This window comes from Cheilinus undulatus, linkage group 13 (assembly GCF_018320785.1).
Source record: "Cheilinus undulatus linkage group 13, ASM1832078v1, whole genome shotgun sequence".
In the NCBI taxonomy this organism is placed as follows: domain Eukaryota; kingdom Metazoa; phylum Chordata; class Actinopteri; order Labriformes; family Labridae; genus Cheilinus; species Cheilinus undulatus.
In genome coordinates this window covers 30,664,922-30,771,430 of record NC_054877.1, presented here as the reverse complement: position 1 = coordinate 30,771,430, position 106,509 = coordinate 30,664,922, and the positions used below count along the sequence as shown (strand labels likewise).

At 39.1% G+C, this 106,509-nt stretch overlaps 3 protein-coding genes and 1 long non-coding RNA gene across 5 annotated transcripts; 2 read left to right on the top strand and 2 right to left on the bottom strand.

Annotated features, from left to right (window-relative positions):
* Positions 1-11,539: 11,539 nt before the first annotated feature.
* LOC121520087 (integrin alpha-6-like) lies at positions 11,540-36,887 on the top strand. The gene is made up of 26 exons (XM_041803341.1): positions 11,540-11,786; positions 20,523-20,650; positions 20,768-20,847; positions 22,433-22,685; positions 24,057-24,188; positions 24,323-24,536; positions 24,610-24,803; positions 24,909-25,000; positions 26,487-26,611; positions 28,793-28,882; positions 28,991-29,052; positions 29,153-29,313; positions 29,396-29,539; positions 29,819-29,934; positions 30,727-30,883; positions 31,444-31,527; positions 31,638-31,717; positions 31,858-31,935; positions 32,022-32,124; positions 34,214-34,384; positions 34,532-34,645; positions 34,747-34,857; positions 35,038-35,136; positions 35,230-35,358; positions 35,567-35,644; positions 36,105-36,887. The coding sequence occupies exons 1-25, from the start codon at positions 11,608-11,610 to the stop codon at positions 35,630-35,632; spliced, it is 3,162 nt and encodes a 1,053-aa protein (XP_041659275.1). The 5' UTR covers positions 11,540-11,607; the 3' UTR covers positions 35,633-35,644; positions 36,105-36,887.
* A 134-nt stretch (positions 36,888-37,021) lies between these two features.
* On the bottom strand, positions 37,022-48,352 carry LOC121520745 (neurabin-1-like). Its single transcript, XM_041804351.1, has 18 exons — positions 48,245-48,352; positions 46,049-48,069; positions 45,346-45,478; positions 44,512-44,632; positions 44,321-44,425; positions 43,451-43,541; positions 43,216-43,362; positions 42,988-43,041; positions 42,398-42,498; positions 42,126-42,254; positions 41,879-41,975; positions 41,733-41,790; positions 41,347-41,483; positions 40,188-40,414; positions 39,944-40,009; positions 39,147-39,351; positions 38,534-38,722; positions 37,022-37,603 (listed from the first exon to the last, which is right to left on the bottom strand). Exons 2-18 carry the CDS (start codon positions 47,771-47,773, stop codon positions 37,361-37,363), a joined length of 3,828 nt encoding a protein of 1,275 aa, XP_041660285.1. The 5' UTR covers positions 47,774-48,069; positions 48,245-48,352; the 3' UTR covers positions 37,022-37,360.
* A 4,920-nt stretch (positions 48,353-53,272) lies between these two features.
* On the top strand, positions 53,273-103,066 carry LOC121519779 (rap guanine nucleotide exchange factor 4-like). Of its 2 annotated transcripts, none has more exons than XM_041802679.1 (30): positions 53,273-53,327; positions 70,776-70,918; positions 73,496-73,584; positions 74,732-74,878; positions 82,672-82,744; positions 84,265-84,320; positions 86,328-86,434; positions 86,559-86,680; positions 89,050-89,233; positions 89,474-89,558; positions 90,044-90,104; positions 93,165-93,241; positions 93,743-93,889; positions 94,211-94,305; positions 94,417-94,502; positions 94,665-94,743; positions 96,816-96,966; positions 97,059-97,147; positions 97,237-97,264; positions 97,373-97,448; positions 97,656-97,802; positions 97,981-98,078; positions 98,774-98,899; positions 99,080-99,258; positions 99,350-99,440; positions 99,525-99,575; positions 99,778-99,865; positions 101,366-101,430; positions 101,520-101,574; positions 101,663-103,066. In XM_041802679.1, exons 5-30 carry the CDS (start codon positions 82,720-82,722, stop codon positions 101,788-101,790), a joined length of 2,496 nt encoding a protein of 831 aa, XP_041658613.1. In that variant the 5' UTR covers positions 53,273-53,327; positions 70,776-70,918; positions 73,496-73,584; positions 74,732-74,878; positions 82,672-82,719; the 3' UTR covers positions 101,791-103,066. The 2 variants fall into 2 exon arrangements, with proteins under 2 accessions (XP_041658613.1, XP_041658612.1); XM_041802678.1 differs by lacking the exon at positions 53,273-53,327 and adding an exon at positions 61,921-62,037.
* On the bottom strand, positions 100,281-101,326 carry LOC121519780. The gene is made up of 2 exons (XR_005992737.1): positions 100,523-101,326; positions 100,281-100,420 (listed from the first exon to the last, which is right to left on the bottom strand). It is a non-coding gene; the product is annotated as an uncharacterized LOC121519780 (long non-coding RNA).
* Positions 103,067-106,509: the final 3,443 nt, after the last annotated feature.

Here is a 106,509-nt window from a genome sequence, read left to right as displayed (position 1 = left end):
TGGTCTTGGTCTGGTTCTTTGGTCCACACCAGAGTTCAGTGAACACTTTTCACACTTGAACTAACCATATGTTGGAAAATATTTATTGTTAGAATAAATGTTAAATGTGTCTCATGTTTTAAGTCTAAACTATTTTCTTAAAACAAGTCAGTAGCTTCCAATCCACCTCACAGCATCTGTGGTACTGCAGATGTACCACACCGTTGTGGTGAAGAGGGAACTGCGCCGGAAGGAAATACGCTCAATTTACCCTCCTATGGTCATGGACTCTGGGTAATGAGCAAAAAAACAGAATCGCGGGTTCAAGCTATCGAAGTGAGATTCTTCAGGAGGGAGGCTGGGCTAGGGTGAGGAGCTTGGACATACAGGAGGATCTTGAAGTAGAGCTCCTGCTCCTTCGCATCAAAAGGAGCCAGTTGGGGGGTTCGGGCATCTGATCAGGATGCTTCCTGGTCGCCTCTCTGTGGAGGTCTTTGAGGCATTCCAACTGGAAGGAGACCCTGGGTAGACCCAGAACTCGCTGGATTATGTATCTCACGTGGCCTGGGAGCGCCTTGGAATCCCCAAGGAAGAGCTGGAAAATGTTGCTAGGGAGAGAGATGTCTGGGTTGACTTGCTTAACCTGCTGCCTCTATGACCCGACCCCAGATAAGTGAAAGAAAATGGATAGATGGATAGATGCTTCAGTAGGTTGCTGGAAAAAACAGAGAAAGTGTTAACTTTTCGTGAGCTGCCACAGCATGTTGGGTATGCTTTATATGATCCAAGTTTGACTGATAGATTGAACACAATGAGGAAAGAAAATGAATAGAAGGAAAGAAGGCTTCCAAGAGGTTGTGAATTCCAGGCATAGCAACATGAGTTATACTTTTTTTAATCCCCTTCTTGTATTTGTATCTATTTTTTGTCTGCAGGTGGATTTGATTTAACAAAAGAGATTGAAAATCCATCATGGCTCCCTCTGTCTTTACCTTTCTCTCCATTTTTGTAGCTCTGAGGAGGTTATGATGGCATAAGGATGCATCAGAGACAGAATTGGAGGAGAAATTGGATTCAAACCCACAGGTCGTGTATTTTTCTTCCTGCAGTAATTGTGTGTTTTGTGTTCATGCCAGTGCCAGTTTGTGGGTGGAGCAGGAAGGATTAGGCAAATAAAGGTGGGACAGCTAGCCAGGAGTCTGGTCATGTACAGCCAGGAAATGATTCATAAATCTTAAGAGTATCTGATGATCAGAATTACATTTATATTTAGTCAGCATTCACTAAAATCAAGTAGGGAAGTAAAAGAAATAAAAAGCCAAACCCCCATAATACAAACCTGAACTATGAACTGTAGAAAACACTCCTTGTGTTATTATATTGTATTTGTGTATGTGAGAAGTTGTGTAAATACTTCCTCCATCATCATGATTATTCAAATCAAAACATTTGAGAATCTCGAGACATATGAGGTCTGAAACCAAGCGTGAGGCAGAGGGAGCACTTCAAGGTGTGGGGGCATGGCAGGATTCAGGGAGGGGCAGGGCATGGCAGGGTAAGGCGTTTTGGATCGTGATCATGAATTTCTCTCCTGTCTCTCATTCTTCATCGGCATGTTGGGACGTATTTCTGCTCTCTCCTCTTGCTCTACTGTTCTACTGTGTTCCTGATGTGTTTTTCTAGGGATCCTCCTCTGTGTTAAACCATCACATTTATAAATATGTTGTGCTTCTGTTGTTTGAAATTTTAAAATTCAAGATTTTTTTTTCCAGTTGTGGCCTACTTTAAAGATAACTGCACTGACAGTTGATGGGAAAGCAATCAGCGTTTCACTTTCAAACAGTCCTAACTCAGCTATATATTTTCATATCTTAACTACATTTCATGTCCAATCCTGAACACATTTATGTTTGAATTGTTTTCATAAAATGCAACACCATCTACTGGCAAAAGACAGTTACTGCTTATTTATTATTAACTACAGTCATCTGTGCTTGATCAAATCCCTGTCAAATTTGCTCAGAAACATCCAAAGATTTTCACTTCATGTCAATGTGTTAGCTATGAGTTTTTGTATAGTGCTGCAGCCAAGGCGATAATTTGTTCGCCGTATAACAGGAAGGAGTTTTTTCATGTGGTGAAAATTACTGCATGGCCTTTAAGCTTGTTAGAAAAATTCTCAGTGGGTAAACAAGATCACCAATGTGGATATTGTTGTTGGGCATGGCTCAGCGGTGCCCCCTAAATTTTTTTTTTTTTTTTTTTAAATTAGCCCCTGCATCACATTCCATCTAGGAGTTTGAAATTTGGTACACATTCAGCATCCCAGGACCTACAAAAAGCCTCTAGACCCATGTCACCAAATCAACAGGAAGTTGGCCATTTCAATTTTTTGTTAAAATACTATTAGCTGTTTCCAGGGGTTCTTCTAGGGTTAAATTCTCTGAAGGCAAATTGGCTGATGTCATTCCCTTATTGAAAGTTAACAGTTAAATGCTGTTTTTTGTTCATTGTGAGGTAAATTTGCCAAATCTATCAGCTACAGTGGTCTATGGATCATTAAAGCAGCATACCAGAGAATTGAGCCAGAATATGGACTTTATCTCTTCTTCTAAGGTCAACAAAAGGTCAAGGGGCAGGCTGAAAAAAAGAGTTTTCCTAACAAGATGACCAAATCAATGATTGATTAATATCTGTTTTACGAGTTTACAGCCCTGGCTCACACCCTGTTGGAGGAAGGAGGAAGAAGTTTTGGGAGCTACTTATTTAAAAGTGAAAAATTTTAGATACCATGTCAGTCAAGTTTATGGATGTATTTATATAACAATGTATAATGATGTACAATAATACACACACATACATAAAAGGTGTGTACTAACCTTAAGTAAACCCTTTTTGTAGAGTCTCAGTTAACCTACTAAGAGGCTTCACGAAACAGCTGAGTTTATTAGTTTGAATCAGGCATGCACTGAGTTAGGACAAGTAGCAACAGGTCAATGAATGTGTTTCTTCACACTGAGTAAAGGTAAAATGAGGCAAACTCACATTTTATCATCATTCTCAGCTGGGGGGAGGATATTCATCATTACATTTGCAATGATTTTGCATGAGTAGACATGCTTGCAGTTCTTACTAAATGTTTCAGGTTATTATTTGACATTTCTGTTGACTGCCTTAATTTCATTTCATTAATTTGTGGTACTTAATTGAGAAAAAACTCAGTGAGCAGAGATTAAACTGACTTGAAAAAGCTATTTGATAAGACTCTAAGAATGTAATAAGAAGCCAATGAGGAGGAACTGGTTAAACATTAGTTTAAATGAAAATAATGCAGTTGGTTGGGTAGAAATATGAAATGTATGAGAAACTAACCAGCAGTTTACCATCATTTAATACTTGAAGGATCAAAAATTTCCTGATGAATGAATGAGAAACCACCTAGAAATCCCCCAACAACTGATGGTAAAAACATAGTATTACCAGTTAAAATGGAAATAAATGACTTAAACACAAGCACAGGGGAGTCCAAACTTTTTCATAGAAAATCTAATATTTACAAATATAAAAGGCTGACTAGGTCACTACAGTATACCTCATCTGTACAATTGTTGGAAAATAAGTCCAATGTAGGTTAGTCATTGCCATGTGGCCAGCATGAATCTTCAGCCACCTTTTTTTCCCTTCCCCTTTCTTATGCCTTGGACAACGTTGCATCCCAGTTCAGTTTTACTCATGGCTTTTTATTTTAATGTATAGTGGTTAACAAATTTTACTACCCCCTCACATAGTTTGTCCATGTCTATGTGTTCCTGTAAAGCGTCCTTGGGTTTCTTGAAAGGCGCTATATAAATTCAAGATATTATTATTATTATTATTACATTACTTTGAAAACTAAAGATTGCTGCTAACAGTAAGATAGCCATAGTAATTGCTAATGTTTCATTTTGCTAGTTTGTTAGCTTGAATGCTGCCTTATGATTGCAAATGTTTCATTTTGCTAGTTTGTTAGCTTGAATGCTGCCTTATGATTGCAAATGTTTTATTTTGCTAGTTTGTTAGCTTGAATGCTGCCTTATGATTGCAAATGTTTTATTTTGCTAGTTTGTTAGCTTGAATGTTGCCTTATGATTGCTAATGTTTTATTTTGCTAGTTTGTTAGCTTAATACTGCCTTTACTCAGCACAGTTACTGTTTGTGTGTAACCAAACTGCTCTCCAGAGCACACGCTGACTAGCACTCACTCACTCACATGCAGAGACATTTAAAAGTTTCCCTGCTACTTGACTTCACTTTTTCGCTACTTTAAAACCGTGCAAAAAGTTCTGGTGCCATTTGAAAGCACAAAAGCATGTTTTTTCTTTACAAGCATTCATGTTGGCACTAACAAGATGCTTGTTTATAAGAAAAAAAAATGACAGTAATGAAACACCAATGAAGAGGCAGAGCGACAAAAATAGGCCAGCGGCGAGTGCAGACTTAGAGCAGAGGTAGGCTTTAGTAAGGATGGGCGATACACATTTTTTAGAATTCAATACAATACCAATACTTTTGAAGAGAGGATAAAATATTAGGCTATCAAACATTTAAAAGTCACATTTCAAGCAAATAAGAATGGTTGTCCAGTGAATTCAGAAATGTATTAAGAGAATCTTCTATCAAATTTAAATGTTTGTGCAAGCATGTAAAAATAGTAATTATTAACAATCATAGTATAAACTTATACATGCAATTAAAATATCTACAGCATTTCAAAATGCTCTATTTCTTCTTTTTTTGAAAAGAAATCATATAGCAGAGATAGATTTGTCAACTATAACCGCTACTTACAAGCAAGTATTTAAGAAATGCAAGTCATCAAAGAGCATAGAAATATGAATCTTTTTATGTTCCTATGATTTGGTTGTCTTACATTTTGTGGCATTAGCATGCTGGCTCAGAGTACTTTTACTGGTTTATACATGTGAGTAGAGCTGCTGAGATCTGTTACTCGTGTATGATTGGTCCCCGAAGTCACATGGTACAGCAGAATAGATACAGTATGTTGGATTGGTCTCCAACTAAAAACACTATAAATTATTTTATAGCTATAGAAGAAAAAAAACTTGGAACAGAAAAGTTTCTAGAATGAATTTGAGAAGCCTCTTGGTTCAGGTTAAGCACATTTATTAGAGCTGTTTTGGTGTCAGATTAGGTCATATGGACAGTGTATGCCACAAGCTGTGTGTGCTGCACAAGAAGATGCTTGTAAACTAGTTACCAGACCAGCTCACCAAGGCCCTCTTCACGGACACAAACAATGTGGAAAACTTTCTCTTTGACCCTTTGACTCTTAAACCGATGCCTTTTGTCTTTTTTGACACAGTGGAAATATTTTTGGAGGAGTGATCTTTTGCCTGATGACCACAGATGGAGCACGAGCTATCCAACAATCCTATGTGTGGAGCTTTGATTATAGGCGTGTCTCTTTGTTTCTTTGACATTCTTCCTGAATCTTCACATCTAAAGAGGACTGTCAAATTAATGGAATGTGTTATTTATGTTAGTGTGTGTTGCTGTGCAAGAGATGGTGGGGATGAGTCCCATCTGCCTGAGACGGCTTTTAACAGGCCTCTGATAAACTCATTATTTCCAAAATGGACAGTAACATGGCAGGAGCAAAACAATACGGATATTTTTTAACTTTAAACTTTAAAGAGCTCTGAATTGTTGATTAGATAAATTATGGTACAGACATGAGAGAGTAGAGTAATCCAATATTTTTGCAAAGGGAAAAGTTTATAAAACGAGCAATATGATGGTGTAAAGTGACAGTGGTTTCTTTACAACAAAGAATTTCAGTAGATTTGACTTATGGGACAGGGCTGAGCATGCCAGAGCAGTTTCATTGAGATCAAATGTATGATGCATGAGCACGCACATCTATGTACATCATGTAATCAGACTGTGGAAAAATAGCTCATGTAACCGCTTATGTCACTTTGCAGCTGCAGACTGCTCTCACAGCCACCGTCTCCATTCACCAAGCCTTGTACTCGGTGAAGCATCTGATTGGCTTAGTAGCGTCACATGTAGCTACTGAAAAGACAAGGAAAAGTGCACCTGTTGAGATAGAAGCATTCAATTGAAACAAGTGTGCACAAGTCTGAAGAGGCAATAAAGGCAAATAAGTTACATTAGTCTCACCAGCCAAGTCTTCTCATGAAGCAGTAAAGTGTATTTCCTGTAAATATTGAGGGAAAATAATAATCATGTAGCTTGTTGGTGGATTAGAATGAAAAAGTACCAGGCTAGCTGTCTTCCTGTTTATAGCTGCATGCTAAACTAAGCTAGCAGCTTCTATTTATTTATTTATTTATTTACTTTTTCCCCAAGATTTATTTTTTTGGCATTTTTTGCCTTTATTTGATAGAGGAGGACAATAACCTTGCAAAGCAGATGGATACGCCCGTTTCTTTGCTTTTCACTGGCGAATCCATCTTGCAAAGCTCCCATCTGAACCATTTGGGCCCGGTTAGAAAGTGACAGGAACAATCAGCGATGAGGGGCAGTACTTTCAGGTGCAGTGGAGTCCTGACGTAAGCAAGCAGCAACAAGAGGCCGGTGCAGATATGGAGGAAGAGATTAGCGTGGATGCTGCTAAAGCGCCAGTTTTATCAGAACATGACGACAATTCTTCGTTAAAAGAAGAACAAAGAACAGCAGTGAGTTTCTTTTCTAAAACGACAAATGTCGTGTACTGACATGTCTACAGTCGCCATGGTTCGCGTTATTCCTCGGTAGCTGTGACGTACACCTCGGTCTCTGCTACGTCACGTTTTCTGCTCTGATTGACCCGTAAAGGTGTGACAGACAGAACGTTCATCCAATCACACTCTTGAGTTTTTTTTCAAATCCTCTGCCTTTTCCCAAAAGCTTAGTATTGAAGGTTTTCCATCTGGCATGCAAGGTTAGGAGGACAATGGATAGAGTCTGAAAGAGGGATGAGAGTGGGGAGAGACATGCAGTAAAGGGCCTCAGGCCAGATTCGAACCCAGGCCGTCCTTGACATAGGGCATGCCTTAAACCACTAGGCCACCCCCCAGCTAGCAGCTTCTAAATGCTTTGAATCTAAAGGCTACAGACAATAAACTGGGATTGATTTTCTTAGGTCATGACTTGGCAACTGTGGTTCCTTACAAGTTTTGATTTTTATATTTCAGGGCCCTTGTCAACCTTTCTGGCCCATACAGCACTTGTCAAGGAAGCAAATAAGTGTAGGCTTTTTTTCCTTTTTGTTGATGTTTTTCATATAAAATATGATCCTGTAATGGTCCTTCAATCCTTTCAGGCTTGCCGTTACTTGAGAAAGGCTGAATGAACATTCATTAATCTATTTTCTGTCCTTTTCTTTCTTTTTCTTGACATATTTTTCACATACTGTTATGATATGAATCTGGTGCTCAGAGAAAGTGTATTCATGTGTTGAAACCGTGAAAGACTGAGAGTTTGAAGTTCAGTGTCATTGTGTAACAGCCCGTGCCTCTGTGTGTATCACTATCCCGGGGCGATGTGTTTCAACAGTGTCATAAACACACACGCCCTACGACTCAGCTCACTGCACCACACCCTCAGGTGAGTGTGCTGTTGTTCGCCCTTATTGCTACAGCTTCAAGAACAAATACCGGGCTGTGGCTTGGGCGAGTCCAGGCGCTGAATTTTTCCCTGTGTGTGCGTGTGTCAAAGAATATTGCTTTCACTCCCAGTCCTCTGCTTCAGCACCTTGAGGGAAGGTTGTTTCTCCTCTGCTGAAGTAAATGAACACACTGTTAGGAAACTGGCAGTGATGAGTCAGCTCTCACTTCTGTGTAAAGATGTTTTAAAAGATATGCAGTGCAAGCTTAAACATATACAATCTCTTTAACAAAGGGGGGCTTAAAGCCTATTCACATACAACTGTAACATATTTTGGTTATGGGAAATATTGTGCCTTTGACTTGGAGTTCATTAACAATATAACAACCATAAAGTGATTCTGAAACCAGTTTCCATCTGTTGTTCTTTTAATAGTTTTTTAAAAATAATCTTATCATTATTTAAATGTATTAATCTGTGTTAAACAGAAGATGGGAACTGCTTGTTAGTCCTACTTTATTGACAGGTCATCAGGTTATGGTGGGGGGGTTGAGTTCCCTCTCCACTAAAAATATTGATTTTTAGGCCTGAATAGTTAAAAGAGCTCTGTTGTTATAATAGGTGTTTTGGTCTCAGGAAGTTTGTCCCCTGTTTGCTGTGTTCCATTTATTTTGAATGTCGGTGCTGAGGACGATGAAGTTCAGCACCTGGGTTACTGAAGTTGCTCTAAGTTCCCAGGTTGGAATTCTGAGTTCAGGGCACATTTTGATAACCTGGCATGCCAGGTTGAAACACATCCATCTGGAAAACCACTAATAAAGAGTGTTTGGGAAAGGGGAGAGCCTTTGAAGGAAAAACTCAGGGTGACTGGATGAACTTTCCATGTCACATCTTTACAGGCCAATCAGAGCAACAAACACGTGACGTAGCCGCTACCGAGGAGTAAACGCCATAGAGAACCATGTCGACTGTAGACATCAGTACACGACTTTTGTCGTTATTGAAAAGAAAACATCTCAATACTGTTCTTTGATCTTCTTTTAAAAAAGAAATGTCAAGTTCTGATAAAGATGACGTTTTAGCAGCACCCACGCTAGCGTCTTCCCCCATAGTTACACCGGCCTTCTGTTGCTGCTTGCTTAAGTCACTCTATCGTAAGTACTGCCCTTCAATGCTGATTGTTCCTGTCACTTTCTAATCCAAACGGTTCAGACGGGAGCTTTGCTAGACAGATTCGCCAGTGAGAAACATGGAAACAGGCATATCCATCTGCTTTGTAAGGTAAGTATTTTGATGTGTTTGACTGGCAACTCAGAATTTGCCGGTTTTATGATTAAATGGAATGAACCTGGTAACTTACTTTTACATGGTGAAACTTCAAACTACTTACTATTTCATGGTGAACAAAAAAATATCCATGAACAGATTTCACAGTGTTATATGTGCTGTTAGCTGAATGGTAAGATTTCATATTATTCTTTATAAAACACATAAACACTATATATACTTAATTTGAACATGCATAGATGCTGTCACGTAATCAATGCAGATGTAGAATTATATCAGACAAAAAATACAAAATACAAAGCCAAATTCCTATATACTGTTGCCTTAAAGTCAACGTTCTGACTACATATGCTGTGTAATGCCATTTCCTGAGTTATACATATTAACATTTTCCCAGCCATAAATATTCAAAAGGCAAATTACTAAAAAAAGAACTCTATCAAATTACAGCGAAACCCTTGAATATAAAAGGAATGTGTTTTAGGCGCGTAACACCATTTTCAAAGTTGGCATGGGTCTTTGCAGAAATCTGAGGAAGATGGGAAAATGCTTACTTTGGAGTATACTCACAAATGCCCTTTAGAGCCCATTGAGACAGTTTACATTTTAGTTTTCCAAATATTAAAGTCGTTTAAGAAGTTTTGTTGTCTCTCACACAACAACAGAGAAGGACAAGAAGAAAGGATAAATCTTCTGAAGAGATTAAAATAGTTTGCAGTTTTACATACGCTCAGGTTTTCTTCATCTCCCTGAAGTTCACATGTACTGTGGAACCTCTAACATACGCAAACATCACCCTCAACACATTCCACAAAGTTTCTTTGAGATTCATTTAACATTAAACCACATATAACATGCAGATAACTCCAGATGAACATGCCAATGCCCACGAATGCCCACATGCTTCTTTGTGCATCTCGCAAAACCTTTATTTTCAAGGGAATACACGTTTTTAGAGAAACTCCATTTTCCTCTATTTCCTGACAAAGGGGAGTTCCTTATTTGTAGCTTGCTGATTTATACATTTTATTTCATTTTTTATGTTTCACCAAACCACTTCAAGCATTGTGGTGTCAGTTCTAGCTGTTGAGCAACAGGTGAGTGACTGCAGATGATGACACTCAAATGGCATGATGTTGCTTCTTTCAGCAAAATCTGCAATCATCTTGCACAAGTCCATTTCACATTCCCCCTGCTGATTTTTGCCAGCTGTATTTTTTAATCACATGGATAAATATGCTTGGCCCAGTAAATGTATTTGCCACTTGCCAATGCTTCATGGGTAGTGGAAAATGGAGACAATAAAGTTTAAACTCAGTAACGAAGAGCAGTGGCTCTCAAATGGTATGGCAAGGCACAATGGTGTGTCTTGAGCCACGTCTTAGTGTGCCCTGGGAATATGTCCAACCATAAGTAATTACTACAAATATACAGTAACTGAAGTTCAGTCAGGACCGCTTTGTCAAAAACACACTTCATGTGTGGTTATGAATAGTTTTTCTTTATTAGCAGTTACAACACTGATAAAGTCAGGCAGAATGAAGGAGGAGCTGGGGTGGAGGAGAGCCGTAAATGGATCTGTATCTGCTGTGATAAAGTGACAGAAGTTTCTCAACTTGCCAGGCAACCTGACCTTCTCACTAACTTTCCTCCAAGCGAGCCTGTATCAATAGAACAGGCATGGTGTGTCTCACAGATAGACTCCACAAATTTCTACTCCCCGATCCCCAATTTAATGACCCCCCCACCCCCCAGACCCAGACTGGTCTTTTGGGGATCCTCCACTGACATATGTGAGATACGTCACTGGCACCACCAGAGGTGAACTTGCGCCTACTCCCATGTTCACACTGACTTTACATGTAATTTATTTGTGCAAATGGCCGCTGGATAGCTCACTGGTTGACATTGTTCACTGTATTATGGGAGACTGGGGGGTTCAAATCCTAGTCAGAGCACTAGTGTCCAGTGTGGGCCCTCCTTAACACCAGGAATACCTGTCCCAGATGGAAGTCACTTTGGATAAAAATATCTGCTTAATGACATTGTAACAGTAAATGTTTTTACTGGTGTCTGGTATGAACACAACTCATATGCATGTACATGAGCGTACAGAGCGTCAAATCAGTTCTGTGATCTGAATGCATCTATAGAACCGTATAGTATCGTGTTTGATACATACCTTATTATTACTGTACCATACTGCATTATATAGTGCAGTATCATATGATAATCTGTTCAGTGTCTTTTATTTCTTCTTATTCTGAATACTGAATCATGTTGTACTGAATTGTTTTGTATTAATTAGTAATCATGTTGTCCCATGCTGCTGTTGCTTGCAGAAAAATGTTAGCAAAAAGTAAAATTGACTCACTACTACTCCTTTCCCCCTTGCTTTTGTGTGATAATGCAGCAAACAAATGTATTTTGATAGCATCTAACATTTTGCTGTCTAGGACTTTCATATCACTGGGTGTTTTGTAAGCATCAACCAATCTTCAAAAACTAAAATGATAATATCAGTTAGATCTCCAGGCTGTGTTAGGCATGGTGGGATGGTGTTGTCTGCGTGCCAGGGGAGGCCAGTGGGAGGGGCTGCCTGTGCAAGTAAAGTGGACAAGATTGAACCTTTCTTCAGTCAGTCACACTCCATCACCTTCTTCAGACAGGACTCACCTTTGGAAGCTCAAGGGATTTTTAAAAAAATTTATTTAAGGATATTTATTTCTAATGGAGGTAAGCGGGCCCACCTGTGGACTTTGGCTGCTTGCCTTTCTCTCGGGATGTGGGCTGCTGTCAGCTTTTAACCTGGACACCGAGAATGTCCTGAAGAAGAGCGGGGACCCGGATAGCTTGTTCGGATTCTCTCTGGCAATGCATCAGCAGCTTGAACCGCAAGATAAGAGAATGTAAGAGCCACAGAGTGAGATATTTTTCTAAAACTTTGTTGTCCTTGCCTTACATGCCAGGATAATAACTCTTAATTAAAATAGTCCTAAAGAGTCAGTAATGTAGCTGATACAGAACTTTAAACTGAATCAAGCTGTGACATGCACATATTGAGGAAGAATGTATGTGATCAAAAGATGCATCCTACACATTATCTCCAATATCTAAGGCTCATCCTCCTGGTGGTGTTTTTGCAATAGCTAGGAGGTACATGAATTGAGATTATATATTCATATATCTTGGCATGACTCCCCTTTTAGGTGGGCAGGATGGGGAAATTGGGAAGCTTCCTTCTGACAAAATCTTTCACCTTTAAATAACAAAAAAAGGGGAGGCATGGTAGGTTACATTTATCTGAGAGTTGATGGAAGTTTGCAAAGATATTATCAAAGTACAGGCACTCTAAATTCTGTATATCCCTGGAGTACCAGAGGGAGAAAAAAAAATAAGGGTTTTCTGAGATTAAAAGAAAAGAGAGATGCTCTGCGGACCACAGGCAAGTTTGAATTGCCTTAAAATCTTGTAGTGCCAAACAACTGTGTTTTATATAGAAATAGAGACTAGGGCTCTTAGGTTGGCAGTTTAATAGTACAGCTGGAAATAAGGAGAGGAAAGAAAAAGTTTTGAGATTATAAAGTTGTATATCTATGAAGAAAAACTTGAAATGTCCAAGTTTAGATAGTCCTTAACTATGATATTAGAAACTCAAAAACTGTAAATTTACAACAGCGTCAAGTCAAAAATGAACAAGAAGCCAAATTAAAACAGGGGTTGGGTCTGGAATTCTTAGTTTTGTTCATGTTCATTCCTGACTTTTACAGTCAAACATTTAGATTTTTCTGACAAATTTACATTCAAACTTTTCAATTTCAAGTTTACTATTTTTTTTCATAGAGTGGCCCTAATAATGGATTCTTTATGCATAGATCTTTTACACAATTGTCTCGTGAATTTTTGTTTGAAACAAAAGTGATAAAATTAGGGTCAGAAAGGAGCAGAGGATTAAAATGCCAAGATCTAGTTGAGGATTTTTCCTGTGAAGCAAGTTTGAGTTTACAGAAATGATCAATATGCGATAAAGGTTTCTGTGCAACTCGGGTAGCTTAGTGGTGTTTTACCTGGCTCTTCAGACGTGTGCCGACCTCTATACTCACAATCTGGAAGACATTTACAATTGTACTTAGTCCTAATCAAAGAATTCAGAAAATCTTGATGATGAGATCAGACCTGATGCTCTTACATCACTTGTGATGAAAAATTTTGGGGAAAAAATGTTATTGTATCTTATTGATGGAGAACTTGATTCCTTGCCATTTTCTTATGAGCCAAACAAAGGAGCTAATCTCTTTATACTGGACACTGAATAACAGCACCTGGTAAACCTGGGGCTCATGACAGACATTTATTTGCTGATTTCTCTTTTCTTAACAAGATGCAGCCACACATTCTTACTGAGAGATTTGCTTCTCATTTTAAACTTTTGTTGATTTAAAACTTTTTATACACAGGGTCTAGCTGGTTTCTGTAAATGGACTAGAGTCAAACAGAACTATCAAGAACAGACTCACCTCAGGGTTGTGTGTTTTCACCTTTGCTTTTTCTCATGTACACCGACTGATGCAGGGGAACAGATTTAATCATTTTCCAATGACACTGTCCTTTTATTTCTGCTTCATGGTTCAGAGAATGATCATGGTTCTGCTTTATCTGAGCTTCAAGGTTGGTGTGACGATAGCTATCTTCATCTGAATGCAACAAAAAATAAAGATATGATCATTGACTTCAGGCACATAACTGAACATAAAGTATTTCTGATCTTGTTGACTGCCTGTTATATATGAGCTCATTAAGTATATGAAGTACTAATTATATTGATTGAAGTAAATAGTGATCATATTTGGAGAATAAATACATTCAAGTAAATACTACCCTTCTTTGACAGTTCTGCCCTTGAGTAAAGTAACAATCAGTGACTGTTAACATCGAAAAGCATAACCATGTAAAACTGTAATTTATGTTTGGGTATCAGCTCTGTCTGAAAAAGGCTTTGCAAGCTTTCACCAACCAAAGACTGCACAAAAATATTGGACAAGGCCTGAGGGACATCAGCATTATGGTTACTGAAGAGACCTCTTGAAGCCAATCTGCAGTCGTTGCTTTAATGAAAACACCTTCTCAAACTAACCCTAGATGAACCATGAAACAAAAAGGTGGGGCTGAGGTGGGGCTGATGCCTCCTGACAAACTGCTACTCTGTGCTGACTTGTAGATATATCAGCCACACCCCTAGTTCTGCATAACTTCTATCCTTCAAACCAAAACAGATGAGCTTTTAAAATATTCACTTCTACAGATAGGAGGGGCAAAGTGGGACGTAATTGCATTCTTAAAGGTATCCCAGCGGAATAACCACTAAATGACAAACTATTGGCATGGTTGCATGGCTACTGCACTGAAAATGCACAGCGAGTTTTCATTTCTAAAATTCATTAAAACAAAATAATTAAATGTTTCGCACATCAGGTTCTGCAGGTTTTCATCATGTTTCCTTTACATACTGTTAACCAGAGTTTCCCATAAACAACATGCGCTTAGATTTTTTTCTCTCTCTACATATTTTAACATTTTATATCAGTAGCAAGCTGTCCATGACAAATAAACTAGCAAAATATCTTGTTTAACTCTTTCATTATGCATCCAGTTTGCCTGTATCACCTATGCATAACTGAGGCTAATCAGACAGAGGAAGAGGAAGAAAGTCCAGCATCCCTCCCATTAATGCAAGGGAAAGGAGACGTCTCGTGTTAAATATGAACCTCTAAACATGAACAGTTTTTATGCCGTTGATGTCATTCTGCGGTCTATGAATTTGGGATCATTGCACATCCACAACAACCCTTCTCACACCTGTTGCAGTCTCACCACTAAACAGCAAATTGTGTTATTCTTGAAATGTACGTCTAAATAATACTGATATAAGGTCAGGCAGAGTAACTGTAGGAAGCGTTGTTCGCACACACATTTGGACAGCAGGGTTTAAATACATAAGTTAAGTAAATCAAGCCATTTTTGCACATAGGCTGAAATTAACTGAAAGAGAAGGACTATTTCTGACCTATATGTCAGAACTTTGATAACAATCTCCCTATGTTGCTGTTATAATTTTTTAATCAGAAAAAGGCTCATGAAAGCTGCACAAACCGTGAAACATAATTACCACCCTAAATTACAGAGATGCCAATTTGCAATTATGTTCATGCTGAAATATGGTAGGAAATTTGCCTTGGAACTTTTACTCCCCAAAAAACAGACATGGTCGATTCACATGGGATTAAAAACACAGACGTCCTGCGCAGTTATTACAAATTAAAGGAGATCCCCGTGTAATGCTATTCCTGTGCGAATAGGACACAACTCTAATGGTGAGATAATGAATCAGCACAGAGCAATGGAGCCAAAGAGTATGCATAAACTTCTAACTTCTGGTCCTTATCAAGGACAATCAGCCTAACTCTAGCCTCATCCCAAGTAATTTATTTCATCAGTCCTTGATCTTTGGTTGAACCGGAAGTAGTTTCGATATGCCATCTTAAAGACTGTTCATCAGCCCTTATACTATATTCTTAGTGCTTTGGCCTGCATCCAACTCCCTGAGCACAGAAGACGCTGCAACCCCATTTGAATTTTGACTGCTGTGTAGATCATGTAAGTTCCTCTACTTGCAGCTGGTTCCCTTATATCTACCCTACATGCCATTCTCTCCTCAAACCAAACACAGAGGATTTTTTTTTACCCTTTTCAATCAGATTTTATAAAAACTGAGGCCGAGCCTTAAAGCTTGACTTTTATAGCCAAAAACAACACACTTTGACTTTGTTGTAGAAATAATTTCAAATCATCATTTCAGCTTTCAGACCGACAGAGATCATTGGGCCCAAATGATCTCAGTCAGGCTAAATAGACAGCCATCCCTGACTCACAGAAGGAACTTAACTAACAAAAGCAGAACTAAATCTTAAATGCCACTAAAAATACAAGGCTAGCAGCTTTCAGACTGAAAAATATATTCAGGCCCTCTTTTACAGATGCACCCTTAGATAGCTATCCCTCTCTCAGACGAGGCAAAACAACAACACACTAAATAACAAGTGAAACTAAGCTAACATAAGGTAAGTAGACCAAAACTTAAACGCAACAGAGAGAACAAGGCTGGCAGCTTTCAGACCGACAAAGATCATTGAGCCCAGATGATCCCTGTCAGGCTACATAATCAGCCACCCCTGACTCACACAAAAACCTGAACTAGCGTAAGTACCACTTAAACTTAAATGGCAGCTTTCAGACTAACAAAGACTATCAGTCACTCTATGGAAGATAATCCCCCAACATTAGTACCACTAAAACTGAAATGCAACTTAAAGGAGAAGGCTGGCAGCTTTCAGACCAAAGATCATGGCACTCAGATGATCCTATTCAGGCTAAACAGACAACCACCCCTGACTTAAAAGAGGCAAAACGACAACACACTAATCACATGCAAAACTAAACAGACCCAATGATGCACCAATTTACCTGGCATCTGCATAGGAACAACAACTGAGTGTTTCTCGTATTTGGGTAACTGACCATTTTTCAACACTGTGTTGATTAGTGCAAGTATTTTATCTAATACCAGATCGTCCATCCCAGGTGCTGTGGTTTTGCCTTTATGAATGGCTAGTTTAAGCTCTTGTTGTGAAAAGAAATTGTTCATTACCCCCCTATTATAATTATTGTATTCGAGCTTAAACTCTTCCTGCTTGTAGCACTTAAGTTCTCTGGGCTATACCCTGCTTGAAATGACTTTAGTAGCATATCTATGTGTTGCCCTTAGACTGTAGACTGGCACTGTAGATATTTGGTATACTCCTACCATTCTTTTCACCACCACCCTTAATTTCCTTCCTCTGTTTGTGGTCATAACAAACGACAAATGTCCTGCCAGCTTTCTCCTTTTGAATCTTTTATAAACCTTTGGCTCTCGACCTGAGTTTCTTGATTACAGTGTTGTTGTTTTTAACTGGACTTCTCCACCATGGCACAACCTATTACTCTTTTGGACCTTGTTTCTTTAAGGATGAACTCATTTGCAGCCATTCTCCACAATTTGTACAGCGGTCTGTTCCAAGTATCTACATCATAGTTAGGTATTATTAACAATGGATGGGTACACTGAACTAAACTTTTTGGAAAATAATGTCAGAAGTCAGGTGGCCAAAAAATAAAGTAGAAGAAACTAGGACAACATTAGAGGAAAAATAATTCAATAAAAGCAAAATGATGTACAAAATGGGTGAAAATGGTTGAAAATGAGTTAAAAGTGGTTTAAAAAAGTGGCAATAGTTGATTGAAAATGGCAAAAGAAATTGTGAAATTAGTTAAAAATTGGTTAAAAATGGGTTAAAAGTTGCCAAAAATTGGCAAAAATGGGTTAAAATGGTAATAAGGTGGCAAAAATGTGTTACATGTGGCAAAATGGGTTCAAATTAGCAAAAAGCTGGCAGAATGGGTTAAAAGTAGAAAAAGGTGGCAAAGTGGGTCAAAATTGGCAGAAACAGGTTGAGAGTGGGAAAAATGTTGCAAAAATTGGTTGAAAGTGGCAAAAATGGCAGAAATTGGATAAAAAAATTTTAAAAATGGCATAAATGTGTTAAATGTGGCAGAAATGGGTTAAAAGTGACATAAAGGTGGTAAAAGGGTTAAAAGTGGCAAAAAGTGATAAAAATTAGTTTGGAGTAGCAGAAATAGCAAAAACTGGTTTAAAGTGGCAGAAAATGTGATTAATAACACTTAAAAGTAGAATAGATGGGTGATGAAATTGGAGAAAAAGTGTTAAAAAGTGGCAAACTTAAACAATATAAACATCAGACCCAATAATATTTGACACTTTTGAACTCCAAACTGAGGTATCTGTAACTGTAACTGTGCAATGACTTTGTAAATGAATTGCTACAGGGGAGGGCCCAATCACTGTGTTTTTCAGAGGCCTAGCCAATTCTGTGGGCAGGCCTGTGGGTGAGTAGTGTATAACAGTCACTAACAATAAATTAAGTAAAATAAAGCTGTTGTAAACACCAGCAGAGTTGGAGGCAATCTCACGAACATTATCCCAAATGAGCCATGCACTCAAAGCTCTACTGCTCTCCTGATAGGTATCAATGAACTATGTCAGCAGGTAGGAAACATTTTGGCTTGTGCTGATCTAAAACAACAGTTTTTCCTGCGTTTGTTCCTACAAATAAAGTTTTCCTCACATTACAGCTAGATTAACCACTACACTGTAGCCCCCATAACACTCCACATGATAAACATTTAATACTGTTTGACAGAGACCCCGGAGACATGGTTAAAATACTGAAAAATTACCATTTTCACTCAGCTGCAGAAATACAGTACCAAAATTAATTTTGACTGCTATTTTTAATTTTAGTGTCAGTCTTAGTCTCTAGATGCCTTTTGGTTTAAGTCACTATTTAGTAATTTCACCCTTTACAGTTTTAGTCGACAAAAATTCAACAACATTTTAGTCTTCTCCAAGCATTTATTCTCTTGCCTGAATCTGGTACCAAATCATGGTAGTGTGGTCTCTGCACCCCTTCTAACCTGGGGTCCCTGCTCTCTACACCGCTTTCCACATTATTAAGAAAATGACATTTTTCTCTTATTTTCCAAAATATTAATGCAAATGACAGTCAGGGTGTTTTTCAAGTCATCAGCCACAAGAGCATAATTCAAATGTTTTTGAACAAACTTCATAATCATAACCATTATTTTTCTAAGAATAAAAACTCCAAAATGCACTTTTCCACATTAAGCACGACAGAGTTTTAAAACATTTTTTTGGTTGTAAATGACTGAAAATGTTCATTTGTTGAATTTGCAGCATTAGGAAGCTATTTCAATCAAAAAAATCTTAACAGGCAAAGTTACATGTTAACGTAAAGACCATTTCTTTGATATCACCTTCACAATTCTTGCATCCATTGAACTTGTGAGTTTTTGGAGAGTTTCTGCATGAATTTCTTTGCAGGATGCCAGACTTGCTAGAGCTGCTGTTTTGATGTGAACTGCCTCCCACCCTCATAGTTCTTTAGCTTGAGGATGCTCCAAAGGTTCTCAACAGGGTTGAGGTCAGGGGAGGATGGGGGGCACACCATGAGTTTCTCTCCTTTTATGCCCATAGCAGCTAATGACACAGAGGGATTCTTTGCAGCATGAGATGGAGCATTGTCATGCATGAAAGTAATTTTGCTACAGAAGGCACGGTTCTTCTTTTTGTACCATGGAAGAAAGTGGTCAGTCAGAAACTCTATATACTTTGCCAAGGTCATTTTCACACCTTCAGGGACCCTAAAGGGGCCTACCAGCTCTCTCCTCATGAATCTGGCACACAACATGACTCCACCACCTCCTTGCTGACGTCACAGCCTTATTGGGACATGGTGGCCATCCATCAACCATCCACTTCTCCTCCATCTGGACCATCCAGGGTTGCACGGCACTCATCAGTCAATAAGACAGTTTGCAAATTAGTCTTCATGTATTTCTGGGTTCACTGCAACCGGGTCTGCTTGTGAGCATTGGATAGGGCGGCTGAATAGTAGGTTTATACACGACTGCAAGCCTCTGGAGGATCCTACACCTTGAGGTTGGCAGGACTCCGGAGGCACCAGCAGCTTCAAATACTTGTTTGCTGCTTTATAATGGCATTTTAGCAGCTGCTCTCTTAATCTGATGAATTCATCTGTCAGAAACCTTCCTCATTATGCCTTTATCTGCATGAACCCATCTGTGCTCTGAATCAGCCACAAATTTCTTCACAGTACGTTGATCACAATTAATCTTTTGTGAAATATCTAATGTTTTCATTCCTTCTCCAAGGCATTACACTATTTGACACTTTTCGGCAGCAGAGAGATCCTTTTTCTTTTCCATATTGCTTGAAACCTGTGGCCTGCTTAATAATGTGGAAAAGTGCATTTTGAGGTTTTTGTTTAAAAAACAATAACAGTCATTATTATAAAGTTTGTTCAAAAGGCTGGTGACTTGGGAAATGCTCTGACTATCATTTGCATAAATATTTTGGAAAATAAGAGAAAAATGTCATTTGCTTAATAATGTGGAAAGCGGTGTATAGCTGAGAGGCATAAAGGTTACAGATGCATTGTATTTTGAAAGATTTACCTACAGTGGAGTAACAGCACAGATTCTGCATGTCTAACAAAAACTACATTACATTTTAGTCTAGTTTTAGGCATCTTGACGAAAACTAAACTTACTTTTAGTCAGTTCTAGTCATCAAAGATCAGTTTTTTAGTTCTAGTCTTAGTCAAGTCTTTCTCATGGAAAAAAGGCTGTTGAACATTTTTAGTCATAGAGTTAGTTGGAGAAATTAACAGCACAGTACAACAGATAGTGCCCACCCACAACACAGAGCCTGAAGAAACAAGAGACACCTAGCTGCAGACATCCATAAATAAATCTCATTAGGATGGTAGTGCTTGGTACAATACATCATAAAAGGGGAATAACACTCAGTTTAACATTAAAGCAGGTCTACATGGTGGCATCAGGTCAAACAACTCTGATCTGATTGTGTGATGTGCATTTACTCTTTCTGCATTCAGCAGTTCATTAAATTAATGTGTATGTTGCAGACTGCTGGTTGGAGCCCCGAGAGCAAAAGCCCTGAGTGGTCAAATATCTAAAGTGACCGGAGGACTTTACAGCTGTGACATGAGCTCCTCATCAGCAACCTGTGACAGAGTTAACTTTGACAATACTGGTGAGATATTTTGGTACATAGCTCACAGTTCCCTGAGAAATTGTCATTGTACATGTTACACATGTTGTCTTTCAGCCAGTAATCTGTCTCTTTGTGTCTTTTTTTCCTCCTGTGTAGAGGATAAAAGTCAAGAAAGCAAAGAGAACCAGTGGATGGGCGTTACGGTTAACACTCAGGGGCCAGGAGGAAGAGTTGTGGTACGTGTGTCAATCCATCAGATTTTAACCTTCAGATGAAGCAGTTTTGTTTTGATAGTAAAAACCTAGTCTCCGAGCTGAAACTTTAAGTAGATAAATTAGTGACAATTTTATAATGTATTGTCTGCGAAAAAATCTCCAAATTTCTCTAATAGGGTTTTCTCCAACATGACAATATAAAATTGTGAATAAACAACATTCAAAGGTCACATTGGACTAATTATATTTTATGGATAGCATTACTTAGAGATGATTTGATTTTGATTTTATTTATCCAAGTTTAACCCTTTTAATTTTCACCCAGACACCTTTAGCCTCCTCAGAGCTGAGCTATTATTTGTTTTGCATTATTTATATCTCCTACTTGTTTGGGATTAGTAGGACCTGTTAAGTATAATAACCAAACATTGTATCTCAAAAGTATTTTTTTAAAGGAGGTTCATATGAAGACAGTGGGTCTATTTTCTGTATAACACAGTGAAAACACCATTCTGTAGCCAGGGACTTAAGGTATATCCATTGATCAGCTGAGCCAAAGTTGAAATGAAATTAAACAATGAATTGGTGGATTATTGTGTGATTATATGGGATGCAATAGGCTACATAAAAATGTCTGTATAGTGTCAGAAGAAAGGATATGTCGCTGATAACTATATATATATTTTTTATTCATGCAAGTTCCAACTGGCCTAAAGACTTGTTAAAATCTGCCTTTTTTTTTTTTAAAGCTATTCGATGATTTTTAGAGCATATTCATTATTGTTGGCTATTTGTGTATTCATAGCTCACATTTGGACATTAAATATGCTCTGGAAATGTATCCCAGACAAATAAAATCCATGCAGACTCATTTGAACCATGTGCAATGCATTTATACCCACGTTTACCTATTAACTGTTGGTTTCTTACCAAATTTGTCCTAGCAATAGTTTTTTTATTTTTACACTAGTAAAAAGTCCCAGTGTTCTCATATGGGTTTTTGTTTTGTAGCATGTAACTGTTAATAAAACTTTATAAAACTGTCTATAAAACCAAATATCCATGCCATATCAAACTACAAACATTATCAAGCATAAATAAAAAAGTTTCAATCCTAAAATTGAAAGGGTTTTGGTTATATGGCAGTCATTTTGAATGGACACTGATAGTTACAATGTGCTTCTGTTACCACAAGGTGGCAGACAACAGATCCCTAAATGAGGCTTACAGGTCTAATTTCAGCAAAATTAAGAGTAATGGTGCAGAGGATCCAAAATATAATGTCGTTTTATGAGGATGCTGGAACATAGAAACAAAATGTTCATTTATACCAAGACTTTCAAGACTTTCAAGCCAGTTATTAAGCCAGTTTAATAAGTTATATTCAGTGAAGCTCTGAATCAAGTTGATCAATCAGACCTGCAGCTGATTTGCATTGTCACTTCATGTGCATATTATGTTTTTTTCCGAAACCAACAAAAAGAGCCTCAAACTTGATTTGACATCAAATTAAATCCTCAAGGGTATTTGGTAACATCTTGTTACTCTGAGTCAACCAACATCCCCTCACCTCGCCTGCTTGTTTCTGTTTCCGTTTCCCTGCCAGGCCTGTGCCCATCGCTACCAGCGCCGGTGGCCTACCATTGACACACGTAGCATTACTGGCCGTTGTATCGTGTTGGGGCCGGACTTGACCATTGATACAAACATGTATGAGCAGGGAGAAAAAACGCCGTTCTGTGACGGTCGCCTGACAGGCCACGAGTTGTTTGGCTCCTGCCAGCAGGGGCTCTCTGCCATATTTGACAAGCAGTACCACTACATCATCTATGGGGCTACTGGAGCGTATAACTGGAAAGGTAATCTTATAATGGTAATCTTATTTGATAGTAAGTAATAGTTAGTAATAAGGGGTTGTTAGGATTTGATGTGCTATATCTTCCGAATTAGGATTATTTATATCAATAAACATTATTCATCTGAGTTTATAATTAACACAACCCTAACAGGGAACTACAAACAAAAATGGTAAGAATCAATATTTGTATTGGAATAAATAGAAGGTGTGGGATCTTACACTGACACTTGGGAGTGATCCGGATCACTGTCTGGATCCAGGAATTTTTTTAAAGCATTCTGTACTATTGGGAGATAGGGCTAACGCTCTCCGAGTACTTTTCTAGTTGTCACCGTTAACCTTTTCTTTAAAACACTTTTTTCATCGTTGAACCACATTTCACTATTTATTATGCATATTTTTGCCAGTTTAACCCATCACTGCTAATTTCTGCCTATTTATCTGCCTCAGTTTTTGCCAGTTGAAACCAATTTTTCATCCCATTTCGCCAAAATTTTCCCACAGATTTTTGCCGCTTTGAACCCCTTTTCAGCCAGTTTTTTAACCCTCTTTTCCCAATTTTTATTCCTGTTTTTGCCACTTTAAACCCATTTTTGACATCTTTAGTTTATTTTTTGCCCCCTTTATCTTTTTTTGCCACTTCTAACCCGTTTCTGCTACTTTCACGATCGCATTTCACCACCTTTTCAACCAATTTTAGCCATTTTTAACACATTTTGATTCTCATTTTAAGAAAAGGGATTTACATTTTTAAGTAGCTATTTACTATGACATAAAAGAATGAAAAAATGTTTATTTGATAAGAAATGTTATTATTAAGGTTAAACATAAAATATGGATATCACAGCTTTAATTTACCATTGATCATGATTTTGCTGACCTCCATGGTCCCCCAGTTAGGCTGGGCCCCAGAGAGCTGTCCCATCTATCCCCCTTATGAGCAGCCTAGTCTGCACATGACTATTCTTGATTGTGCATGGCTGTATTCAACCACCTTCTGGTACAGTTGTGTTCTCCGGTCTCTGGCACCTTTATTTTAAGGGTTGCGGGCTGAAAAGGTTTAGAACCACTGGCTTACAGGACAGAAGATCATCCTCCATGAAAATATGCTAATGTAGCTCACAGAGCTTATGTAGTTTCATTTGCTGTGAAGCTATATAAATAGCTTAGCTGTGTGGCTAAAGCTCAGCTCAAAAAGCAGATTCTACGATACCTTAGCTACCTTAGGTTTAGCTATGTTTGCCAAAGCTCATATTGCTAAAGCTAACTTAGCTACACTGGCCAATGTTAATAATGTAGCTGGCTTAGCTCTGTCTTGTTTTTTATCCTTTTATGCTAAGTCTTTCTTCTCCTCCTGTTTTGTCTTCTCTAGGTATTGTACAGATGGTAAACAATAATTTAACTCTTTATGAAGAATTAGAGTACAGTGATGGTCCTTTTGAGACCGGAGATGAGAACGAGAAAGACCCTGACTTGGTCCCTGCTCCTGTCAACGCCTACCTGGGTAAACCACTGTTTGCTCTTCTAACTCATGCCAGTCATTGTCCAACACTTTAGTCTTTACATTGTGCCAGAGTAACATACAGTATGAGTGTATCTCTATCCCTGTCGTCAAGCTTGTCTGACTCTGTCTCCCAGGTTTCTCTTTGGACTCTGGGACTAAACTGACCAACAGGGAAGGCAGACTGACGGTAGTGGCGGGAGCTCCAAGAGCAAATCACAGTGGTGCGGTGGTGCTGCTGAAAAAAGGTGATTCAGGAAACATCTTGGTAGACGAGTACACCCTGGAAGGAGAGGGACTGTCGTCGTCCTTTGGCTATGATCTGACTGTATTGGATCTCAATGGAGACGGGTATGGCTGACATAAACAATCTGTAACTTCTGCATTTAAAAGTGCTTCTTACTCACAGAAACGTCATCATTAGGTGGGAGGACATAGTGGTGGGAGCACCTCAGTACTTTGAGAAGAATGGAGCTATTGGAGGAGCTGTCTATGTCTATGTCAACAAGAATGGGAAATGGAATAAAATCGTACCCACCAGAATAGACGGACCCAAGGACTCCATGTTTGGCCTGGCAGTGGCAAACCTAGGAGACATCAACCTGGATGGTTACCAAGGTTAGACTGCAGATTTTGTTTGTGTGCATATCCTTATTCTTGATTGACCTGTGATGTACGTGTATCTATACAGTGTGACGTCATTGTTGTTTTTGTTACTGTCAGATTTTGCAGTGGGGGCTCCTTATAAGGATAATGGAAAGGTCTTCATCTACCATGGATCAGCCACAGGACTCAAATCTACAGAAGCTTCACAGGTACGATACACAGTAATTTGAATTTGTCATTTCAGGAGTGATTTGTTTTTTTTAAGACTTATTTTGGGGCCTTTTCATGCCTTTATTAGATAGAGAAGGGCAGTGAATAAACTTGGAAACAGGAAAGAGAGTAGGGAGAGACAAGTGGTAAAGGGCCACAGGCTGGATTCGAAACCCAGGCCACCTGCGTACATGGGTAGCACCTTAAACCACTCAACCATCTGTGCGCCCTCAGCAGTGATTCCTCTGAAGCTACTAGACCTAGTTGCTCCAGTTTTGTTGAACCAAGGATCACATATTTCAACACACTGTATCGTATTTCTTCAAAGATAAACTGAATACGATTGAGCTGATGCAGGAAAAGACTTTAAAAGATCCTTAAGACTGCATAGTGCTTATAAGGAGACTTCATACAAACTTTGTCCACAGGTGGGCACCAGTATCCATACAAAGGAAAGATCCTCCTTATTACTTTGAATTAAATATTTATCATTTGAGATTAGGACTGAATGGGGGCTTGATGCTGTTGCATGACGGCAAGAAGGTTCCTGTTTCAAATCCTGGTCATGCAGGGCCTCTCTGTGTGGACTTTACATGTCCTCCCGGTGCAGGTTCCCTCTTGGTACTTGGCCATCCCTCCAGAGACCAAAAACCTGCTTGTGGGATTAATCCTTCAGCTTCACACTAAACCAGGGGTTCTCAACTGGTCAAATATCAGGACCCACCACTTCATCCTAAAGAGAAATCATGACCAAAATATAAAAAGGAATTCATCATTATTTCATGAATGTTGGTTAATTAGTAGTCACTATTTTATTAGTATTCTTGGCTGCAGTTGCACCATGAAGACATAAGAACACTCCAAAACTGTTGATGTTTGGACTCTAAGTAGAAAAACTAATTGAACAAAGAGATGGGACAAAAAAAAAACAACAACAAAAAAAACGTAACACATCATTACAGAAGGATTTGCAGGCATACTTCTTATCTTAATTCATTTTCCTGAGATAGCATGGACATTTTGGAAATCCCCTGAGGAATTTCCTTGTTATCTTGGGTAAACCAGCTTTATTTCCCAACAAAAAGGAGATAAATAGGTAGAAATCTTGAGAAAAATACTGAATTTTACTAATCTAATCAAAGGAAAACTTAAAAAAACATCCTGTAACTACAACATTCTGTGTGTCCAGTTAGGGCTTCAGTGGACAGAGTTTTTGTCACATTTTTTTTCCCTGGTATACATAAGTAACCCACTAGGGAGAGCTTTGCGACCCACTTTTGGGTCCCGACCCACCAGTTGAGAACCACTGCACTAAACAAACAAATAGGAACATCTAACATAGTATGGATTTATACTTTTTTACATATAGTTCCTAAAAGCTCCTAGAATTATTAAAAATACTTGGTCTGCCATTTGAGTTGGATTAAAAATTTTCTGCTCTATCATTATATACTGAAGTAAAAGTTTTGGTTTTTGGTTTTTAAGGTTCTTTCAGGCCAGCCAGGAGTCAAACTCTTTGGTTACTCTTTGGTGGGCAACATGGACCTAGATAAGAACTCGTACCCTGACCTGGCTGTTGGATCCCTCTCTGACTCTGTATTTGTCTTCAGGTGAGTGAAATGGTACTTCTCCCCCTCCAAACATCTCTACCATGCTTAAAGGGAACATATTATGCAAAAATTACTTTTTCAGGCTTTTCTAACAAAATATGTGCCCCTGGCCTGTCCACACTCCCCTCAAGTACCAGAACCCCCCCCCCTTAACTTATCAGAAAATGTGTGCTGAAATGAGCTTTTCTCAGATTTTCCCCTCATTATGTCATGTGGGGAGTTAGCCCTGCCTCCAGGTTCAGGCGGCCCTCCCTGCTTGGAAGAAAGTTCCGCCTTTAAGAGGAGCATCAAGATAGCCACATCCATTAGGCCACATCCATTTCCTGAGAAGTGCGTGGTCAGGGGCGGAGTCAGACAGCTCAGTAACATTTAAAGACACAGAAACAGCTCGTTCTGAGCGGGGCTGAAACAGAGAGGTTTTTTAGACTTGCAAAAATCCAATGCTGGAGTGTTTTTTCAGCAACAGACTTCACCGGCTCTGAGACCAATATAAACCTGTCTTAAAAGGGTAAAACATGTCCCCTTTGAAACTATGTTCACTCTGATATATGGAATATGTATTAAAGAAAGATTTCTATTTTCTCCCAAAGAAATAAATAACTTTTTTTTTTTTTTTTTTTTAAATCAAATTTGAACCAGGGCTTTTCACAGACATATAGGGAAGTCAGTCTGTGGGAAAAAGTGGCCAGCTAAGGGGTACAGAAAGCTTGACATCCCCCCTCCTCCCTGGTTATTTAAACAAAGTAAGGCGTATGCATTAAGAAGGTATCTGATAATCTGGGGGTCCTTCTGGAGGAAATTTTAAGCAAGCAAGCTTAATTCCCTGCAGTCTTGTGAATATTTGAGCAGCTGTTTTGGTTCAGTTATATAAACTTAAATATACAGTTAATAACTATGATTAACCAGCTACTTTATGCATGAAACTCACAATATTGCAATATTGTTTCTGTTACGTTTCATATGGTCCTTTAAAACTTAAATGGTTTGATTTTAAAACAGTCTTATGGTGTTTAACGTACAGTATGTTATACATATGACCTAACACAGCTGAAGTCTATCAGTATCTAATTAGGTATCCCAACATGAAAATTATAAATTCAAAGTATCAAAGTTACATTCAGAGGGATTCTATGAGGAGTAAGGCATACCCAGAAATAGTATGTGTATACTGTCAATACATCTATGTTCACATATTTAAGATGGCAACTCTACGGTGCATTTACAAGTCTGAGGAAGAGCATGCTGGTTCTTGATTGTTAATAAATGCCTGATATGGGAGCTCCTTGGTGTCTCTTTGCCTACTTCTTGAGTCCCTATAATCTCATAAATATTATTGGCATGTATTCTGTCCCAAAACTCTTGAACTTTGTCACAGGACCATAAAACATGCAGTATAAGTGGGCTTCCTCAGATTCAGTGGTAATTTCGTTGACTAAAACTATTCGTCGACAGCCTTTTTTTCCATGACAAAAACTAGACTAACAAAAATGGATCTGTGATGACTAAAACTGACAAAAAGTCAGTTTAGTTTTCGTCAAGATGACTAAAACTAGACTAAAATGTAGTGTAGTTTTCCTGCATGTCTCTCCCCGCTCTCTCCCCTGTTTCCGACTCTATCCACTGTCCTATCAAATAAAGGCAAAAAGGCCAAAAAAAAATCTTTAAAAAAAAAAAAAAAAATCCATGATATTTCTCCATCGTGGGTAAATCTGTCGAAAAACAATGCAGCTGTAGCTATTCTGTCTCTCAGCTGTAGAAAGCAGGGATTCCAGGTTTGGCAGAGTGCATAGAACACACTACCATGGCTTGGTACCAGATTTAGGCAAGAGAATAAATGGTTGGACTAAAATGTGAGGACTTCTTATGGACTAAAACTAGACTAAAATGTTTGTAAGTTTATGTTGGCTAAAACTAAAAAGGGTAGGAATGAATTAAATGTGACTAAAACTAAAATACATGTGATCAAAAGTCAAAGACTAAAATTAGAAATAGCTGCCAAAATTAACTCTGCTCAGATTTGCATTTCCTGCAATCTGAAGTCAAAGCTTCCCATTTTCAATTGTTTATAATAACACCAATATTTCTGAAAAAAAAACTGCCTTTCACACAAGTAACACAACAACAAAAAAAGATCAAATATAAAGCGTTTTTTTTTCCTTTTTTCCCCCTCTATTTCATTAGAGCCTCTCCAGTTATCAGCATCGAGAAAGAAGTCACATTCTCCCCCAAAGAAATCGACCTCACTAAGAAGAACTGTCCCCCAAAATTCTGGTAACAAATAGATTTTTTTATTTGTAGAAAAATATGATGCAAGATCCTGTCTGTTAAAAAGTTTTAATCTTTGTCTCCGCCTGTGGATGAACTGTTTTGTGTCTTCAGCTTGGATGTCAAAGTATGCCTCAAGTACACAGCCAACCCAAAGAGCTACTCACCTAAACTCAGTAAGCCAACCTCTCTGTTTTCCTTTAGACACCATACGGAGGCTGAAGAAACATTACCTCTGATTCTGTCAATCTTGTTTACTTCCTTCTCCTCATCTAGGTGTGGAATACTCTCTCAAAGCTGACGCCGACTTAAAAGAAAAAGGTCTTAAATCGAGAGCGATTTTTGCTGATTCCTCTGACTACGAGTACAAAGGAGTCGTTGCCATGGAAGGAAAAGGCCAGGGAAATTGCTTCACACGTCGGCTTGAGTTAGATGAGGTGACAATGTATTCCTCTTCTTTTCATCTAAGTAGGTTGTTGTTAGTGGTGTGTAAAGCTGTACCATGTCATTATTCTGCAGGAAACTATTCAAGACAAGCTGCGTGCGATCCCAATTGATGTCTCTGTGGGGATCAAGGAATCCAAACGAAAACGCAGACAGAGCTCAACTGCTCCACCGGCTCCTGTCCTGGATGCAGATGAGCCAGCAACAATTCGAACTATGGTATTTACTCCTGGTTATTTATGAATGAAGTAAGGCTATGATTATTTGTGGTTTACTTTCATGATAATTAGGTTAATATGTGAGTCTTGTCTATGTCAAAATACTGTGAAAGCTCATAATCAAGAGATGTCAGAGCTCATGTGGCTTCTTCATTTTTGTCTTTTTTTTTGGTCAAACAAACGGTCCAAACCTAAATTAGTTTTTATTTACTGTCATGTAGTTTTATACATTCTCCTATTGTATGTGATGCTGATGTTGTGTTTGTTAATGTGATTGCAGTTAAATTTCCAGAAGGAGGGATGTGGCCCTGATAACGTTTGTCAGAGCAACTTGCAAGTGAAATATCGCTACGGTCACATACCCCCTTCCGGCGAGAAGCTCATTCCACTAGATCTGTAAGGGAATACACACATACACACACCTTTTTGGTTACATTTATCAGTACTTTATGAATTCTGCTGTGTCTCTGAGCTGTTGGGGGAAAAGGTAAAGTTGTCATGAAAAAAGATGTTCAAGTAAAGTACAGATACATGACAACTATAATTTAGTATTTTAACTAACTACAGTATCGTGCATAAGTTTTATGTATGTTAGGGCCAAAAATAGGTTTTGCATTAATGCATGGATGTGACATGTATGCTGCCTGACTACGCCATCAGGGAAGGGAGATTGACACAACCCAGCTGTGCTCCGGATGTCCTTGCATATTACCAGCGGTATGGGAAAATAATCTGTTGAAAAAAATAACTAAGTCCACACCTTTAGGCTGAAGTAAAAGATGGATGTGACAATTTAGCATAGCTTAGGGTACTGTCCGGGTGAAGGGCTGCCATGACCTTACAACCCACCCACTTATGAGCCCATGGTTGTGCTGTGGATGTCCCAAGGGCTTGAAAACCTCCAGTGGTCTCCTGGCATGTTACCAGGGGTGACAAAAGAAATGCTGTTGAGTTTGATCTTGGCTGCTGAGCCCCAGGTTGTGGCACACTGGGTCCTCAGCGCCCTACATTCCTAAAACTTATGCACATGACTGTATTTGTACTATTGAACATCCCTATGCTATGATGGCTTTGTTGTAAAGCCTTGTGCTAGTTTATGTCTTTGCACTGCTTCATGTTCATTCAATTCTTCTTCTTTTCCACATGTCAGCCTGTTGGCTCATAACTTGTCTGTCTGTCTGTCTGAAGGGAAGATGGTGTGCCTGTGATCACTCTCAGCAACCAGACAGAGGTTGTCCTGGCAATCCAAGTGACCAACCAGAATGGAGATGATGCACATGAAGCCTTTTTGAACGCCTCCTTCCCACACTCTCTTAGCTACTCTACTTACAAAGTTCCAACTAATGTGAGTTTCTCTTTCTCTTTGTCAAATTCACACTCAAAGTTCCTTTGGCCACTTTTAAGCTGGGCATTTATGGTGAAATAGAGGTTGAAGTCATATCTACTGGCTGTTCATCGTGCCTCAAATGGCTACAAACCTTTTTGGCCATCTCTCTCCTACACACATAAACGGCATGGCTAATAAACACAACTATCTGCTAAATAATAACAAATACTTAGCTGGAGATTCCAAGGTAGGCCTGTGTCCTGCTTGTTTATTTCCTTTATTATAGTCAGGGAAGGCACATCAAAAACGCATTTCTTTTTGTTGTGATTTTATTGTCCCAAAGTAGGGGATTCTGCTCATGGTTCACTGCAGGAGTGTGTGCAGTTGTACAACCAAAATATCAAACGTGCTAGAAATCCATCTGACCACTCAGGATCAGCTCAGTCGGGCCTTGGTCATTTGTGTTAAGGCAGAAATGTTAAGACTATATAAGACTTTCCTCACAGGAGCTTGAAAGACGGAAAAAAAAAAAGGTTGTGGTTCCGACTTATAATAATTTTACTATTTTTGGATTTCAGAAACAACAGGTAACATGTATGGCCAACAAAGATGGTTCTAATCTTGGCTGCAAGCTTGGAAACCCCTTCAGACGTGACGCACAGGTGAGAAAATAATCTCCTTTTGGAAATGCGGGAAACCTTCCTTCATCGTACCCTTTCCTCCGTATTTACCCTCATACCCTAATACAACAGCTTTGCTTTTGTGTGTCTAGGCAACTATATACATTTATCTGAGTACAGTGGGCATCTCTCTCGACACAACAGAACTGGAGGTTAATCTTACACTCGAGACGTATGTACACAAATCTACCTAAACTGATCTGTATATATTTTAAAATGTTATGCTTTGAAGTAAAAAAAAAAAGGTTGTTTCAAAGTGGTTTCAAACATTTGAGTATATGACTTCACCTTGTATAAACTCTGATCCTTTAGAACGAGCGACCAGCAGAAATTAGCTCCTATTAAAGCAAAGGCAAAGGTGGCCCTCATGCTGCAACTCTCAGTTACAGGGTGAGTAACAGCTTGACGTAGCGCTAAAGCTCACAAATGCAAACATTTCACCTGATGACACTGACTGTGTTTCTCTGCCTTTCCAGAATGGCCCAGCCATCTCAGCTCTACTTCTCAGGAAAAGTCAAAGATCAGGAAGCCATGAAGACTGAGACCGACATAGGCAGTGCGGTCAAACACCAGTTCAAAGTGAGTTCAAGAACTTTTTTTTTTTTTTTTTTTTAAGTGGCTTTTACTCCTCAGCACTATGGAAATGTGTTCTATCCTCTTTGTTTTTGGACTTTCCTAACCCAGTAAATTATTCCAAATTACAATTACATGGAGTTAGAGGAAGTATTATTGCATTGGTCTAACTAAAACTGTGTGCACGTAAAGATACACATGAGCATAATAGTCCGACACAAATCATGCTTTTCTTGAATTTCTCAAAGTCAGACCAACTCACCTAGATAATAATGTTGGTGATCGTTTTACTCTTGCATGTAAACACCTCAACTGAGCCAGACTAGACTAGGCGTTATGCTCCAGTCTCCATGCCAGGTCTTGTGCGTGAACACATTGAAATGAGCACAATTATTGACTGTGCATAAATGAAAGTGTGAACATAGTCCAGTATGAAGCTGACAAGCATTCGTTCATAGAACAAGTCATGCAGAAACTTGTCTGCACTGAGAACTGCACTCTGATCTCTGAGCACCGCTGTATGTATCCTGTCAATCAATTCACTCCTTTTGGTGTGTTTTTCAAAGTAAAAGCCTCACCAGTGTGTTTCTGTGATGAGGTTACCTGCACTTTTATATGGAGGTTTCATTTTGATTAATCTGACCACAGAACAGTTTTCCATTTTGCCTCAATCCTTTGTAAATGACCTTGGGCCCAGAGTAGACTGCAGCATTTCTGGCACTTGTTCACACAAAGCTTCTTGTTTTTGGGATATAGCTTTGACATGCATTTGTAGATGGCACAGTAAACTGTGTGTAAAGGCAGCGATTTCTGGAAGTGTTCCTGAGCCCATGCAGTGAATTCCTGTACCAGGTTCTCTGATTTTTTTATGTTATGTTCTGTAGATTGTGGGATATTCAGTCTTCATAAGTATACCTTGAATAACATTTTTATGAAATTGTTCCATAGTTTTGAGAAGCAGTTTTTTGCTGATTGGTGAACCTCTTTCCATCATTAGTTCTGAAGGACTTTTCCTCTCTGAAACGCTCCTTTTATACCTAGTCATGATACTGACTTGTAGCCAGTTAAACTCAATTAGGTGCCAGATACCTCTAGCCATTTCCAACTAGTACCACTTACTTTTCCAGCATTTGTTAGTTCTTTTAGAAGCAAGCGTGCAACATCAATTTCAAAATGAGGTAATATTTTGTTATAAAGTGTTAAAATGTCTCTTTCAACATTTGATATGTTTTTATGTTCTATTGTGAATAAAAATATAGGCTTATGAGATTTGCAAGTCATTGCATTCTGTTTTATCCACATTTTACACTGTCCCAACTTTTTTGAAATTGGGGTTAGTCCATTCTTGAGAAACTATTAAAAACAACACTAACATTTTAGTCTATTTTTAGCCTCCTTAATGAAAACTTAATGTACTTTTGTCCGAGTTTTTATCACCAGATCCATTTTAAGCTTGCTATAGTCTCATCTCCCTCATGAGAAAGGTAGTCAACTAACACTTTTAGTCATAGTTTTAGTTGACTGAATCAACGTTGTGTGCAAGACAAACAAATCCTTCTCCAAGGCTTGGGAATGCCCTCCCTGACCACCTGAGGGCGCCACCGCCTGTTGAGAGACACAAAAAAAGCATGAGAGGCCCATGATTGCTGCTGTGCTTATGTGTATTTATTTCTGCTTTACTCATTGTTTCTAATTGTCATGGTCCTGAATTTATATTTATTATTCCTGCTTACGGTTATAATACTCAGGTTCATAAAACCTGCATGTTTTTATTTTTTTATCTTCATTCCCTTGTTCTTCACTTTGCACCAAATTCGGATTTGTTTAGATGAAAAAACATACAAATAAAAATGTTTTATTATGTTATAATTACTGCTGATGAGAGCTGGCATGTCATCAATGCTTTTGTGTCCTATGTGCTTTTGCTCCCTATATGAACTTATTTTCCTGCATACATCAAAGTCTGCTAATACATAATCTTAAATACAGCTCAGACTATAATAGAGAACTACATACATACTGATATATTTTGTAAGAATTTGCAAATAAAGATAAAAAATGAGTACTATCTAACCACTCCTGTCTTGATTTTCAGGTTATTAATCGGGGAAAACGCCTGACAGGCATCGGCACTGCTACCTTAAACATTGACTGGCCTAAACAGACAGAGACAGGAGCGTGGCTGCTCTACCTGATGGATATCACCTCAACTGGAGTTGAGGGCATGCAGTGCACTCCCAAAGGAGAATTTAACCCTCTTAGCAAGGTGAGTGAACACATCAAATCAACATGTGCTGCTCACTCTCTTTGCTTTTGCACACAGCAGTTATGAGAAGAAACTTTAACACATTATTGAGAAAATAAAAGATGTTAAACCTAAAGTTGTGTTGTATTTTTTCTTCTCTGTTTTTAGATACCAGTCAGCAAACCAAGTAACTCCAGAAACAGAAGAGCTGCAGATAACTCTAATGCAAACCATGCAGGCACAATTTCACGTTTAGTTGACTCGAAGAAAATAAAAACTCTGGTAACACAACCCTACCAATCCTTTATCTTCTGTTTTCTATTTAGCTTATGTAGCCATTAGGAGGGATCCAGCTGTAACTGTGTTCCCCTCTGTTTTGACAGTCGTGCGACAGTGGGGCTAAATGTGTGAAGATACAGTGCCCCCTGGGGGGTCTGGACAGTAATGCAGTCATAACGCTGCATTCTCGCCTCTGGAACAGCACCTTCATCAAGGTAAAACAGACTGCAGAAAAAAAATTAACATGTTTCTACTCAACTTTACCACTGAAAGAGATCAAACATCACAGTTTATAGTGGAAAATGTATCCACAAGATGAAGTGTGTTTCAAAAAGTCAGATAACCTTTCCAGAATAATTACACTGGCCCATTTATGTCATTGATCTTTCAAACAGGATTATTCTGACTTGCATCGCGTGGAGGTGATCGTAAAGGCCTCTCTGAATGTTGATAGCACAACAAAGAACGCAGTGCTCCAGAATGCTGGGACAAATGTAAATATTTGAGATTATTACACAATAACATCAAAACATGTGCTTACCTATGTGTTTTAAAACAGATGTACTGTTTTTTTCCGTGTTCCTCAGGCAAAACTGACAGTGTTTCCAGAGAGACGAGCAGAAGGCGCTTACGCTGGAGTACCGTGGTGGATCATCGTGCTGACTATCCTCTTTTTGCTGATGCTTTTGGCTCTTTTGGCTTTCCTTCTCTGGAAGGTAGGACTTCAGAGCAAAAAATTGGGAGACACCCAATTCCATTACTTAAAACACAAAAAAAATCACACTCACATTTTCATGGTTTGATGTGAAAAAGACTGACACAAAGTTAGAATTCTTGAAGAATTCTTTCTTGTACCATGTTCATAAAAACAGTAGGTATACACAACACCTTGTACATATTTTCTAACAGTGTTCCTCTCCTCAGTGTGGACTCTTTGGGAAAAAGAAAGAGGACCCATCAGAAAAAGAGAGGCTGACACCAAATGCTTGAAAGAGAGAGAAGGTAAAATGATCAAACTGTTAAAGAATGAGTGAAACTTTTTGCTCCTGCTCCTTTTTGCTACAGAAGTTCAGCTTTCTGGTGTTTGCCAGGCAGTGGACATTTCTCATACTGTGACACTACTACTTTAATAAAAGCTTTCATTTCTTGCTGAGTTCATTCTTCACTGGTTTTCACACAGATATGTGTGGATGGTTACAGTTTACCTGCATGATCGGGGGAAGTGATGGCTTACAGGCACTTACTGTTATAGGCATGGAGTTTTTTCTTTCTTTCCACTAAAAGACTTCTATCCTTCCACAAGAGGAGCAGAGATGGCTTCGCTACACCTCTTACTGGATTCATTGTATTTCAGGTCTTGCTTGTGAAACTCTTTGCTTTATCAGGCCTATTTTCTTTCTCAGAATGCCCTCAAATATTTTTCCCTTAACAAAAATGGCTTCTCCTTTTCTTTTCTCTGCAGTGTGGCTTTTTCAAGTATGCCAAATATGAAGATAAGGTTCCCAGTAACAACATGAGGAGAGAAAAATAAACCTGGGGTGGGTAACTGGAAAAACCCAGAAAGAAGCCCTGGATGATGACATTGCACAACAAACATTACTCCTAACAATCAACCAGATCTGACTAGTTTCCTGTTTAGTGATGAACTCAAAATTTAGCTATTTTTTCCTGCTTTGTCTTTGCACAGTTTGGACTGTAAATATCAAAAAGAACTTATGTGCTTCAAAAGAGAAATAAATTGCAGGACTGAAACATTCTGAGTTATCAAGTCTGTGCAAATTACTGAAGGAGAGTTGCATTGTGGGAGAAGATCCTGCTCAGCTACTGTCTGTTTGAGCTTTTTTGCACATTAACTACTTTCAGTCTTGACTGAGGGGCAGGGGGTGGGAAGTTTTATAGGTTTTTTGTACATTTTTTTTCAATACTTGGCAGAATTATTTGTATTTATTATTTGCGATGAGTTATTCATGTTAAATGCCCTAAAGGCCAAAGACTTAACTGGAGATGAAACAAATATTCTTAATTAGAAAGTGCATTTTTAAAATCATTTCTATAGTATGTGCACCTTACTTTGTGATACACACACACACACGCACATAATTTTTTATATAAATAACACTCTCAACTGTCTCAAGTCAAGTTAAAACTAACTTTCCACAGTAATCCAGAGCTCAGTTTGTGAATAAACAGATCATGCCCTTGCAGAATCCATATTTCAATCTCTGGCTGTTAAACAGAGCACTAACAGGAGTTTCTTGAATAAAATGTTTTTAAATTTTACCATACCCAAGTGTTGTGTGATTACTCTAGACAAATGGGAACGGAAAAGAGATGTTTAAACCATTATTTATTAATACATAGAAAAAGAATTTACAGCAAATACATTTGTGCTTAAATCAGCACAGCGTTATATATTAAAATTATTGTAATTATAATTTAAATTTCATGATTTAAAAAAAGAAAATACTGAAAAACTGTGGCAAAATGTCACACACTTTAAACCTGACATGTATGTGGTGAACTTTGGTGCTCAAGTAAACCTTTACTCATAGACGTTTGTACCAGCTAAAACAGAGAAGTGTTTTTTTTTTTTTAATCCTACAAGATTTAAGACGTGTGCCGTCACATAGCTATGTCTTTAACGGAAATTGGTTGGAGTGTTTTTGTGCGTTAGTCTACAAGCAGCCTCATGCTGGTGGAACATCTCTGACATCACTTTTATAAGAGCGACTCAGTTCTGATAGTTTTTCCACTCCGTCTGATATCCTTTACAGACCGCTCCTCAAAATTCATCCTTACCCTCTCATCATTTTCCTTATCTAATACTGAATTCTTTTCTTTCTCATATCCATCTTTCAGCCTCTTTTCTCCTTTCCTCTGTTCCCTCTCCTCGCTTTTCTTGATCTCCTTCAGCTTCTTCTTCAGGGTAGACCGATCACTGTGACTGCTCACCCCCAGAGCCTGCAGGAGGAAAAGAAAGACCACAAATGTAAATGGAAACAGAAGGCACACAGCTCTGCTTTATAAACCCAACAATCACTTTAAAACGGGAGTGTCAAACTTCCAGTCCACCAGCAGGTGTCATCTGGTCAGCGAGACATTTGGTGACAGAGGGAAACTTTTGGAAAATATTAATTTTCAGTATTTATTCATTTATGTATCTAACATACAAAATTTCACCAATCTTTATTTACTTCCAATAATTATTTATTTAAGAAAGAGCTTGACATGTGATAAATGAGTTAAATACAGCACACTGAACTCTCTTTAGAGCAGGGAGGAACATTGTAAAAAAAGACGCACAGCAGAGTACAATGCAGCGCAGCTGCTTCATAACCTCAGTATTCACACATACACATACACACACAAGGAGGCTGATGCAGACTGTATGCTTTTCAAGACTAAAGGAAAAGGATTTATTTTGTCTAATTTTGGTCAAACAACTTCTTGTTTGGAATGAGCCCCCACTCAAGATATGCCCCAATGATCAATGAGGGAGGCAAATCTTGCCTCAAATTGGGCTTAAAATTGTGTAGTGTGGCAAACCTTAGGAGATATTTCAGTACTTTTAAAGTTGGGTTGTTAAAGGTAACTGGCATTAGTAGTGGCATTAGCCTCCAGAGATTTCTGGGTGAAAGATAAAATGCTTCCAAATTTTTCCAATAAAACTTACATTTTAGCCAGCATTGTTTTGGCCCATTTTTGTCTAAAACTCCTTAATTTATGTGGAGTTCTGTTTAGACTTGCTCCCTTGCCAGTGCCCCCAGTGCGCTTTGCTTTAAGAGGCAACATTATCCGAAATCTCTGAGAGATAGTGCCACTACTATTGCCAAGTACCTTGTATAGCCCAGCTTCAAACATGCAGAAATATCCCTTTAATCTTGGGCTCACCTTGAGTTTCTCACTGTCCAAGTTAAGCAGCTGTGCTCCGTCTACACCTCGAGCAGCAAACGTTGATGTATACTGGTCCATGTTCATGGCGATTAACCACAGACACACCTGCTGGTTGTTCCACTCCAACACAGGTCGACTCTGCCACTGGTGGTTGTTGTTGGTGGGAAGTGGGTCATCGTCCAATGTCTGATGGGTAACCCGAGGCACAACGTAGGACAGAGTCAGAAAAGACAGAAAAAGAAGAAGAGACTGTATCAGAGAGAAGAGTAAGCCTGGGGAAATAATTGTGTGGGTGAAGACTGCCCCATGAGGTAGAAGGTAGTTAGAAGCAAAAGAAGGAAAGGACAGACTCACCTCAGAAGAGGAAAAGGTGTAAGTGTAAGAGTGTCCAGAAAGGGAGTGATCAGAGACATGACCCTCCATGCTGGAGCTGCGAACTGGAGAGCCAATACTCTAAAAGCAAGAGAGGAAGACCTCGACTGCCTATATACTGCATATTCATTTTAAAAGGGATGAGTGTTAAATATTTAGATCAAAAAGTTCAAACAGAATAGAAAGCTGGCAAGCAGAAAGCCTCATTCAAGTCCTTCTAACTGTATGTTGTTCTTACCTGATCTCTTCTACCTGTGGTGGTCAAGTAGGGCAGACTGCTGCTCGACACAGAGCGGAGTCTCTCCCTGCCTCGCTCCACATCCACTTCTTTGTCTCTCCCTCGCTCTCCAAACCAGGGAAATGGCAGGCAGGAAGGCATGGAGCTGACAGAGCCTGACGGAGAGCCTCCAGTGGGCTCGTCCACAAGGTCACCACAGGAAGCTCTGCATAGATAAAAACTATGATTGTTAAATTTGAAATAATAGTTCATGAAATTGGAAATAATTCAGTGCCGTTCTATCATATTCCTTAATGCAGTTGTAACCAAATGAAGGTGAAATTAACGTTTTTTTTTTTTTTTAGATTATTCTTTGGGCTTTTTGCCTTTCTAGGACAGGACAGCTGAATGTAATAACTCCAACCAGTTTGTTTACGTTAAAGCACACCTCTATAGTAAAGGTGAAATGCAACAGCTGTTTAACTTTAATGTGGAATCAATCTCCTACTGTGTGCTATTGACTGTCAAGTGCCAAACTCCCGTCTTTCATGACATCGACAGAAAGCATTGACCTCCCTGTTTTGACTTTTTATGTTAATTTTTTACTCAGTAATTGATCCTTTTTAAGATGCAGTATATACAGTACTTCCCTTAAAATACACCTTTCAGCATTTAATTTCAACATTTTTACATATGGATTAAAAACATAAGTATAAAGGGCGATGAAAAGGCAGTTTAGAGTATGGAAGGACTTGGCTGTCGGAATTAAATGTACATGCCTTTATGTTGTGTTTTCTTCTTCATACTTAATATCCCACCTGTTGTTCAGGATCCTTTTACGATGTTTCTCACTTCTCCTTTTGCTGAGTGACTTTCTAAGGCCACTGAAAAATCAAAAATAATTTAGTACATTAAATTCTTAATACTTTAAGGATAAGTAAATCACAAAACCCTCCAAAAAATGTCCCATCAATATCCCAAGTCCTGCAAATATGACACAAAGGTACAATGCCTACTATGACCCCTAATTTAAGAACAAATAAAGAGACAGAGATCCCGCACCTGAAATCAGGAAATTTCCTTTTGGACTTCCTAGAGGCAGAGGATTTGCAGGGTGAGGGGGTAACAATGTCATTTCTATAGACAGGAGGGGTAAAGACTGCACCAGCAGGAGGTTGAGGACTGAGAACTGGGAATGACGAGGAACTGGAGAGATCACTTCTGCTGATCCTTTGTACTGCTGAAGATGCTAACAGTGATGGGCTCTCTGCTTTCTGAGGTTCTTCTTCCTGACAATCCATAAGTTTCACAGTCAGAAAAGGAGTGTCAAATCATGCCTCTCCAAACAAGACATGACAAAACAGAATCACAGACTGAGGCATCTAAACAGGAAAGAGAGAGTAAATAAACTCGCTGATGAAAGTGTAAAATATAACCCACTCTCCAACATTAAATAGTACTGGAATATAAGTAAACTAATATGACCAAAAATAAATAAGTCCAAAGTGTACCCTTTACCCTTATTTTAGTTTGAATTTTGTCTGCTCTGCAAATCAATAACATGCTCTTTCAGACCAATATATGCTGGCCTTTTATAAATTTCTCTTTATGTAAACCCAAATACAAAAGAGAAAGCCATCTGATATCAAGTAAATAATATGGATTAACTGTTACAATTTTAGTTATTTCTTTCTTTTCAATATTCCATAGACCGTATACAACATGGACACAGTGTCACTGACAACACACATTGGTTTTGAAGCTCGATGATGGAGGTGATCATATTAGAAATGATGACTATCCCAACCTCTGATAAATATAGAGAGTGGAGAGTTAAGGTTAGCCTCAAGCCTCCTTAAAAAGCAAGCACCATAAAATGCCACCTGTTGATTCCTTCAGCTGTGGACCCTTATAGTCCAAATGCAGTAGAGTTACATTAAACCCACATACAGTGTAGCAATAAACAAATCAGCTATTCTGACCCATTTCTTTTGTTCTAGGCTGTAAACATGTTTATTGCTGTAAAATAAGCATTTTATTATGGGCTCTCACTGGGATTTCTTGGTGTTTGGAGCCAGCGCCAAGGTGAGGCTTGAGGAACTTCAGTTTTTGCACTTCAGCATTTGTTTCATTTTAAACACCAGAAGTTCCTGCATAGTATTTTACAGCAACATAACAGCAAAACCAAAATCTGCCAAATTTGTGCAGCTTTGTCTCTTACCTGTTTTCTAAAGCTTTCTCTGAGTTTGTCTCTGGATGGTGGGTGACGCTTTGATTTCTGAGCCAGGTGAGCTCTGGCTATGTGAGCGCTGCAGTCCAGACGTCCTGTATCAGGAACGGGCATATACCAGTCTGGACCTGAGACACCAGCATAATTCTTTGTGTTCAGTCAAAATGCATTCTTTATGTTCAAGAGGTTAGATATTGCAGCATTTTATAACTGGAGTGACTTATTTTCACATAAATAACTTAATTAAACTCTCAAAACCAAACTGAAATCAAAACTTTTTAAAGTTAATGGTTATAAATTTCTTACTTGCCAACACACATAGAGCCAACAGACCTAGAGTCACAACGCTATAAAGTCAGAGTAATCAAGCTACTTACCTGTAGATGAGCTTTTTTGTCCCTCAGATGCAGGCTCTTTTCTCTCCAGCTGTGCTATCTGTGATAAAACACGTGAAACAATGATTACAGAGAAAAGGCAGGATCAGTAAAGCAAATCCACACCGGGCTGTTAAGTCTCCTCTCACCTGGATTTGTAGTCTTTCAACTGTCTCTCTGTGCTGCTTATCTCTCTCCTCCATTTCCCTCCTCAAATCGGCTTCTCTTTGCTCCCTCTCGTCTTCCCTAAAAAAATTAAAAAGTATTATTTAATAAGTTTAATTCAAAATCTACACGATGTACAACTTAGAAAATTTGTGACAATTTTACTAATTACTATTATAACACACTATTAAAAGAACTATAAAATCTGGATTAGATGGATTATATAAATACCTGCTCTGGTATTCTCGTACTAGCCTCTTGGCCTTGCTGTATTTGATCTCCAGGCTCTCTGATTGGCTCTGAGCATCAGCCAGTCTCTGGCTCACCACCCTGCACAGAGTCTGGGCCTCCTGCCAATACCTAATAAATAAAGTGAGGGGAGTGTATACCCTTATAACCATGATTATCAACATAACTATTTACAGACTTTTGTTTCTCATTTTGACTGATGTTTACCATCATGAAAAAATGTACTTCACTGACCAAAAAAGAAGCCATCATACTTCTCTAGTTTGTCAGCTTTATCTTCTCCATCCTCCGCTCTTTGCTCCAACTCTGCCTTCTGGCTCTCCCAACAGGCCTGTCGCTCCTCCCATGCCTTCAACTGGGCACACATACAGAAAAACAACTCATTATGTATATTTGTAATGATGCATGTCTATGAGGGGACAGAGAGGACTTCCAAAAAAAAAAGAAGCCTTTTTGTTCTTGCATCACACATCCAACTATTCCTGGAAATGGTGAAACTGTAGCCTTTTTCAATCCTCTTAGATCAAGAGCTTTTTGAACCAGCAAACGAAGTATACACTGATCTAACACTGTGAGAAAGAAAAAAAGCCATATTTTCTACTGAAACGGCTTTAGTCAACCCAGTTATGTCAGAGCCGTGATTACTTCAAGGCAATAGCAGAAAAAAGTAGGGCCGATGCGCAGAAGAGTTGGAACGTGGCCCGTGTCCTAGTAACTCTGAAGCGAGCCAACTTATACACAGTTAAATGGGTCAGACTGTTCCAAAAGGTGCTGTATTAATGTGAGCACAGTTATTAGTTTGTAGGTGCAAGAGTGAATTATTCATTTTAAGTGAACGACCTACCTTTGCTCTTGCAATGTGAAGTTCAGATGCTCTGCTACGTAGTTTAGACTGAAGCTAGAAAGACAAAAAGGTGAAATTTTAATATGTTCTAAAATGCTTATATTAGTTTAATAATATATACAAAGAACATTCTTTTCCTTCCATTTCAAAGGCTCTTTAAATACTGCTGGTTGACTGAATGCTGAAGCCTATGAATTTTATGGTTCTGCAAGTTTGAATGTATTTTACCTGCTGGTATTTAAGGCAGAGCTGCTCATTGTCCAGAGAGGAAAGAAAGTCTACATCCTCTTCATCATCGTCTTCCTCTTCCTCTGCAAATGACCCCCTCTCTGACATGCCTCCCTTGTTGTCCTCATCACCACCCATGTCTCCGCTCTTCATACGCAGAAATGAAAAATAAAAAGTTCAAACAGTTTGGAACAGTCAATGCGATCGGACTCTGCTCTTCTTTCAGAAACCGCACCTGTCTGGATGTTTTATCCATTTCCAGGCTTTCATTGATTAGTCGCGCCACCTCGCTCTCCACCCCCTCCTTCTCTCGACCAATCAGGAACCTGCAACCAAGCAGAGAAATCAGTTGAAACTGAGTGATCAGCACAGATTGTGTGAAAGTGAGACTTCTCACAGCAGACGGTTTGATGTGTCACAGGTAAATCAAACAAAAATGACACAAAAATGATAGCACAGTAGCAAGTCAATACAGTTACTCTACTATTGTGATGTGCAGAAATGTTCTTCTTTTGCGACTTTGCAGAAGAATGTTAAAACAATAAATAAAAGCAGATTTTTATTATTACTTAATTTTAGTGTTTACAGCTATTCATTTTATACAATTTTGAAAGTTTTGCTAAATGGCATCCTTTTATAAGGTTTTTCTGATGGGAAAAATCATTTCTGGCTGGCATAACAGCTATTTTTAGTTTCTAATTGCGCATTAGGCTGTTTCAACTCTATAGAAGTACATTTTTTGGTGGAGATATTAGTTTTAATCATATTTACCTTATAGGATAAAATCCTCTGTGTAGTGTCACAACACACTGAATTTATTTATATCCCTCCATCACTGATTCTTCTTTAAATAACTTCAATAATGTAACAAACTCTCAGAAGTCTGCCACCATCCCTGATCAGATCAGTCTTTTTATCTGACAAATCAAATGCTCAGCCAAAAACGCACTGTCATCACTAGTCTTAGATCAGTGATTTGAAAGACTTCGAACTTCTCTCCCCAAGTAGCAGCAGTGTTTAAAGAGTATTTGGAGAGACCTGACAGGAGGAAAGGCACTAGAAATGAACATCACACATAATGCTGAACTGAAACTTTGTTACTTACTTGACAAGGCCAGATGTGTTCTTGAGTACTGTGGCTGCAAACAGCTGGGAGACTCCAACCAAACTCACCCCGTCCACCTCCACTATCTGGTCATTCACCTGAATCCTAACACAAACACATGAGAATTAAATCTAATGATACTGAAGCAACACTAAATCCAAAGCAAGTCGAAGACCCATCCAGATATGTACCTTCCATCTTTCTGTGTTGCGCCTCCTTCAGTGACCGTCTTCACAAAGATGCCAAGTTTTTCCAGTCCCTGGTCTGCTCCTACACCCATTCCTATAATACTGATGCCCAGACCTTCATCACCTACAAGGAAAACATACTTGGAACTTATCCTACACATAAGAATGCACTGCCAGTTGCTCTGTAAGGAAGCAAAAATGTGCAATGAAAAGGGGGAGAAACACTGCTTTGGTTATAAGAAACTAGGTTTTTCATGGCAACTGTGTGTTTTGATGCATTATGTGTCTTCCTTGTATGACCATCAGGATAATATGATTTTTAACTTTGATATAATACAAGAAAAAAAAAAATCAAGATATGTGCCTGTCTTTAAAACCATAGCAACAAAAGTTAAAAGATGTAGGAACCTGATGTTGGTGGTTATTTTTTAATCAACAAAAATGGAAAGCAAACTCTTTTTAGGTTTTACTTACTTGTTAAGATTTTACCGTCGGTTTATTAAACGTTCTCTCCTATGTCTTTCTTGTATCACACAGGGGCAGGTGCATTATTTAAAATATCCATTTTTTAAATTAGTTAATTAATCTGGAAAATTTGGAGTCATTCTGTAAATGTTATAACAAAGTAAAAGTGACTTCATTGCAGCAATATTGCACCAGACCAATTCCTCCTTGAAGACAATAAAGTTAGTTTTCTCGTCTTAAAATCATTAAAAGGACAGTGATCTGATCTCTAGACATAAACAGCAATAAACAAATCCTTTAGTGTAAAAGCACTAACACTGCATGTTTTAAAACAATTCAATTACTTTAAGGGTTAAGATGTGTGAACAAGACCTTTTTCTATCTCCACTGGAAACACATCCATCCTGTCCACTCTCTTCTCAAGCTCATACTCAGCTGAAGCAGACACTGGGTCGATATCCTCATTGTGTCGGTCATATTCTGCATTAGAGTAAGTGTTGTAAACCTGAAAAACAGCATTAAAAGTTACGATTACAAAAGTCTCAGCTTGTGTTTACACTGATCTGATGAGGAAACTGTTTCATGCACTGACATGTACTTGCTATATAAAACACTGAAGACACTTCACATGATTTATGTTGACAAATCTATCAGAGTGCATCAGAGCAATATAGTGAGAAATGCAACTGAAAAGCATAATGATAGGATTATAAACAAATCTTCATGCACACAGCCAACTTCCAACAACTTGTACTACACTACTTTCTTCTGAATTCAGCCAGTTTAAAGCCTTACACACCCACAGGAATGCGTTCTGTGCTTTTCTGTCAAAGAAACTCTGAGCTGACAGAGTGAAACATGTGGGCTCTTGCCTTTCCTCCTCCTCTAATGGATTAGAAACACAGCTTTGGGCTAACACTTCTGTTAAATTGAGTCAAACCTCAGCTGGAACCGACAGTCACACAAATCTACACATAAAGAGCTTATTTGAATGCTTAAATGTAGATAAATAACCCTGCAGCTGTGTATAATGAATCCTGAAAGCCTCAATTTTGTCTATTTTTCTGTATCTTACCTTGATTGGTGCTGAGGAGAACTTCACCTTTCTGTCTGCAGCTTCCTCTTCATTCTCATCCTCCACATCAGACAGTTCAGGCACACCAGGAATTTCCACATATTCATATGAAATTGGGCTTTCTGCATGTGCTGTGTTTACCACCACCTGTTTTGGTGAATGCTCATGCACAAAGGCCTCGTTCTCAATCCCAAAAACAGCTGTCTGGTCTTCTTGGCCTCCTAACCACTCCCCCTGCTTCTCCTCCTCATTGGTCTCCTTCGGCTCAGATGTTGGATCTTCTCTCTCACTTTCCTCCTCTTCTTCTGTCTGACTCTCTCTTCCTTCTGCTTCTTCTCTGTCTTCACTTTTCCTCCTTCTCACAGTGTCCCACTCAGCTTCCTTGTCCTCATCCTGCATCGTGTCTTCTTTCTGTCCTTCTACTTCTGCATCTGTCCCTTTCTCCATGTTTTTCCCCTTTTCTGTTGACTTCTCAGCCCATGCAATAAACTGTCTACTGTGCCCCTCCCATTGTTCATTCACCTGCTCATACTTGTCTCCTCCACCGTCCCCGTCAGGAATTATCTGAGAGTTATCTTCTCTTTTACATAACCTGCTGGTTGGTAACTTCTTCTGATGTTCTCCTGCTCTGAGCTCCTCTCTGTTTTGCAGTGTATGAGGTCCTCCTGGCCTTTTTTCCATGCTGGGCTCCTCAAAAACATCATCCACCAGCTCTGTAGTACTTTCTCCTACATCTTTGTTCATCTTCTTTTCCCCCTCATCTTTAAGCAAGCATCTGTTTTTTTCCTCTTCGCTTTCATCACTCTCTGAGGACTCATTCTTGACAGTGACTAGCTCTGCCCTGACTGGTTGTTCAGGGGTCAAGCAAACACCATTTATTGCCTGTTCTTCCTCTAATTTTGTTTCTGAAATTTCATACTTTTTGTCATGATAGGAGGAAGATTTATAGGATGCTTCACCAGGGCTGTCCAATTCAGAAGATTTAAGTTGGCTTGTCATCAAGGCCAGTGGTGGAGGCTTAGGCGTGGGAATATTTACAACGCATGGATTTATTGATTCCTCTTTATCAAAGCAAACATCCTCCATGTGATACCGTTTCCCTCTTGTCTCTTCCTCTTTTTCCCCCTCCTGTCCACCTCCTTCTCTCCCGTCAACCTCTTTTCCTTTCCAGTCTTCCATACTCTTACTTCCCCTACTGGGGACTCCTCTCAAAGGCTGCGCTCCATCTCCTCTAACCTCCATCACCTTGGTCTCAAACAACCTCCGTGTTACAGAGAATTTCTCAGCAAGAGCAGCCCTTTCAATATCAGTGATCTCCTCTGATCTGGATGGTTTATCTTGCAGAGTTGAGGAGCTGCCAAATGAATGTCTGGATCCAGTATAAGGGGAAATCTGCAGTTGTAGACTTGTGTTATGGGGAGAAAAGAGAGGAGTGGAGCCAGAACTAAGGACAGGACCATCTTGTTTCAGCTGCTGGCTGTCCATTTGAAGAAAGATGTTATCTCTGATTTTGTTCCCCCTGGTGCTGGAGACCCTTCCTCGGCTGCTGGTGCTAGTGTGAGATATGATGGGGTTTGACAAGCTGGATGGAAGTCTGCCCGCAGTTTTTGTCGCTGGTGTGAGGCTGGTCCCAGTGTCGAAAGAACATTTGATAGCATGAAAATCAGACTTATAAGTAATTCTGTGAGGGGAGGCACTTCGGCCTTTGCTGTCAGTCCGCATCATTTGGAAATGGAGGTTTTCTGCAGAGCGGAAAAAAAACTGTTGCTTGGCTGAGGAAGAGGCTTTTGCGATGAATAACACCACCTGTGTGTAGCAGGTAGATTGTGTTGAAAGACTTTGCTGGTACAACAGAAGAGTAGAAATAAGGCAAGAAAATATGCTGGGTGGAAGCTGGTGTTTAAAGGTGTTACTGCATGTTTTTGGCGACGGCAGGAAAAAAGGCAGGCTCCTGGTTTGGAAACTTCATTTTCTTCAGGTTCTTCCAGATCTTAGTTCACCGCCATTGCAAGGGGAGACTCCTGGAAGAGTGGTTAAAGAACAGGTGAAGCACGACAGACATTCATTAAAGAGAACTGACACGACCCAGCAGGCTATTAATGCAAACTTAATTACTGCCGAGACAAACTATCGAGAGGCTTTGATGGCCTAAAGCTTTCAGAGCAATAAAAATAATTTTTGAGGCTTAATACTCACACGGACGTCGAAGTTTATGAATAGCGTTTATCAGCTGCGTCAAAAAATGCAAAACTTTCCCATGAGGCTTTTCTGTTTCTCTCATTGCTTGTTACAATTCACCTGTTGGCAGCAGCAATGAAGTCCTCTGGACGACCGTTGCTTTCACGTGCTGTCGGAAACTTACAAGCGAAATGCCGCGCGACATGATTTATATCAGGAGAAAACATGCGTATTTCATAGAACAGCCAAAATATATTTTTTAAATGTATATCTTGGAGAACAAAAACATTCTGGAAAACATCCGTTTAATTTGTATTGATTCAACTTGCTGCTCCTCAGTCAAATGAGAAAGCAGGAGTACCTCAAATCGATTATGTGGCGTGGTTTGCCCTCTTGACACTGTAGCCATGTAGTGCAAGTTATTTCGGTGCTCGCTGGGTTATACAAAGTCATATAGTTTGTCAAAGTCATCCCATATGATTAGCCCTGATAGAACAAAAGCATAGAACAAATTGCACAGTAGTTGATGGTGGAGTTTACGACAGCACGTGAAGGCAGCAAATCTCACCAACCTGGTTGTAGTGCGCGCAGTTTAAAGGTCGTGACAACCGTTGGCAGCTTTATACAACCGACCAACGGCTGACTGAACAGAAGTAGTCCGTGTGCTGCAGTGTTGGCAACTTTATTGCCGTACTATTCTGGAAAGCTTCGCCTTACCGTCTTGTTTGTTTTCAGGCAGCCAGTGGCGGCGGCTCCCTCGCAGCGATAAATACAGACAGATGGCGACTCATGTCTCTTAATACCGTAAATGGATTATCCTCGTGTAATCCTGTGTAAACTACTCTAGTAACTGTGAAAACACTGATGCGAGTGAGTAGCGCTGGGTCAAGGTAGTCTACATTTGGAAGGCCAATTATTACATCCGTGTCCTACCAATTTACCTACATTGATACAAGAAAGTCAGTGGATTTTAGTTATGCTAACATAAGCTAGCTGGGGTTTTACTATTGTTAGACTGATATTTGTAGTTAAATGGAGACGCTCTTACACTCATGGTGGTCATAACAAATATTATGTTGTCACTCCAGCATGGAGAGTATTTGCATTAGTCATCACATCCTGTACATATAATCTGCACTGTGAGACTATCAACACATGCAGGTTGCTGCTACATTCACTTACCTTTACCTGTCTTTCAGCATCCCTGCCATTGTTGTCATCTCCTTTGAAAAACAATGTCCCTGTAGCAGAGTCTCTCCTGAGCTCAGAGGTAAGCTTTGTGTGAGTATTCACCTGTGTGCATGATGCAGATTAGTGCAGCCAGCTAGATCTCCCTCTATCTACCTGTGTATGTGAACGAGAGCAGTGATGCAGCACCTGCTGAAGTATGTGTGCGTGTGCCTCCCTACCTGTGTGTGTGAATGATGCCAGTGGGTGAGCCAGTGCAGTAGCTATGTCTGTCTGTGAAGCTGGCTTTTGTGGCAGATGGACTGGACCGGAGTCGACTGGACTGGACTGATCCGTGCAGAGCCAAGAAATGGTTCTGCTTGCTGTGACCTGGATCTGACTGGAGACCATTGTCCCAGGTGGTGTTGGGACCTAGTTGATATAAATACCGGCCAATCACAAAAGCCTTATTCTGAATGAGGCTAACCAAAAGGGAGGGGAGGGAAGGAAAGTGATTTGAAGTAGTAGATGGAAAATGAGGGAGTGATGTCAGGGTGGGTGGTAGGGTAAATTTGGAGTTAGGGTCTTTGAAAGACGGCAAGTGAGGCAACGTAGATGGAAACAAAGGATGCACGCAGAAATTTAACTTGGATTTGGATTTGAAGTGGGTGATGAATGTAAATACAATGGTAAATTAAAGGCTTGGAAATACGACCAAAACCCTTACTGAGTGTTGAGCTGAGAAATAGTGTATATAATTTATGGTGGTAAAATGAGAAATAGATGTCTTTGTGTGCTGACATAATCCCCAACTCAAATTTCTCTCACCACCAGCAGCAGCAGCAGTAGCAGCAGCAGGTCACCTTGACTTCTATAGAAGCCTCACATGAGTTTTTTTTTTTTTCGCTGAAAATTGAGCATGAGGACAGCCATTTTTACACATTTTCACTGCAAGTATTCACAACAATGTCCGTCTGTCACAGTGTTCAGCTGGACAATAATGCCTTTATGAGGTAGAGAGGTTAGGGGATTTATGCAGGATTTCTTCTAAGCTTTCTCTTTTGCTTAGCGCCATTTTATTCAACATTATAAAAAATGCCATTTGTTTTCACATGAAGCTAATGACAAAAACAAAAGTACTCGTTGAAATGATTAGAAATCAACTGGGTACACGAAAACTTAATGTGCTTAACATTGGGGGGTTAATACAGAACTATAAGAGGTTGAAATAACATCCATAATCAAGAAAAAATAAAGAATTTAGATAAATAGAACCAAATATGTTTACTGGACAGGTGTATATAATAAAATGATGCATTACCTAAATGGAGCTCAAATAGAAATGAGATGTAGAATTGAATTATATTAAGTAAATTAGATTTTTTTTTTGAAGTTTTAAGCTAAACACAAGTTTAAAATAGGTATACTGTCACCATCTTGCAGCAACCACCAATCTCAATTTTTCATGAGTTCCCTTTTTTCATAAATTTGTGCTATTGGTCATCCTCTACATCTGTCTATGGGTTTTTCACATTTTAAACAAATTATAGAAAGTATTAGTATAGTATAAAGTATTCAAAAGAGCACATGCCTAAATTTGTATATTCTTGAAAGGGATTACTTTAATGCTGAAAGCTGCAAACCCTATGTCCATTTTTGCTGGTTCCAAACCTTACAACTGAATTTTAGCTCGACTTTGATATATGTAATTAAAGGACATGTATTGGTAACGGACAAGGCATAATGTTGACAGTGATGACATACCCAGCCTCCATGATATTTTGCATGAATTTGTGTGGATGTGACTTCCAGTGCCTTCTGTCAAAACAGTTCTAAAGGTCAGTAGATCTTACATTCTGTCACAGTTTGTTTTGAAGAATCACATCCCTGATGCATTCAGACTTAAAACAGCATGTTTAAAACACCCCAACTGTTATCCATCCATCCATCCATCCATTTTCATTTATCCCATTAGGGGCCTTGGGCGGCTGGAGCCTATTCCAACAACACAGGCATGCTCACACACATCTATGGCCAGTTTATAGTCAGCAGTTCAATTAATGAGCAAGTCTTTGGTGATGGGAGGAAGCTGGAGTACCCAGATAGAACCCATGCTAGCAGAGAGAACATGCAAACTCTTGACTCTATATTTTAGAAATTATTGCACATTTAAGGAAAATAAAAGTAAGTATCTAGACCCTTTTGTAAAAACACTTTGAATTTAGCTCAGCTTCCTCCCAGTGTTAGTTTCGTTGACTAAAACTGTCTAAAAATGTTCATCGATAGCCTTTTTTTCCAGACTAAAACTAACAAAAATAGATCTGTGATGACTAAAATGGACAAAAAATAAGATTAGTTTTTGTCAAGATGACTAAAACTAGACTAAAATGTAATGTACTTTTCGTCAGAAGTTCAAAACCCATGATATTTCTCCATTGTGGGTAAATCTGTCAAAAAGCAATGCATCTGTAGGTATTCTGCTTTCAGCTGGAGTGAGCAAGGACCCCAGGTTTGGCAGAGTACAGAGAACACACTACCATGATATGGTACCAAATTTAGCCAAGAAAATAAATGCTTAGACTAAAAATAAAGACTAAATTTAGTCTTTACTTAAAGACTAAATTTAGTCTTTACTTTTGAGGACTTTTTATGGACTAAAACTGGACTAAAATTTTTCGAGTTTTCGTCAACTAAAACTAGAGTAAAACTAAAAAGGATAGAAATGACTAAAATGTGACTAAAACTAAAATGCATTTTATTTAAAGACTAAAACTAAGACTAAAATTGAAAATAACTGCCAAAATTAACACTGCTTCCTCTCAGGAAAACTGCAAGGTACAGATTCCAGGGAATGCTACAAAAAAATTATGTTGCACGTTAGGTTCCCAAGAGCACAGTGGCCTCCATGTTCTCAAATCGAGGAAGTCTGGCACAGCCAGGACACTTCCAAGATAACTGGATGGTCACTGACTGAGCTCTAGAGATCCTGTGTGGAGAAGGGACAAAGTTCCAGAAGGGCAACCATCAGTGCAGGCCTCCACTAATCTGGGCTTATGGGAGAGTGGCTAGAAGGAAGCCTCCCCTCAGTGCAAAACACATGAAAGCCCACTCTGAGTTTTCAACAAACTCTAAATAAAAGGTCAGTCCTCTCTGAGATCTGCAGACAGTTCTTTGACCTCATGGCTTGGTTTTGTTCTAATATGCATTGTCAGCTTTGATGCCTTCCATAGAGAGGTGTGTGCCTTTCCAAATCATGTCCAATCAGTTTAATTTAACACAGGTGGACTCCAATCAAGATGCATAAATATCTTAGCAAAGATCCAGAGAAATTGTTGCAACGGGTCTGAATGTTTTTGTAAGTCTGATATTAGAGTTTTTTTTAAGCACATTTGCAAAGATTTCAAAAATTCTGTTTTCATTTTGTCATGATGTGGTACTGGGTGTAGACCAATGACAGAGAAATTTCGACTGTAGCATCAAGCTGCAACATAACAAACTTGAAAAAGTGAAGGGGGTCAAAATACTTTCAGAATGCACCATATGCTATAGTGAGGATGAATTCCTCAGTGCCTACAGTGAAGCACACACTAATAAGAAGATACAGTACAAGTGGAGAAATAGAAATAAAAAGTAAAACTGCATAATGAATTATTTGATCATTTTCTATACTGATTTTCCTGTTGGGGGTTGCGGAGGGCTGGAGCCTATCCCAGCTGTCATTGGATGAGAGGCAGGGTACACCCTGGACTGGTCGATTGCAGGACTGACAGAGAGACAGACCACCAGGCCTCCATTTAACCTAACAAGCATGTCTTTGGTGGTTGCAGGAAGCCAGAGTACCTGGAGAGAACCCACACATGCACGAGGAGAACATGCAAACTCCACACAGAAAGGGCCTGACTGGGAAGCGAACCAGGGACCTTCTTGTTGTGAGGTAACAGCACTAACCCCTGCATCACTGTGCAGCTCTATTCTCTCGTGGGAGAATAGAGTTTTTATTGAAGGTTCCATCAAAAGATGGTGTTGTATTAATCAGTTAGTAATATTGGTTGATATACAACGAATGCATTGATATGATTGTAATAAAATTCAATTCCTCTACCTTTCATACATAAAAAACATTCTTATGTGTGTTTTATTATAAGAAATACCATGCCATCTCCCAACTTCATAACTGAACTCTGACATGAAGTTAAAAAAGAAATGCATCTTTATTTTTAATTGAAAGGGAAAAAAACAAAACAACCCCTCTATTTTTCATTGCTAACAAATAGATTTCTCATATTAAAGTGAAAAACACCAGAGGGGCCAATGCTGCTTCCCTTCCCTAAGTTCCAGGTCAGGTGTGTTGCGTTTCTAGGATATTTATAACTCAGAATGGCACTGCTTGTTTGTGGCATGTGCTCTGTTTGTTGACCCATCTTTTCTTTGAAACCCAAAATATTTCCACACTGCTAATTTATTCCTGAGAGGGGAGATAATATTAGAGCAGGTATGTCTGGCTTTTCCTACCTGCTCACCTTTATCTAACAACCACTTGAAGGTGAGCATGAATGGCAGCTGTGACAGACATAAATTGTGGTTCATATCAGTGGTCACCATTAAAAAGCATACACATTCTTATAATCCTGCTTAAATGAAGTGAAACTTTATTGGCCCTGTTAATTTATACAGCTAAATTAGGCATACAGGACAGATGCTTTCTTTCGACTGAGGCTCTGTCTGACAGCTGACAATATCAGATCTGTGTGTGTATGTGTGTCATGTAGGCTGCATTTGGCAGACAGTCATGCCCCATATGGTTATCTGTTCATCCGACCATGTTTAGAGTTCCCCAGCATCATGAGGGAATTGCACTCGATCTTCACATTTTCATGCAGATGCAGCAGCCCCACACACACACACACACATGCTGCTTGACCTACGGCTGAGATGAACTCGTAGGTCAGCAGTTTGAATGTCGGCCATGCTGCAGCTCTGTTTATAACGTGCTGTGAATCAGTCTGATGTTTAGTTTATTGTAGCCCAAGTGTTGGTGCATCTGTGAGTCCCTAAACAATGATACTGCCACTTTGTGTCAAATGTGTGTATTGCACATTTTATTATTTTAACAAGATTTGTCAGAATGATTAAGAGTTATTTCTTACCAGGGTTGAATGAGATAAAATCTCATATACATCATACAAGGATGTGCTTTGTCCTGCAGAAATCCTTACATTTATGGAACAAGTTACTGAGTGGATGTGCCATAATTTTCTTCAGTTAAACAGAGGACCCAATGAGGAATCTCTAAAAATCAGCATGAAGCTTCAGTCACCTCAGTTAAAAACCTCAGATCAGGCCAGAAATCTGTGTGTTGTCATGGACTCATACCTGAATTTTAAAGACCACATAAAAACGATTTCAAAGTCAGCTTATTATCACCTCAAGAGTATTTCTAAGGACTAATGTTGCAGCATGACCTTGAAAAACTTGTCCATGCATTTATCTTCTCTGGTCTGCCTAAAAAGTCAATCAGACAGCTGCAGCTGATCCAGAACGCTGCAGCTCGAGTCCTCACTAAGACCAAGAGAGTGGACCACATCACTCCTGTTCTGAGGTCTTTACACTGGCTCCCTGTCTCTCAGAGAATAGACTTTAAGATACTCCTGTTAGCTTATAAAGCACTGAATGGTTTAGGCCCAAAGTACATCAGAGACCTTCTAGCCCAGTATGAACCATTCAGACCGCTCAGGTCGTCTGGTGCAGGTCTGCTTTGTGTCCCCAGAGTCAGAACTAAACATGGAGAATCAGTGTTCAGTTTCTATGCTCCACATATCTGGAACAAACTCCCAGAAAACATCAGGCTTGCTGAAAGTCTAAGCTCTTTTAAATCAAGGTTGAAGACACACCAGTTCACTGCTGCCTTTGACTAGAAAACTTTTTTTCACTTTTTAAAGTTTCTATTTTCACTCCAACTCTGCACTGTTACTTTAACTTTAATATCTTTGTTTATATCTTTTGTGGGTTTTATTTGCTGTTTTTACCCCATTACATTTTTCTTCAAAATGTTTCTATTGTGTTTCTTTTTCCATTTGTTATTGTATGTTAATGTCCTGTGTGAAGCACTTTGAATTGTTGCTGAAATGTGCTATACAGATAAACTTGCCTTGCCTTAGGCTTTTTATATTTTGTTATATACATTGGATAGCTGCATAATTGTTTAACTTACTGTATCAGTTCACCTCTCCATAGAATTGAGAATATTAAAAGCAGTTTTGCAGTGTTTTCATTTTTATGCAACTGTAGTAATCGTGCTTATTTTCTCAAAAAAAAAAAAAAAAAAAAAAGACCTCATAGTTCCCTTGAGGAATTCTTAATTGGTTATGAAACAGACTGAAGTAAATATAGATACCTCCAAAAGTAACTGGGGCCATAAGCATGAAGACAAATGAGTTCCATATTTTTCTTTTTTCATACCCCCAAATCTAGCGTATAAGGTGCACTTTTAAAATCTACTTTTATATTGAAAAAGGTGGCTGTGTCCTATACCAATGTGAACACTATGCCAGTATAAAATGCTGAGACAGATGCCGTCATGACCACAAATACAGCCATCATCATCCACTGCATCCACCCTGATGTAACTGAAAACTCACTTCCATTATTGGTGTTGCAAGCAGGCGCTTCACAGCTCACAACATGCTGTGATACTCAGACTAGACTTGGGGGAGGTGGCATCACTTTTTTTTTTCAAAGACTTATCTTGGAGCTATTTTGCCTTTAATGGAGATATATATGAGAGGATAGAGCTGGAAACAGGGATGAGAGAGTGGGGAATGCAGTGAGGAAGCCACAGGCCAGACTTGAACCCAGACAACCTGCGTACATGAGCCATCTGCACCCCAGGGTTAGTGCCGTTTTTTTTTTACCATTTTTTTTCTCCCTCATTAGTTCATAGTATTACATTTAAATGAGAACGGGAGATTCTGATAAGTAAATAAACCTTGTGGAGCTTTGGTTTGACAAGCAGGGGTGGACAGTCCAACTCCTAGACTGCAACTCTGTCTCACTACAATAACCATAGGCTGAGAGCTAATTACGGTATTATTGCCCATAGATGTACAAACTTCCCAGTAGCTTAAAAATGGAATGGCACCGATATACCTTATTTCCACAGCAGCTATGTTCCTATTATATTACACTGAAGGTGGGAAACTCAAACAGTGTTATCATATTTTTCTTTTATATTCCAGTTATTTGTCATATAAAAGCTGAAATTCTGACTGCTGTTGTATTGTTTCTTGATGGAAAAGCAACTGCAGCAATGTTTTTTTTTTAAATGAAACTAGGGGTCTGTATCAAGCTGTACCACTGCTTTACTGTAGGAATCATATCTCTGGCTACTGTGAGGTTAAAAACAACAGTTATGTCCAAAATCACTGCAAATGTTAAAATCATCTATCAATTGTTTGAGCATGGCTGCAATAAAGAGCTAGTAATGTGGTGCTTCCCAAACTTTTTTGCCACCCCCCTTTTTGTTAGATATTTGACCTGTTATTAACCCTACATTTACCTGGAAATCCTCATACAAAATGTGCCATGCTTTTCCAGTAGTACATTGTTTTATTTGGCTGTGATAGGCCTCCCTGTCATAGCTTTCAAAGTTTCGTTGTAAGTCCAAATATGTCCAGTCAGCCTTAAATAGATATGCTCAAAATAAATGTTTATATCTTTGATCAATACCAGGCTTTTCTAAAATATGTGTGATTATTAAGAATTAATTTTAATCAGGAAGTGGCTGGTTGTGGTGGATATTTGGGTTAATCTAGTCGCTATTTAACCCTTTTACTCCTAGCGCGTCGTCGACAACGCACTGTTGAAGCACACTTTACATGACCATAATTGCATGACCGTTTGCGCTATCGGAAAAATTCAAACAGTTTCTGAAAGCTAAGAAACTGTGCTTTACAGCCAGCATGTGGTTATTTCTGTAATTTCCCCTTTTCCCACTATGATTCTAGCATAAATTTCCCCCGTTTTTTGTGTTTCTTCATTTTAAACTGTTAAAACACTTAACATGCAGTAATATGTAAATAACTGCCATATATTACAAGTTCTCAGTATTGTGGAAAAATGGGCAAAAGCACGTACTCACAGGACATTTTTTGGGCCTTTTATGGTTAAAATAAGAAAAGAGCCCAGAAACTCAGTTTTAATTTAAACAGTAAAAAAAAAAAAAAAACACTTTTTAAACATGCAGTACATTGTACACAACTGCCAGATATTGAAGTACTTTAGAATAATGGGCAAAAGCACTTACAAGACACTTTCTGTGCCATTTATAGTTAAAATAAGAACGTGTCCAGAGGCTTAGGAGTTAAAGGGTTAATCAGGAAATTTTACATCAAAACAGCTGTCTTGGTGTTTAAGTGACAAAAAATCTGGAGTATAACAGTTTAACATGATAACAATGAATGAGTTTCCCACCTTAAGCATGACGTCACAGGAACATGGATGCTGTGGGACAATGGTCTATTTTGAAACAGATGGAAGCACACACATACACGCACTCAAAATTTTATTACAGTAGTAAACACTACAACCAGCAGTGTAACACTCATGCATGCTAAAGTGCCATTTCTACCAGATGTTGATAGGCAAAAAAAACATCAACACAGACACACTAACATAGGTCCATGCACAGCTGCAACAGGTGCACGCATTGTATTTCTAATGATGCATGGTGCATATAGCTTTAACAATGTCAGGATGTGCAGGATGAAGAGAGAGTCTGAGAAGTTTGAGATGCAGCAGTGATTTTCATGCCCACCTTCATTCTTTTTCTTCTTTTATATTGTCTGATCTGTTATTCTTTTCCAGAGTAGACACACATCACAGAGTAAATCCCTAATTTCTTTTTACATCCTGCGTTCTCCTTCCTGCGTTCCCTCTGTTCCCCTCTCCCTGTTTTCACATGGTGCATGCACAGGATGTAAGTGATGGTTTTAGGCGGTGCTGGATGCTCAAAAAACATCACTGCTTCTCCTCATCCGCCCTTCCTCTCTCCCTTTTCTCTCTTCCTTCCTCTGTGGTGGCTGCAGTCATCCATGTGACTCGCTGCCTCTGTACTGCCGCTGCCTCTCTCTCATTACTCGGCTTGAAACAACATAAGTGAAACTAATGCTGCTTTGTTGATGTTTATGCACAATTTCACAAAGAGTGTTCCTTGCACAGATCTTTATTTAGGCACATCAGAGCCTCTGAGAGCAGGAGCCATGTTTATCAGAGCTTGTTTATGCCATGTTGGCTTATGAGACTTACTAAATACCACCACCCTTTACGGTCTTATTAGGAGATTTTAGCTTGTTTATCACTATGATTAAGAAGTATGAAGTATTCAGAGTAAGGGGGTTTTTACATGCTTGTTCTCAGGGGCAGAGAGTCCTTTAAATAAGACCATGAGTTCACTGGAGTTTAGAGAGTTTATTGATAATGGGGGCCAATTACAGCAAATTTGCAACATCCAAGCTTTTTTCCTATCAACTTTAAACAATTTCTTGGCCTGCTATCTAAACAGACGTAATGCAGCACAAATTACCCAAGCCTGAGTATGCCAAAGCCATGTGGGACTGTATATTAATTCTGCAATTTGCAAGTCACGGTCATTTGGGAATAAACACTTCCACCATTTACACATGCACTCTAATCAGCACTTACTGGTGACTTATCTGACTCAAGTCTCTTGTTGAAAAGTCAGTATTTTAACTGTTTACATTCATATTGGCTCTACAATGTAACTTCCTAGTTAGCTACTTTACTGGATGGGTAGCACCTGCATAGGAGAGACTTTTGGACTGACTTGAAAGAGATGGAGTACTTGATCTACCCTGTAAAGCTGCACATTAAACTCTATTTGTAACTTCATAGCGTGTGCATACACGTGTGCGTGTGAATAAAGAACAACAGAAAATACAGTCAGACCCTGCTTTTTAAAAAGATGAACTTATAAGATAAAGCCCTGGATAGTTCCTGCTTTCACTATTTGCCCACTGAATAGGTGTCTTTTTTTCCCATCATTTTAATTATTTTTGTACCTGGGCAAGAGACGAATGAAGAAAACACTCTATGTTTAACTACAGCGCCAATTTTCTATTCAGCCATTCACCAGAAAGTCAACACTCACAGGCATAGCTTACAAACAGCCACACCAAAATGCGGCAAAAAGTGGCTCAGTACTTTTTTTCACTTTTTTAAAATTCTTTCTTTTTAAAATTACATTACTAGACTTCTGTGAGTTTTTGTTTATTTCTATTAAAACATGAAGTTCTATAGGAATACAGAAACTGTAGACTAACTCTTAGCTAGAACACACACCAAGGCTACATTCACACTGCAGATCTTATACTCAGTTCTGATCTTTTGCTCTGATCTCATTTTTTTTGTTTAGCTTTTCACACTGAGGTGGACTTCCAAAAGATCAGGTATGCATCTGATTTGGTACCACATATAAAAGTGGCCTGAATCGAATACAAAAATATCAGATTCATTATGACTTGCACTTTACACTGTCAGAAAAAAACAGACACTAGTCACATATGACCAGAAATTAGATTTGGGTCACTCTTAACTGCAGTGTGAATGTAACACGTGATATATAGACCCATTGTTGCATGACAAACCACAACCTCAAGCATAAATATTTTTTAAAAATGGTTATTAACATTACTACTATAAGCAATAACTGATAATCCAATAAAGTTTACCATGAAATACCCAATTTTACACACCATGGTACTCATATTGTAGGCTACTGTACTGTATGAATACCATGGTATGTGTGCCATGGCACTTTGTTTGGTATTGTACCATTGTACCGTGGGTAGAATGTGTATGGAAAGAGTGACAAGCTTTTACTATACGGACTTACAGTATTATCGATATGACAGTGGTATCAGCAGATTTTAGCTTAAAAAGTGAATTGTTGGTATAGCAGATATGAAAATAACTACAGCTGATATTTTGGCTATAAAATCTGTCTTTATCAGCTTCATATTTAACATATATAGAAATACAGACCAACAGATCGACATATGCTGAAGTCGTTTTCTTGTTTTGGTCATTATTCTTTAGTCTTTTAAAATGTTTTTTAAGGACTGATTTATTTTAGCTTCAAATTAATGTGTATTTTAAGATCTGAAGTTTTAGGTCTGAATTCCATTTAGATATAGCTAGTACAGCTATTTGTATCAGCTAAAGTTATTTTTTTACTATTAGTACCATTTATTACATGAGCTATGGTATGGTACTTGTGCTATGGTAGGCTACCACAATAGTACCATGTCAAACTTTCTTATGGGATTTTTAGCTATTTGGGCTTTACCATAATTCACAATAAGCTTTATTGTCTTTGCAATGGCCTTTGTTAGTAGGCTACTTGCAGTATAATTAATTTATAATAATTTAATTTATCAGAGTTGCCTAAAGGCAAAGGTTTATTTAGTGGCCTAAATAAACTGCTTTATAGCAGACCACACATTGCGTTTCTTTGAATTTCCAGGGGGCACATAGCTTGAAAACCCTCATATTTTTGGAAACATTTATGACAATTCATATTGAATACAATAAAATACTTCAAAAGCAATTAATTCATAGTAACATGAATCTAAACATAATGGTGCAACAAGCTTTAAGCTATAAAGGATGAGGCTGGGGTGGAGGAGGTGGAGCTTTTCCAGCAGCTGTATGGTGCTTCTGAATTAATGCAAGTAGGGATTAGTGAGAAGCATGTCATATGTAAATGTGCTGCTCTAAAGAGAAAGAACTGTGATTGGAGAAGGGGATAATTTGGATCACTACCTTGTCCTGTATGAACTAACACCAAGCTGAATGAATAGCGTCTTCAGTCATTTTAAAACTAACGATGCATTGGGCTAATCTACTCTTAACACTTCAGACAGAAGTAGCTAAAGCTAGCTAAACCCTCCGATTAATTGTTGGTGGAAATATGTAATGAAAAATACAGTCTTTTTTTTTTAGATATTCGCATGAGGAGTGGGGTATTTAAACAAAAAATAGACTATAAAGAAAAGTCACATAAGACATAACTAACATAAAATGCTGACATTGGACTCTGTCTTAGTTTAGGTAATTTACTTCCCATTACCCCTTTGCCGTATTGCACAACGTTGTCACAATGCATATTTCCCTCATCGCGGTTTAAAGAATGTTATATTTCTAGTTGAGAACTACTCGCCTATGATATGCAGGCTTCAGCTGGCTTAATAGCTCATTATCTCTTTCAGCATGGCTCTGCGGTGTGAGTAGTGTATGTTGTGTGTTTGTGAGTCCGTCCTTTGCCCTTAAAAAGCCCACCACAGCGGGTGACACAACTCATCTGCATGCCATGATGAAGGCAGCAGCAGCACTATCACCATCATCATCATCATCATCAGCCTTATAGTTGTGTGAGGCAGCTGGAAGCAGAGGGGCGGGGAGGGGGTGCAGCCGGAGCTCACATTCATTAACGACCACCGACTAACCGGGAAGCCTCCTCCGGTAGCATCGCAGCGATCACGGACACACGGCGGTGGAAAGATGGTCGCGGTGCAGACATCCCCCAACTCGTCACCATTAGCGGAATGGATCTGTTGCCTGGATAAAAGGTGCGTGATCAAAATACACACCCAGAGACATCTCCACGCCGTCTATCCATATACACACGGAGGCATGACCGTGTTTTCTTTCATTAACCCGCGTCAACGTGATGAATCTCAACCGGCGATCGCTGCGTGTGCACTGTGCAATGTGTATTTGCAACAAAGGCATTATACGGCTGCTTTAGCATACTACGTATCACCGTAATTTACTTAAACCTTATTCAGGTATTTTAATAGGTTGTAGCGCGTGGCAGTATCTCTTTTTTGTTATAAATATTCCTGTTTTGTGTGTGCTCGGTCAAAAAGGCGTTGGTGGCTTCAAGGGGATGTCTCTGCACCGCATTGGCTGTTAGGTGGCTGTTAAGACGCACATGGTTTATGTCTGTCAGCTTAAATCAAATAACCATATATTATTAAAATACTACAAACGCGTGCATACTAGTGCTTTCCTCGAAATGGGGATTAAAGGCAGGTCAGTGCTTTGTTTTTTCGTCGTTGCCACAGAGCAGCATGTGTTGCTTTAGGCTATATGCCTCGTTTGAATAACTCAATAACCAAGTTACAGTGTGTATTATCCACTCTTATCTCACATCCATATACTGGAGCATGTTAAAAACCTTTTTAGTCCATGCTGTATCTCTCCAGTTAGGAGAATAGATTTGGTGCTGCAGGCATACTACAGTGCCAAAAAAGCATAGCACCCCTTGGAGAGGGCTTGAATAAATAAACAAGATGAACTGGCAGCCTATAAGGTAATTGCTGTGGATGATACACTTCAAACAAAAAAATGCCATATAAAATGAGCATCCCACAGCTCCAACACCCACACACACTGTACACACCTCACCATGACACATCCTCATGTTACCATTGGCAACCCGAAGCTACCATCTTGTCTTCTCATCCTCACCTGTAATGACACCGGATGCATCATCACAATACACAGTATCTTAAATCCATTTGCTTATAGAGGTGAGGGAAATAGAGGACGAGGGAGTGGCTTTAGTATTTTTAAAAACCTGCTAGTTGTTTCTGTATCAAGGTAAGCTATTAGAGAAAATTTCCTAGCTTTTCTAACAAGACGTCTTTAAGCTCCTTGATTTGTCCAACAAACTCAAAGATAGTAAATCATAATCAGAAATAATTCATTCATTACTGTGGGGAAATTTGTCAGTTACAGTTGCTCTCATACACAGTGTAATGGGAGGTATATTGATATGAATTGATCATAAGACGTGCCAATAAAAAGTAGCAATGAGTTTAAAATCGAGGAGCATTGGCAAAATAATATTTTTACAAAGCCCAGATTATTAGATAAATATAACCTTTTACATCTGCTGGATGGACCAGATTCCCGGTCTGTAATCAGGCAGTTTCATCATCAAAGCTTCAGTCTGAACCGATGTGGCTGGTCTGACAATGAACGGTCCAATCAGTGTCATTTGAGGAGAACGAGGCAGATACTGTACTGGGTTTAGTTGGAGCGACTGGAAGCATGCAAACAATGGCAGCTGGTATATAGATTAGCATGGATGCTGCTATAGCAACATTTCTTTATTGAAAGAAGAAAAAAAACACACTGAAAGCTTTTCTTGATGTAAAAGATGTTTTTAGTCTTTTCCTGACCTGCTCCAGCAAGAGTTTAATTTATCATCTGGCTCTACTGATAGCGAAGAATGATAACGGCTGACTGTAAAGCAATTTTTTTTGTAGTTTTCTCCCCAGAGCTGCACACATCTAGTATGTCACAGGTTTTGTTGCTCTTATTAGCTCATAATGAATGTGACAGACAGTGTTTGTCCAATCAACCTCTGAGATTTTTATTACAAGGTTCTATCCTTTTGAAACTCTGTGGACTGTTGCCGAGATGGATATGAAATATATTTCATGCAATGGATATGTGAAACAGTCTATCTGGCATGTCAGGTTAAGAGAAAGAAGCCATGTACACAAAAGCCCAAGGAGTTAATACATAATAACATAAGGACATAATTAAACAGTCTCAAAACACCATGAAGTTGTACCAGTTCAGCAGGCTTAGCTGTATTTATTTGACATTTCGCCCTTTAAAAAAGAATAAAACATTATTTGTGTTGACCACCTTATTGAGAAGTTGCTCTGTAGTGAGCTAAACTGTTTTTGAAAGATATGTGAAAGCTTCAGTCCAAGGCAGGCGCCTCAAAATTGCGAGAGGCATCTGGCTGCAGATCTCTATGGAGGGGCGTTTTGGGCTCATCTGTTGCAGACCTCTACAATGGGGCGACCTCGACTGTGGGGCAGGAAGTGACGTACTAACCCCTCTTGGGGTTTTCCTTAGTTTGTGGTGTGTCATTTTTAATTGGGACCATTGGGTCCATATTTTGATTTATTATTTCTTTCTAACTTTTCTAGCTTATTGATTTTTCAGGGTTGATGCTGATACAGATGTTCAAGATGACAATTTAGCCAGTGGCCAAGAATAGATCATTGTCCAACAGGTCTGATAATATCTCTAAATCAGCAGTTTAATGTGCTAAATACCAGCATTAAATTGATAGAACACAACAGACAAACCTCTGCTACTGACATTGGTTCTTGCCAACATTATTTGCAGATGGATATGTCTTTTTTGACAGAAAAAACAGCCCTTTTGAGGGCTGTTTTTGGCCAGTACCAATGTTAAACAGATGCATCTGTGCATCCCTGATATTTTTGCGTAATTTGGCAGGATTAGGGTTGTGTCTGATTTGACTGATAGATGAGCTATTTTAGCTGTTAACCAAGAGGCTAAAGGTCTGCCTTTTTTAACCTCGTCTCCATTTTCTAGATTAAGTGCAAGTGAAGTGGAGATAGCATTTCCAGTATGTCGACGGCCACCGTTGGGCTTCATCAAGCCTACTCGGAAACCAGTGGGTGATGTCCCTGTCACTGAGACTATATATCCAGTACTGTTATGTTTTGAATGAAAAATTGTTCTGACAGGGTCTTCAAACTGATCAAACTGAAATCACCAAAGTCCACCATAAAGCATACCTCAGTCCTGAATGTGTCAGCCTAAAAGCAGCTGGTGTGTAGATGTTGTAAGGTGTAGGTGAGTGCAGTCTTGGTTGCAAGATTAGACCGGACAGCATCTTAATGTGGAGCACTCAGAGATCCTCAGCTATACACCTCCTGATTCAATCAATATCAAGCAGAGTGTGTGTGTTTGTGAGCTTTCATCTAGTGTTACTCTTGATGGGAGTGAGTGGAGAAGAGGGAGAGAGGAATGGGAGAGAGGGCCAATGTAAAGAGGGACAGAGGTTAAGACACGACTGTCTGTGATATATCTATCTGAAGACATTTATTGCCAGTGAGTGTGTAGTATAGGAGATTACATCTGATTTGTTTTGTTCAGTGTGTCCCTCAGGCAGGTCCGGTCCACACACACAGGTCCAGATGTCAGCTAAGTTTAGGTAAAATATTGTGGCCAGTTTAAACTATTTTGAAAAATTTAATCTGAGAGCTCGACAAGGGATTTCATTAGTAATCAGTTGATGAGAAATTGCAGATTAAGCTGCCTCATGTTGATTTAATATTCAGTGTTTCTAACAGGATGTTAGGTTGTCAGTGGTGTTGATGGAGCTGTGTGCACATGCCATTGAAGAGTCTCTCTGCCAGCCTGGGAAATCTGTTTGTGTTGACGCTCTCTGACATTTCCGTTGCACCAACCCACAATTTATTTGTCTGGAAACAGACAAATTCGCCCAGATGGATGTTTCCTGTAACAATCTGCAAGACCTTCTGGCGTCTCTTGGTTTTCTCTTCAGTGTGTCCTGCTGGTCAGTTAGTAAAACCTGCATATGTGTGTTTGACTGTGTGCTGTGGTTGAAAGCTGAGATCTGTGCTGACAGAGATAGTCAAGAGGGGAAGAGAAGGCTTAGGGAAGGAGCGAAAGGGAGGATGGGAGGAGAGTATGGCAAGGTGAACAGCTCTCAGGTCACATCCGTCTCACACCAACCGGCGAGGCAGATTCCCTCGGACAGGCAGCGAGCGAGCAAAGCACACTGGGACAACAGGAGAGTAAAAAAAACAGGGCAGTGACTAGGGGATTATAACTGACAGATCTTCACAGTTTCCCTGTAGACAGATAGGTGAAGGGTGATGCTGGTTTTACCCATCCAACCCTGCAGAGTTAACCTCCCTGTCTGTCCCTGTTGTCGTGTGTGGGAGTCCACCTGTCTAAACCATTAACCCAGCCTACTCTGGAATATGATGCTCTGTCTGAGCACTAAGGGCTAATACGTAGGCAGTGGGATGATGGGGGGATGAGTCAGACACAAAAAAAGAGAGAAAAAGATGGAGAGAAGAAAAGAAAAGACTCTTTTACGATGGCCCTGAGCTTGTGGCAGATGTGGAACTGGGGGATGTGTTGCGCAATGCCTCCCTTTTGGCATTGTCTGTGTTTATTTGGGAGCTTGTGAGTATGGAGGACAATCTAACACATCTTGGGGACACAAATGTATGCCTTTATCTCTGTACATGTGCGTGTGGATAAAAGGGGAGTCATCTCTGCCTGTGAGCTTTCAGAGCAGAAAGAAAAGGATAATATGGGAGTCTAGTGCATGCGGGTGTGTTAATGGATAGACGAAGCACTAATGGAGAGGAGAAAATGGGTAGCTTAAAGAAAAACGGGGCTATTTGTTCCTTTCCATCTTGCCTATCACGTTCCTGAAAGAGAAGCAGGCCAAGCTTGTGAGCAGAGAAAAATGGATGTGGATTAGTGAAATGTTTAGTGGAGGAGGCAGACAAAGAGGAGGGAGAGCTGGCAGCGAAGGAAGAGGAGGGAGCTGAAGGAGGAGAGGGGATAGACAGCCTTTCGTCTGTGGAGGGAAAAGAGCATTAGCTATTCTGTGTGAACGCATACACATACACACGTGCAAGGATGAGTCACTGGCAAAGCAAAATAACTGAATGAATGGGGATAACCGCAGTGTGTCACTCCGAGACGTTTTTAACTCCACCATGCCAAAGAACAGAGTGTTTAAGCTCTCAGATAAAACTTGGGGTGGGTTTTCATGCATTTGTGCACATGCACGGATGTCCAACAATTGTGTTCATATTTGTGTGTGCACATGCTCGGATTTAAGCGTATTAGAAAAGTGGCAGCATGAATGAGATCTTACATCAGCACGCTGTGGGGAGTCAGAGCCGAGAGGAGTAACGCCTGAAGCTCTACTGTTATCACTAAGACACCAAGCAGAACAATGAAGCAACACACAGACATAAGCACACAAATGCACAGAAAACACTACAACAGAGCAGCCTTTTATATTAAAAGACAATACCACAGGGTCATCCTTGTTCAGTTATTAACTGCTTATTGCAAGATATAACTTTACTGCTAACCTCAACTTAAAGAACAAGACTAGGTAAAAACCTAGTATATATGGCTGCCTGCAACTATCTGGGATGCCTGTTGAAATGCCTGACTGGCAGAGTGATTTTGTCATTATTGTTATTTTTTTGCGAGCCAAATTTATTGTGGCTACCTGAACGTACATAGCTACATGCTGTCCTCTCTCTCTGTCTCTCCTCTTAATAAAGCCCTTCCCTGTATACATATAAACTCTACAGAGATATGTGTCAGACTTCACTGATAGAGACAGACAGTGTCACTTGAGATTACATGCTTTTTTTGTCAGATATAAGTATTTAATGGTAGTAATTTTATACTAACAATTAAACACTAACTGTTAATGAACGGTTTATTCTAAAATTAAAAAAAAAACTGCAGCAGGTTTCATGAACATTTCTAATTCTCCTCAGACAGGCGTGTCACGGTCTTTTTTATGTGTAAAATTAAGCTGAATGTCTACTTTAGTGTTCCTATCCTTTTTTATTTCCATTAATTATCTATAAACAGCACATTTATAATATTCCCTGCAAATAAAGACGTGCTAAATGTTTTAGTAAATGCAGCGATTTTAACATTTATTTGTTCCCCATAAACTTATAGTATTAAAGGAATATTTACCAAATATTTTTTAACATAGCGTACACCCCTGGCCACGGGCGACACACACACACAGCTGGAGTGACACAGCGCTGACGTGCTAATCCTCTGTGGTCAGAGAGGAGCTTTAAAAGGAGAAAGTTCAGGTGTTTATCCTCCAGTATTCTGAGACTTTTTCCCTCAACAGATAGAAGCCTGAGGTACCAACATGTTAGCGTGCGTTTCAGTGTAGGTGTGTGCGTGAGCGTCACGTATTTGGTGTCACTCTTATGCAGCGGACAAGGATGAGAGGAGAGCAGCTGAGGCTGCTGCGTAAAAGACGCACAAACGGTCAAAGAGAAAGGGATGATAAAAGAAAGTGGCGGGGAGCAGGAGCTCATGATGGAAAAATTAAAAACGGAAGATTGTGCACAAGTTTCAAATCACGAAATATGTTCTCTGCACAAGACAAACTGTCAGTGTTGCTCTGTGCTCTGGTTTTAACAAGAACGGCAGTACAGGTAGGAGTAAACTGCAGCGGTCTTACATCAATGTCCAAGCTAACAGCTAACGGCGGACAATGCGGGACAAGCCCACTGCCATGTTCAGAAAGCCATGCCAAAACCAGTAGTGGAGTGAGAACATTTTTTTCTGTAACAGAAAGCTTTCAGTGTTGCTCTCTACGCTTGTTTGGATGAGACACATTGTCTGGCTCAGACAAAAGTGCTGCTGTGGCTCAGTCCAAGCTAATGACTCTTCTAGCAGGCCTGCTAGAGTCATTAGCTGGGATACAACAACTCATTAGATGTTTACACCAACTAACCCTTTCCCTGTAACTATCACAAAATCATGCCAAAGCTGGGCAGCAGAAGAGTGACAACATCGTTTTTTTGTCGCAGAAAGCTCTCAGCGCTAACTGTGATGGAAAAAAGGGTTGGTCTGGCTAAGGCCGAGCTAACGTTTGGCTAGCAGCTGTTGTAAACAAGCACAACGAGTAACCCTTTCCCCTTTATCTGTCCCACAGTCATGCTGTAGCGGGTTGGCAGAAGAGCAAAAACACAGCTTCTGTTACAGAAAGCTTTTAGTGTTGCTGTCTTCACTTGTTTTAATAAAGAAATGTCCAGTTTTGACTAAGTGCTGCTTTGACCTAGTCAGAGCTAGGGGTGTAAAGGTACGCGTATTCGTACTGTACCGATTCGGTATGGGCCTCTCGGTACGGTACAGACGTGTACCGAATGAATACATGTGGAACGGAGCTCATACACAGAAAACCAGAGCGCAACTCACTGTCACAATGTCCTGGCAACCACACAACCACAGCAAACGACAGCAACAGCCTGAATATGCCCAGATTAAAGTGTCCTGTTTAGGAACACTCTGTTGCCCAGTAAAATACAACAGTGTACAAAGACAACAACAATAGCGCTGACATTATTCAGCAGCGTTTAAAAACACTCCACTCAAACTAGAACGTCACTGTAAAGAGGAGGATCAACAAAAATTCTCACCAGCCAGTTATGAATTTCCTATTCTTTAAGATAGTTTTAATTATTACACTGGTGCTCTGGCTCTGTGATTCAAATTAATTTTACCTTCAAATGTCAGCCTCAGAGGGGAGAGACAGGACTCCATCATGTCTGCAGTTGCGTCATAGGTAAAGTTATACTCAGATTTCACATGGCTCTAACCTCTTTATCCGCCTAGATGGGCTGTGAAAAGTTCTCCCAAACTTTGTAGTAGGTCCCATTGGTTAAAAAAGTAATCCAGTGCTGAAGTCCATGTTGAAATCTGCAGGATAGATGCTAATTTGCATATTTAACAAGCTAACTCAGGTTGTGTGATGATGTGTTCAAGTTGGCTGGGAAATTTTAGCATTTGAAGAAAGGGTATATATATCAATTAAGAAACTAGTAAATAAAAAATATATTTATTAATGTTTTTAATCACTGAAGAACTTTTGGAAGGGGGTTGCCGCATTATTTATAATTTAAATGTAATTTATTCAGCCTATTTATTTTAATACAGTTTAATTTAGAAAATTAAGAATTAAATTTTATTTATTCGCTTCAACTACCGTACTGAAAAAGTACCGAACCATGACTTCAAAACTGAGGTATGTACTGAACTGAAATTTTTCTGTACTGTTACACCCCTAATCAGAGCTAATCGCTACATGAGCAGCCAGCACGCACAAGCATTCACACAAGAAGTTACCTTTTCCACCTAAACTTACACATAATCATGCCAAAACAGGTCAAAAGAGGATTGAAAACATCTTTCCCAACATGAGAAGTTTATATGGTTGTTTTATTCTTTGTCATACAGAAATGTGTCCCAGTTCTGGTGAAACAGAGGCTAAAGCTAGTATATCTGAGGTACTTAGAGCACTGGCGGCAGCCATTAGAAGGCTTTTAGTCCCCCTAAACCCCACCCATAGTGCAACTCTGTATGTATGGCTCTAGTTAACGCAGTGAAGGCAGCCATTAGCGACAGCATTCAGTCCAAGCAAACGCAACTCTGTTATGTTAGGGCTTTGGAAGTAGGGTCATTCAGTCAGTTACTCAGTCAGTCAGTCAGTCAGTATACGGACAGAGCCATATGCAGGGCTGACCTCAGCGGTCAGCCAATAATCCAGGTTTTCCAATCATTTCTTCCTCCCTATGACTTCTTTTTTAGAGACTATCATTTGTTTGTCTTGTTTATGTGAAGTTAATCGTCCAAAACTTAGGAAAAAGGCAAGGTGGTCCCTAAAAATTAATGGTGGATGTAATGATGTTTTCTTTTCTGTGTACAGGCCCTCGGAGCGTTCAGGAGAAGATGTAGACATTATTCTGACCAGACTGAGAGAGGTCAAAGCCTTCCAGAGGTTTCCACCTCCGCTCCTACTGCAGATCTGCGCCTGTGCCTTCTATGAGTGCCTGGAGAAAGGCATCACATGTATGTACACAAATGCATTCAGACACAAACGTAGGCAAAAAGGACAATTTTAAGATGTTTCATTTGTTCTGTAAATGACAGAAGATGCCTCAAAGCTCTTTTTGGGCATTTTATAAGAAAACATGTTGAAACAGTACGTTGTGTACACAGTATCTGTTATTATGAAAGCCATACTGCAGCAGATCCCTTTGCTGTTCCTTATACTGCTTGGATTATTATGTATGAGGATGCAAAGTACTGTGATTATGTCAATTCCTGTTTACATAACTCCCTAAGCACAAATTCTGCAAGTCTTTTTATAACACATTGAAGCATGTGGATGGTAACACATTCAGGTCCAATCAATAATCTTTTTGGCATAAATGTATAAGGATAATATTGCTAAAGTGTCAAGTGAATTTGTTCAGTGTTCATGACATGCCTTTGTGTGATGACTGTTGCATAATAAAATATGGATTTCTTGCTTTTTGGCAGTCAAAATTGAAGTAATAACATTCCAGAGGCCAAATTGATGTTGTTCAATGGCTTCATTTGTTTATTTATTAGAGATTTCCATTCAAATTAAGAAGAGAAAAGCCTCAACTCTGACAATCAAAAATGTGGAACTAATGAGTGCCTGACAATCTGTACAATAAATGAATCACTGGCTTAATTTATGGATTATCTAAACCAAAAATCCCAAACTGAAGAAACAGCTTCTTTGAATCATTTTTCAGATAAAGACAAACCAAAACAAGAAATTTGTTTATTGAACTCATGAACAGTGATATATGTCTGATTTGGGCTTTTGGATACCAAGTGGTATTCCTTAATACTTTGTGTGAATCTACCTTCACACAGAAAACAGTTTGATAACTGATAGCTTGGACTGCTTACAGATGAGGTCTGAGTTATTAATCTAAATTTATATTGAATCACACTCTGGTTGACTGCAGTTTTCAGCTCACACAGGGCGCAATACTTCTTTGAGCCGAAAAGTGTGTCAAAATACCATTTTAATACAATTTGATTGCAGCTAAGATGTTATTCTCTGACAACATGATGTAAACATTTAAGTGTCCATTTTTTAGAATTGTTTAAAAAAATTCTTATGAAACTTATTTTTGCATGTTTTCATTCCTTGCAATAGAATAATTCATACTGAATTTGCAATGTGAGTCAAAATAATAGTAATCTATCTATTGCCCTAATAGTAATAATCTATCTAACAATATGTTGGTTGTAATATAAAATGATTTACTGTCTGTGTTTGTTTAAAAAAAATTGTATGTTAAATCACAATATTGGGGAAAAACAATCCCAATTAGATTGTTTACCAAAATTGTTCAGCTTGAATACAAAGGTGGTCTTGGATGCCGTTATCCAGGTTGGATTGGTTGTGTTGCAGTATTAATTTTGTCGACTAAAACTATGGCTAAAAATGTTTGTCATGGAAAAAAAGGCTGATGACAAAAACTAGCCTAAGACAAACAAAAATAGATCAGTGATGACTAAAACTGACTAAAATGTTGTTTTCGTCAGACATTCAAAATCTCTATTTCTCCACTGTGGGTAAATCTGTCAAAAACACTGTATCTGTAGTTATTCTGTCTCTCAGCTGTAGAAAGCAGGGACCCCAGGTTTAGCAGAGTGCATAGAACACACTTCCATGATTTGGTACCAGATTTAGGCAAGAGAATAAATGCTTGGACAAAAAGAAAAGACTAAAATGTGAGGACATTTTGTGGATTAAAACTAGACTAAAATGTTTTTGAGTTTTCAGTGACTAAAGCTCTTCTCTGTATACATATAAAACACTATAGAGACATTTGTCAGACTTCACTGATAGAGACAGACAGTGTCACTTAAGATTAAATATTTTTTTGTCAGATGTAAGTATTTAATGGTAGTAATTTTATACTAACAATAAAACACTAACTGTTAATACATGGTTTATTCTAAAATAAAAAAAAACTGCAGCAGGTTTCATGAACATTTCTAATTCTCCTCAGACAGGTGTGTCAGGGTCTTCATATATGTAAAATTAAGCTGAATGTCTACTTTAGTGTTCCTATCCTTTTTATATCCGTTGATTATCTATAAACAGACAAAAGCCCCACTGCGGCTCAGTCCCAGCTAATGACTCCACTAGCAGGCCTGCTAGTCATTAGCTGGGACACAACAACTCATTAGCTGTATACAACCATTTGTATTACCAGCGGCCTCACAGCATTCAGATGCAGAGATACTAAGCTATGGTAAGATAGCTATAGAAATGATGTGTGGGCTGTTGTCTGCCTAAAACACGGGATGAGTGAGTTCTGATTCTAGGTTCTCTCTGAAGACACATTGTTAATGTGTAACATAGACCTACGTGGTAAACACCCAAAACACATTGTTAATCACTGATAATGCATTTGCCTGAACAACCCCCAGGTGCTTTCTCTACTGAAGCACACTGATGTAAAATTATCCATACTTTTTTTTTAATAAAGCAATGATTTTGACTGAGTACAACTGTCCTTGACATATATTTTATGACTTCATATCCATTTAACTCAGCACTCAACGCTATTTTATTCATTTTTCTGTCTGCAGTGTTTCGACAGGGTGATATAGGAACCAGCTGGTATGCTGTCCTATCTGGCTCTTTGGATGTCAAAGTTTCCGAAACTGCAAACCACCAGGTAAACTCATCGCCAAGATTATTTTAACCTACTCATCTTGCTTAGTTTCACTTTGCTGCTCCTCTGTGTGTGTTCATTCAAACCACAAATGAATGAGTGAATAATGAATTGAATCTTGACTCATGGACACTGTGGGATTCGTCTTGTAATTTGCTTCTTTTACGACTTCCATCTTCCTACTCCCTCTTGTGCTATTTTTGTTCCAACCTTCTCTGTCAAGATCCAGGCTGCTTTACAAGAGCCTCTCATGTTACAGAGCTGGGTCTTCATGACTTTCTTTAGTACTGACATTGTTCTACTATATTAGCTCATGTCTCCTTGCCTAAATATGCCAGAGTAAGGATGCAACAGCACAGAAAACAAGTCCACTGAGAGCTGTGCAATGGTCTACCCTTTATGTCAGAGATACACAGTTACACTGTACACATGCTCATACAGAGGATAATAATGTCATGGGGGAAAAGGAGGGAAGGGGGATTCGCTCCTAGTTAAAGAACGATAGAAAGGCCCTCCATTGTGAAATGTCCTTTTCATGTATGGAGGCCCAAAGAGCCAGTGGTGGCCTAGTTTCTGTTGCTATATTTGAAATGTCAGATTGGACTGCGGAGAAAGGTTTCCATTGCATGCTGAATATCAGTCCAAATTAGTGGGCATAAGTGTGCATGTGTTTGTGTGTTTTCTTGCCTCCGGTGTGTCCAATTATAGCCAGCAGCCACAGATATTTTCACTCCTGGACAGCCAGTTTACTACATCCTCATGTATGAATCTATTTGCATTAATTTACATATTTTAATCAGTCTGCTCTTCGTGGTCATCCAATATAAAGCAAACCTTTGGAGATGTATATGCTGCAAGGAAAGGTTGAAATAGTGTATTAACAAATGCGCAGTGCTAGTTTTATAACAGATTTAATGTATTTTCCATGCCAGTCCTGTAATTAAAAAGGCAAAATTTCCTTTGTTAGAGCATCGCTAACATGATATAGGACACTGAAAATTATGATGGGTGATTTTCTAATATTATATAGACCAATAAGTATTATTATTAGACTAAATGGGTATTTAAAGCAGTGTAACTGACAGTTATCTGTATATTTAAGGGCTCATCTGAATAAATGTATCCTTTAAATTGATTATTTATTCTCCAGGATGCTGTCACCATCTGCACACTGGGGATCGGGACAGCGTTTGGGGAGTCCATCCTGGACAACACACCACGTCACGCTACCATCGTCAGCCGAGAGACCAGCGAGCTGCTCCGCATTGAGCAGAGGGAGTTTAAGAGCCTCTGGGAGGTGAGAGACAAAGCTGGAGTTTTATTGTGCTGTGTGCAGCTGTGAGCTGAAACTTCATGATTCAGCATAAAATGTGTTTTGGTAGCGTGCCTAAAGGGTTCCACCTTGGATGAAATTTCCCTGTTACAGTGAGACTGCATTTTCAGAAATGCACACAGTGTAATAGAGCTTTTAACCACAAGGGGGCTGTCCGTCACAGAGGAGCCTTCTGCTTCACTTAGCAGATACACCTATGGTGACACTTTACAGTAGGCTAATGGAGGTACAAAGAGAGGGGGTGTGTAGTGATGGGTGGGTATAGTGGCTTTTTGCAGCTTTTCCAATGGTAGAAATGATGCACTCAGTTATATAATGTGTTATACATGCTTAGTGAAGCCTTTGGCGTTTGAATTAGTCAGGGTTAAATACAGGAACTGCCTGATATAAAATATTAGTCTCTGTGTGCTTGAAGGGGGTAAAAGCGTGGTTAAACATTGACTTTTTAACAACAGATATTTTGACAAGTCTGTAGGAAAAAGGTCTTAATAATTACAACAAAGGCCTTATTTATAGAACTCATGATTGCTTTTTACACCTGCACTTCTGCTGGGACTTATCAAAATAACAATTCAAAATGGCCTTTTCTGCTACATAATGAGAATGAAAAAAATCTTTTCAAACATGGAAATAAGAATGCTCTATTCCTGAAATGGTTTAAAGAGCACCTGTCTCATTTTGCATCCACTAAACTGTTGAAAAGCCAACACTACAGTTTAAAGCTACTTGCAGATGCAGAAGATAGAAATCAAATGCCATGTCAGTGCAGAAATCTGCTGCAGCAATGGCCTCTCCTTTTGTACAAACATAAGAAAGTCTCACACTGCAGTATTAACTTTCCATCCTCTTGCCAAGTATTGCCACTAGAGCTGCAGATTTAATAGTAAACTGCCTCAGACTGTATCAGTGGCAGGCAAAATAGTAGGAAAACCACAAAAATCCCTGTCTCACAATTTATCAGTAGAACAAGAAAGAAAGGGAGGAGTATTGTAGCAGATAATTCCCATCTTCTCTTATGCCAGATGAAGCTTCTAAACTCAGGAAGGTGTTCAGTTTTAGCAACTAAAAAGTGTGTTGAAGAAGTCATTGATCTGAAGTGTGATATCCCTTCTTAACCTTCCAAATGACTGATGAGATCCAAATCATGAAATGAACTCTTGTCATTGTTTTTAATGGATTCTTTCTGTTCTGTTAGTGTGTTTTGTTGATAGACTTTTAAGCTGCTACATGTATCAGGAGAGCCTAAGGCAAATTTCCACTTTTGATGAGCAATAAAAATTGTATTTATTGTGGCAGGGTGGGTAAATACGCTGATACAGCAATATATCTTCCCAACCAGTGTGATACAATAATCAGATCACTACACAGTATTTCAGTACGAACTTTAGCTCTAAACAGATTTCTACTTAATATTAACTCATCACAGCACTACTTTTAGTCTCCTGACAGTGGTGACAATCATGATTAAGGCTAACAGAAGTTAATTGGCCAAAAGAAAAAAAGACAGAGAGATGATGACAAATAGAGCTATAACAAAGTTAAGAGCTACAGTATGATAGAAGAAATGGACTCTTAATTACAGTGAATAAATACATTAATCCTGCATTTTACTTTTTAAAGGCATTTGAAGTCAAACAGATGCTGTGATTTATCATACATTTTCTGAATATCTACCAGTTATCACAGAAGCCCTGCATCTTTATCATAGATCATACTCATGTATCATACCTGAACTTAAGGTATCATATCGTATCATATCTTGCCATATCACATGGTATTGTGTCGTATTGCGTTGTATTGTTTCGCTTTGCATTGCATCACATTGTATTTTATCATATTATATAGTATGAAATCAAGTCTTAATGGCATCTCGTAACGTATCCTAGCGTAGTGTATCATATCACATCAGATTATAAAGTATCAGGTCAAATCAGATTATATTATATCTCATCTTATCGTACTGTATTGTATCGCATCATATCGTATTGTATCACATTATATAGGATCAGATCAGATTACATTACATCGTATTGTATCGTATCATATTGTATTGTTTCATATCGTATTGTACCAATCACATTGTAGCGTATTGCATCATATCAAGTCGTACTCTTTCAAACTCCGTTGATGAATTCTGCCATAACTGTGGTGGTAACTGCAGTAACTACTGCTGTTTTCTGAATTTTAGTATGAGGTAGTTGGATCAAAACACATTCGACAGCTGCTGATAAAGGAATCTGGAAAATCTCAATCAAGCCAGATTTTACAGATTGGATGTAATTTATCTAGATATAGTATGCCTAAAATCTATCACAGAAATAGAGAAAAAAATTGATTTGACAATGAGATACTGTTTAAAATAACATCACTCGGCACAATAATTTTGCAATAATTTAACAGCTACGAATTTGTAGAACTGGAAAATGCATTTTTCGAATGTTTCCTTAATACATATTTTGTAATTCTTGATGTACATTGTCTGTAATGTTTATATTCAGCTCTGACATTATTATGTCCATGATAAAAATAACTTCATACATGGGTGTATTTTATCTCTGGGAGATGAGCAATAAAATGATATCTACAAATCATGAAGAGAGGCCAAAATAATGATGGTTTTCTTGATCCTCTTCTGAAGAATATCTCTTTCCTCTGTGCTGTCAGCATTGTGTCTTTGTTAAGTGTCCACTCGCATACAGAAGGACTCTTCTTGAAGTGAAAGCTTGTGCACTGTGCACTTACTGTTTTCTTTTCCCAAAGTAATATTTTGTCTCAACTATTAGAGCAACTGAAATCTCCACGAGTTTTTCTTGTTGTCCTTTACATCATAATAAAAAAATCAGTTACATGGAAAGTAATGTTAAAGGAAGAAAAATGTTCATTTCTTTAGTGAGCTTTCATTCAGACCAACAAATGTGAGTTACCACCACGGACACGACAGCTCTCCAACTCCTATTTTCACCAGTTTTGTCTGCATGTTGGTATTTTTGGTACATATAGGAACAACATTAACTCCTCAGTAAGACATCTCTGTGTAGCACTATTGAGAGCAAATATACTAGTGATTTTAAACAAGTCATTCCAGAAGGCCTGATAAAATCGACACTCATGTCTCTGGCCTTGATACTGGCATTTTATATAGAAGTTGGCTTTAGTGGTAGTTCCCTCTCTGCAGACTCCTTGTTGATGGTACCATCTCCATTCATTGAGTCTGTTTTCACAGAACAGGGCATCAGTTTACTGGAGCGTTATACTCTACTCTAAGTGCCAAACCTGTTGTTTAAATCAAGTTATATCACCCTGTTAAATCAAAAGATCCTGTTTTCCAGGGGATGCTAAATTAAATAACCTATACATTATTTCTTTCTTCTTAAAGTTGCTAATTGACGTGTTATTGCAGCATTACACACCTTTCTCACTCTGAGATTGAAGGTCCAGAGTCTGAATGCAAAAACATGTATTGTTTCTTGATAAAAAATACTTAACAAGGCCAGAATCTGACCATGGATCCAGCTGAAGGACACTCACATAAACTTACTATGCACCTTAAAACAATTGTATGAACTTCCAGGAAAATGTCTGTGTCATTAAGCCTTTATAAACATCTGTGGAATAATAATTTGATCCTGTTTATATTTACCAAGGGGAATTAAAAATAAGTTAGCAGGTCGGGATATAAATATAACAACTTTCAGAACAAACATCAAACAGTTTCTGACCTTTTTAGGAGGCAGAAGGGAAATTGTTGATTTTCAAGTATTTTAATGTTTTCACAATTATCAGGACACTTTGAGATCGATCAGATGTCAAAAATGATGCTGGCTCTACAAGATGGTCTTTTTAAAGTGGAACTGCATCAGTTTTGCTATTATAATGAATAGATTTGTTGGCTTTTTAAGTTAAAATTTGTATTCAGAATGTCTTGAAAGTAGTTTGTATCACTACCTGATAAACAAAAAATGCTGTTAAGCCTGTCATTGGATCTTGAGTTTCTGTTAAGTCTTATTGCACTGTTGAAACAGTCTTTCCTCTGCTGGTGGCTTAGAACTTGATGCTGCAATGTGAAACACAAAAAATATAAAAATATTTCTGTTTTTTTATGCCTTTATTGTTGAGAAGCAAATTGTAGAGTCTGAAAAAGAGATGAGACAATGGGAAATGACAAGTAATGAAAGTAAAATCCCATGGGTGAGGTTGGAGTTGAACTAGGCAGTGTTGTGTACTTCAGGGACTATTGCCTAGAGAACTTGGGGAACACAACATAACCACTTGGCTGTCTGCACCAACTAGAGCAGCATTTTCTTTAGTGATGAAGTAGAGAGTTATAACTGCTCTAATGAGTGACAATGATTAGATATGAATCTAAATTTTCAGTGTATGAAATATTGATGAAATCATGCTGCCTTCAGCTGCATGAATGGGCTTTAGTTAGCAAAAAAATAGCTCTCTTTTCAGTGACCTTATAAAAATTCATAAGTGCTTTGTTATGAATCAAAAATTTATATTACTCTGAGCACTGTTCTCCTGTAAACAAACCCTCCATGTAAGACAAATAGCTGCTGTTTTGAAGGCTTCCTACACCGAAAACTAGTATTAAGATATTTATGTTATCCTTGTGATTAAAAAAAAAATCACTTCAGTATTTACTTTTGTCATCCATGAATAATAATTTAGTTGGATAGTACACATTTTTTACATGCAGGGTGCCTACAAAAGTATTCATCCCCTTAGATTTTTTTTACCCTTTCATTGTTTTTTTTTTTTTTTTTTTTTTTTATATAAATCAGCCACGGTCAATATAATTGGGCTTTTTTTTAGATACAAAAGAATGTGTCAAAGTTAAAACAGATTTTTACAAAGTCAGTTTAACACAATTATGTACTATTAAATGACTGCATAAATGTTCACCCCTTACTGATCTTTTTCAACAGAAGTCTAGCCAGTTGGTGCAAGTACTCTGACAATAAAATCACCCGAGTACAGTGAATGTGTCTCAAGTGATTGTAGTATAAAGACACCTGTGTCTGGTAGATCCAGTCACTGGTTAATCAGTATTCCTGGCTACCATTGAACCATGAAGACAAAAGAACACACCAAGCAACTCAGAGAAAAGGGTATTGAAAAGTACAAGTCAGGGGATGGATACAAAAATTGTCCAAGACACTGAACATCCCCTGGAGTTCAGTTAAATCCATCATCAAGAACTAGAAGGAATATGGCACATGTGTAAATCTGCCTTGATCAGGCTGTCCTCATAAGCTGCTATGCAAGAAGGAGACTAGTGAAAGAGGCCACCAAAATACCTATGTCTACTCTGAAGGAGTTGCAAGCTTCAGCAGCTGATATAGGAGAGACTCTGCATACAACAACTGTTGTTCTTCATCAGTCAATGCTTTATGGGAAAGTGGCAAAGAGAAAGCCTCTGTTGAAGAAAACTCTCATCTGACCAACAGTTTTTGGTCAGATGAGACCAAAATGGTGCCTTTTAGCTATCAGACAAGATGCTATGTTTGCCGAACACCAAACACTGCACATCACCACAACCACACCATTCCTACTGTGAAGCCAGTGGTGGCAGCATCATGTTATAGGGAAGCTTCTTAGTAGCTGGCCCTGGAAGGCTTGTAAAGGTAGAGGGTAAAATGAATGTGGCAAAATAATGGAAAATACTGCAGGACGATCTTATTCAGGAGAACTGTGGTTTAGGAGAAGATTTATTTTCCAGCAAGACAATGACCTACAGCATACAGTGAAAGCTACACAGACATGATTTACAGACAACAAGTTGAAAGCTCTTGAGTGGCCGAGTCAAAGCCCACACCTCAATCCAGACCTCAGTCCAATCCAATATGGAGTTTGTGAGTGGACTTGAAAAAGGCTCTTTGCGGCCAATCCCTATGCAACCTGACAGCAGTTTTGCAAAGAAGAATGGAGTAAAATTGCAGCGTCCAGATATGCAACTCTGGTTGAGTCCTATCCACACAGACTCGGTGCAGTGATTGTAGGTAAAGGTGCATCTACTAAAGAAGTGGGGACTTGAAGTGGGTGAATACTTATGCTGTCACTTATTTTAGATTATATATTTTTATTCAATTGATACTACTTTGCAGAAATTTGTTTTCACTCTGACACTAAAGAGGTTTTTTTTTGTAATAAATTATAAAAATGTTTATATTGATCATGATTGATTTATAAAACCAATAAAAGGGGAAAATATCCAAGGGGGTAGATGCTTTTTACAGGCAATGTATGTGTATGTATAAAAGGCCAGATAAAACAATAAGTGTTTATTCAAGCATGTGTGCTGTCCTATTATCAGGCTTGTTATGTGTTATTTGTTGCCTAAGTGCACTCAGTCTCCCTATCTGTCATCTAATTTTGGACCGTAGAAGTAAAGCAGAAAACATAGCCTGAGGTTGTCCCCCTTTGAATCTTGTGCAGCTCATAGTAAAAGGATCTTTGTGTTTTGTGTTGGTGTGTGCACAGACTAATAAAAATGCATGTGTGTAGTGTGAACTAGAAAGCAATCGTGTGTTTGATGAATAGATGAAAGACAGAAAAGCACTGCTTTAACATAAGGTTGAATAAACAGGGAGGAAATGTAAAATAGTGTTTTTGTGACAGATGTTGAGCGGATGCTTGTTTGGCAGTCATTCATTTTCTTTCTGTTTAACTCCTCCATCCTTTCTTACCTGCTCTACATCTCTCTTGCCCACTTCCTCTCTCCTTTATGACCCGTGTTGTGTCTTTTGCCAGCCTCCTTCCTGTCCTCCCTCCCTCTCCATCCTCCTTTCTTTCCCTCCTGTGCTCCCTTTCTCCCTCCCTCTCCTTTTACTCCTCCTCCACTAGAGTAGCTCGGTCGTACAGATCACCGTGGTAACCTGGGAGAGAAAGTGGTTAGGTTCTTGGCTGGAGAGGAAAAGAGAGAGGGGGAGCAAGAGACTGAGGGAGACACTGGGTCGACTGTTTGAGAGAGAGAGGGAGAGAAAAGAAAGAAAGAGAGGATGAGAGCAGCTTGTTTAGAGCAGGATGCTATCCGGTGGCTTGTGTTTGAGTTGTAAAGACACAGAGGGCAGCTCTCTGGGGTTTCAGTCCCTGCAGCTTTAGGCGGCTGAGTGTGTAACCTCAGGTGAGTATGACTCCTCGACTGTAACACTGTGAAGTGTGTGCATGGTTTGTATGTAGGCTAGATTGTGTGTCACTGTAATATTGACTTGTTTTGTTGGAAATGAAACTCCCTGAAATTGTTTTGTTTTGTTTGTCCTGTTGTGTCTGAGAGTCTGAGAGAGACACCAGGGCGCTTTTTTTCTTTGGGTCAAACAGATGCTCTCTCTGTGTTTCCCTGTGTGTGTTTGCAGTGTGCGTTTCTTGCAGCACTCAGAAAGTAATGACCTTGCAGAAGAACAGTGTTATGTGTATTTCAGTACCTTTGCTACCTTTAGAAGCACATAACATCTGTATGAGCAGCATCTGCACAGATAGAGCAGCTCTGGCTGCTCTCATTAACCCTGTTTTGAATGCTGCTGTGAGTGTTTGTTTGTGTTATATAATGTTAGTTGTTCTGCATGTAAATGATCTTGGTTGTACAAAGAGCTTTGTTTTGAGGGGCACTTGCTGTGCGCGTGTGGGAGACAGAAATGTAATAGGATTAGATGTTTAATAGAAGAGGTTGTCTTATAATACTCTCTCACTGTGCAGGTGTTAATGTAGTTGAGGCTGATGTGAATCGTGATGTGTGTTTGTGTTTTGTCTCATAGAAGTATCGTCAGAGCTTGGCTGGACTGTTGGCCCCTCCTTATGGAGCGATGGAGAGTGGATCCAACAATGACAGTGAGTAGTCATACACAGACACACACTGATAAGCAAGGCCACCCATAAGCGGCTAAAGCTTTATGGGGCTCATTCCTACTGAGGGGCCCCGAACCTTAATGTCTATTTAGTGTTGCTTCAGTAAAACGGTAGGCTGTATTAAAATGCAAACCCTGTCTCCTTAAGATTATACTAGCCTGTTTTTGGGCTTGTCCATTGAACTTAACTGTAAGGCCAATCATTTTGGGCTATGTATTGCAGGGGTGGGCAACTAGTGGCCTGAGGACCACATATGCCCCTCCACCTCACTCAGTGCAGCCCCCAAGTCAGTTTCAAATACCTGCAAATGATAAATTCAAAGGAGACATGACAAAATCTGCCATGAAAACATTAAACATTACGATTTTTGTCACTTGTGTATGCTTATTTCTTTGCAAAAAATTATTAGACATAATTGGCTGCAATTGTTTTGTAAAACCTTTGTGAATCACTAAATCCATCTGTAAATAAAATAAAATGCAAGTATACAAAGAAAACCAATGTCTTTTTGTGTTCATTGCATCTAAAAATTAGCTGACACTGGTTTAATTCTGCATCATGAAAGCAACAAATTCTTTCTTTCATTAGTCTTAGTAATCATAGTTGTTGAAATTAACAATGTCTGACAATTTCTAACAGTTTGGCACTTTGCCATTGAGAAAAAAACTAACATGGCCCTCTTAGAAACAAAAGTTGCCCATCCCCAATGTATTGCCATGACAGGATGTTCAAAAATATAAAGAAAGGAGAAGAAAAGGAGGGAGCTGGTTAGCTCATTATTTGGCTAACCTTTTTTTTCATTCAGCTCCAAAATCAACTTTAAAATTTTTTTTAAATACATGTTAGCCAAAAGGTCAGCACCAGCACTGATTTTGTGATGCCCATGTGTTAGTATTATAAATTCACATCTTGCTAGGGAACACAGCCTTTCAGAGGCCCAGCCAGTTCTGCAGGCTGCCCTGTGTATAATAACCTGTCATGCCATAAAGACTATGTCACTAATCAATAGCATAGTACATGTATATGTGTCATAGTCCATGTGGGCTAGCGCCCGCAGTCTTTTGAAAAAAATCTAAGAGGGGGATCTGTTTCTTTCATTATGCATCAAAACATATGAAATAGTTTGCATGTTTAGCTCTGGAGTGAACTTGATGCAGTTGTTGCTATTAATGGAGCCGGTTGGTGAGAAGTCAGTCAGGAGAAGAGCAAGCTCTGGAATTACATAATGGTCAACCATAGATGAAAAATTAAATTCAGTCTCTTTCTTGATAGGATCCTAAAGCAATATTCAGACATGTAGGCCATGATTCATCCCTGCTATGATGTTTATTGCTTATGCTGTTTGTTCCCAACCTGCGGTCCAGGACCTGGACTTATGCAAGAGTTGTGGCTCCATGATACATGTAGGTCTATGCCACACTGAAAAAGAGATAAATTTGGATGGTTATGAAGTGAAAATTTGAAGTGTTACACCCTGTTAAAAATGTTGTTTTTCTCCTCAGGACTCACGGACAAAGACAACATGAATTCAGACTCAACAAACAAAGCTCACAACAAGGTAAATGCTCACTCCAGCTAAAAGCTTGGAACACAAACCTCTGTCTCGGATTGCTACAGGAAGTGAAAAAAATGAGCAGCATGGCAACTTGATCCCTTGAATATTCCCTGCCAACAGAGACCTGTGCCCGTCCTCCTGCACACAAAGCATGAATGAACCGAACTCACAGGCAACACACTGGCCTATGCAGTCCCAGTTTTTCTTTGATTTCTCTTGGCCTCACTTTTATCAGAATATCTTTTGTGGAGTTCATGTAGAGTTCAGCAGGAGTGTGAATTATGCTCTAGCAGGTTAAAAAAAAAACTTGTAAAATCAAATTATTCTCAGTTATTAACAGAAAAGCAGCTTTAAATTTGCTGAAAATAGTCTAAGAGTACATCGTGAAGTAGACCTGAGTGCCATACTTTGAGTGCATACTTTTGTCTTTGTCAACAACTCAGAGTGCCAGAATGAATTTTGAAGGTGTGTGTGCTCAGAGAAGAGACAGTGATGACTCACAGCTGTGATCCTCTGTAGTTATGCTAATGCTAGCTAATGCATGCACATAGAAGAAAGGTCCCATCTGCCCTATTAGCATGCAATGCTTTGTTGTTTTCAAATGCAGCTGTGTGTGTATATATGTGTGTGCACATCTGCTCTTTCCTTTTTTGCTAAGGCGCAGGTGTCTCTCTGTGTAGGATGTGTTTGTTTGTAAAGGTTTTTGTTACCATTTTACAACCATGAGTGCTGCACTGTATGTAACTACCTTTCTCTTTATTTTGCATGTAACATATTCGTTACACAGCTAGCAATATGGTATTCTAAATCAGAGTAGTTATTTAATTCAATAGCCTTTTATGTCATCAAGTTTATTAACCTGGTGCAAAGAGCCTACATGGGAGACTAATTGGTCTGCTCCAGGGTCGAGGCTGCTGCTCATTTGAGGGCGTACTCCCTTCACTTTTACTCAACAGCATCCAGTAGCAAGCACACTTGGAGAGTCCAATAGGAGTCTTCTGGAGTTAGAGCATTTAATGTTTGTGCACAAAGAGCTCATACTGTACACATACTGTGCCCCTGCAGCCACTGTTAACTTGTTTCTGTTCTCAGTTACTGCTTCAGTCCCTGATATCAACAATGTAACTCACACACTCCACAGACAGAAACACACAAACACTTCCTGTCTCTCTTCTCGCTCTACCACCCAGCCATTCACAAAGACTCTTAAGCTACTAGACTTGTGTTTGTGACCCTGTGAGTTTGGTGTGTAAATATAACATTTCTGAGTTGTCCTTTTCCTTTAATTGTCCTCAAAATTTGATTTCAGAGGGTTTTGATACTAAACTTTTGAGATGGATGCATAAAGCATGTGCATCTTTACTGTTCAGCTTTACTCTGTATCTATGTTTTTTTTGTGGCATTTTCATGCCTTTATTAGATAGAGGAAGGACAGTGGATAGACTCAGAAACAGGGAAGAGAGTAGGGAGAGACATGCAGCAGAGGGCCACAGGCCAGATTTGAACCAGGGCTGCCTGTGTACATGGGCAGCGCCTTAAACAACTCGACCATCTGCATCCTGCTCTGTAGCTATGTTAAAGTATTACTATGGTTCAAATTTCATAAAATGAGGGTGCTTTTCAGAGAATTTAAAGCTTAAAATGTAAACATAACCTGGTACGGCCAAGGTTAGATTTGCAAAATAACTAAACATGGTGATCTAGCCAGGCAAAGAGAACGACCTCATGATACTAAAAGTTCTGAATTGAGATTCTGCCACGCTCTCTACACCATTTTTAAAATCTTATCCATCAGCTTTCCCTTTTTTAAAGTATTTTTGTGTTTTTGCTGCATTCAAGCTGAATGATAACACTGCCTCTCAGCAGCCCACATGCTTTCTACCACTCAGTGGATATAACTGCAATGGCTGCAACCCACCGAGACATTATACCCCATACCCTCTATCATCTTTTGGATTATGTGGAACAGTTAGTCCACCAAACCTAACTCGTGTCCCTGTGTTTCTGCAGGTTCCTTCCGAAAAGCTGCAGAGGGCGGGGAAGGTGCTCCGTAATGCCATCCTGTCCAGAGCCCCTCACATGATACGCGACAGGAAATACCACCTCAAGACATACAGGTAAGAGTCATGTTTGTTTGCACCTCCAGCTAAACTTTGTGTTTATTTAGAAAAAAGAATGCAACAGGTTAAATAATATGTACAGGATATAAATGTGAAAATGATGTCTTTTTGTCTATTGCAGACAATGCTGTGTAGGCACAGAACTGGTGGACTGGTTGGTGCTACAGAGTGCCTGCGTGCTAACACGCTCCCATGCTGTTGGGATGTGGCAGGCACTGCTAGAAGAGGGAGGGCTCAACCATGGTAAGTTGTACTTTGGCTTCATATATTTATGTCAGTAATATTGTATGTTATTTCCAGTGCTGGGGTAGTTCCTCAAAAAATACATTACACATTACTAGTTACTTTTTTAAGAGATAATTTGTTACATTACTTAGTGACACACAGCAAAAAGTAACCAGTTATATTAATTTTTCATTACTTCTTGTCACCATAGATCTCCTGTAACTTAATTGGCAATGGAAAATACAATGTTAAACTTAATTTCCCATATTAGTGTAATATAATGTGATGGCACTATTTTATGCAGTAAAAGGTTGGGGATAAACGTGTGATGTCAACACAAGAAGTGCTGTTACAGTGCAGGACTTAAGGTAAAAATGCTCCAGGAAAGGTTAGTTAGAAGTCAAGTCTCTGTTCTGGTAAATCAAGTCCTCTCCTTTGCACAAGACTTCTCCTTTTTGCACTTGAACACACAGAAAGGTTACAACAGACTTGTGAAAATTTAGACCAAAGCAAAAAAAATACAAGAAAAAAGCCACAGTATGTCACATCTCCTCCATATTATATGCTACCATAAGCATATTTATCTCAGCTTTTGTGGTTACTTGTTGCTGTTGTTGAAAATTGAACTTTGGCTGCTTGACAGGTGTCGGAATCATCCATTTATCTTGAGCATCACTTGGGCTCCTGGAGTCTTTGCGAGATTTGTGTTAGTATGCTGCTGTTACAGATGTTTGGGAAGATTTCACTGCAGCTGAGAGTTGTTTCTGACCTGGACACAGTTTACCCTTTACTGTCACATTCTTGTCTTTTAGTACAACAAATGCAAAGTAGTGTTTATATCTCCAGTACAACTAAAGATGTCGTTATCTGAACTGCTCTGCTGTGTCCCTCTCCCTCCTCCATGGACTCGAGCTGATGTTTCAGTCACCTGAATTAGCAAGTGTGAGAGCGTGCATTAAAAGGGACATTTGATTTGTTTACTCCATGATCCTGTTTTACGTAGTTGGAGGATTTACAGCAATGCAAGCAATGTGATTATTACCTTACAACAACAGTAATAAGATCACTGAGTTAGCATCAGTAATACATGACATTAATGTGTTACTGACAAATGTTACAGTTATGCATTACTTTGTACCCATTTACACCAAACGATTAGTTTTTAGAGATCCTAACATTACTAGGAAAGCATAAGCTGAGTCACGAAGTACAATTAAAGAGTCACTATAATTTATTTTGTTTTAAATCAGGCATCTGCTAAGTCACCTAATTTCTTTTATCCTCTATAAATGTTATATGTGACTCTAGAACCTCTTTTCCTAGTAGTATTAATGTCTCGGAATGCGCTATTAAATTATAACAAGGAAGCAAACATTATAGTAAAATATCTAGTGGACTGTTATCCGTTGATCTAACACCAGTTAAACTGTGACACTGGCTCTGTACATCAAACAAATTTATATTTGTATCTTGGATGGATTTATTATAATTGACTTCTCAAGGTACACATCCATAGTTCTGGGACCCAGGAGGGTGTTGTGCCTTTTCACTTCTCGAACAAGCGGCAACCTCCATGGTTAATTAAGTGAAGCCAATGTGGAAGTACAAAACACTGCAGTGAAGCCAGTGTGGAAGTACAAAACACTGCATTTCTTCACAAAAACACCGGTGTTAAAATGCTGTTTTTTACGGCAGAACTAAACATATTTACAGCCTGGTTCAGAAAATGAATTTGGTTGTAATGGTTCATATCTTTATGTGCACTCACTGTACAGGAGGTGAATTTGGTTTCTAACTCATCTATTTTGGTTTAAATGAGGATGTATATTATACAGTGTAAGAGGCATGGCTGATATAACTGCTTGTGGGCACAGTGTAGCTGCTTGTCAGGAGGCTTAAGACCTGTCTTTCTTCCAACTCTTCATCTGCTAGTGGGTTGATATGAAGTTTGAGACGGTGTTTTCAATAGCAGCTGCCATTGAGAGCCCCCTTCAGTAACCATACTACTGATGTAACATTCATCAATACGGTTTGAAGTACTGGTTTAATGTATAAATTAGGATCTAGTGATCATCATTCGAAATTTAGGCTCTTTGCAGACTCAAAATGTCTCTGCTTGGCTCTTTGAAAATGAACATCAATCACTGTTTAATTGTGTTTTGAAATACCAGCCTGGAAATCAAATTTAAAGATCTGAAGTGGGAACATTAAATATAGATTAAATCTTCATCTCAAATTCATGCACTTCAGAGAAAATCTCTTTAATTATGTTCTAAGGGAATAAAATGTCTGTGCAGGCAGGATTATTATGATGGCTTTTTCTTGTTTGTTTTGGTGAATTTGAAAACTTGAATTGTATCTCAATGTGCCGCTCTTCTGCTCATCAGTGGACCAGGAGCTGGGCTTTCAGGACAAATACCTGTTCTACCGCTTTCTTGATGATGAGGAGGAAGACACACCGTTGCCTAGTGAGGAGGAGAAGAGGGAGAGTGAGGAAGAGTTGCCAGAGACCATCCTCTTCCTTGCTCAGATTGGCCCTGATGCTCTGCTGCGCATGATCCTGAGGAAATCGTCAGTATCAAAATACACAAGATAAGATAGATATACATACTTTATGTGTGGATTGATTCATTTCTGCTATGCAGTTATATTTGAGAGTAATATTTATGTTAAATGATAAAAAGTCTGTCTTATGTAGTGACTTAAAGCATTATGTGTCATTACTGATCTCAGTGCAACTTATGGGAAATGAAGTGTGTGTGTGTAATCTTAGCAGCGAATTCACTGTGACTAACCTCTGCGTGTCTGCAGGCCTGGTCAGAGGACAGGGGACGACCTCGAGATCATCTATGATGAGCTGCTTCACATCAAGGCCTTAGCTCACCTCTCCAACACCGTGAGTCAGCTGCTCCTTTCTGCTCTTAAAGGGACAGTGCAGGTTTCCAAAAATGCTGGGATTACATCAGAGCCAATTACTGCAGTGTTTTTTTTTTGTTTTTAAGACCAGAGGGAAAAATGAGACTCACTGTCAGCATCTCTCTTATCAGCATGATAGCACACAGTTTTACACGAATAGACCCTGTGCTAGCAAGACCACATCAGATTCAAGTGTAATCCAATCATGTAGATTAGATTGTATTGGAAGTAATCTTAATATTACATAATGAAAAGACACTAACATTATATTCCAGGAGATGACAAAGGTTCAGGATCTCTTATTACAATTTCCCTCCATTATCCTTTCAACACAGTGATCATACAAAGCCACACAGACTCTCATCCAGAAAATGGACCTGCACTTTTACCTACACTCCTGCTGTTGTTTTGCTGCTAAAAATTAAACGGATCCAAATGATTTGAGCATTGTCTTCTGGTTTGCAGGTGAAGAGAGAACTGGCGAGCGTTGTGATCTTTGAGTCCCATGCAAAAGCTGGAACAGTGTGTAAGTTTTCCTTTGTCTTTTTTGTCCTCCAATGTTGCTTTTTGGAATCTTACACCATTCCCATCCTCAATCAAAATCCAACCAAAAAACCCATATGACCTCCCACTGATGGTAGAAACCTCAGTTAACTGTTGACTCAAAGATGATATTTTAAATTCTATTTGTTCACATTATGTCCACCTGATATTTTCCAAAATTGTGCTGAATTATCTGTCATCAGTTCTATCTACTAAGTACTCAAATGACACTCCTTTACCTCAGTTTAATGATTTTTTAAAATGGTTTACCCAAGTCACAAGCGCTGTCTCTATTCTGTGGTGCTAGCAGGTTTTTGAACATTAATATGTGCTGAATGTTTTTGCATTCGGAGGAAGTGTAATTCGCAATGAATCTGAAAAGGTGTCCATCATGTCTGTGTGTTGACATTTGAGCTGCACCCTCCTCTTAGGAGAGAATAAATTTTGGCACACATTGTGACATGTTTTACTCCTGTGCCATTTGGCATGCATTGCTATTTGAAGATTTTCTTTTTTTTTTTTTTTTTTTTACAAGAAAGAGTTTTTTTATATATATAAATGCAGGGGTTATATGAGTAATTCTTTCCAATCCATTCATCCATTATTCATACTGCCTGTGCCATTTTGGGTTGCTTGGGGCTCATGCTGATCTCAGCTGTCATTGGTTGAGAGTCAGGGCACACCCTAGATTGATTACTCATCAATCACAGGGTTGACATCCTGAGACAAGCAAGTGTTCTGAATATCATCTTAACACAATATTTATCATTATCAAGCACACAATCATTAATATTTCCAATGTTCATAACTGTTTTTTCCATCCCATAGGTAGGGCATATCCCAGACCAGCATGATAATTTGTGTGTTATCATAGGTGGTTAATCATTAAACATTGGTAGGCAATTGCCTGCAGCCTTGTGCACCAAGGGGCTTTAAGACATAGGCAAAATAAATGTACATTAAATGTGTGGTAAGCTTCATAGCAAAGCTTATTTTAACAATTAAGATGATGTGGAATGTATCATTCTGTATATGCACATGGCCTGCTTCTGAATTTCCCCTCCAAAAGCCCCACTATGTCTTCATGCCAAGCAAATATAGCAGGATAAATATATAGTGTGTAGAAACACCACATTAAAAATTAGTGGATAACCATGTGGTGTGGAAACATAATAAAAAATATTCATTTGTAGCAGGAGATCCAATATTTCTATATTTGTGTGCATTGTTTACTTCTTCAGTTACATCTTGTCTCAAGATGTTAAACTTCTGAATGTGGACACTGAGTCGTGCTGTTGCTAAAAACAAGATTATGTGGAAGTACTGTTTGCTTACATTTGCTTGTATCCTGTAGTTATGTGGTCAGAACTTGTAAATGGAAAAGAGATGCTCTGAAATATTTTTCCTTACTGTGACTGACTGAAGCAAAACTAAGACTCTTTGCCTGGAGCCTCCAGAGAACTAGAACCACTTCTGTGTATTATGCATATGTTTCCAGAATGAGTGTAATTTCTGGCATTCCCAGAAAACATTTATAAATTTTGTTTCTTTTTCCCACAAAATGACCAACGTAATGAATGTTATGAACTATTTTTTAGCTTTTTTTGTGTAATGAAGTGGAGGGTTAGATTTTTCCATCCAAACTCCCTCTGTGTCCTTAAAGTTGTGTTGAGTTTCATAATGTTGAGCCATTTTCCTGTTGTATTTTCCATGTTAAGCTCTCATCTACAACCAAACTTTAATGTAGATAAATGAGGCAGTTTACGCTCTCTTTATGTGTAGTGCAGCACTGATAATGGCTTGAATCCATTTTTACTGAATTCAACAGGCTATTTAATATCTGAACAATATTGGAAAAACAAATGTGGTATTTTTTCTTTCTATAATATACATTTTGATTTTAAGTGACATATTTCTTCATAAACTTTACAACTTGTCGCTTGTTACTGTGTCATTAAAACCCCATCAATAATTGACAACAACCCAGATGAGGTGCAGCTTTTAAAAGAGGAAAAACTCACTTAAGATCAGCTAAGTGTAACTGAGCATCTGCCTGTGTAATGCAGGTGTATGTATCACCAATCTCTTCTGATGTGACAGAAGAAGGGTCATCTGTAGCCTGATGGTTTCACATGAAGGTGTCACGCAGACGCTGCATGCATAGTGGCCAGTTCTCTGCTGATATCAGAGAGACTTACTGTTGATTAATCATAAAAGCGAGAAACTCACAGTTTTGGATTGCAGCAAACAGCACAGAAGTAGCCAGTGTTATTTTGGCAGTTATTTTAGACTTCGCCATTATGTGACTACTGACAAAAATGCTGACTAATTTTAGTCTTTTTTTTCTTTTTCTCTTTAAAAAAAAAAAAAAATCTTTTATAGCTTTATCCTCATATCAGAAAGTCAAAACATTTAATTCCACTTTAAGCACGCTGATTCAAAATTCATCACATTTCAGTCACTGCTTTTTCCAAAACATTTTCTCTCTTCAAACCAATACAATCTGTCAAATTGTAAAATTAATGTAATAATAAAAGATTAGTAGGGAAAAAATTTTGCAATATTAACACTAAAAGCCCACCATTCTTATGTAAATACTGATGGTTTAAATGCAGTGCTTTCTCAGCAAGGTACGATCCGCTATTATTAACACCACAGGCATTAATTTGTGCACAGAAGAGCTACAGATTTAGCTCTTTTCATAGTATACCGCTTTATGTAACTTGTCAGCGCTCATTATTGCTTCAGCCCATGCTTTCTGTTGCCACGCTTCACTAACTCACACAGGTAATGCCTGGCAGCATTCATCTCTCCTCTCTCCTGCTTGTATTTTGACAAATTAGACACACAGGAGACAATGTCATGGATTTTTAACATCCAGCAAAACACACATTTCGTCCTACTTATCATCATCAAAGATCGATCATAAGTGTATTATTATCTTGTCTTTTCTGGAAAAAAGATCTTTGGCATTTTTTTCAGTGTTGTTTTAAGTAATAAACATTCTCATCATATATATGTGTTTTTCCTTTTTATCTTCCAGTGTTTAACCAAGGAGAGGAGGGAACATCCTGGTATATCATCCAGAAGGGTTCTGTCAATGTGGTTATTTATGGCAAGGTGTGTTTTCTTGGGTGCTTTCACCCAACTGCATGTTTATTTGTTTTTTTCTCTGACTGATGACTGTTTATCTGCGTGTGATGGACTGAAATGCGCAGCTATTCATGTCTGTCTGACAAGAACAACAGTTAGATCCCTGTGGGGCTGGGAAACACCAGCAGAGGAGTTGGCAAACTCTGCTCAGCTCACTCTGACTCATCACTATGATTAAAGGGCTTAGGGGATTGAATGCATGCACAATTTCACACTATGCACTGATTTACAACCACTGTTCAGGCAGAGATACTCCACATGCTCATGTGTACATACATCAATCCATTATGTACACATGCACACATGTACTGCAAACACAACTACAAATGACTCATCCCAATCCTGACACTTCTTCTTTTTCTGATATCTCTTCAGGGCTTAATGTGACTAATAATCAGTGCTTGTGTCTAAGCTTGTTTATGTCTTGTAAGGTGTTTATTTATGTGTGAATCCATGTGCTTGTCTTAGGGTGTGGTGTGCACACTCCATGAGGGGGATGACTTTGGGAAGTTGGCCCTGGTTACAGACTCACCTCGTGCTGCCTCCATTGTCCTGAGGGAGGACAACTGTCACTTCCTGCGCGTCGATAAGGAGGACTTCAACAGGATACTCAGGGTGGGCAGAAGGAGAGGGTCATTAATGCTGTGATCGGAAAAAAAGAGAAGTAGCATTATATCACTGGCTAGGACCACACTGGAATAAATACTATTATTGGTAAGGCAAAGTCTCCGCCAAGTCTAGAGATAGATGCATTTCAGTTAAAACACCTAAATCAATTTGGCTTGCTGATGCAATATATGCCAAGTGAATGCACCTTTCCATGATGTTTATCTCCCTCCTCTGGCAGAGAGGCTGCATTACAGTTAAAATCAGAGTATTTTGTATCAGACAGGATGATGTAACTTCCTTTACACATGCATCTTGTTTTTTTTATAGGATGTGGAAGCCAACACAGTGCGCTTGAAAGAGCATGAACAACCCGTGCTTGTGTTAGAAAAGAGTCCTCGTGCCTCCACCCTGGGAAGCATCAAGTACGTGTTAAGAGTCGAGCATACACACTTACAAGTGAACACTAGAATATGCTGTAAATCTCACTCGGCTGCCTCATAAAACTGGCTGTGCTTTCTATGAAAATTTTGCAGGTACAATGTTATTTCAGGAACACCAGAGAAGATTCTCGAGCACTTCCTGGAGACCATGAGGATGGACATACATCACAGTGAACCAGGTAATCTAAAAGGCAAAACATTTCCAGAGAATTACTGAAAGGAGGATGTATGGACAGATAGGAAAGAGAAATACTTTTAATTAGGAATGGCCATTTCATTACCTTTTAACCCAAATGATTTTCTCTCTCTCTCATGCTGTCTTTTTCCCTCTCGCCTGACAGACCCAGCAGTGGATGATTTTGCCCTCATGCACTGTGTCTTCATGCCAAACAGCCAGCTGTGCCCTCTCCTAATGGCACAATATCCTTTTCTGGTTCTAAAAAGCCCTTTGCAGGCTGCGCCCGCTTGTAAGGTTATCTGACTTATAAATGTGGAACTATAGCCAGTGTGTTATTTGACGGACTCAGCCTGAGTGTGCATTGTTAGGTGCATATTATCACAGGGGTACTGACAGCAGCTTGGATTCTTTAATTTACCAGTTGGGGTGTTGGAAGAGCTGATACAGCAGTTGACCATCCAGCACTAATGAACTAAATACAAACCACCCTTCACACCTCAGTAACAGTCAAGGAGGTTTTCTCCCCATGTCTTGTTTATTCAGATGATTGTATTTATCTGCTCACGTGTGCTTTACTGTGACATCCTCCCTACATCCTTATTTGGGAAACTAGGACACAATGATAGGGAATAAGTGTTGCATTGCATGGGTTGAAATATTACTCACATGTTGCTTTGGTTTATTGCTTCAGGTTCAGAATTAATAATAGTCATATAATTTCGAGGAAGTTATTCTGCAGATAAAAATGTACTTTACTGAAGCTGGCATAACTTTACATCACTACCTTTACTTACATATGCAGGACTGCATAAAATTTAAAAAACACCCATTGCAGCACCACAATCCTCCAAGGGAGCCTTGCAAAGATCATGGCCTGGTTGGTAATGCATACCCCCATAACCAGGTATAGCTGGCACAGTTCCTACTATTAGATGCTTTAGGGTCTCTGTAATCTCCTGGCTGTTCCAGGGAGCTGTTTGCCCAAGGTGTGTGGTGTGCCTTGGAATGAGGAATCAACAGAATGAGAATGACAGGCAAAGGTGTCAACCTCCCTAGAGTTATGACTCCAGTTGTCCTTGTCTACCAGTTTGTCCTGGTGGCTAATCAAGGACCTTTTTATTTCACACCATGAAGCCTCACGGCTGGCTGCTGGACGTTAACCTTGCAAAGACGATAGATTGGCTGGATTCCATGTCTGCCATCGGGCAGATCCATCTGAAGTGTTTGTTCCCAGTCTAAGACTGAACAGACCAATCTGTGCCATATGAGGAAAATGAGGCAGTAGCTACAGGCATAGTTTAGTTGCACTGCAAGCAGGTAAACAATTGCTTCTGCCTGTTAAGCTCAGATGTAACTATAGTGGTATTTTTATCAGAACATGAAGACATTTCTTTATTAAAAGAAATAGAAAAGCACTGCACTGAAAGCTTTTCTTGGTGGAAAGATGTTTTTGCTTTTCTCCTGATTGACTTCAACAAGAGCTTTTTTACCATCTGATAAGCTATAGCCGCAGCCTGTCCAGCTCCCGTTACTCACCAGGGCTGTGGTGTACCTACTACATTATGTGTCTTGTTGTTTTAATTGAATATAATGAATGTGACAGAAAAAATGTTGTCCAATTATTCTCCAAGAATTTTTTCTGCACCTCCTAAACACAGACTATGAACTGTAGCTCAGATGGATGTGAAATGTATCCCATGCGATATACACTACATGTAAAACAGTCTATATGGTGTGCCAGGTTAGTTGGATGCTTCTTCAAGAGGAAACCTGCTTTTTGTTAAGCTGTTCTGAAGACCTTGGGTTGTAGCGACACTCACAACCCAACGGTCTTTAATTTCTTTGTAATCTTTAATTTCGGACAACAAGTTTTAAAATGCTCTGACTGCAGTTGAGATCCAGCAAAGGCTCATCCCTATATTGGACTTAAGAAGGCTTAAGACATTTCTAAAAGTGTTACCTTTTTACATGCAAAATAAAGCAGACAAACTCCAAGTTGTTGCACAGAAAAACTAGGTAATTCCCCTCAATTTGAAGAATACAGTTTTATCTTTTCACAACTTGTTGACTATGCCATGAGTGCTGTGGCAGTCCGACACTCATGGCTTGCTCTCAGGCCAAGTTTTGACATTCCCAGGAAACAATCCATACCCAGGTCACACTCATTATGTATCGTATTGATGATCTAGAGTTAAGCGCTTCCTCTGGTGGTCATCTAGAAGTCATTGAAGCCAAGTTACATGTGTAACTTGATTTCACTGGATATATATCAAGATATCACTCTCTATGTCTTTATCTTTAACCTTGTGTTCACCTACCATGCTGCATCTCCACCTGGCTCTGAACAGGAGAGGTTGGAGTACGCAATCAACAATAAGAGAAGGGTCCTCATTCTTGCCCTGCGCTGGGCCAACACTAACTCGTACCTGCTACAGGAGGAGCCTGCTACAATCTCCTTCCTCGAGGTGAACAAAATCATACACCTTATATCAGTAAATGACAGAGCAAATAGATTATAGGCATAGTATGAGTCTGCTCTTTCCTTTTGTCTCTGCAGGAGTTGTACGGGAGTGTATCAAATGATTCTCGGATGTTGAGAGCTTTGAAAGACCTGGTCCCTGACCTTGAGAAAGTCGTCAAATTACAGTATGATCACCAGGGCCTGCATATCATACTTATATTTCTGTGTTTTTCTATTTCTTAACATAATTTTTATTCTTTCTGTTTGTTTGTAGCTCAGAAGAAGCCAAAGCCACCAAAAAGGTACGTCTGAAATTCAGGTTGAAACAAAATCTTACAATGTGCTTCTAATGGTGGCTGCATTACAGTGATGTCAAACCTGATTGCACATCATGTTGTGTAATTCAACAGAAAACCCTCATAAGACAGTTTAGCAATGGAGAGGAAAGACTGCAGAAGAAGCAGCCAATTAGGAATCAAGATGACAGTAAGTCATTGCATGCTTGTGAAAATGTATTTTTGTTTTTCTAATGGTGTGCCCCGAGGAGCAAGATATTTTAACAACTGTTTGCCAGTTTTAACATAATGTGATGCCCTCTGAGGTAATTCTTTAAATAAAGCAACCCCTGGCAAGTTAAGAAGTTCTACAGTCACGCCTAAAGTGTTGATAATCTCTGTGTTTATGTGCGCCCAGTATTACTGAAGGTGTACTGCAGTGACCAGACTTACTCGACAATCCGGATCACAGTGGCAGCGACAGGAAAAGAAGTCCTTAGTGCTGTCGCTGACAAACTCGGCACCACTGATGAGCTCCTTTTGGTTCACCTCAGCTCTTCAAATGGTAAGCAAACAGAACAAGAGAGATCTGAAAAGAAACATCACCTATAGAGATGATCATTATTTCTAGTTACTTCTTGCAATGGACATACAATGAGTAGAGACTCAAAAGGACTTTGCAGTGTCTGCAAAGAGCAGGATTAAGGATTTTAAAGACTTGACTGTGAATATTTGCATTGCAGAAAAACAAATCCTGAAGCCCAACGATGTGTCTGTGTTTTCTACTCTGAGCATCAATGGCCGGTTATTTGCCTGTCCCAGAGACCAGCTCAACAATATAGTAAGAGATTAAAATTACTTGTGTTTATTTAAAACAGGAAATGCACTGATCACGAAAACAAATGCAGATATCAATGTTTAAAATAAGAATTTAGCTGTTTTTTCAAATGAGCTATGAGCTAGATTTGATGTTTTTAAATTGTTCATAGTTGTCCCTTCTTTTAAAATTTCACTGCAATATGCCCTACAAACAGCATGATGCTGATCTGTCGCAGAGATTGTGTCTGACTCCCACGCTGCTAACATTTTTCATGTCTCACCATGATAAACATCAGGGGACTTCCTCCGCTTTGTAACAAACCTCTCCTCAGCAGCTGTTAGGTATAATAATACCAGCAATACCAGCATTACATTGGTGTGACAAAACAGATACACATCAGCTGCTGACATTGGTGCTCCCCTCATTTATGGACCAGTACTTTTACTGCTACTTATTAAAGTAAAGTATCTTTGATTTTACTTAATACTATATTTGTGTGCTCTTTCCACCTCTGCTCACCAGAGACACACGATTCATTCAAAGTTTGAATACCCTTGCTCAGTTAATGTCCTCTTGTGGTCAGATCACTGAAACTGTTATTTCCAGGTCTTAACAGGGTGTTTGTCATGTGATTTTTTTTTTGTAAGAAGAAAATATTGTGTTTTGTGTACCGTACTTATGAACTTATCTGTTTGTTTACTTCTGTGTGCCTCAAGTCTCCTCTCCCAGACCAGGAAGGCCCCACTGCAGGCTCCATGTCAACTTTTGAGCTGATGAGCTCTAAGGACCTCGCTTACCAAATGACCATGTTTGACTGGGAGCTTTTTAGCTGTGTGCATGAGGTATCGCACCAACACTGACACGAATTAAGACCCACATCAGGCTAATGATAGAAGAATGCTCCATTGTAAACACATACATTTAGTTTAAAATAAAGGTGTTGCATCACTATTCAAAAGAAAACCCTTTAAAAGTTCTGAACCTAAACCACATCTCTAACGTCTCCTCCTGTCTCCCCCCAGCATGAGCTGCTCTACCACACGTTTGGCCGGCAGAATTTTAGGAGGACCACGGCCAACCTGGACTTGTTTCTGCGGAGGTTTAACCAGGTCCAGCTGTGGGTGGTCACAGAAGTTTGCCTGTGTGGACAGCTCAGCAAGAGAGTCCAGCTACTGAAGAAGTTCATCAAGATAGCTGCACAGTGAGCAGGGTGTTATTCGTCTAATATGAAGGCTTGTTTTGAAAGCTGCTTTCACTGCATTCACTGCATGTCTTCTCTCCTGTATTTGTAGCTGTCGGGAATTCAAGAACCTGAATTCCTTCTTTGCCATTATCATGGGGATGAGTAACCCTGCTGTGAGCAGGCTGAGCCAGACGTGGGAGGTAAACTTTCTTCTATAACTGTCTAATACACATCCAGATTTACAGTCTCCTAAAGTTGATCAAAAACTTTTGCTTTCCTCACAGAAACTCCCTACCAAGTTTAAGAAGTTTTATGCTGAGTTTGAAAGTATGATGGTAAGTTGTATGAAAGTCTGTAATGGGGGTGGCAGCAGACAGATGGAAGAAAATTACATGTAGAGATGTAAAGAATGAATATGGATAGGTATTTAGAACCTTGGATGAGAAAAAATATGCATATTAACACAATGTAGAAATGTTTTTGTTTGCTTGAGTTCCAAATGTTTGAGGAATTTTAATTGTTTATGTTTGGTAACAGGACCCCTCAAGAAACCACAGATCTTACCGTCTCACTGTCACCAAACTGGAACCCCCAATCATCCCCTTCATGCCCCTCCTTCTTAAAGGTACGACACGTGTCTTTTTCACAATTACTTCAACACTGTCTCACAACATTGTACTCCAGGCGGTCTTGAAACCCATTGGCTCTCCTGCCACAAAACACAGTGTATTACTGTGGGAACTATTGGCAACTTAGAAACAGCGTGGTGAATGTGCAGTTCACAACTTGTCCACGAGAGCGTTTTGGAGTTGTTGGATTGTGTATTTGATGAGTTTGATGAGGAAAAGCAAAAAATTCCGTCTGCTTCCATAGCGTTAGCTGTGCAGCTGGTATATCCCCCCCCCCCCCCATAGGAGACTATAGGAATTATGGCAGTGGGTGAATTTGCCAAAATGTTGAAGTATCCCTTTAAGAAACAAGAATAAAGTTTATGTGTGGTGGATGTGGATTTTAGGACCCTTAAGGCAGACCAGGCAGGATGAAGTTTTAAAGGTTTATTTACACACACAGGATTGGAATACTGCAAAGGGGAGGGGGGAATCCAGGAGTCCAGGTAAGTGCCAGGGTAATGGAGTGAGAGTGCTCGTGGTAGGGCTGGATTGTGGCAGGGAGTGAGGCACTGGAAAAAAGGAGAACACAGGAATTAGTCGAGCTTCACAAAAAAAGGCACAGTTAATCAAAAGTTACTCGAGAGAACACTTAGTAAGAGTCGGCTGGATACCGCTGCAGAGGCTGGGATATTCTGGCACTGAGGTGACAGTGGATGGCCGTCTTGTAGTCCTGCTGATTGCCAATGAGCGTCAGGTGCGTCCAATCCACCTCAGCACCGTGTGCAGCAAGAGCCTCGGAGAGAGCACAGTGAAGTTACCCAAAGTAACATAAGCACCGGAACAGGAAGTAGTCACCAAAATAAAACCAAAATAAAACCCAAAACCCAAAACCACCACATTATGTTAAGATATCTAAGGGCATACTCACAACCTGTACTGTTCCCAAACATGTTTGACCCTCAGTCTCCAGTTTGTTTAACTAGTATGAGTGTTCTGCTCTGCACTCAGACATAGTACACTTTCTTGGCTGTGGCTAAATGGAAGAAGCGGCCTTCAGGATGGTAATTTGCGGTTGTGCAATGTAGATATGACATATAATTGATATGACTGTTCCTCCCACTAATCAATATAAACAATAACAAAGTGTGAGAGGGCTTTATCTGACAAAAATGACTCAACATAAGCTAATCAGGAAAGTTTTCAGTCATGGCAACTCTGTGAGACCCTGCGTTTTGTAATCAAAACACTGCATGTGTTGTATTCTGATCTCATGATGCAAGTGCAGATCAGGATGAAGTTATTAGTCCCCTATGAGAATTTCATTTTTTAAGGATTTCCCAACTGCTGTTCGGAGGAATTTTAACTCAGCTTTTCCAAACATCCTAGATTTATTTTATACTTACATTATTTTACTTACACAGAAACAAAAGTATTTCACAAAAAAAACAAGAACTACTAGTGTTGAAATTATGATGTATTTTAACTTTGTATTGCTCAAATTTTGTCCTCCACAGATATGACGTTTACACATGAAGGCAACAAGACCCTGATTGACAATATGGTCAATTTTGAGAAAATGGTGAGTTTCTGTTCAAATTGAAAGGATAATAATTTATCTTAAGGATGAGTTACAAGTCTGATGCAGAGTCCTTCTTCTTACCTTTTCAGCGTATTATTGCAAACACAATTCGGCAAGTGAGGCACTGTAGAAGCCAAGCATTCAGTAAGTCCACTCACTAAACATCATCACATCATCAGTCATGTTGCTGGCCACACGTGTGCAATCACCTTGTCTTTTTTCTCTGAATCAGATCCGGACATATGCCAGCCCAACAAGAACCAGGCAGAGGTTCGGGGTTATGTTAGAAAGCTCTGCGTGATCGACAACCAGAGGGCGCTGACTCAGCTCTCCTACAGGCTGGAGCCTCGACGGACATGAGCTCCAGATCTTCCACCACCATCGCCTTCTCTGTGACGTTAGCATAAAAAATTCACACACACATTACATGGATTTAATAACCAACACAGCTGGTTGTACAGTAGCAAATCACGACAGTCAATGACTCCATCATGGACTCTGACGGATCAAGGACTTATACTGTGCCATTAAAAGCCTCTTCTTCCTGGTCAGGATGAGTTCAGCTGCTCTCGTTGCTGTGTCTCAGCCCCCTACAGACTGAGGGCTGTAACTGTACTAATTGTTACTGTTTGGGACCTGTTAGATAGAACTGTAATGTATAGAACTTGAATCAATATCCTGCATGACTGAACTTCATAGGCTCTGTGTTCTATACAGTGGATTTCTATCAGAGTGTCCTGTGATGTTGTGCCACCCAAGACGAGCCCTAGTTTACAAAACATGACTGTACCTGCCTGTAAATCAAACCGTTCTCCTGATGGTCTTCATCACAGAGGGAAACACACATAAAACCTTTGTAGCCTAGACTCTTCATTACTTCTTTGGAATATACACATAAATATCAAATCTGAAAGTGCTTATTTCATAATCTACATGATTATATCCAAAATATTTAAAATTCTTAGGATTCAATGTATTTTAGGTGAACACCAGTGTCCTACAAATACTAAGACACTTCAAAACTACTTAACAGTATTAGTTAAATGTAAGTTCTAATGTACGGAAGCCCTAAGTGGACATACATTTTATTCACTCCTTTTTCTCATAACAATAACTACCATAAAATCCAGAATAGAAGTTGCACTGGGATCCATGTGGGGTGTGTTCCAGAGAGATATGAAGTTGAAATCACCTGTCCTGTGTGATGATTAGTATAGAGTTTGCAACAGAAATGGTATTTTAGCTCTCAGTTTCTGTTTATGTCTTTTCAATCAAACCAGCCACAGGAATATGACTCAATGGAGGAGAAAAGCTGTTAAAAAGTAGCAATATGGACCCTCAGTTCCCTCAGTATCTGAGCTTCCACTACACAAAGAATATGGGGATTTTAAATCATGTTTAAGCTTTTCAGAAATAAAAAAAGAAAAATTGCATATTTTGGCAAACACATTTTTTCTATTTATAATGTAACAATAAGTTCTACCAGATTTATGAACATGTTTGTTAAAAAAGAAAAGCAATTGCAAGGACTACATAATTAATACAAGTGACATAATAGATAACTAGAAAAGCACTCAGAGAGCGCAGACCTCCGCCATTAGCCCTATCTCCCAGTAGTAAAGAATCCTTTAAAAAATTCCTGGATCCAGACGGTGATCCGGATCACTCCCAAAATCTAATCAGTTCTTCCTTATGCCATTTCTGACATTTCCTAAAAAATTTCATCAAAATCCGTCTATAAGTTTTTGAGTTATGTTGCTAAAAAAATAACAAACTAACTAACAAACCCTGCCAATCACATAACCTCCTTGGCAGAGGTAGTATATACCCATGTAGATTAAATCGGCAAGGGGGTTATGTAAAGGGTTCCTTATCTTTGTTTGTTTCTTTGTTTGTATGTGTACAAGATAACTCGAGAACGGAAAGTCGGATCTTCACCAAACTTTCAGGGAATACTGGGATGGTGACAGGGAATAATCGATTAGATTTTGGTGATGATCCGCATACCCGTTCGTTTTTTTCTCGGACTTTGAAATTTTGAACACCATAGTAATCAATGGGAGCGTGTGTTCCTCGGTGGCGCTGCTTAGGCGTGGGTCTGCCGCCTCAGACGGCCATTCTAGTCATTAGATGACTTAGGCATACAGTGGCTATGGACTGTAACAAGCACTCTGATTGGCTGAGGATATAGTCAGTGAAGCACCATGAATCAGCAGCTTGGGAAATTGTGCTATGAGGCTAATGATATGTAAAACAGGGGTGCCACACCCAGGGGAAGCTGTTCAGGATAAGAGCAAAATCATCTTTTCACCAAAAAAAAGCTTTCAGTGCGTTTTTTTTACTCTTGTTTTGATTAAGAATTGTCATCCAGTTCTGATCTTATCTAATCTTCTTGCCATGATTTACGAGCTTACAGTACACCTACAACTAAACCACACTCACAGCTACTGCTTCATTCTCCTTTTTTGACTTTGATCAGTCCGATTATTCTCCAAACATGAAAAAAAAATGTTGGTGGTGGTTAAGGCGATGCAAGATGGATGGATGCAAGTCTAATGGCATGGCCAATCCATCAGCTTTGCAAGGTTAGATGTTGTGGCAATGATGGCACAAGTTGCAGAATTCTGTTCTGGCACATCGATCACATTGGTTGACCAGGCACGCCAGGTAGACTGGGAAATCTCCAAGACAAAGCATTTTGGAAGGACAGGAATTTTCAAAAAATTCTCACAAGGTGATTGGATGGATGTTTGGTGTCACATTCACCATGGGCTAATGAGAGTGACAAGACAAAAGAGGTAGTAGCCATGTGCCACTCTGGTAACTAACAAAAGCTCAGCAATGAGGTGCTGTCATAGCTAATCAATGGTGGAGCTTGTTGTTGGATAAAACTCATGCTGAGGCCAGTAGAGAAAAGTCCAAAAAAATCTTCCCCACCAAGAAAAGCTTCAGTTCGATTTTTTGCTCCTCTTTTAATCAATAAATGCCGTAAAGCTACACCAGGGCTAATAGCTTCACCTGTGACAGTCATTACTTCTGGCATGCAAAACAACTAAACCCCTATGGTGATTATCACAAACTCATGCCAAAGCAGGTCAGAAGGAGAGCGAATGACACAATTCTTTAGACTGCTTTGCTATTGTTTCAATAAAGAAATGTGGTCCAGTTCTGATAAAAACTGTCACTGTACTATAGCTACGTCATGCTAATGGCTTCCTCGTTGGCAGCCTTTATTACCAGCTTTCAGTACAACTAAACACCACCCATAGCTACTGCCCTATGGCCCTCAAATGACGCTGATTGGTCAGGCCTGTTCTCAGATGGAGCACAATCGTTTTAGAGCTTTGCAAGATGGATTTGCCTGATGACAGACGTAGAATCTGGCCAATCCATCTGCTGTGCAAGGTTTCCCACCGGTATATCGGACACAGAAAGCATTTTTAAACACAAAAAAAGATATTTAAAAGTGTGCCTTATACATTTACAATTTATGGTAATTTCTATTTATGGTCATTTCTCAAAGTGATTCACTTGACTTACTTATCTCTTCATAACCCTAGTTTTTAATTCCAGTTGTTTTCTATGGAGGTCCTGCAGAAACATGGATTCATGAAAAAAGAGAAACCAACCCATGCTCAAGGGAAATGCTTTTGTGCTCTGGCAAAAGTTTTGAGGTAAACTCAGAGATGTTTCTGGCTCATAAAAACATGGTACAAAGGCAGTGACTACCATCAATTGCAAAAAAAAAAAAAAACATCTCCAGCATATACGACACTTTTCTGTGAGCACCCCCCACGCCCTTTTTTCCTGTTATCAATATCAGGACTTTTTTGTCATGCTAGGATTCTTGGATAATTTTCTGATGAGCCAGAAAAAAAACGCAAGCTGGTAACTGTGATATGCCAGAATACAACACTATATACTGCCACATCGAGGTGAAGATAAGCATTTTCCATGCTTGTGTTTAGTTCTTGCAACTTTATGAATAGGTGATAACCATGTCACAACTGTGTGCGATCAATGATTACTTCTAGGAAAATTTAGTTAATAAAATGTAGAGATGGATGTCTGCTTCAGGCTTCCGTACTAATGGTATTGCAAAAAGTGTTAAAATTTGTCTCTGCAGTATTGATTTTTTCATTAAGGAAAGAATCTTCAAGAATAATTCTAGATGATGATGTTTCTTTGTATGATCTGCTCTGAGGTCAGTTTTATAATCAAATTGTACTTCTTTGATTTGGAAGCGCTGATCTAAGATGTGGAGTCTTAAGAAAACTTTGAGGGCAAATCTTCTCGTCTCTACCAGTCGTGATCAGTCTGTGTGATTTTATTTTTTTATCCTCGTGTGTAGATTTGTGAGTGTGTTCTTGACAGGTGTCATTGGTTTTTCATTTGATCTCAGGAGCTTTTGATGTGACTGTGTGTCAAGAACTGTTGTGAGGCTGACTATCCTTAGAGCAGCCTGTAACTGTACTGTATGTGTGGTCTGCCTTGTAAATAAAAAAGATACTTTAACAGTGCTAATGCTTGGAGAACATTCTTCTCAATCTGGTTTAATTTCCTGATCAAAGAGCGGGCACATTAACACGTTTGACTTCTTTGAAATATTTCTCTCTAACATAAACACAGGAAAGAGCAGATGTCACTTTGAGAAGCTTTCAACTACATCCAAAGTGAAAGGAGTACTACTCTGCTTTTGAAAACAACTGTGAAGAATCTCTGCTGTGGCTCTGGTCATAGCAGCTTAAAGTTGATGAGTATAACTACAGATTCAACACTCGGAGGTTTTGAAAAGCCTGCGTTACAAGCATGATGTTTGAAAGCTTTAAACCAGGCAGGGATTCTAATCAAAGTTCCTTTCAAGCAGCAGTACTTTTTTATCTTCAGGTGTGTAACACAATTTTGAGTCTAGCCCAACAGAAAACATTTCATTTTTTATGTAGCAGGTTTTACAATTAAGAACTTTATCTCTCACTCTCTAATTAGCCTTATTTCTTAAGCCTTAATTCAGATAGGACAGTGGTTAGAGACAATGGGAAGAAACAGTGGGGAATGGCATGCAGGACAGGAGCCACAGAT

What these genes read in the sequence shown, in the direction of transcription:
- LOC121520087 (XM_041803341.1), top strand. Translation starts at nt 11,608, where the DNA reads ATGGAGGTAAGCGGGCCCACCTGTGGACTTTGGCTGCTTGCCTTTCTC. An exon ending in GGCCAGGAGGAAGAGTTGTG is followed by an intron (nt 20,848 to 22,432) that starts GTACGTGTGTCA and finishes TTTCCCTGCCAG; the next exon opens with GCCTGTGCCCATCGCTACCA. An exon ending in CTTACAAAGTTCCAACTAAT is followed by an intron (nt 30,884 to 31,443) that starts GTGAGTTTCTCT and finishes TTTGGATTTCAG; the next exon opens with AAACAACAGGTAACATGTAT.
- LOC121520745 (XM_041804351.1), bottom strand. Translation starts at nt 47,773, where the DNA reads ATGATGCGGACTGACAGCAAAGGCCGAAGTGCCTCCCCTCACAGAATT. An exon ending in AAAAGGATCCTGAACAACAG is followed by an intron (nt 39,352 to 39,943) that starts GTGGGATATTAA and finishes TTATCTATGCAG; the next exon opens with AGCTTCCTGTGGTGACCTTG. An exon ending in CCACAGGTAGAAGAGATCAG is followed by an intron (nt 38,723 to 39,146) that starts GTAAGAACAACA and finishes GTTACCCATCAG; the next exon opens with ACATTGGACGATGACCCACT.
- LOC121519779 (XM_041802678.1), top strand. Translation starts at nt 61,970, where the DNA reads ATGGTCGCGGTGCAGACATCCCCCAACTCGTCACCATTAGCGGAATGG. An exon ending in ATCTGTTGCCTGGATAAAAG is followed by an intron (nt 62,038 to 70,775) that starts GTGCGTGATCAA and finishes TTCTGTGTACAG; the next exon opens with GCCCTCGGAGCGTTCAGGAG. An exon ending in AATTAGGAATCAAGATGACA is followed by an intron (nt 97,449 to 97,655) that starts GTAAGTCATTGC and finishes ATGTGCGCCCAG; the next exon opens with TATTACTGAAGGTGTACTGC.